This window comes from Prinia subflava, chromosome 4, assembly GCF_021018805.1.
Source record: "Prinia subflava isolate CZ2003 ecotype Zambia chromosome 4, Cam_Psub_1.2, whole genome shotgun sequence".
Taxonomy (NCBI): Eukaryota; Metazoa; Chordata; class Aves; order Passeriformes; family Cisticolidae; genus Prinia; species Prinia subflava.
Genome location: NC_086250.1, coordinates 22637250 through 22781428, shown reverse-complemented (window position 1 = coordinate 22781428; position 144179 = coordinate 22637250). Strand labels below are relative to the sequence as shown.

The 144179-nt window shown below is 44.5% G+C and overlaps 1 protein-coding gene across 9 annotated transcripts; it reads right to left on the bottom strand.

Annotated features, from left to right (window-relative positions):
* Positions 1-31143: 31143 nt before the first annotated feature.
* Positions 31144-140599, bottom strand: CACNA1I (calcium voltage-gated channel subunit alpha1 I). Of its 9 annotated transcripts, none has more exons than XM_063395951.1 (33): positions 140511-140599; positions 127451-127584; positions 83130-83445; positions 82410-82502; positions 76345-76654; positions 74580-74974; positions 67435-67586; positions 66650-66835; positions 65850-65967; positions 65234-65389; positions 64734-64824; positions 62597-62799; positions 61060-61476; positions 60069-60169; positions 58894-59017; positions 57974-58042; positions 56929-57113; positions 56464-56590; positions 55267-55392; positions 54711-54800; positions 54102-54294; positions 52856-53007; positions 50984-51093; positions 50246-50379; positions 49457-49527; positions 44406-44484; positions 43747-43868; positions 42527-42865; positions 41778-41924; positions 37498-37614; positions 36947-37115; positions 35908-36011; positions 31144-34117 (listed from the first exon to the last, which is right to left on the bottom strand). In XM_063395951.1, the coding sequence occupies exons 2-33, from the start codon at positions 127549-127551 to the stop codon at positions 33413-33415; spliced, it is 5802 nt and encodes a 1933-aa protein (XP_063252021.1). In that variant the 5' UTR covers positions 127552-127584; positions 140511-140599; the 3' UTR covers positions 31144-33412. The 9 variants fall into 9 exon arrangements, 7 of the variants coding, with proteins under 7 accessions (XP_063252021.1, XP_063252022.1, XP_063252026.1 ...); XM_063395952.1 differs by having other exon boundaries at positions 36947-37112; XM_063395956.1 differs by lacking the exon at positions 140511-140599 and adding an exon at positions 102066-102163 and having other exon boundaries at positions 127451-127566.
* Between the last annotated feature and the right edge of the window lie 3580 nt (positions 140600-144179).

Below are 144179 nucleotides of genomic sequence, written 5' to 3'. Positions count from 1 at the left end.
CCAAGGTCAGTGTGGCACACTGTAACAAGCGAGACTATTGTGCCTAGACTTTTTCAGGATTTTTTTTTTTTCTGTAGGTGGATGTCTGCTCTGGGAAACAGAAATCAAATCCTCATTAAATCTCCAGGCACTTTTATTGACAGCAGCTCCCATTTAACACTCAACCCTCTTTTCCCTGTTCTGATACCCTCAGGCTTCCCTTAAGAGATGAACATTTCATTGCTCTGCAGTGACAGGCCCTCAATCCCACAGGTGTCACCAGCAGAACAGCTCCACCTCTGTTAAATCACACACTCCACCCTGAAGGTTACAAAACTCCATCTGAAGGAGCCTATGAGACCTCCGTCCTTCTACCGAGAGGAACAGCTCCAAGATTTTTTGCTGAGGCCACTGCTAGTCTGTTGTCTAAATGTTTTTGCATTTTAAGTCATGACCTCTGTGGAAGGTATGTCTGATGAAGATCTGGCCTCCTCTCTCCCTGAACAAAAAGATGCCTGAAATAAATCCAAGTAATGCTCATTTACAGGGCAGGACACAAGGATCTAGTGATACATAAAAGATGAAGAGCAAATCATGATTCTAGCCCCCTCTCTTTGTTCTCTATTACAGCAAAAGCCAGATGTGGTTGTGCAAAAAAGCCCCCACAGCCAGACAGTTCCTCTCCAGCACACACAGTTTTCCTCTTCTCATATAAAACTACTGGCAAATATTTTTGTTCAACAGTAATCTTTCTCCATGACCCAATTTCCACTTCCTCCACAATTTAGGATATTTTGGCAGATGCCTGTAATTTTTATGAATTAAAATAAATGTCAGAAGGAAAGCTGCTCCTCCCATTCCTCTCAAAGAGCTAGAAATAAAACTCCATTTCTAAGGTTATAAAGCAGAACTCTCCATTTTGGAAAATTGCTAGAACAAGTTTGCTTAGCAGGTCCACATTAAAAAATGTTTCCAGAAGAGTTTCTGAATTCCCTCAAACTAAGTAAAAGACCAACACAAGCTATATCCCAATATCATTTTTGCAAATGCTTTTTCCCATAGCAGCATCAGTCTACACATTCATTTTAACATTGGTGCCTGAATATTTTATACCTTTTCAGATAGACTTGTAACCGTAGACTTCTTGAAACAGAATTTTTAAAGCCAGGCTGGTTGCAAGCTGAACTAACTGTATTGTATTGATCCCAAACCTCAAGAAGGTTAAGGAAAGAAAACTATTTGATGGTTGGAGGTGCAAAACTACAGAAATAGATGTAACTTCATACACATTCTTAGGAGTCTTACAAAGTAGAGGTGGACCCTCTCTCATCAGCCCCACTTTCTTCTTTTTCTAGTTTTCCTCCCAGCCAGTTATTGCTCTACAAAATGCAAGGGAAATGGCTTTCCCCAAGTAGACAAGAAGCTTGTATACCTTAACTCTTTGTCCCTTACAGGCAGCAGTTTTGTCACCATGAGTACCTTCTGAGATTCATAAAAGCAGTCCCATTCTGATGCCTGCAAATGATTCCCAGGATCTGACTTCAGCTCCTTTTTTATTATGAGGGATAAAAGTGGGGAAAAGAGAAAATGTTAAAAGACATATATGTTTCCCCAGACAGTGTGATGGCACAGAAGGGCACCGAGCCAACCAAGCATTACAGCTCTCCAAGTTATTTGGGGGTTTTCTTCCTTTCTGTCCTTAACATTATGTGCAGCCCTTGATTTGGAGTTCTGAGAGGAACTGCCCAGTTTGGGGTCCCTCAGGACACTATAGTGGGACAAATTATTAGAGCTATGGCATCTCTTTTTTTTCTACATAACTGTAGAACATACATTACTTCTAAATGCTTTCAAACAACCGAGATCACATTTTGAAACACAACATTTTGAAATTCTCATTTAATAGTGTTGGGCTACAACTTCTGAAAAGAACTCCAGTAAGTCTGCAATACCAAATGAACACTTCTAGTCTCAAGATTAATTATGTTAATGGTCTAAGCAAAACTAATCTCCTCTAACCCAGACAAATTAGTGTTTCCTCATGGCTCATTAATCCCTTCTTCTTCATCTGAAGAGGCCGTGTTGCATGGTACCGATACATGCAAAAGAACAGCATGCTAGGACTATTTCAGATTGGAAGTGCTGAAAACAGAAGAAGCATTATCCAGTTTGATCTGGACATCTATGGTAGCATATTGTGCTTTTTCAACCTTTCATTCATCCATGACTCCCCCCTGCCAGTTTAAAGAAGCCTGGAGTATACCACCAAATGTTGTGATCTTCTGCAGTCCTATTGAGAATAGAAACAGAAATTTAATGAAAAGCTATGTACTGCACATTCCATCAGAGAAAGCTGCTGCCACCATGACAAAGGAGGAAGGAACGAGTATCTGTAAATCTAATGACCTTACCACTTGCATTCATTCATTAATAAGAGTTAAGGATCATATTGCTGATGGACCTTCATGTATGGTTTCAGTAAAAGAAGAAAACTGAAGACACTTTTTCTTAACCCCTTTCAGTCTTTCTCTGGAGGTTGGACTGTCCTGTCCCTGCCAGCTCACACAGGTACAACTCCTTGAGCTAAGAAGCAACCCAGCACTGAGCTTGGGTTTATGTTCAGCCAACTGCTGCCTACATTGTGCCTATGTACACTGAGAATGTGCTTGGCTTATGCTCCTCAGCTGTCAGTACCAAAGTAACAAGCATGGGGCTGCTCAAGGTGCTATTGGGATGGTGCAAAAGTTACAGTATAATTAAGTTACACTTGTGATAATTCTTAACTTAAAGTGACTTTACTCTCAAGGTGTTTGATCCCTGAGACCTGAAATCCTGAATGTGGATACTACTGCTTGCAAATCAATTGTTACTGTCAGATATTCTATTGATTCCTGTGGTGCAGTGCCTGTGAGCAGCAAAAGCAAAAATGCCAATTTCAATTACTAAGCAAAACAGAGGATTTCTTTGTGACTAGATGACAAGAAAAAGATCACCCCTAGCTACATTCTGGGGAAGAAAAAAAATCCAATGTCCTTACTTTGCAGAAAGGACAGAAACCTATAGATTTCTACACTAGATATATCCAGCTACATTGTTCATTTTTCCACATTGTTGAAATAGATTATAAATATACATATACAGACATAAAAAATATACACACAAACACAATTATGCCATAACATACCAATCTGAATTAATTCCGACCAGAGAGAAAACAGGGTGATTTTCCCTTGAACTCTCCTGTGCTACACAAGTTTTGGTGAATCAACCACATTCTTCTGATGCACTCCGTCATCTCTGTGCCATCACTGGCATAATTGAATTTAGCCTGACAAAGCACTTCCATATGGGAAGTTATCTCATGATATACCTTGGAGATGAGTGGAGCTGAAAGAATAGGCCCAAGAACAACACAGCTGAGTGTCCTTCGGCAGAGAGGAGAACCATGTCTAAATCTTCAGGTCTCTGATATCACCCTCTCTCAAAGGGCAACCCACACTAGAAGAATCACATCATCTCCTGGCAAAGAAATGAAGAAAAATTTCTTTTTTTCCCCAGTGTTTTGACCACTTTTCCCACTGACATTTTTGCAGCCCTAGCTGTGCCAGCAATGTTGACCTTCCCTTAAGAGCCCTCTTTCCCAATGTCTAGCCTCAAAGGACTGTGTTGCACCATGCAGCACACTGACTGCTGCAGTGAGCCATTAGCAATCAGCCAGGCCTAACAACGGCAGTGACAGTGCCATCCCCAAAGGAGGGGACAGCAGCAGTACAGACTGGAACAAAGCCTCCCTGCCTTGGGCCCAGTGGACACTGTTTTCACTGATACATGCAGACAGGGCACAGGGCTGTTCAGAGCTCCCTGTTCTTCTGGGCTTGCAAGCCGGCACGTGACTGCCACCCATGCAGGCCTGTCCAAAGAAGGGACAGCTACCGGGACACCTGCACCTCCAGGTTCTCATTGCAGATATTTCCTGTCTGTGGTTTAATGTATGTGGGGTATGCCTGTATGGGGTGCACCCGGGCTTCCTGCCACTACCTATAGAAATCTCAGCTGTGTTACAGTGGGCACGCTGATGCAGTATGAGGTGGTCGTGCTGAAGTCACCAGTGACTGACTGACCACAGCCCACCAGCAGTGGTGCGTGGGCAAGGAGCAGAGCACAAACACTACGGTGGGGATGTTCTCTTATTTCTTTACATCAGGACATCTGCAGTCCCTGGCCTTGGCTCACATGTCATACCACAAAACAGTTCCTGCATCTAAACTGTAGCACTGGTGTGAGTGGGCTAAGCAGCAAGATCCAAGGAAGGCTGGAGGGCATTATGTAGGGAGGAAGACCCACTCAATTTCATGTTTTTTCTTCAGCTGAAGGGGAGGTAGGGAAAGCAAGAGAAAAGCAGGCTGGATATGCTTCAGCTCTTATTAAGAGAAAGAATACTCCAGGCTGCTTTTAGCTTCTGATTCAGCTCAGAGCACAGCTGCAGGGGACACAAAGCAATGCTGTGAAGGGCAACATCTGAGGCACAAGAGATACAGAATATAATCTGTACATTCTCATACTTTCTCTTACTCTACACTCCCCTAGACCTCTTTCTCTAGTTTGGTCAATATATTCCTGGCTAGAAGCTGGTGCATGAGAGGAAAAGGAAATTTTTTTCCCCTGCAGTATGTCTTCCTTTTTAAAAAATAAAATTGCTTTTTTTATCTAGCAACACCACCAAGGTACATTGTTAACAACACACATAGGAAAAACATTATTTGCATGCCATTTCAGACCCTTGCGCTGGTCCTTGTACCATTGTACAGTTGTTGAAGAATTGTTGTACAGAGTTGAAGTTATTTCTCAGATTGTTGAAGCAAAAGGAGTATTTTCCTGAATCCACTTTGCATAAATATTATGTGCAGGAAATTAGTTTAGAGATCTAGAGAAATCTGCAATTAGACATTAATTTTTCTATTGAATGTAAAACTAGGCTAAGGTTGTTTAAAAACTCCACTACGTCTTGGGCAGAACAGAGCAGTCCCCTGTCAAGGTAGAAGAGCTCATCAGGAGCTCCCAAAATTCAAGGGAGTGCTAGAAGAAGACATAATCAGTTTAGACCCAAGTGTTCGGCTACTGACATTTGACATTATCTGTCTGCAAGAGTGCAGCTTGAACAACTGTCAGCTCTGTGAACCAAGAGAAAGGGCTTACATGGCTTGGGAACATCACATCCCATAGCCCAGCACCACCAACCTAAGGAACAATTTTTGGATAGGATCTTGAAGGAGGCTTTGCTGTTGTCCAGAGTTTCCTTTGTGGAAAGCTAAGCAGGTGAGGATGAGAAAAGTTAGATAAGTGCCAGATGCTCTGAAAAATTCTACCTTTAAAGGTCTGCAGTAAGTATTACAAAAATTTGAAAAGGCCTTGGTAAATGCCTAAAAAAACCCATTTCCTAAGTTGATCTGAGGTCACGCTTCATGTCAGCATATCATCAAGGATTCTTGCAAAACTGAACTTCTAGACCAAGTCAGATAGAGCCTGAGAAAGAAGCATTTGCAAAAAGCAAACAGCACAGTTGATATTAGGGTTTCCTTTCATCAAAACAGCTTTCAGTTGCCAGAAATATGGTTTATTGGCCAAATATCACACAAACAAACAATCAAGAGAATGGACTTTGTTACTGAGGAGATTTAGAAGGCTTCAAAATGGATGCAAAGCTAGTTAAAATCATTACCACACAGGCCTTGCCAATTCTCCACACTGCATGCGTGTGTAATGCTTGCAGTTGTACAGTCATAAGGGCCAACTGGCTGAGAGGAAACATAAGACAGTAGTCCACTTTTGCAGAAATGTTTACTTCAGAGGCACAATATGTTCTCCTGACAAGAGAAGAGGAGAGGGATTATACTACACATGATTAGGAGTATCTCATTGCAGCTTTCATAAAAATTGGTGTCTGACAACACCAGAGCTTTTTAACAGCACTTGACATATTAGAAGCACATACAGTATTAGCAAGAGTGTAAGAGTCTTTGCTAAATAATCTGTGTAGCTTTATCAATGAGCAAACACCACAGATGCACCAAAATCTTTATACGACACGCTTCACATATGTGATCAAGAATAATATTTTCAAATCCTCTCCCAGCTGTAACATCTTCTTGTAAGATGGACATGCCTAATATTATTGGAAAACACTTTTGCCAAGGGAAAAGGCTCCTTCTCTTATAAGCTTGAGTTTTAATGGGGTGAACAATCCTCATTCATCACACAGTCTGTGCTTATCCCCATCTATATTAGTTTAACTGTTAGACATCAGGCAGTACTTTTTTAGTAGCTCTCACTTTCAAGGTTTAAGTAAACACCATTAGGGAGACATTTGCATGGCTGAATGAATCTGAAGTCTTGGCTTAAAACCTATAAATTTCCTGTCTGACATGCATGCATTGGTAGGTTCAAGACGTACACGATTATGAAGGTAAAGTAGTTCACTGTTTGCTTTCTCAGTGTCACTGGGAAATGCTCCATTTAGCAAGACTTGAATGTATTTCCTTTAGCTTAAGGACAGCCTGAAGCCTGTGTCTATCCTAGAAGATTAAGATTTATTTTCAGGGACCACAGAGCAAATATGCTCAGTTCATGATCCTTGTGATGACCAAACCTGCTGTAGACTATAGCACTTCATATTGATAAAATTAATATCTGCACTGGAATCCTTGAAGCACTAAGAAGAAAATTTACCCACCTGACCTAAAGTCAGCCAAAAATTAAAATATGGTGAAAGGATATGAATAGGATACCATTCAGGGAAAGATGCAGCTTGTCAAAGGCTCACTCAGTAATAACATTTCTTGGGTGAATATCATAAGCTGGAGTTCAGACTGAATGAAGATAATATAAAATTTAAAAAAGACATTTGAAATTTTGTAAACTTACTACAGAGATTACTCAGAGCATTCTGGCACGGGTTAAGAGATGCCCCAGTCTGAACTTTGCAACCTGGCAATTGACTAAACTGCATCAAAAACTGAATAATAAAATTTTCAAACTCTAGCTTTCTGTTGTTGTGTAACACCAACCATCTAGTGGTGAGCTGCCCTTGGATCATCACAGGACATATGTTAGCTCATCAGCTTGGAGAGGGGCACTGTAAGGTTTATCAGAGGTTTATATCTGATCTACCTGGGCAGGTCAGCTGATGATACAGAAGGAAATATTACCTTGCACACTGGAAGACTCACTGATATTCTTATGTGCAGTCGGATGAACTCAGTTTGGGCTGGATTAACGAAGGAGAACTCCACCATGATTAGTCAGTGTGTGCCTGAGCCCACTCCTACCAAGCCACATTGAGAGCCTCAGCACTGCACTCCCTGGTGCTACCAGTGAAGGGAAGTTCAGATCCTAAAACTGTAAGACAGTGCCTCTAAGTCAAGAGAGTTAAAGGCTTCTGTACTTGTGGGGATCATTATCCTCAGGGAGAACAAGCTGCCCACCATGTGACAGAGTGCTGCCTGTGCCGTGTCACAGGTGCAAGGACAACAGTACATACTCCAAGTACACTGGCTGAGCAGCACTATGGCCCTTGCTTTCAGATTCTCCAGTCCCAGGGGTGCATTGAATGCCATTATGCCAGTAAGAGTCCTCTAAGTGAAAAGAAAAAATTCAGTTTCTCCTTTGCCTTGCCCTGCTGGCCTCCTCTCCCCCCTGCTCAGTAATGCAGTAGGACACTCTTTGGAGGCCAGTTCCTTGGCAGCCAGTGACATGATTTACATTTCTAGGGCACATTTCACACTTATGGATACCAAAGGATTTCAAAAGGTCTTTCACAGAGAAAGTCTTATAGCTGAGTTATGATAAAACACTGTAGCAGGTAAGTATTGCACAGTAACCTTATGACAAACAGCAGAGATGAGTATTAAATAGCTACATGGGGAAATCTGGAGGGATGAGTGCAGCTTCTTAAAATGGTTCTGGCCAGTACATCAGAACCAATATCATCCCAGTTCTTACAAAGGGTGGCACAGAGGTCTCAGCAGCGACAAGATTTTCTGTCTCAGAAGATAATGTGTCCTAAGACAAAAATCATACAGAGAAACTGGAATGCGTAATAAATCCAAAATAAATGCGTTCCACTTACTGGGTCAGTCCTCACCACAACCTACCACAACCCTATGTCTTCCCTTCAGCACACTCTCCTCAGGCTTATAATGACTTGTGGTGAGATCCCAACGCAGCTCAAGGGAACGTGTCTGGAAGCAGAAGGCTAATCCTCTGCCTACGTACACTGACGAGAGTGTACACTGGAGTGATGAAGGGGGAGCGATTTACAGCAGCTGAGAGTGTGTCACATAAGGCAATCAGACTTAAAAGAAACCTGATGGCAAGGGTCCAAAACATTTTGAAAACCCTGCTGTCAGAACAACTCTCAGTGTACAAACTCCTTCTTTGAGAAGCTGTCAGAGACCCAGATGGGTTACTGGCTTATTCTGTCCTTCCTGGAACATTGTGCATTGTTGTCCTTCTCAGTTATTGTTATTCCTGTACCCTAAACCCCCACTGTGAGGAGTCTCTGCTATGACATCATCCCCAACACTGAGCTCAAGATTGGCTAAATATTTTGCTGAGCTTTCTTTCCCTCCCTGCCTTGGTAGCTAAAATTTTAGCTTAAAATTTTTGATTTTCATTATGTCTGTGAAACAACGAGTTTAAAAACAGATAGGGAAACAACCTGTAAAAGGCAATTAATAAAACACTCCAGCAATCCCAAAACTGTTCAGAACACTTCATTCAGCAATGCATGGAGATGGAACTTCTGCAAAGCTACTAAATAACATGTGACAAAGCAAAACCCAGGAAAAGGCAAAATAATAACTTATGGTTTTTAGCATTTTTTATACAAAGTGCTTTGTGGCTGTGTATGTGTATATATATATATATATATATATATATATACACACACACACACACATTATATAAGGATCATTTGTCTAGCTGAAATACAGCTAGCTTCCCTTCAGAACTAAGTTTTATAACCACAGGCAATAAAACTATATGAGAAAGCCAGAGAGAAGAAAATGAAAAGCAGCTTTTCTAGTTGGATTACAGAACAAATGCCAAGTCAGCAGAATGTCACTCTTGCTAGGTGAAATTTAGAGGAACATTGAGGATTGCATTCAAACTTGTGGGGAAGATGTTGTGGCATCACTAATGACCCAGCCTTTGAGTTTACCTCTAAATGAAAATATAGTACCTCTGGCAGCAAAATGTCTCTACTAGCATTAGAGAGGGCCCAGGTGATACCCAGTGAGTGATCAACATTCAGTTCTGAATCATCTGTATTTCCTCAAAAGTCTTCTCAAAGCTTCACATCAATCACTGCAGCCTGGTGAAGATTAATATTTCTCAAGAGCCAGTGTGAGCATAGCCTGACCACAAAACTGCTTCTAACACTTCTGTTGGGCCAGGAGCACTGAGTAGAGTTTCAGAGAGAGGCCAGTCAGGCTCCAGGATGTGCTTAATAGCATGATGGGAATGAAGTCCCTCATATGCCAGTGTGATTGTGTGGAGAAGGTGGGACTATATTCCCAGCTGTGGATCACATTGGCTAGTTAAAGGTGCATGACCCCCCTCTAGCTTCTGGAGCCTGGAGATCTGCACAAAGGTTGCTGACAGGCTGCCATGCTCAACCAAAACTACAATGGTAATTGGTGTTCATATAGAAATTTTCTGTTGTATTCTCCATCACAAAATGCATGTTACAGGCAGAAGCCTTGCTCTTAGATAGCTCTTCATTGTCCTCACCACCTTCAAGTGCCCAGCTGTGACGGTGTGTGAAATTTAGTTTATTGAGTTTGTTATATGTTCCTTTGTTCCCTCCTCATCCATGTGTACCCCTGAGGCAAGTGATGTAACTGTCAGTTTTCTGTCCGTCAGAAAGCCCGCGAGTTTTGTATTTCTCCCTGTCCCCTGGTTGGCAAAAGTTGAATATTGCACCTGTCTAACGGTCCCCAGAACTCCCTCTATTGGTTGTATTGCCTTTACCCCTCCCTGACACCATCTGTATAAAAGTGTACGCAGAACTGCCCTCGGGGCAGTTGCGAGAGTAAACGCAGGCGCGAGAGATCATGCTTGCTGCACAATAAACATCACTACCTCGCTGCCTTCCATCCTGCCTCTGCTTCATCACTTTAAGACCGCTGCCAAAGATCTCTCTTAACAAGAACCCACAGGAATCAGGATCGTCGCTCGGCGTACGAACTGATCCTCGTCCCATGTCGCGGTGTCCGGGTTAGCCGTGCGTGGAGATGCTGAGGTCTCGAAACAGCACTGTGACACCCAGCTCTCAAATTTTGCATCATACAAATTTCACATATTCAAGTGACCAGCATTTTATTCAGAAACCTTTGATGATGGATGTCTGGGGGAGTCAGCTGTGCTGAAAAGTTCTCATGATTTGCCATTTCAAGCCTCAAAGTGCATTGAGTTATAAGTGGTTCCCATGTCGAGTTTTTCATGTGCAAGTAAGGACTTAAAACATTACTGTAAGACCACCTGTGATACAGTAGAACCTAAATCTAATTAACAGAGCAAGGGTAATAGCCCTGCATTGGGAATTTCCTTTATCTTACAATACACTGCTCTTCTAACTGCCTATCACAGCACTGGAGCCAGAACTCCTCTTACAGGTAGCCCCTTGCCTCTTTACACTTTCAGCAGGCTCAGAAGATTGCAGAAACATAAGACAGTAGAAACACAAAGTATTATTCATCCTTCCTCCCAACCAGAGGTTCCCCAGGCAAGCCACTTTGCATGTCCTATTCTCTGAGAATGTTGCATAGCTAGTAGCAAGAAGTAAATGGGCTGGTGTCATCATGACACTCCTTTCTGTTGAGGAGCTGGCACACAGAGAGGTGCAGGCCCTGCTGAAGCAATATCACTTTCTGCCACCTTCATCTCTGTCCTTGCCTCCTCCAGCCTCATAGCACAATTACAGGACAGCTGCAGGTATATTTGCCCTCTTTCCTTTACACGGTCTGTTTTTATTCCTCATTTGCAGATATATCAATATGGTGACTATTTTCTGTGGTTAAAATTATATCCCCAGACATTTTAAACCTGTAGTCAAAGTAGATTTGACTAGTCTGAATTCACCTTTGAAGAATAAATAGGAACATGGAAAGGTGCTGGAATAAAAGGTATCGCAACCAAAGACCAGAGATCTCCTGCTACGTCTTGAGAGACTTTATCTGGAAAGAAGAGAGCTCTTCCAATTCAAGGAAGAACAACTGCTGTGTGACTCTTTCACCTCCAAGTCCTCTTATAATTTCTCACCTCCATGTTGGTGTTCTTGTTCCTAAAAGCCATCCGTTTCCAAGCTGTTTACTATGGCACACCATCCTGGACACAGAAAATACCTCCTCAACCATGGAACTTACTGGGACAGACACAAGTCAGTCAACCCCAACTGATAAGAAATAACTCAATACAGTCTATTCTGCACTCTCTGGCCCCGGGACATTAATCTAGAGGCTAGTAAAGCAGTAATCCCTTTCTGATCCACAGGCTCTGTTTCCCACATAATTACTCCAGGTTATATCTGCTCTCACCACCCAAATCTCCATTCCCTCCCTTCTTCCCCACCTGACACTGTCCTCACCCATGTGACATCATTACAGCCACCTTTCAGGACCCACGAATGGAGCCACTGATACTCAGTTATTTCAGCCTTCCCTCCTGAATTGCTGCTATCCCAAAGCACAGACTATCTGGTTTGCTCTTTGAGCTGGTGGAGTTTATAGCTTGTCTCTGAAATGCCCTTGGTACCCCAGTATGGAAGCTGCTTCTGGTTCCCAGGGAGCTGCTGAGAGACAGTGAAAAAAAAAAAAAAAGTTGTACCTCCAAAAAGGGTACCCCCCGCCTTTCCAGGCATCCCAACCTGCCCCTGAAGGGGAGATGTACAAATTATCCAACCCAAGGTTGCAACCTTGTAATCTCCATTTACTCTGTCAGCTGCTAGTTCATCTGTAACAGGAAGGTCAGAGCTTTGCCATGAATCAGCCAACCTCCAGTTCAGTTCACCTTCCTGTAAACATCTCTGGCAAGCACCAAGAAGGCAGGAGGATGGGATGAAGACACTCAGCTCCCTAGCAAAGCATGGGTCTACTATCCCAGGTCAAGTCCTTCACACAGTTTGGTCTTCCTGTGACCAGTACCTGATGCTACAGAGAAGGTAAATGATGCAAAAGCATTGATCTTCTGTGCAAATCTTATCAGGCTTCTCATAAGAAGAAAATAGAAATTTTCTATTAGAAATTTTCTATTCAATTAAATAGAAATTGCCCAAGGACCTGAAGCATAGAGTTTAGTATATCAGTAAATATTACATATTCTGAAATATCTAGATTTTCTCAGTCAGGTCTCACACATCCAGCACAAATGGATCTTGCAGAGGTCTGGCTTTCAGTGGTGTGCTGGAACAGGGAGTTCATTTTAGAGCATGCTTTTACTTAGCAATGATCTGGAGCTTGGTTCCAAGCTTGCCATCTTTTAATTTAATCAGATGCACTTTGAATAAGGTGCTGTATGTTAAGGCATGCCAAAGAGGCTGATATAGGGAGAGCTGAAGTGCTGCTTCTCTCTCACTTTTGGAAAAACTCACCACTAGAATTTATCCTGAGACATAAGAGCCAAAGGACACACTAGGAGCTTTAAAAGGATACAGGAAAAGAGATATCAAATGCTCCGAACATCCATCAGTGTTGCAAGCACAAATTATTTGCTTTCAGCAGGAGTCTCATTGTGCTGAATACTTTTACTAGCAGTGAGTACAAGGGTTACAGGGTACATTACTACATTGCAAGGGAAGCTGTTCTGAACTCTCTTCCTTGATTTTAGGGTTAAGAAAGGCTTTCCATCTTTCATATGGATTTAACTTTACTCCAATTTTTAAAAACAAAGCAGCACTCAAAGTGATCTGTGTGCTTCAAATCACAAATGAATTAATGAGACACAGTGGAGCCACAGGAGTTGCCCTCGTTAGTAAACTATTTAAAGAGGACCAAAACTGACGGCAGTCCTCATTTTCTGTCTGTACCTCCTGTATCCCTTTCTTCTTCCCATCTCTCCACATGATAAGGAAAAAGGATGCACTATAAAAATCAACAGGTTAAGATGTTTCAGCTACTTCTTTCCTGCTAAGAAGGAATAGAAATGCAAAAGCAAGTACACAAGTCATCAGCCTGTCCTTCCTGACAACTCACTGCAGCTCTTTAACAACACATATCCCCCCAGCATCCTGTGAGGGTAAGGAGACACCATATCCATGCTGGCCCAGAACTGAGCCTAGGCAGAAACTTGATGACCTGCACAAGCTGGGGGTACAGGCATCTTATGCAAAGGGACATCACAACTCCTCATGGCTCTTGAAATAAACAGAACAAAATGCCAAAACATCCCCAGGCCCCAAGTTGTCACCTCTTTGATATGTTCTGTAGCTGCTAACCTGCCTGCAAACACTGCAGTTACAAAGCAGGCAGGCAAATCATCAGCTAGCTGCATCCTCCCATTTGCCACTATTTCCTTTTGCCCTGCAAGAACACTTTGCTAGCTCTTTCTTCTTTCTGACAAGCACATAGAACCCTCACAGCTCCATCCACAGCTCCTGGCTACCTGTTGGCCCTCAACGTGACCTGCCTGCATTTGATGGCACTCGTGTGAACTGAACACAAGGACTGTGACTGTGACAAAGCCATGCTGCTGCATTGATGTCTGACATAAAAGACAAAAGTCAGGCAACCTCTTCTGACCCCATTGCCCACTTCCTCCAAGAGACCAAACTTGTGATGGCAATGCAGTCCATCTCCATGAACACTTTGCATCAGTCCAACTGCTCCTACTGGTAACACCTTCTGTCCTTAAGCACCTGACTAGTTCATTTGGGATTACAGGCACAATATATGTTTGCTGCATCCCTGTAAGCTCTTTATGGAACCCTGGCAGCATGAGGATGCAGCACACAGAGGTGGCAGGGGCTGGAGAGAGGGGAAGGATATTGGAGTGCTGGCTAGGCTGTCCTCCTGAAAGGACAATGACAACTCAGGATTCGTCCACTGTAGCTGCTCCCTTTTAAATGCTCATTTTAAATATTTATAGAAGAGGAGGCGAAATCATGAAATTACCTGTTGGATTTTTTTCCAGCAGCTTTTCTTCCAGAGAAGAGGTCAGCCTGACAGCACCCAGCCTGCCTCCAGCCTTCTGTTTACACCCAGCTGGCTAAGGCACTGCAAGTTTGTGTGTATACACACATCTCACCCACCTAAATACTGCCCTGCAGAAGAGTAAGGGAGGAGATACAAAAGTCAGAGGCTGATTAAGACAGTGCTTAATACTGTGTCGATTTCTCTGACCTGGCACTGACAGATCTAAACCGAAACCCAAATCTGTTAGACCAGTACCAAATGTCAGCCTGGTGTTGACAACTTGTTATACTGCTGACCTGGGCTGGACCCACAGCACAAGTAAGCCTGAGAAACCTCCTCTTGGGGGAGTTATATCTGACATTTCCCTATGAGAAGGCAACCTAATGCATTAACCAGATACCCAGGGGTCATGCAATAAATCTGCCTTTCCTGGGCGTTCACCTTCACCTCAGACATTGGCTGCAAGAGAATCATGGCTTGGCAAGCTTCATCCCATGGCTGAGATCACAGAAGCAATTAGGTTGTAAAAGACCTCTAAGATCATCAAGTTCAACTGTTAATGTATCACTGGCAAGTGCACCACTAAAATGTGTCCCCAAGAGGCACATCTTCATGTCTCTTAAATACCTCCAGGGATGGTGACTCAACCACTTCCCTGGGCAGCCTGTTCCAGGGCTTCTTTTGGGGAAGAATTTTTTCCTAATTTCATATCTACCCCTTCCCTGGCACACTTGAGGCCATTTCCTCTTGTCACTCGAGAGATCAACCCCCATGTGGCTATGACTTCCTTTCAGGTAGTTGTAGAAAGCAAGAAGATCTCTCCTGAGCCTTCTTTTCTGCAGCCTGCCCAGATCCCACTCTAGTGCTTTTTTCCTTCAAACAGATCAACGCTTCTGCCCAGATTGGTGTTGTCCGCAATGTGACTGAGGGAGCACCCATTCCCCTTGTCCAGATCACTGGTGAAGATTTTAAACAGACTAGCCCCAGTATTGAGCCCTGTGGAACACCACTGGTGAGTGGCCACCAGCTGGATGCAAGTCCATTCACCAGCATGCTTTGGGGTTGGTCATCCAGCAAGTTTTTTACCCAGCAAAGTGAACACCAGCCCAGCAACAGTTACTTGGTTTCTTGACCTTTGTCTTGATTCTGACCCATAAACACCCAACCCTATTGTCACCATCATTAAGGTAGTTTAAATCTCTTTCCACAAATCTGATTAACTCCTGTGCAAAGATCCTTTCCCTGTTTGGAATCAGGTGTATTGTACCTATTACCAGCACGCCTAGCGTTATGTAAATTGATCCATGATCAAAATCTGAAAATTCTGCCAGTGACAGCAGGCTTGTATTGACCTACTGGCTTTTCCCATTTCTTCCCTCATCATTCCTTGCCACTGGAAGGATAGATCAGAATGCTATTTGTGCTCCTGATCCCTTAACCAGTCATCCCAAGGCCCCAAAGTCTCTCTTGACTGCCCTTGGGTTTGTAACTTGATCACTGCCTAACTGAAAAATCAATAATGGAAGAAAATCCAAGCGCCATGTCAGGGTAGGAAGCTTTCTCTTCACATCATTAACCCAGGCCCCAGGAAGGCAGTAGAGTTCCCCAAGAAGTGTGTCCAGTCTGCATATGGGATCTTCTACAAGTTTGTTCCCTCAGAAGGGAGTGTCCTACGAGAATGACCAAGCCTTTCATGGAGGAGCAGTTTTGATGCAAACAAGATGAACCATCATCCCTCATTGCTTGACTCCACTTGCTGAGCCTTGTATCTATTGAGCAAGAGCATCTTCAGATAAAGTACAGTTGAAGCAGGACTTAGCTGTGATGGATTCCCAAGAGAATCCTGTTTTCCTTGTCTCAGGAAGGGGAGTCAAAAATGTGAGAGAGCTTTGTTTTGCTCCTTCTTGTTTGTCTGAGCTCCACACCCCCTTGTACAGCTCTCTATTCTTCCTTGCTTTTCCAGGCTGTGCACACAGAATCACATCCCTGAACTCTGGCTACATTCAACATTACTTTACAGCAGTCCTCAAGGGGAAAGCTGAGCACCTGCTCTGCTGAGCCCTGTGGTTTGGAGCAGATGCAAGCGAGTTTACTTTGATAAGCAGTCCCACAAGTTTATTCTGCCCTCAGCCCCATGATGTTTGGGGTTTGGAAGGAAGACAGACTCTGCTGGAGGAGCAGGGGTATCAGCTCCTCCCCAGATTTTGAGCTAGAAAAGCACTAGCCCCATGAGAGGGAGGCAACAACTCTCCAACAGGCTAAAATATAAACCCTTCAAGCTCCCACCCTTACCTTAAGGCTGACAAGAACTCTCCCTGTTCTCTTATCACCAATGAGTGTTGCCTGTGGGATTTTTCCACTTTCTCCCCCAGCTGTGGAGTCCTCTGCAAGCACAGGCATTTTGTGCAGGCACTGATGGATGCTGATTGTTGTGGACGAGAGAGTGACTACACATGAAGAGAACCCCAGCAAAGTTCAGTAGCTTGGAAGAGTTTTCCTCAAGGAGACAGGCTAGTACAAGCACAGGATTGTCCCTGTCAGACAGCTCATTTTCCTTACCCTTGTCCAAGAGAGTGAGAGAGCACTGTCTGCCTGCATTAAGGTGGTTGCACTGTTGATAATTTGCAAACAGGCAGAGTTCACTTGGGGAAAAATGCAAAGCATGGCTGGAGAGGAGAGACTCTTTTAAAACACTTTTCTTTTGTTAAACAAAGTTATGACACCTCTGGGGAAAAAAATCTATGCCTAATTAAAAGTCTAGCAAGTCCAAGGAGACAGTCAAGGCTACAGAAACCAATTGGTGGGAGCCTGAAACTTACTCACTAGCCCTTAATATGCTAATGCACAATATTTCTGAGAGAAGAACATGAACCAGAGCTGCACAGAGTGTCTAAGGTATTGCTTCTGGGAGGATCAGGTGAAAAGTTCTCAAGTTGCTGGTGACAGCAGCCATTGTTCTTTCAGGAAAGGAAAAAAAAAGACAAAAAGAAACTGTCTATTTTGAAATAGACAATTGCAAGGCAAAAAAAAAATCTGCCTAAATCAGTCTTGCAATCACCAAGGCTGGTCAGCCTGAGTTTCCACAGTAAGCATTCCATTCCAGGAGCTAAAGCAAATAGCGATGGCAGTTTTGATGGAGGGGTGCAGAGAAAGAGAGAGCAGGATGGGAAAGGCAGGCAGGAAGCCAGGAAAGCACTTCCCACATATACAGGACAAGCTAAGGCTGAAAGAGACACAGAGGTTTGGGCAGCTGTGCTCAGGTTACTCTGTTCCTTATCAACAAAGAAAGCTGCACTAAGAACAGACTCTCCTCCACTTAAGTGAATTACTTATTAAAAAAATCCCTTGGACTCCTGAGCCTGTTGTTCTGGTCTGGAGGTGGCATTGGCTCTGGAAGGATTTGGGGAATACTGTGTCTCCTGCAGCAAGCACCACAACCCCAACAGAAGGGCTGGTAATATTGGGGTTGTGGTGCTTGCTGAAGCTGAAGGGAGACAAAGCTGCCACTCATAGAACCAAAGAGACACTTAGGTTGGAAAACACCTTTAAGATCATCGAGGTCAGCTGTTAACCCAGCACTGCCAAATTCACCACAGCTACACATCTCTAAAATCTGCTCAGTACCTCAAGCCCCAAGCCCAGGACACACAATTTCACAAATGCAGCTCAACAAATACAGAAGGGTAGTTGGAGGGTTTAACTCTGGCCCCCAGTAGCCCCAGATTCCACCTCTAAACCCCTCCAAGGCCAGCAGCAAAGATGCACACAAAGGATCAGCTCCCCCACCACACTAAAACAGTACCAGCACAGCAGTTGCATGGTCTGGTTATGCACATACACTGCTGGAAAGGAAGAAACAACCCAATTTGCTCTGCTGCTTGAGCACTCATCCCTGAGTTATTGAGAAATGGCCACCACTTGTGCAATAGAGCTTTTCAATGCCAGCAATAGCAGGAGGCAGACACACCGCAAGGGACAGAGACTGCCCCCCCCTGCAACACAGGCAGACACACAAACTTACCTTTCACTCTTTACTTTACTGTCTTATCACCATAGCAACTGTAATCCTAGGTCATGCAGCTAGGAAGAAAGAATAAATATAGCACAAATGAAGATATAGACTACCACCAAACACAGCCTCAGTAGTATAATCTAATTTTCATTAGAGGCATAACAGTGGTTTTGCATAATTATACATGTATTAGTGCCCAACATGCCCATTTCAGTGGGAATTCATTAATTCAGTTCTAAATAAAAAGGATTGCTCATTGCAGGTTAATTTTTTTTTCTTTTATTTTAAAGCAGAAAATATTTCTAAAAGCTTAAATTATACTTTCACAGCTTTCCCTTAATCCTGAGATTAACAGAAAAAGGAAAACACAAAGATTAAGTCAGCTCTGAAGTAAAAACATGGCAAAACGCAGAACAGCAAATTTTGCTACTTTTGAAATGTGAGGATTGAGAACAAGCAATAAAAATATTTGGCCAGATGCTGCACTGTACCTGGAATTGAGTCTCAAAGGAAAGCTTCTCACAGCCTTTGGTGCTTGTGGTAAAAGCAGTACAATAGCATCATACTGAGAAGAACACACTGCTGCAAGCAACCAAACACAGGTTTGGCTGGCACCAGAATTTACTACACAGCTTGAGGTCAGCATTTACAAGAGGAGGCTTATTTACTCTGATGGCACAGATACAAGATAGCAGCACCAGGAGACAGCCCCAGCCAAGCACACTGTAAAGCAGATAAACCCTTCCTCTGCATCTTTCCTTCTTTAATTTGCTCTCAAGGTCCTTCATTATCTACTAACATTCTGAGGCTGGTACCTTATACACCTCTTTGTTACTGTTTCCAGGTGGGTCTCATGTGAGTGATGGGGAGCCCTTGGTGATGGTCAGACCCCTCTTTGCCTGTGTGTGGGGCAGTGCCTCGGGGGTGATTATTGTCACTTCAGGTGACAGGTGTCTGGATATGTGGGTGCTCTGGGACTTCACAGTGAGCTGTTTTATTGCAAGCATGTATGTGGCTCTGAGGATGCTCCCAAAGTCCAGACCTGGTGCACGCTGGACTAAACAATAAAATAAAAGCAGCATCCTAAGGAGATTTCTCTTCTCATCTCATCAATACCCTAGCCAGGGAGGCAAGGGAGAATCTACTATTTGGTTTTGTCTCCACAGAGGCTTATTTTATTCCTCACTTACTAAAAAGGCAAGGAGAACTAGGACAAAAGGAAGAGAAGGGCTGGGCTTGAGGAAAGGGTTTCGAGGAAGGAAAAGGGGGGAGGTGCAGAATAAATGGAAAGACAGAACAAGATACAGAGAGAGGTCTGTCCTAAACAGCAACAAAAATCTCTCAAGGCTGTCAATCTCTAGTTCCTCTCCTCGTTGTTGTCATTAGTACACAGCTAAAAGCTCAGCCAGTGTGAGGGAGAAATCTCCCTTCTCACCCAAGATTCTGCAAGAGGGAGAGGGAGCTCACTGCCTAGCTGTCCAAGCCTGTGTCTGCCCTGGCCAGGGTCTTGCTGGTCCTTTCCTCTGCAGTAGGGAGCCCTCCGTAACATTAACTTTTAGTGTGGCCCCTTCACTCCACACTGCGAGTATCTCCTGCTCCTGTCCTGGAGGTACCTGAGCCCTGGAAGTCTACCTATCCATGATGAAAAGAGAAATAGCAGCTTACTTCAGATGCTGCTGGTCAAAAACAGATTTTTTTTTTTAACAATGAGCATACACCTCTGGCACACTTGGTGTCTACTGTGTCTGTCCTCCTTTCTTGAGTGTCAGCCTAGACAGAAAAGGAGCTTTTTAGATAAGTCAAGTCAGATGAGGTCTGGCAGAGGGTCCTGCTGGGTGTGGGCTGTGAGCTCAGTGGAAAAAAGAACCCATCTTCTCTCTGTGCACCTGTGCTGTAGGTGTGTGGAAGCTGTTTGCCCAGGATTGCCAATGACTGCAAAGGCTACTCAGCCCTCTGCCTGACCAGAGAGCAGTGGCAGTGTTAAAACTTCCAGAAAAACTTCCAGAAAAAAAAGGCTAAATGTTCAAATATCTGTGATAAAGTTTACCTGTGGGAGCAGGACAGGCATTGAGATATGGTGGCTAATTGTCTTGGGTTATGTAACAAAAAAAAAGTGTATTCTATTTCATCTGTTGAAACCAGCTGGGGGGATTTTTTTTTCCTTTCTCTCTTGTAACTCCAGGGGGGAGGGGGGTGGATGCCTTCTGATAATAGACCAGCTATTAAAACCAGGTGGAGCAGTGTTTCTTATCTCTTTCACTACTGTCCACCCTCCCAGAGATATCTTCTGTTAATGGGCCATTAAGGCTCACCAATGACATGACACATTTCATTATCCCATTGTGAGATGCTCCATCCAGTGGAGGGGGAACCAACCATTCCTACCAAGATAAAAACTGAGCTGTAGGAACACCAAGCAGCCTGTTTTCTACTGGATTCTCACAGGATGACCAGACCCATCTCACCAGCACTGGACCCTTTTTTTCTACAGGATCATCTCTACTCCACAGAACAACATCTGTTACTCCAGGAAGACTGATTTGGGCTGCTTCCGACACCCTGACAACAGGGTGTCAGGTCGTATCTCTGACTCTGTCAGGGTTTTCTAGGACTTTTCTTTGTTTCCTTGTTTGGTTTTTTTTGTTTGTTTGTTTGTTTTTTGGTTGTTTTTTTGGGGGGGGTTTTTTTGGGTTTTTTTTTTGTACTACTGCATTTGTATTTTTAATATTCCTAGTAAAGAACTGTTATTCCTATTCCCATATTTTTGCCTGAAAGCTCCTAATTGCAAAATTGTAATAATTTGGAGGGAGGGGATTTTACATTCTCCATTCCAAGGGAAACTCCAGTTTTCCCTGACAGATACCTATCTTTCCAAACCAAGACACTAATCCAAAGAAAAGATTCAAAATCTCCTCTAAGCTGGTGAAGAGAAAAAAACAGCCACTCCTCTGAGTTTTTTGTTGTCCGCAATTACCACCTCTGGCTGCCAAAAATAGTGGGTAGGCCCTGAGATGGGGAAATGAGACAGACAGGAACTTGCTCCATCCCTGGAATTATTCAAGGTCAGATTGGACAGGGCTTTGAGCAACCTGGTCTAAGTGGAAGGTGTCTCTGCCCATGTAGAAGGGAATTGGGGTACATTCAAAGAGGAGCTGAAATATGACCTAGGAAGCTTGTAGAGACAAGCTTGTAGACTCCCAGAAATATTGTTATCCCCTGCTTCCCTCCCAGTGTCTCCTGCAGTTTGATACAAGTTTGGTCTCTCCCTAGATGTTCCTTTCCTGCAGATAACCCTTAACATACAAATCCCTTGACATGGGAAACCAAGCCCCAGTGTCCCTCCCCACTCCACCTCTCAGGGGTTTTTTACCCATGTTACCTGCTGTGACTCCACAGTGCTGTGGCAGCAGCAAGGAGAGGTACAGCTCTGCTGGAAAACCTGGCAGGGTGGTCCCCTCCCTGAAAACATGGTCACTGAGCCACAATGAGGAAAAGAAAAGCAGTTAAGGATTCAAGGCACCCAGTCATTGTTCCCCTTTGGAGGGACATTTAAGCCAGCTGAAGAGGCACAGTGGATGAGTGAGCATATCCAGCAGGATGAGCTTTATGATTAAAGCAAACAGTGTAAAATGCTTAAGTACTTACATCTAATACTGTTCCCAGCACTCCCACAAATGACCTCTCCTGCCCAGCCGTGCAGAGCAGTTTCAGACACCGTCTCACAGCAGGGACCTATGGAATTCCATCCTTCAGCCTACAGGCACACCTGGAAATCTTGCGAATACAGTGTGGCTCTCTCCTTCTGCCCTGCCTCCCCACCGGAGGGGACAGGCAAGTGATGTTCAGCCTGTCTCACAGTGGGTGGGGAGCTCTGTGCCATATGCGTGGCACCCTGGAGGGTGGTATCACGGAGTATAAACATGAGACAGGGAGCAGGTGATTTGTTCCAATGTTTTGCTGAAGTCAGACAGCAATTCCTGACCAGATAGAGAAATGTGGCAAACCTGCACTTCCTGGTCCAGTGCTGAGCTGAAACTGATGCATGCTCATACCAGGGTAGGGGCTGTCCTACCTCTCATGGGCTGTCATGTGTTCCCACAGCAACAGCAAGACAATCACATACCTCCTTTTCTCTCATGCACACTGATTAAAATCATGCTCATCACAAGTGCCTCAGCTTGAACACCCAGACCTTTAATTGCTGCAATGAAAGATATGAATATAGGCTATTCTGAGGGCAGCAAAGCAGAAAATTAGCATTTAGTATGAAAATTATACCACTGCATCATCACCAGTGCAAAGCAAACAACACAACCAGCCAGGCTGCCTCTTTCCTTCCCTACCTGCATGCTTGGACTCATCCAGTGCTGCAACAGGCCCACTGCTTTCCACACACGTGAGGCCTATCCCTCTGAGGCTGTCACCAGGAGACAGGCAGGGGCTGCAAGGTGGCATCTGCTTGCTGACTCTGAGCTTTTGATGAAGCAGGCTTATACACTCCTGCTGAAATAATCCTCCCTTAGATGTCAAAATGCCACATTAGCTGCTGCATTGATTCCTGCAGTATTAACAGAGCAGAAGAATGCAGCAACAAGCAGGGGTGAGGTTGGAGGGAAGAAACCTGCACCCCTGACGTCTGCTGTCCCTCAAGGTCAATAATCCATATGAAGCCAGGAGTCAAATCTTCTCCTCCAGACCCTTAGCTCTCCATCATTACTGCAAATTCCCCTCAGGCCCTCTCACCTCTTTGTTACCTAGGCTGGTTGGACACAAATAGACATTAAAATGCTGTGTCCACAGACGCCTAAAAGTAAAGGTAGTTTTTAACCAGTCAGGCTGGGATGGAGCCATCATTTGGTAGATGATGACTAAACTTCCAAATCTGTGAGCAGCACAAGGGTGAATGTCATGCTTTCCCACCCCAGCAGAGCTCTGCATGTGGCAGTTTCTAGTGCAGAGAGAGCTGCCATTTCCCTGGCCTCCCACATGTAGGTTCCTGAGCATCCTTGCCCAAAAGGGAGAGTATTTCAACATGTTTTGACATTGATCCGTGATCTCTTTGGGTTCCTGAGCAAATCAAGGATGCTGAAGTGCCAGAGCTTCAGATCTGATTAGCAGATGGAGTAGCAATGTACATGGCATGAGGAGAGTCCTGCTGGTCCCCAACAGCACGAGTGTGAGCACAGACACACACACGTACACACACAGCTGGCTCCCACAGCCCCAGGTCCCCTCATGCCCCACCACGTGATCTGCTGCAGCTCCCTGCCAAGCCAATGCCTCTCTTTCCCCTGCCCACAGAGGCAGGTTGGACTAGCACAGGTTGCAGCCCAGCTGTGCCCAGCCCCTCAGGCTGCCACACTTTGAGGCTGCCCCTTGTCCCAGGCCCCAGTACGTTGCTGGACTGGGCTCACTGCACTGGGGCAAGCAAAGGCCTTTGCAACTCTTTTCAGACAGTGTTGCTCAGACATTGCCTGTCTCAGTGCTGTGGGCACTGCTGGTGAGCAGTGTCCTGAGTCAGCAGTTTGGGCTGTTTAGTACTTCAATACATGCTTGAAAAAAGAGACCAGTGGGAGATCTGTTTATAAGCCACAACCACCCTGAATCAGGTATATGCATACGCCCATGCACATAGTCAAAGCAGCAGTGACTGTGGAAGCATATGAATAAATATTGAGCAGACATAGAGGGATTTTCAGAATAGTCTCTCTATTTTTTTTAATTCAATGCCATGTTGTTTGTTGGCAGCTGCTTTTTTTTTACTTTCCTGATTTATTTCCTATGCTTACAATAACAGCAGAAACTAATCAGTGGCCAATGGTGATTAACAGTCTCTCACGTGCTATTACCTCTACATTCAAGATAAGGTAATTTCAAAAATCTGTCCCAAGAAATAATAATGTATGAGGACAGGGAAGTTGTATGTATGTAGAGGGATTATACACACAAAAGCAGATCTTTTATCCATACCAACCCATTTGCATTGCACACAGCTTTTCTTCTTAGAAATACCTAATATTAACTAGAACATGTGTAGTTCTTCTGTGCATAGATCATCTTGAAATGAACCCTTCCTGTGATTCAGATAAGGAGGTGAGAAAAAAAGTGTGCAAGTGAAAAAGTAAATTAACTGTGTTGGTGAAGTAATTGAAAGGAGAAATGGGATCACCCTTTTTCATTGTTATGCCAGCAATTATTAGGTGTAGATAAGGATGACAGTGGTAGTTTTAGAGGAAAGTCCACCTGGTACTTCATCACCAAAGCTGTGATAGCTCAAAAATAAGTCTTATACCAAGGAGTTGTGGGGTAATAAAAATACTTGCCTGTGCAAGGACCACATACCTTGAGTTCTTGCATGATGCTTCTCCTCGTCTGTGGGTGACTGTCCTGGTTTGAGGGGAAATGAGTTTTTCAGGAAGTTGAGGTCAAACCAATTAGTGGTCAGGTTTGAATGTTGGCACCTTCGGTGGCCACTGAGGGGTTGGAAACGCCTCTGAGGACACAAGGAGTTAAAGGCAAGGACTCCCAGAGGGACTTCCTCTTTCTGGTTCCGCTTTCAGGAGAGGAGCATCTTTTTCCTCCTCCCCTGCCCAGCTTACCAGGTTTGGTGGGGGAGGGGGGCCAGGTGACCAAGCTGAGGTAGGCCTGTATGGGGGGGAAGAGAGAGAACGGGACTGGAGCTGGGCCAGCCCCATCCAGGATGGAGGGGTGGAGAACTTTGGAGGTGACTTCCGTCCCCCTGTCCCCGTCCCCCTGCCCCTCGTCCCGTCTCCACCCTCCCAGGGAGAAGGTGCCGAGCTGGGAGCTGCGTGTGGGAGTTGCCGGAGCCTGCGAGTGCCTGAGCCTGTGGCCTTGCCGGGAGCCAGAAGCTTTTAACTCTTTCTGAGGCAGAAGAAAACTATTCCTAGACATTGATTCTCATGGCTGGTGGTTTCAGAAGAGAGAGGGACAGCCTGGGACCGAGATGATAAAGGACGATGGAAAAGACCCCCAGATTGGGCAGAGATGAAGAGGAGTGGTTGTTGAGCAGCACTTTTCTTGCATAATGTTAGCCATAGATGGACGCTGAACTCTCCTGAACATAAATAAGACTGTATTTGGGTAGATGCTTTTTGGCTCAAAACCAAAGACTTTGTGGCCTATTCTTGGAACCCTCGGCCCCAGGGGTAAATGTAGGAGGGACTGCTTGTCCCAATATGAGAAAATGGCTGGTTTTTGGTACTTGGCCAAACATCCTTAAAAGAGCCCTATATGCGGTTTTGGTCCATGGACGGTTGTGAGAGCACTGGACATGGAAAGGAGGGTGTCACCCTGGCAGACTTCTCCGAGCAGTGCCATGAGTGACATGGGAACATGGGAAGGTGGACCTGTGTTTCCTGTGGGGGGTCTGTGGTGCGAGAGAGACTCCTCTCTCCCTGGATGAAGATTGTTTTTTTAAGGGATGATGACTTTGATGGGGAATCCAGGGTTGTGGAAGGTTTAAGCAAGTAAGATGAGGGTAATGTGCAAGTGTTAACTGTTGAGCATGTAAGGGATGGAAACTGGGGGGAGGAGAAGAAATGTTCTGGGAGGTTTTCATTTCTGCTTTTCGGTGTTTGGGTTTTCTTTTTTGGTATGTAGTTTAATAAAGTTTTTTTCTATTTCAAGTTTTAGGCCTGCTCTGCTCTGTTCTTGACTACATCTCACAGTAGCTCATTAGGAAAAACATACATTCATGGGTTCACTGGCATTTGGCCAGCGCCAACCCATGAAATGACTCTCTCCTAAATAGGCACTTTTCAATTTAAGAGCAAATCTTGGACTAAAGATGTTTCACTAAAAAATAGTTTCTCTTCAAATTGCCATCCACAGAGCCCATGATATTTGTTTTGAAGCAGCATCTTAGCCCCTCTGAGTACTTCTGAGTGAAGGAAGAGTGGCTGTCCTGCCTGCTTGTGCTGGGTGGTTGCTTTTTGAAGATACTCTGTCAGACTCTGAGAAGGAAAAGTGCTATTCCCTTAGCAGCATAAGAAATAGAAGAACAGAAAGAAAGTTGTAGCAGCAGAACTATGAAAAACCCCACCTCACTGTGATCAGCACAAGCAGGTAACTTACAGTTCTGTCCTGGTTTGAGGGGAAGTGAATTTTTTCAAGAGGCTGTAGTCAAACCAATCAGTGGTCAGGTTTGAATGTTGGCACTTTTAGTGGCACTGAGGGGTTGGACACACCTCCGAGGACACAAGGGGTTAAAAGCGAGGCCTCCCAGAGGCACTTTCTCTTTTCTGGCTCCGCTTTCAGGAGAGGAGCACCTTTTTGCCTCCTCCCCTGCTCAGCTTTAGGCTGAGTGGTGGAGGGGAACCACGCGGCCGAGCTGAGGGGAACCACGCGGCCAGGCTGAAGTAAGCTGGGCCCCCGGGGGGTGGGGGGAGAGTGGACAGGACTAGAGCTGAGCTGGCCCCATCCAGGATGGAGGGGTGGAGAACTTTGGAAGTGCCTTCCGTCCCATCCCCCCCCCCCCCCCCCCCAAGGAAAGAGACTGCTGCTTTGGCATTTTGAACACTGGCAGCAGGCAGCAGTGAAGAAAGAGAGGGGGGAGGGGAGAGGAGAAGTTCCTGCTGTGTAAAGAGGTGCCGAGTCCGGGACCCTGCTGGGAGCCAGGAACTGTTAACCCTTTCTTGGCAGAAAGAAACTTTTTTCCGAGACATTGATTCTCATGGTTAGTAGTTTCAGAAGAGAAAGAGAAACAGCCTGAGACCAAGATGATAAAGTATGATTGAAAAGAACCCTAGATGGGCAAAGATTGAAGAGGAGTGGCTTTCTGAGCTGGATTTTCTTGCATAATGTTAGCCATAGACTGAACTCAAGTCTCTTTTGAACATAAACTGCATTTGGGTTGATGCAGCTGCCTCTGCTTTTACTACAGTGACTGGCACTTTAAGAGTAGAACGAACAGAGAAGAGAGGGGGAGGGTGTGGTGGCGCCCTCTGCCCTCAGGGGAAATCTGTTCTTGGAACCCTCGGCCCCAGGGGAAAGATGGGGAGAGCTCGGCATGCAAGCATCCTTAAAAGAGCCCTATAGCAGCTTTGGCCCATAGACAGTAGTGAGAGCACTGGACATAGAAAAGAGAGTGTCACCACGGCAGACTTCTCCGGGCAGTGCCACAGGTTTCTATGTCACCTATAAGGGGTAGACCCATGTTTTCTGAGGAGCAGTCTGTGGTGCGAGAGAGGCTCCTCTCTCCCTTGCTGAATTGAAGAGTAGTTTTTTTGAGTAGTGATTGTTTGATTTAAAACCCAAGGTTTTGGTCTATAGAGAGTAACGTGTAGGGAGTAGAAATTGGGGAGGAGAAGAAATGTTCTAAGAAGGTTTCATTTCTGGGTTTTTTTGTGTGTGTTTAGAGTTTTCCTTTCTATTTCTATTCTTATGTAATGTAACAAAGTTTTGTTCTCTGTTTTCAAGTTTTAAGCCTGCTCTGCTCTGTCCTTGACCACATCTCACAGTAGCTCATTAAGAAAAACATACACTCATGAGTGCATTAACATCTGACCAGTGCTAACCCATGACAAGTTCAGAAATTTCATCCAGGATGAGTCAGCTGTAGGAATGAAAGGAAGAGCTGCGTCCTTTGCATGGTGCACTATGTGCAGTGACACTGCCCCAGCAACCACCAGCAGAACAGAACAAAACGACAAAACACAGCTGCAGCATCTTTCAAAGTTCTCCAAAATAATACAGATAGTTAAAACAGCATTAGACAGAAGGTTAAAGTGCTCTTGTCTCTGAAAATGTCCTTGGAAAAACAGTGCCTCTCCCTCTGCTATCATTCTGCTCTGTGGACCATGAGGCAAAGGGAGGGCCGTATTTGTCAACTTTCGTGGCTACAGACAAAACCACTAAGGAAAAAGATTTGTATTCCTCTGTGTCCATAGCACTGCACAGCAAAGGAGGAGCATGAGCTGGAGCCTGCTGTGCTTTTCATGGCAACAGCCCAGCTACTCATGGGAGCAACTGCATGAGGTACGGAGTCCTGCCTGCTCTTACTGATGTCATGAACATAAAAGATGCTCAGCAGCGCTGCTGACACTCAAAGCAAGGCTGAGAATGAATCCCACCGTATGGCTTATCTTTGCAATCCCAGTGCTGGTGTAAGGGGAAGGGCAGATTGTTATTGCTTACTGCAGCAGCTGATGTTGAAGCAAAAGCAGAGGTGTGCTGCAAGCCAGCACCTGGGATGCTGGTTTTGGTGGGGGGAGAACTCCTTCCTTGTAAAGTGAGCACATCTGTTCTCAAAGTGGACAGGAGGCATAAACATTGAATAGGAGATTGCCAGTTCCAGGTCCTGTGTGACAGGATCTTAGTAAATGTAAACAGGGGCTTGGAAATATGCAGAAGAAGGAAAAAGTGCTAGAAAAGAAATATATCTATCACTAAATGAGACAGAAGAAATGAGTGATAACTCAAAGACATGGAGATAGTGAGTTCCTACTGGAAACCAGTCCCTAGCAAGGAACACAAATAACATAGAAAAAAGGAGAAGCAAGGCAGATCCCATAAAATATTTATGAAGAGCAAGGGAGGGGATACTTGGAAAGTCAGGTCACATATAGATAAACTGAACTGGGTAGCAGACATCCAGGTGCTTGGCTTTGCAAGATACCAAGCTCTTCCTACAAGCTGCACTGTGTTTTGTATCACAGCTAGTTAAAAAATCCACAGCATTCAATTTTTCCTTTCTCTGTGGAATTCTTGTGATGTACCCAAGTGAACCAAAGCCACTTACCTCCATATCTTCCATAATAAATGTTGAGGTTTTAGTTACATTGGCTAAAACTAAATCTCTGCTTCTGATCCAGTGTTAGGACAACTTTTGCTCTCATTTTACTGTGGATGTGCAGGGCATATTTCTGGCAGGCACCTCTGCCTGTGGACCCATCTTCAATGCTTTGTCAGGTGGACAACTGGCCTGGGGTCTTGAGGATTCAGTCACCAGAGGCCAACCAGGCCACAATACCTCTGCGATACCTTTTGGGAGCATTTTGAATATTAGAGCCATTTTGGTGCGAAAAGTACAAAATTCCTTGAAACACTTCAAGGTTTTCTGCTTTATGTTTCTTCTATTTGAAAACTTATTTTCTTGCTCAATAATGTTTTCAGTTCCCTCCCACCTGCTCAGCTTATAAGAATTTCACAGAGGGCTGGTGGTGTCCATTCCTTTACACAGGCCTCACAAAAAACCTCCAAAACAAAGCAAAAACTCCCCAAAACCCCAAATGAACAACCTTGCCACCTTTCCTTCAAAGAAAACAGTGGTGACACTGGCAACTGATTCCTATATACCTAATTTCATAGGGAACTTTTGGTAGTAGTAAAGAAGATAGATGAAGATGTAGAAGCCATAACAAGTACACTTAGTGGTATACATCACTCATTTGGCTGTGCTGAGTCAGACTCTCTGGGTTCACAAAAAATACTGAACACAGGTGTGCTTTCCATGGGCAAATTGGAGCAGCTGAGGATTCCACATTCAAGAGAAGGTGGGAAGCACATGGCATGGGCTCTGCTCTGCAGCTGCAATGAACATCAATAGGCCCAGAGTTCATAGTGAGAGAGGAAAATTTACAGGGAGGCCTTAAGAAAGAAAAAAAGACTAGAAAAATGTTTAAAAGAGGTAGAGGAACCACCTGGTGAGCCAAGGTGAAAGGAGTTAAATACATCTTGCTCACTTGTCAGAGCAGTAGCGAGAGCAGGAGATGAGGTGGGAGCTTGGGGAGGGATGCAGCATGGAGCAGGGAGAGGGACTGCTCTCAGTGGCAGATGTGGGGGAAAGCTGGGCACAAGGCTAGTGTGGCAGCAGGATAAAACAGAGCAATACTGGGCTAATGACAGCAGAGAGCACCCTGGCAGGAACTGCCTGCAGTTCAGTCCCTTGTGGGAAGTGGGGAGTGTTAGAGGCTGAATAGATGCCTGGGCAAATCCTAGGCTGCCCTCAGGTGTTGTCTGGAAGGTGGGTGGGTGATGACAGCGGTTTTTCCATATGCCAACAGCCAGGCATAGCTGGGAAAGGCAGTTCTTGTCAGGAGAAACTGCACAGCCTGAAGCGCTGCAGAAATCCTCAGCAAAAGCGAAAAGTTCTTGCTGGGGTTTAGTGTTCTGCCTCCTCTTTGGGGAGGATAGATGTTTCCTGCTTCTTCTTAAAACGGTTAGTAAATAATTAAAAGAGAGACAATATGTTCTTTAAGGACAACCTAGTCTTCTGTTTCCATGGCAAGCTCCTTCCTAAACCAGAAGCCTTTTGCTCCAGTCATACAGCAGAGGGTAAAAGCCCTTTTGCAGGGAGGTGGGTGAGGTGGCATGACCCTGTTGGGAGGTGAAGGGGAGACATCCTGCAGAGCAGAAGGACTGCCATAAACCCCAAATCACAGGAGGAACAAAGATGTCACTTCCAGGGACAACTGGGAATAAGCCTAGAGATATCCATACAAGGGGCTGTAGTCACCCCATGAGGTCACCACCACCATCTTTTCACCCTTCTTCCCTCCCAGTTATCCCAAGTGCAGGCCATGCTTCTCTCATGATTAAATATTGGGGTGATTTCCAGAACTCTACCAATCTCTGATATTTCTCCCATTGTTCAGCTGAAACATTTCACAGCCCATACAACTACCAGGACAGCTTGGAGTCCCACCTCAGTGTTCTCTTATGGCAAACCTCCAAGAAGCGCTCTGTGCATTGAAGTGTGTGGGGTTTGGAAGGATTCCAATTCTTTGGGTTTTTTGGTGAGTCCTGCCTCTAGCTTCAAAGGAGCTCTGGGTTTGGGTCAAAGCCTTGTGCAACTCAAATTCATTGTTCAGCTTTTTAGGGACTGACTTCCTTCCCTGAGGATGTGAAACCATGTGTCATGTCCTTCCTCTCTGCCCATGGGAAAGTAAGCAGGGGCAACTCACCCAAAGAACCACCAGTGCAAAAAAAGCATTTAAAGACCCTTATTATTGCTTTAATAAATATGTATTTGCATCCTTTCTGCAAGGACAAGGACTCAGGCTCTCCTGTCCTCTACTCACAGGTCTGACCTCCCTGCAGTCAGCATGCATGCTTGTAACAGAACAAATTAATTATGTCCACATAGTAATTATCCTTTTCCTGGCTGCTGGTCCCAAGTGGTGCGCTCGCTGTTTATAACCCTGGTTTGTAAGATGCAGCAGCTGCTTTAAAGTCAGACAGGTCACAATCAAATCAGAACATCTTTTGCGCTGCCCTCTTCACAATGCTTCGTATGCCAGCTGGGAGACCTCTGTGAGGGCTGCAGAGGCCCTCTTGGATAAAACGGGACAGGGAGCCCTGCTCCTCCTCCTTAGTGCTCTAAACATTCCTGTCTCCGTTAGGCTGCTATCATCTCTCTGCTGCCCTTCCCAGTCTGTTTTCTCTGACACACCTGAGTGGAACATCCCTGGGATGGTACATGACATCCAAAATTCTTTGTTCCCCTTGGGTGGCTGGTTTTCCTACGTACTTGCAAATCTGGGAAGGTTATAAAACCTTGGAGTTGCTGCAGGAGGAGATCCAGGTTGTCTCTGTCAGGAAGGAGAATTATGCAGTTGTACCACTGGAAAAACAAGGAGGATGCAGCCTCTGGAAGCCTTGTTGCAACCACATTGGGAGAAGATCATGCTGGAGAGAATCCTAGATTCTGAGGCAGGTCATGGTTTGAGGGGTCGTTCTGCCCTCACCCTCCGCAATCCTCCCCACTCCCACCACTCTGCAAGGCAGAGACAAGGAAAGCTGCAGTTCTCCTTGTCCCTCTCACCCATCTCTCCAGCTGATGAGTCAGTTGGCCTGGACACAACACACATCAGCATCCTTACAGTGGCATGCACACACAAGCACACACACTCTCTCCAATCAATATCTGCTGCTCCCCATGTCCATGGTTGGCACTGATTAGGACTTTGGTCCCAGCTACACTGACGCAAACCAGGAAAATGCCAGAGGATGATGCCAGAAAGGAGAAAGAACCACCACTGAGCTAAGGATGTCTTTGCAGGGTCTTCTTTCTGGAACTTGGAACAAGCATAGCCCTCAGCCAAGGGACTGATTGCGTTTTGTGTTGTTGAAGCCACCTTCGCTTTAATGTCTTTTTTAATATTCTAGGTTTTGTAGTCTTTTAATATATATAGCTATAGATACAAAAATAACAGATAAGTTTCTCTAGGGATAATTTTTGCACCTTTGGGTTTCTAAAATAAAATATCACAATTACTGCAAATAAAAGGGGGGAAAGTTCAATTTCCTCTCCCCTTTTCATCTCCCCCTTCCCTTCCACCCTGCCTCTCTCACTCCAGATATCCCCACGAGCCTTGTGATTTTTTTCCCTTTGTAGTTTACTTTCTTTGGAAAATGAAACAACTAAACCCGACAAAACAGCAACAAAAACAAGCCATGTAAGTAGCCTCCATCCCTCCTTCCATGAGTCGTGTTCACACATTTCTTTCAACGCAAGGCTTTTCACCTCAAAACGTTTCCCTGTGGTCCATAGCTATTTGCTTTTCTCTGTTGCTGGGGCCAGATTTTCACCTGCTGTAAATCAGCATGAATTCTCCTCAAGCCAGAACTCTGCTGCTTTACACCAACAGCATGTTTTGCCAATTTATGCATACCCTGAAGATCTGGCCCACAATTTTTAACCTTGGAAATGGAAGCATGGACAATAAAGAAGTTCCCAGAAACACACAAGGTAAGCCCCAGATGCTCTTCCCTTGTTGCTCACCCTGCTTCCCTTCCCTTCACCCCACTCTCATGGTTTGGTGCAGCAGCTCCTTCAGGCCCCGCATTCTCTTGTTCTTCCTTAGCACTTTCTGAAATTCATAATCTCTCAGTAAAAAAAATAAATAAATCGATCTCTCTATATATGTATATGTATATATCCAAACAGCTGCCACATAGCAGTCACCTGGCTGGAGGGTGCTGTCCCTGCCAGCCCCATGGCCTTTTTTTTGTCACTATAGTCTCTGGGGTGATGGTCAAGGTCTTGCCCTCAGGCAGGACTGTTCCCGTATTGCTTGCACTCTCCCACACCTCTGAGGTACGGTACCAGAATATTTATTATATATATATATGTGTATATATATATATTTATAAATTTTTGTTTGCCTGTTTTCTTTTTCTTGCAAATCCTTTGGAATTGCTGCCAGGGAGAAGCTAGTGAAACATGCTCCCCATTCCAGCGGCCGAATGCTCCCTCCCTGCACCTCAGGGACCCTCATCTGTTCCTCTTGCTGACTCCATCGCCCAGCTCCAGCTCGGAGGGCAGCGCGGAGCTGCGGTCCCCTGCCCCCAGTCTGCCAGGGCCATCTGGCTCCTCTCCTTCCCTGGGCGAGGGGGTGTCCTTGCAGAAGTCCGTCACCCAGGAGGGCATCGAGAGGAAGCCCCGAGGGTCAACGGTGTAGAAGGGCTTGGCGTGGTGAGCGGCGGGGCGGCGGGGCAAAGGGCTGGCGTGGAGGCTGCTGGTGCTGCTGCACTTCTTCACCAGGGTCAGCCCCGGTGGGGGCGGCGAGAAGAGCGAGGTCAGCGAGAGGCTGCTGAGCGTCTCCGAGGGCTCGCTGTTGTTGCCACCCCCGCGCAGGCTGCTGCCTGCCCCCTCCTCATCCGAAGGGTCCATGGAGTCGTGGTGGGTGCAACCGGGGCTGGTGCTGCCGCCGCTGCTGTGGCTGCGCTGGTGGCGGCGCAGGGTCCGCAGGTTGAAGAGCCCCCGGCCCCGCAGGCTCCGGCGGCGGGAGGCGGGGGACAGGGCGTCTGCTAGGGGTCTTTGGCTGCCCGCCGCCGGCACGGGGCACAGGGCCACCGGCAGATCCAGAGTACACTGCGGAGAGTCGCTGAGGTTGAGGCTGTTGTCCTCCAGCGTGGTCTGCAAGCTGCCGGCCAAGCTGCTGCTTCGGCTGTCCAGCGACGTGTCGCTCTCGGGGGGCTGGGGAGCCAGAGCACGGAAACACAGTTCTTAGGAAGGAGATGGGCAGTGTGCAAGAGATTTTGCCTTATTGGTTTTAGGGATACTTTGGGGTGTGAAAATAAGCCACGATTACAGAAAGGGGAAAAATTCCATTCCTCCCTCACTCTGCTGGGGAAGGGAGCCATAAACCAACCAATGCTGCAAAGCACCAGCCATGCAGCCTGCCATGGGGATTTCCTTCTGGGTAAGGAGAAGGAAAGTTTTCGTTATTTTGAGCCAATTTCATTCTGCTTCAGGATGAATCTACCCCTCTGACATGAAGTGCTTCACCAAAGGGAAGGAATGCTGGCTCTAAACCCTGCAGCAGCCACCACTATGCTCTCCCTGAGCACTGATGGTCCAGGAGGCAGCAGAGCAAAGGTTCCCTGTGGGTCCTCCCTCATGGCTTCCCTATACAGCCACACAGACTGTGGACACATCTATCAGCTGGACAGGAATCAAGGGATTTATGTAATTCCTTCATTAAATCTCCTTCATTTAAAAAAATCAGCATTATCTGGGGAGAGAAAAGAGGCCCTATGGTTCTTTTGACCAGCACTAGCAGCAAATGCCCTTTCATTTAGGATAGAAAGGTGGGATGCCCTAAGCAGAAAGAGGAAACAGCCTTAATTTCCTTGTATCAGAGCTCATCTAGTTAAGCTGCATTTTAGTTGTTTCTAGGAAATTGGTCTGCACTATGCAATCATCACTGGGACACTTCCCTGGGAATGATGCATGTAGGACAGGAAGCAGTCTCCATAGTTATTCAATACGGTCTGTGTCAAATAATTGGAAATTTACTAATTTCTGCTTTACAACAATTCAGTACTTTTGTCCCAGTGGTGTGCCAGCTACACAGCTCTACCTCTTTGTGCCTTAACCTAAATCAGAAGTTTCAACACTGAAACAACTCAATCTCAGACCAAGGCTAAATTTATCCTTGGTGAATTTATACATATTTGTATTGTGTTAACAGAGTCTGTCATATATAGCTGGATAACATCTGATTTTATTTTTTTAGTTTGTCTGGAATAGAGTGCCCCTATTCATGTTCTTGAAGTATTTTCCAAGAACAATAGTAGGGATCTCTACTGGGCTTTCATCTCTGCATCTTCTGCAATTCAGAGACACCTGATCTCCCCCAATGCTTTTATTCTTCTCTTTTGTTAGTGAGAAATAGCTGGCTTTTCAGAAAGAGATGGCACCTTTCTGGGATGCTAGAGTTAAGTGGGCAGGTTAAAACAGTGAGCTAAGGGACACAGTCTGTGGATGGGGCACTAAGGGATGTGGAAGATGCAGGTGGGAAGAAGCCTGTTCCAACCAAGAAGGCGCATGACTCCGAGTCACAGCGTTAAGAGGGCCCGAGAATGCTGTGCAGCTGTCACCTCCCTGGCCGACACCATGGCTGCTGTGCATGCAGGTGTCTGCAGCACACCCAGTGCCAGGGACCCGGGGGCAGCTACAGAGTGATGTGATTTCATCTTTATGTGGGGCCCACTGCAGCTGTCAAACTGTTGATCCAAAGCAGAAGAACAAATGACTACGGGGTGAGAGCTATGCAACACCACTTTGTTATACTACCCTCTCTCCTCTCTTACCCTCCTGCATTCTGCAGTCCACTGTGCTCCTCCTACAGATCCCGGTTACCAAGCCCACAGGTGACCACAGCTGCCTCTCTCCTTCCTCTGCCCTCCTCCTCATCAGCCCCCTCTGTTTGGGTGGGATGTGAAAATTGAATTTTCCTAGCAGACAGAAGTGGGATTCCTCACCTGATGGAGAAGTGAGCAGTTCACACCTGGAGATCTCAGTGATGCCCATGAGCCTTGAAGAGAGATCTTAGGAAGGTTGTGTGGACACGAGACTTCCTCAGGCCCTGTTTGGGTGGCAGAGATGGCTGAGTGGAAAAATTCTGTTGGTACAGATAACAGAGGGGAAGATGCACCTGGAGAGAAAGGGCTAGGAGGGACTGACAAAGCATCAAAAGAAAGGGGAGGAGAACAGAAATAGAAGAAATAAAAAGTTGAAGAATCCTCTGATTTTATTTTGTGCCTTTGCTGCTTTTACACTGAGCAAAGTCTCAGGTCCAGTGAACAAAGGATGTTCAGGAATATGCACTGCTGGCCAAGAAGCCTCAGTCTGGTGTTCAGATTAAGGGTCTCACTTTTTGCACAAAAAACTTCACCAGACCAGGAAGACCTAACACAGCTCAGAGCCATTAGGTAGCAGGTCAGCTCTGCTGTTACTCTCACAGAGAAATGCTGAGCTATAATGCCTTGATTCAAGTATGTATCACTGCCAGAGGACATTCATCCCAGATCCTGCAAAGCAAGGGATGAAGGGAGATAAATTAAGTGATGGTTTGGGGAAAGCTGGGGACCACAAGAGACTAGGGCATGCTCAAGAGTAGAACTGGAGCACTCCCACCAAGGGCAGACGTGTTACATGAACTTGGTCTCAGGGGGCAGCAGTGTTTTTCTGTGCTGAGTGAGCACAGTTCATCCAGCTGGCATGTCAGGAGAATCTGTGCACACTCTTCTGACCATGCATGGGTGCACTACTGCAAATGGGGATCAGCACATTTACAATATTTTAGAGTCATGTCTGAGGGAAGATATAAAAACTAGCAACAAAAATGAAGGAACTGCTCCTCCCCCCATTCCTGAAGCAAATTAACAAACTGAAAGCTAATTCTTGGTTAGTGTAACCTCAAATCACATTAACTCTCTCCCTGGCAGAGGTAAAGCATGGGAAAAACAGTTGGACCAACCCACAGTTTCAGCAGACCTGGGGCATGAGAGCCCTGCTCACCTTTGGTACTTTCATGCTTTAGCCAAGACTGAATTGAATTGAAAGAAGTATTCTCCATTTCACACAGGTAACTGTCTGGGTTTGCAGAGCCATCCCCACTGGGCGCTGGAAGCAGGCATTCCCCCAGATTGTCTGCTCCAGTGGAGTCAGGGTTGTCCTGGCCATCCTGCTGGAAAAAATAAGTGAGGACAAAGCCTTGGGAAATTTAATTGAAGATGACAGAGCAGACTTTTCAAAGCATCAAAAAGAACTGATTCTGATAATAACTTCAGGCTAGCTAAGAGATGCTCAGTTTTCCAGCCCAAAATGCCTTTTGACTAATTCAGAGAAAGTTACTAACAGTATGAAGAGAACTTTCAAATACATGTATTCTTTTGTTCTCTTCAAATCCTACTCCACAGTATGTCTCTATGGAGAAGCTCTTGAAAAATGACCAGAATTATATTCCTCAGCAGGGACACCTGGATGAATACAGAGCACTTGAAATGAGCAGAGGCTTAAATACAGTTTATGTACATGGTTTAAGGTGCCCATGGCTGTCTGAGGCTAACCTTGATCTCCTTAGGATTCAGCTGAGCAGAGTTTCGATAGTCTGACTCATCTCCTAGAAGGATGGAAGAGGACTTGTCTGAGTTGAGGGATAACGCTTCCATTTCAGCCAGCTGGATCTGCAGGAAGGGAAAGGAGCTATCACAGGTCACGCCTGGCATCTGCATTTCAAGCAGTCACACTGTTGATGGTGGATAAGTGAGAGCCTGTAGACCCAAGATCAATTTTAGGTTATTTTCCTTAGATGTATCAGGAACTGCCTAACCCAGACCTGGGCTGGGCAGGAGAATTCACTTTTTAAGAAAGGTTGAATATACGATTTGCAAGCAGGCTGCTACCAGTCCATGCTCCTCTACTGCCAGAAGTGGAGGAACAAGTCCTGTATCTGTCACACCGATACAGCTGGCCCAAGGTCCTGCAAGTAAAGCCCGGCAGGCAGAGGGGTCCCTCAGGCTGGTGACAGGGCAGCTGGCTGAGGGATGAGGAGGGGACCCCTCTTTCTGAAGGCACCACAGACAGCCCTGCTTAAACATGAAAGTGCTTTCATTCCCGGGAAAGTCATGCCTTTTGCAGTCCATGCCAGTATCATGCTTTTCATATTCTCTTACCTTCATTACTGAAACCCTGTTTCTCCCCGGATTTCCTGCCTCTTGCCTTTCCACTCTCCTCTAACCTATGCAAGACCTTACCTAACACTGTCTTCCATTCTGTTCTCCATCTCTAAACTCAGGCCTCCCACACACCCACACTTGAGCTCTCTTGCTTTCTGAAAGCAAGTCTGACCATTGCATCTCTCATTCTTGTGCTTCAGCTCTGCTCCAGTCCCATGCCTGACCTTACTTCATCTTTCAGCTTGTTTCATACCACATTCCTCTCCCATCCTCTTTCCTCCAAGCTTTTAAATCCCCTCTGCCTGACAACTCTTTCTCACAATGTCTGAAAAGCATCTTTTTCTACCAGCCTAAGCAGTTACTCTATCCTTCCTGTGCTTGGATTTCCATCACTGGTCTCTAGAGTGCCAGAAGTTTGCGCCACCAGCAGCTAACTCTTGAGAGCTGTATTCTGCGTTGTCTCAGTTGGGACAGCTTCTGCCAACGTGTTTGTGTTTGCAAGAGGCAGGTACAGCTCTTGCGCCATGACAGCAGGTGAAACGTTTGGAGATATGACTTTTGAGCTGGAAGTTTAATGGCTTGTACCAATGCCAGAGACAGAAAGAGGTCTCCATCTGAGGGATAATGCACTTTAAACAAACAGAATGGAAAACCAGAGCTGGATTTAAATAAAGTGCACAAATGGCATCCTCATTTGAGCTATTATTCTGACACAGGGACATGGTGCTGTTCAACCATGGAGAAAGCCCAAAACTAACAACTGCTCCTCAGAGCACGAATGCACAGAGCCCACAATGAACCAGGGATGCTACACAACCATCAGTCAACAACAACTTGTGTGGAGAAGCACAGTCTTCATTCAGTCCCACTTAATGTGTGTACTCATCTATTACTCTTCCAAGTGCTTCTGACACCAAAACAGCCTTACAGCTGTGCCTGTAGAGACATGAGCGTGACATGGTAACATCTGTGACTACCTTTGCCATCCATAAAAAAAGATTTCAACAAAATCCAGAACAGTCTGTTACTGAACCACTTGCTTGAAAATTCTGACCGCCCTGGGATCTACACAAAACCCACAGCCAACAAAGTCATGACTAAATAAACTGCAGGTGTGGAAACATGTTTCACTGGTGCTCACTGACAAACTCCTACCATGGCTAAACACACTTCAGTCATCTGTATACAGAAGTCTGTCAACCATCCCAAGAGTGAAAGGATAGAAACGACAAGAGAAGAGTTTAGCACCATGAAAAAAAGAAGGTTTTGTTCTTTGTGCTTCCCTTACAGTACAATATTTTAAAATATGCTGACTAAAGACGAAGAACAAAAACATATTGTAAATTGTAGTGGGGAGATAAGGGGCAATTCACTAGATACCAATCCATGAAACCTTCCAGGAATATCAGCCTGAGATACTGAACCATGCACACATATCCCTTAGAAAACAACTACTTGCAGATATATCTTTAAAAACAGACCCCCAATTACAAAAAACCTTAATTGTACAAATAATTAGTTTGAAAATAAAGTATCAGGAGTGTAATTGGGAAAGGCACTAAGCATTTCTGTTCAATGCCACAAAAAGCTTAGCACACAATAATGAGTTTGAGCATACATTTAAATGTTGTGTCCATCCACTGTGCTCAGCATCTTGATGAATTAAACTGCCAATGAAACTGGAAGGGACATTTTTGCTTAATATGTGATTTTTGTCAGAAGGGCAGTTTAAGGCTGATAGGGTGGACAGCAAGCATACTGTTTTTTTCTAACACACATGCACTTAAGAGGACTAGATAAGTTGCCTATGTCTTGCTGTCAATTATTTCTGGGACTCTACAATTCAGTCCAAGAACAATACTCATTTGGATATGTTTATGTACCAGAGTACACTCTAATTTAATGACTGTATGCATTGCTGATGTTAGCTATTGACTCCATATAGTGATTTACCATTGTAATTCCTCAAATTTTTTTTCTACTGTGAAGTATAAAGAGAAGGTCATGATCAATCCTGGCTTAAAATCCTAAGGTACAGTTTTGACTCATATGATCCAAAACAAAACATCTATATTTTATTACTAAAATCATTCTTGCATAGATAATTTCTTTTCAGTTCCACATTTTAGATGTGTTGAAATACCAATTTTGAAGTAATTTATGGCTCTATAACGGCCATTAGAAAGTATGATCTAAGAATAATTCTTCAGCTGTGATAATTACATCAAATTCTTTGCTCTAGCTGTGGGTCGCATTTGAAGATTTTGCTATCTAGTTTCTTTGCTGGAAAGGTAAGAAAATGGATTGTTGTTTTCATTTGTAGTCAGATACTGAAGATTATCTGAGTTTTCAAATGTAGCAAACTAGCTGCAAATGACTTAACTTGGGGGCAATCATTCTGGAATGCCTTAGGAGATCTCATTTGCTGAGAAAGTACCAATTGCTGAACATAAAGACTTAAGTAAAGCAATGGAAAATGCAGTTAATTTAAAACTAGTTATTTGGTTGCATTAATGCAGAATTCATTTGTGAAGTGTCTCAATAACGATAAACTACAGCAATGTTTGCATTTTGATACCTTCAAAAGGAAGCAATGGGAAAAAGTAGACAGCTGAGAGGATGAAAAAATATCAGAGCATCAGAATAGGCATCTGAGACCGAACAAAATATTGCTTTCTTCAAACATGAATAGAATGATCTGCCAAAAAGAGCTCTTCCCCCAAGTTTCGTTGTTTCTTTATAAGCTGTAACAACTTATCCAGTCAGTTGTGGGGAAGGAGAGGGTGAAGTTTGCCACTGCTGAACCAGTTTACTGTCAGAAGGGTCACACGACTGCTACAAGTCTGAACACACAAAATCAGAGCACCTACATACAATAAAATTATTTCAGAACTAAATTAGTTCTGCTACTTACCTAATCCTTCCCAGGCTATCTTGCTCCCCAAGTTTCACAACCTGAAAAGACCAATTGCTTAGGAAGGAGTTTTCCAAAGCATCTACCAACTTTAGTAGCTCAAGTATAACCCATTTATACTTGAGTCCTGCTCTTAGCAACAACTCATTTGTCAGCTAACAAACTTTCTCAGTGGGCCCACTTTTATTTAGTTTTTGCTCAAACTAATTAACTGGTTTTCACCACAAACCAATCCTTCCTCAAAGACATGACTCTATTCAACAAAGCATTTAAACATGTGCTTAATTGATTGACCTCAATAGGGAATAAGCAAACACATGCTTAAAAGAGGACAAAACACAAGCTTAAATCTCCCACTGAATTGCTCCTGAGTGGTCTCATTGGGGTGAGATCCTTAGAGTCCTCTGTCCAACATGAGCCTGAACCTAGGCTTTTCTTGCAGAATTGAACAAAACAAGAGTTGCCAAGGGATGCCTTCATAGTCATTTCTCTACAGGTCATTCTGTCCCTCCTGACCCATATCCTGTCACATCTCACTTTTCCACCACCTCAAAAATCCATGTGTGGCTGAGGAGGGCAGGCCTATACTAGAGGCAGTACCAGCACTTCACAACAGATAACAAACACAGATCAACAAGGTCTACTGTCTACACAATCTACAGTGAGGAGCACACATGGGATGACCTGCGGGCACGTGGGTGTGGGTGTGCAGGTCTGGGGGGAAGAGTCCCCTCACACATCCTCGTACGCAGGTTACCTCTTGCTTGTCATGGTTACACTTCTCGCACATGGCCGGCGAGGAGTAATGATGGAAGACGGAGCCCGATAGGTTATCGATGATCATTAACTCCCCGTCGAAGGAGTCCTTAATAATTAAAGAGACACTGTCCAGCCATAAGTTCTCCTAGGGGACAAGAAAGGGGGGAGGATGGGAGAGATCATTTTAAGAATGTCGAGTTTTTTGCTTTCAAGTTTCATGTGAATTTGGGGCTGGATTCTCCACTCTGACTCATCTGGAGCAGCATCTTGTTCTGCAGGTACTTGCACAGGGTCACTGGGGGGGACATTTGCCCCACAGGTTGTGAAAAATGCCAGAATTCAACGGAAAAAAAAAATAAGGAGGGACAGTCTTCACTCACTTTCAGTGCTCATGTCTCCCTTCCACCTCTGCTGGAGTCACTCACTCTGGATTTGCCATTTCTTCTGCATTCTTCCCCTGAGCTCTCCTCTCAAATTTGCTCCTGTCATACCTTTAGCTGATATGCTCCATCCCTCCTCTGCTGGCCCTCAGGTTCCTACACCATGATGACAATGAACAGGACACACTGCTGTCATAGCCTTGTCCCTACACGATCCTATCAACTCAAAAGTCTACTGCTGAAAGCAAACCTTTCACCCTGAGGTGGAAGACTCTGCTGCTGCTAAGCCCTCAGTCGTCTGAGCTGCCCAGCTAATGCCCACAGTTCCTTGTCGCAGTCTTGTTAGTAAGTTCAAAGGTGCACTCACCTGGGCTGGAGAGTAACATCTCATGCACAGGCGTCCTTCAGGATCTGTTCTACCACCACTTTCTCCTGTTCCTGTTCCTTTTCCCTGTCCTGAATTTGGAGAGCTCAACTTGTGGGAGCACAGCTGATGAGTAATTTCCATCTCAAGCTCAGCATCCATTTCTGCATCCTCCTGGGCCTCCTTGTTGCTGTCGTCAAGATGTTTCATGAGCACAGCTACCACCACATTGATGAGGACAAACTGGGCTGTGAGCACAAAGCTGACAAAGTACAGCGGGGAGATGAACTGTAGGTTGCTGAGACAGCTCCGGTCATCGTGGCTGCAGTCACGCAAGGTATCCTTGAGGGGAAGTTAGGATTGAGAGGGAACAAAGGAAGGCAGGAAGGCAGGCAGGCAGGAAGGAAGGAAGGAAGGCAGGAAGGCAGGCAGGCAGGCAGGCAGGAAGGAAGGAAGGAAGGAAGGAAGGAAGGAAGGAAGGAAGGAAGGAAGGAAGGAAGGAAGGAAGGAAGGAAGGAAGGAAGGAAAGACTAAAGTAAGAAGAGAAGCTTGGCTCTTCTCTCTGTCAAAAAACACTGATGCCAATGGAAAGAACAAGGCAAACACTTCTATCACCCCATACCTTATGGCATAATGAGGTCCCCAAAGAATCTGGGACACTCTCTGTTCATACACTGTTTGCTTCAGAGCAAAAACATCCAAAGGCATATGAAGCAAACTTATAGATTATGACATGTTGCTGTCATGTAGCCCCACATATGTGAACAAGACCAAAAATGAGCAGGCTGGTACTGCCTTCTCCCATCAATTCTCAAAAGCACCATACGTAATGAAATAACTTTCCTTTCTCTATGTCCTCCAAAGGAAGCATTTATTATGTACTTTCCTGGTAGCTCTGCAGATGAGTGCCATGTCCAACACACGTCCTGTGCTCAGCTTTGATCAGTCCTGACTACAGTGGATAGTCCCTCTTAGCCTAAATGGTTTTCTTGTTCCTCCCAAGGAAAATTGGCACTTTTCTCATTCAATTGTCTCTAGGAGTGGATGAGCCCAATTGAGAGTTACCATGGTTGGGAGAGGACCAAGCAGGGATCTTATCTAGCAATCCAGCTTCTGTTCTGTTCCCCTTCCCTTTGCTAGCCCAAGCTCTGCTGAACAGACCCACATATCAGAATTTCTCTTTCCCCACACATAGGAGATCCTTGCCTACAAGTCCCAGTTACCTTCATGATCCCATTCCAGTTGTCACCTGTGGACACCTGGAAAAGTGTGAGGAAGGCCATCCCAAAGTTTTCAAAGGTGGCGTGGCGGCTCATGCCCTCGCAGGGGTTCTCATCGTTGCACACTGAAAAACAAGGGAAGTGCAACACTCAGGGGAGGACACACTACCAGTCCTGAGACAAACAACATGAACTCACAACCTGAAGACCTCAGGTAACAAATGGCATCAGCAACCTGCCCAATAGCTGGCTGTTTGCCATCAGTATGGAAAAATCCCTAATGGCCCAGCTCCAGGATACTAGGCAGCGTAACTCTGTTTCTCAGGGGGATCCTCCCAGCATGACATTGAGCTGCCTTTCTTCTTGATCAATATTGCATGGCAAGAGATGTAAATAAACTTTCACAATTTTTTTCTTGTAATCTTGAAGGCAATGTCAGTGACAGAGTGCAGGAAAAGCAAACTTTAAGAATGTAAGAGAACGGATGCTGCTTTTATTTTGTTAGGCTGTTAGGACGACAATTTAGCGGGAAATTCCTCTTACATCAATTATCCATAAGGGAGAATAAAGTCCTTCAAATAATTCAGTCTCTTTATTGAACAGTTATGATTTTGCGAAACCCCAACCAGCTCACACTGAAGCATGGTCTGCTTGAGACTTACCCAGTTTTCCAAAGAGCTCCACTCCTAGAGCAGCATAGATGAAAAAGAGGAGCATAAAAAGGAGTCCAAGGTTTCCCACCTGAAAGCAAATGACACTGTCAGCCAATCCCAAAGCCAATTTCATCTCTACAGAAAGTGTTTCTGCATTTCCAAGTCTGAAGAGAACATCAGTGACATCTCAGTGTACAAATGCAACAAAACAATTGCTCAACACTTGAAAAATATTCAGTGATGGCTCCAGTTGCCATCAGGGCTGGGGGAGAAGCAGGCAGGTGGGAAGAGAAGGCATAGAAAAATTAAGGACTTAATGAGTTTTTTTAAACACTAAGCAGTTTCTGGACTGAATGCATGTGGTCACTGGGCCTACGTTAGGATCATCACTTCAGGAATCTAATTTAGTCTTTGCAACTGCTGAGTCATCCAAATTCAGGAGAGAAATAAATTATTCAGCCCACCCACTCCCCTGGACTCTCACATCCTGCTCCCTACATACTCACTGGAAAGAATTACTTCTGATTACTTACTTAGACACTGTGGTTAATTTCTGTGAAAGCACTGTGTTGGGTCTCTGTCTACAGGGCATTAAGAAAAGGAAGTTCATAAAACTTAGCTAAGGACTACATTTCCAAAGGGCTCTTTAAAATTAAAGCTCTATTCATTATTAAGAGTTGCTGCCATGTAACAAAGACAGGAAGGGAATTGAAACAGGACTGAATTGAAACTGGAGATGCCTTGTATGCCATTAGCAAGCCCATATCCCTGATTTGAGTCTGTGCTCTAGGAACAAATACAGAAAGGTCAGGAAGAGGATAAAGTGCAAGGGAAAGGACAGCTTATTTTAAACTATTTCTTTTGGCAAAGCAAGTAAGTTTTGCAGAATAATATTATGGATTATTCAGTTGTCCCCCGAAGACACGGTGTATAAATATGGAGACTAGATTCATTCTTTTAATGCTGAAACTGGTGGATTTTAGACCTCTAAGTTCAGATTTTTACACAATGTCATGGTTGCGGGGGAGGTGAATTTTTTCCAGGGGGATGTAGGCAGTCCAATCAGTGATCAGCTTTTCTGCTGGCACCTGGATTGGTCACTCGGAGGTTTGGACACGCCTCTGAGGACACAAAGAGTTAAAAGCAGGACCCCCAAGGGGGTTCGGCCTCTTTTCAGATCCCGGTTTCAGCAGAGAGATGTGTCAGGCCTCCTTCCCCTGCCCGGCCACGAGGCTGGGTGGGGGAGGGGAAGCACGTGGTCAGCTCAAGTAAGCCGGAGCCCCGGGGGGGTAGAAGAGAGGGGACAAGACTGGAACTGAGCTGCCCCGTCCAGGATGGAGGGGTGGAAAACTGTGAAAGTGCCTTCTGTGTGTGCTCACCCCCCTCCCCCCCCAAACTCCGGGAGAAGGTGCCGAGCCACGTGGGAGTTGTAGAACCTGGGAGTGCCTGAGCCTGCACCCTGCCGAGAAAAAAACTGTTAACCCTTGTGTAGCAGAAAGAAACTTTTCTTAGACATTGATTCTCATGACTAGTGGTTTCAGAGAGAGGGAAGCGGCCTGAGACTGAGATGATAAAGCATAATTGGAAGGAACCCGATGGAAGAATGAGAGGAGTAGCCTTCTGAGCTGGACTTCTCTTGCATAATGTCAGCCATGGACTGAACTTAAGTCTCTTTTGAACATAAACTGCATTTTTAAGTAGATGCAGCTGCCCTTGCTTTTGCTACAGTGACTGGCACTTGAAGAGTAGAGCGAGCAGCGAAAAGAGGGGGAGAGTGAAGTAGCGCCCTCTGCCCTCAGGGGAGACCTGCTCCTGGAACCCCAGCCCCTGGGTAAAAAGGAGAGAGCTCGGCATGCAAGTATCCTTAAAAAGCCCTGTATGTAGTTTTAGCCTATGAGACAGCGGTGAGAGCGCTGGACATAGGAAAAAGAGAGAGTCACCCTGGCAGACTTCTCTAGGCAGTGCCATGGGTGACATGGGAACACATAAGAAGTAGACCTGTGTGTTCTGGAGAACAGTCTGTGGTGCCAGAGAGACTCCTCTCTCCCTTGCTGAATTGAAGATTAGTTTTTTTTGAGTAGTGATTGTTTGATCTAAAACCCAAAGGTTAGTCTGTGAAAAGTGATGGGTGGGGAGGTAGAAACTGGGAGAAGAAATGTTCTAAGGAGTTTTTATTTCTGTCTCTGTGTGTGTTTAAGAGTATTTCTGTCCCTGTTCTTATGTAATTAATAAAGTTTTGGTGGGTTTTTTTTTTTTGTTTTCAAGATTTAAGCCTGCTCTGCTCTGTTCCTGATCACATCCCACAAGAGTTGTTAGAGAAAAAACATATATTCATAGGTGCATTAACATCTAGCCAGTGCCAACCCATGACACACAACTATAAGTATGGAGGGATTTTTTAATCCCTGCTACACAACGTTATTAAACAAAGCCAACCTGTTATAGGAGGTAGCAAAAGCCAGTTAACAGGAAGTCATAGGCTTTAATGGTGGAGGAATTAAGTACTGCTTATTATCATCTTCTAGGGATATACCTAGAGACTAAACTTTCAGACATCTGCTTGCTTTGAGGCAGGTGTTACTGACCTCCAACAGACCTGGCCCACAAACTTGGTTAGCAAAGGAGCTGTAGGCAAATGGAAGACAGAAAAATCAGAAATGAGAAAGTGTGGAAGAATATACTTGTGGTTTGTGGCTAGGACCAGAAACAGAGACTCACAGGTCCCAGCTGTGCTCTTTGCCATCTTGAGCAAAACACTTAACTGTCTGATGACTCAGTTTCTCTGTCTACATGATAGGGTGTCTTGGGTTGCATATGTAACCAAAAATGTGTATTCTATTTTCCATCTGTTGAAACCGTTTGGGGAGGTGTTGGTTTTTTCTTTTGTACTCCTCCTTTTAACTCCAGGGGGGAGGGGGTGGGTGACTTCTGCTATTAAAACCAGGTGGGGCAATGTTCCTAATCTCTTCCATGACCCATCCTCCCTCCCAGGGATATCTTCTGTTAATGGGCAACTAAGGCTCACTACATGGCTGATACAATTATATCATCCCATTGTGAGATACTCCACCCAGTGGGAGGAGCCAACCATTCCCTACCCAGATAAAAACTGAGAATCAGAAATACTAAGGCAGCCTGTTTTCCACTGGATTCCCAGAGGAAAGACCAAACTGATCTCACCACCACTGGACTCTTCTACAGGATCATCTCTACTCAAACAGAACCACATCTGTCACTCCAGGAGGACCTATTTGGACTACTCCCAACACCCTGTCCAGGGTGTCAGGTTGTATTCTGACTCTGTCAGTGTTTCTAGAATTTGTTTATTTGTTTGTTTGCTTTACTACATTTGTATTTTTAATATTCCTAGTAAAGAACTGTTATTCCTATTTCCAAATCTTTCCCTGAAAGCCCTTAATTGCAAAATTGTAATAATTTGGAGAGAGGGTGTTTACATTCTCCATTCCAAGGGAAGCTCCAGCTTTCCCTGGCAAACACCTGTCTTTCCAAACCAAGACATAGGGATATGAATATTTCCTCCTCTCCTATTTATTATCTATGTTTTGGGAGTAGAAGCTGAATCTCATCATTTAAGTGCAAATATATTGCAGAGTCCTCTTACCAACATTTTCTGGATACGACTTCATCCATCTCTTAATATCTGTGTGCATTTTATCGGGGTTTCAAAATAAACATGCCACAGATATGCAGAAGCTGGATCTGAGGACCTGCTCTGTCTCTCATCTTTGCCTGAGAAAAATCATCTATTGTGGCTCCTGGAATGGAAAAGAGCAAGGTGCAGAGAAGCTGCACTGAGCCAGTCTGTGGCAGCAGAGCCAGAACTAATAAAAATTTACATTCCAGATCTGCCTGCACATCCTTCATCTCCCCTTCCTTCTATTGTCCAGTGTATCACAGCCCACAACTATCCTGAAGGATGTTGTGTATACTACACATGTATTATTAATACTGTTATTATTACTATTATAATAAACCTCAAATAATTGTTGTTTAATAAAAAGCAAGGGAGATCAGACAGAGCTCAGGATCCAGAGTTTCCTTTTCACTTTTGTGCCATCATATTCCTCTAATTCAGATTGACATTTATTGTCACCAACACTTGAAGTAAATTCCCTGGGTAATTACTCATGCTGTTTTCAGATTGATTCCCAGCTCATCATCATTCACCAGTACTGGCACATTAGCTGATAAATCAACTGACAAATGCCTGTGCATTTTGACATCACACAGTAGAGCTGCCTTTTCAGGACCTGCCAAGGGACTGGTCTGATGTATGATCTGTAGAATCACTTGGTGCCATTACTCCTTGCTTAACAATTCTCCCTCAACAATCCAAAAGGAAGGGGGCCAGACTCCCTGACTGCTCATCCATCACAGAAGATGCTCACAGTGGGCTTGAAGGCTGTGTAAAGCACTGTGTTAGCATCTCGTTAGGGAGCAGCTGCCACTCACAGCTCATGAGCTCCTTCTGTCTCCATGTCTTGCTGCAGACACTTAACTGCTGGATGTGTGAGCCACAACAGAGCGTGTCACTGCTTCTCATGCATGAGAGACTCAGAAACACAAAGGGATCCAGGAGGAGAAAAGAAGAAAAAGTAGGAAGGGGGAAGCACTGGCTAGGAAAAGGAGTGACGAGAGAGCGAATGAAAGAGAAGGAGGGAAAAGGGGGCACATTCAGGGAAGGGTGAGAAGTGCAGTGACAGAAATATTTCCTTTCCTCCTGAAACAGCTTCCAATCACTCTTCCCTTCTATGGAGAGAGATGAAAGGAGCCATGGACTAGCTGCAAACAGTTAGACACTAGCTAGACATGATGGGAAGAAATCTCCCTTTATCCAAGGGGCCAAGCCTCATTTCTTTCACATGCTGGAGAAGAGAGATGCGAGGCGAGCTGTAACCGCATGAATGACATGAGAGCTTGGACATGACCTTCAGTCAGTTGCCTGCACACCACAGTAGACACCACCTCTGAGACTCCACAAGAATCAACCCTTTGGAAAAAGGAACAGTAGAGGAGAGTCTTTTGGGAAGATGCTTTACCTGTGGCAGGGCTTGAACAACTGTATCCAGCAGCGCTCGCATTCCCGTGGCCATCTTCAGTAGCTTCAAGACTGCCACAACAAGCACAAGAGAAGTGTCAGTCAGACTGACTCAGAGGCATCCTTTGTGTGACTCACTAATGACAGTAGCACAAGACAGATGTCCTGTGTCTCCTTGCCCCTAGAAAAATGGGACTTTCCCCTCATTCCTCTTCTTACTCTTGATGGTACAACCTCAGTTGTTCCTTTCCCTCAAGTTCATATCCCTTTTACTAAATATTTTGTTTCTGCCACCCATGTCTATTGGGTTGCCTCTGCTTCACCCAGACACTCTAGCCATGTGCTTTTTTCCAGGAATGTATATCCTAATTGTCCTTCTGCTTTGATTTTTCCTTCCATCACTTTCTCTTCCTTCAGCCATCACTGTTATGCCATCTTGGCATACCTTGGCCACCACCTTACCTGTGAAAATTTCAACGTGCTTTGTGGCATCCATTCCCCACACCATTACTATAGCTGCCCCAAAAATGAGTAACAGAGAAAGTTCAGTTCTCCCATGATCTGCCCACCTTCCCAGTACTTAGCCTCCTAGGGAACCAGAAAGCCTGAGCTTCTAGGGTGTCCTAGATGCTAGAATCTCTGCTGGGATGTGATGAAGGACACCCCAGAGGCTCCTTAAGGGCTGGGGACAGGGAAGGTCACGACTCTACAGCCACTGCATCATGAGTCATGGCACCAAGTTGCACTCCATGGCCATATACACCCCCACTCTGGCCAGCGTCTCTCTCACCCCGAGCAATACGCAGCACCCTCATGATCCGGATGATAGTGGGGTTTATTGGGAGAGCAGCGTTGATTTCAATCTCTTCCAATGTGATGCCCATGACAGACAGCAGCACAATGGCCAGATCTAGCTGGTTCCACCTGTACAAGAAAAATTGAAGAGAATAAATGAAGATAGAGTTTTTCCATTCTCCCGAGAAAGAAAGGTACTTGTCTCCTCTTCATCCTAAACATTTCCTTATATATGAGTTCAAGGCCCACTCTGAGTCAACCTAGGTGGGCTTTTCCAGAGAAACAGAGATTCACTTTGCACACACCCTGAGCAGCCAGAGGCAAGCCACCCTGATTTGAAAGCATGGAGCTGTGTAACTATGGTGCTATGCTTTGACTAATGGGCTCAGCTTTTTACAGCCTTACTACCTTGAATCAACTTTGCTATATATGTTCTGCTTCAGCATGCTCACAGTTTGCCTCAAGGGCAGGAAAGAACCATCTCTCTCTAACCTCATCTCCTTTGCCTTCTAGCCTAACCAGCAGACTTCAACCAAGAGGCAGTTTTTGGACAACTCTTGCTATTGCTTAGGCATTGCAGCTTGTGGAGGATGAGGTTAGGCCCATGCTGTGCAGAACTGGGAGGCTGTCAGAGCACTCTGCCACCACTTCACAGTCTAGATAGGGCACCATCCCCAAACCTCTACTGCAAACCCAGCTGTCCCACAGCCACAGCTGACAACCCTCTGCTCACCTGTCTTTGAAGAATCGTCGTAGACCAAATGCCACCAGCTTGAGGACTGCCTCAAACACAAAGACAGTGGTGAACAGGTAATTACAGTACTTGAGGGCGGTCTCCAGGGACTGTCACAGAAAGAGAGGGAAATTAATTGAGGCAAAAGCAACACCAAACACCTAACCTCCCTGTGTGGGGACTCTCTTAAGTGCCAGGACTTCATCTTGGGGTGCAGAAGCTGTCCCAGGTATTCATTGTGGGGTGGGGAAGCTGCCCCATGCTTCCTACCTACTTGAATGTGGAGGTCACCTACTAAGGGCAACCACCAGCCAGACCCTCTGCCCCATTCTCTTGTCAGGATCAGTTACTGCTCCTTTCTCCTGCACTGTTCAGCATAATAAGGAGGAGGAGGCAGTTGCAAGAGAATTCATCAGGCTTTTCTTCTGCCAGTAGCCCATGCCACCTGAATGGCACCTTGTTAATGGCACTGGCATAGCTATCAACCAGGAGTGAAGCACAGAGGTTACTCTGGTTGTGGATTCAGTTCACCTCTGACCAGAGGAAATCCTGCTGTGCCTTGGTCTGGCACCAGCACATCACATCTCTGAGCTGTTTAGCTTCTGGCTCTTTTATGTGTGGCCCCTTCATGACCACTGAGAACTATTGTGAGCAGTGGACAGCTTTTGGTGGCATTTTGTACTGGAAGAGTTTGAAGTGCTTTGAGAAGATTGTTTGACAGAACCTGACAGCAGGCTGGCTTGCCTGGAGCTGTGTTCCAGGAAAGAAGCTGAAGAGTAAGAAAGAGGGGTGACTTGTTGAGGAACAAAGATCTGATGTGAAGATGCCAACAGATAAAGGTTAAGAGTTCCTGAAATATAAAGCTGGGCACCATCTAGGGCAAGATGAAAGCTGGGCAGTTGGTCAAGGTGAGCAGGAAACAGAGGAGCCTGGCAATAGATTTGAATGAGAACAGATAGATTCAGCTCCTGATAAAAGCCTGAGCTACCTCAGGCAATCTGCTCAGACACCAGAGCTGTCACCTAAACCAAAGGGTCTTTTGAAGAAAAAACTGAAATGCCACTGGGCAGATGTCATGATGAATGCTTTGTCTACATATGGCGGCAGAAGGCTGCTTTGATACACAAGCATACATTTTTCCCACCAAAGGCGGGAGGCAGCTTTGCCAGGAATACTGAGAGGTACATGGTCTGAAACCAAGCAAAGTGTAAAACTTATTTGGTCTCTTCAAGGTGCTGTATTTGGAATCACACCCTGCAGTTGAGAGAAGCTCTGCTCAGCACTTTGGCCCTGCAGCTTCTCTTATGAAGACAAGGTGGCTTGGTAAAGATGTCCCATCCCATGACATACAACCAGCTACTCTCTCAGTTCTCTCAGCTGAGGCCATATGGCAGGGGAATTGGACTGACATTTGGAAATCTGATGCAAAGCCTGAAGTTCCCAAGACACTGCTGCTTCCACCACTCCTATTAGGATCCGGAGGAGAATAAAAAGCAGAGCAGGCAGCTAAATTTGGGTGACCCACATATCCTCTTACTAATATAAAGCATAGAGATTTAATTGAATCATGCTTTCTAGGGGCTTGATTCTTGCTTAGATAATTTCTCTCTATTTAGTTCTCTCTCAGACACTTGTTATCCACTAATTGATTTTAGTGGATAATAAATGTCTGAGGAGGAACTACCTTTCTGGATACACATGAAAATATTCACAAAAATTTTCCTACTACAAAACTAATTCCTACAGAACTTTAACACTAGTTTTTAGATACACCCAAGTGTCCTACTTATACTGGTGGGCAGTGGTCAACCAGAGAGCTGTACCAAAATGACAATGTCTGGAGGCAGGACTTATCTCCATGATCTCACTCACCACAGGTTGGTTGTAGTGCTCCAAGGACATAGTGACCACGTTGAGGCAGATGATGAAAGTGATGAAGATGTCCAGATAGTGGCTGGTGCAGACCGAATGAATAAGGAGGCGTATGTGGCAGTAGGTAGCATAGTACGGCAAACGCTGCGCCTCTTCGGTGGAAAGAGGGATATGGGCAGAGTTAGGAAGAAATTAGAAGAAAGAGAGAAATGGGTAAGAAACACTGAGGAGGGAGAAGGCATAAGACTGGTAATAGATATTGAAAGAAAATGGAATGTATTTGGGAGAGAGAAAAACCGGAAAAAATAGGTAAAGATAAAGGATCTAGGAGGAGGGGAAAAAATAATAAAAAAAAGAAATGAAAAAAAAGAAAAAGAAGTAATGGGGAAAAATATGTAGGAAAAAAACCAGAATACTAGAAAGAAAATCTGTTAGTCTGTGTTTGTGGGAATGGTGCTAAATCAGCATTTCGTGTCTTGACAAATTAAGATCACTTATGATAAAAGGGAGCAGATGGTTCAAGGAGAGGCCCTGGGGTGTTATAGGAGAGAAGGGGAAAACTGAAGCAGAAGAAGGGAAAGCATGCCCATAGGCTTTGAATGGAAGTCTGGGTAGTAGGGATGATTTCCAGGAGCAAGTATGCTTCAGCAATTTATATCTCAAGGTAACTCAAAACAGGACAGAAACACCAGGAATAGAAGGTTTCTTTCTCCACAGAGGGTTTGGGATCCCAAGGAGTGACACTGCAACACTGGGATCACTGAAACACAAAACACAAGGATCTTCCTCCTTTTTTTTTTTTTCCTCTTCAATAAATTTGGGTCTAAACACAACGAATGGTCTGTCTAGGTTCTTCTTCAACCACCAGCTGAGCTGCAGGAAGCCCAGGTGGGACTCTACCCCAAGCACAGGAAGCGCATTAATGCGTGCACAATGTGTGACAGTGCCTGTCAGCATGTGCACAGGGGTGTTTTTGGTACATTATCTCCTGAGGAGCAAGGTGCTAAAACTCTTCCCCAGTGCTTTCTCTGGAGTTTCAGCAGACCTCCTCAGTCACCCCTCTTCCCCAGACCACCCCAGTGAGGTGTGTGTTGACACAGCAGTGGTGCGGGGAAGAAGGCTGAGAGCACCGCCATGAGTGATGGATTCTGGAGACTAGCCCACTGGGAAAGAAAAAGAAGAGGAAAAGGTTTTTCTCAGAAAACCCTGGCCTACGAACCAACCAAACACTTAGGCTGTGTCTTACTCCTTCTCTTCTTCTCCAAGCGTCGCAGGCGCTTCTCCTCCCGCCGGCGTGCCTCTTCAGCCTCCTGGTGCTGCCGGCACTTGTGGAAGTTCTCCACCACCACCCCCACAAACATGTTGAGCACAAAGAAGCTGACGATGAGGAGAAAGGAGATGAAGTAGAGTAGCATCCAGGGGTTGTTGTTTGTCACTGGCTGGAGTGGGAGAAGAACAGAGGCAGTCATTGTCTTAGCAGTAGAGGAACAGGGATGCAGTGGGCAGCAGCCCAACAGATCCTGCTTCACAATGTATTGAAATAACCATGTGAGAGCCAGGAGGGAGCCAGCATGCCCAGAAAGACCCATGACATTATTGCTTCTTCATTACAAATAGAAAAGGCCCACTGACACTACCACAGACATCCACTGCATAGCCACAGCTACACCTTCCTGCAAGGTGTAGACAAGACCATGGACCTGACCCCTTGCAAATAGGTGAGCAAAGGATTCAGAAGGGGCCTGTAAGGGACTCTTGGTTTGAGGGAGGTATCTGAAGCAGGATGTTAAAGGATGCTTCTGCCTTATGAGCATAAGGAAGTTGAAAAGGCCTTTTCACAAGAAAGTCCATGTACCTGCTGGTCAACAGCCACAGCATCGAGTCCATTATACATAATATTGACCCAGCCATCCTTGGAAGCCAGAACAAAGAGGGACATCAGAGCCTGCAACATATAAAGCAAAGCCAATGTGGAGCAGATGCATCTGGCAGGCAGAAAAAAATATTGTGGGTTTATGCTCTAACACACACAGCACTGACATACTGTTCCTATGTCTCTGTACACATCAAAACCTGCTCCTTCCCCCGTAGAGGACAAGGGAGGGGGTGACAGGAAGCCATGTGCAGCCAGACCCACCAGAGGAGAGAGGTTGTGAAGAACATCTGCTTCATGGCAGGAGAAAAGAGAAAACCAAGCTCTCTGCTGCCACCACTTTTCTTTCCCGCTCATCCTATAAGTGTCATTCTGATACCAACCAACTAGTGACACAGCATCTGAATGGACATCCATGCCAAATAACTGCTTCTTCTGGCCCAGGCATTGGCTTTCCAGGCACTCCATCTCTTTCCTGGGGAGGAGACAAACCCTGTGTTGGATTTCCATCAGAGGGAGGGGTTTTTGGCAAACTCACCTGTCCCAGGTTGTCGAAGTTGTACTTGTGGTGCACCCACTTGTAGTTGGCTGCCACGCAGTCGGAGCGGTTGGTGATGTTCCTGATGTCAACGCCCAGGCAGTGGTAGAACTTGCCCTTGAAAAGCTGCAGGAGGGGAATGACCCCATCAGGGTCACTTTCCTCACAGGGTTCCCCACAGGGTTCCCCATACTCCCTGGGATGTACAGAAGTTGCCAAGATGTTGCATGGCCTGCAAGACTGCAAGCCACATAGAGCATGACAGGGACACCATCAACACAATGTAGAGCACAGGCTCAACCATTGCAAACGAGCCAGGACCACCCTAGTAAGCTTACACTTGGCTTTTCAGTCTCCTCCATTGCCCCAGGCCAGCAGTGACTGCAAGCCCACCATCTGACAGCCCTCAAGACAGCCCTTCTGGGTACAAAGGAAGAAAGTATCTTTTAATCAATCCCCTAAAGTAGTCTTCCCTCCCTACTTCCCATTTGCTGAGAGTGCTGATGGAAAAAGAAGATCTCATCTGAGGGTAAAAAAACAGAAAAAAAATCCTCTTCTTCTCATATATATTTTTCACAAAGCTGCACTGCACTGCTGTGACTCTTCTGCCCAGGGCTCCTTTCCCCATATGGAAGGTACTGGATTGTGCACTTGTACAGATACATCAGAGCAAACTAAGTATAGTGCATTCCCTGAGATGGAAGTAACGCCCACATCCTTGCTCCTCTGCAATGCAAAAGCCAAAAATAAAGAGGATTAAATTAAAAAATGAAAGAAATTTGTAGTGGGTTTAGGGCTCAGAGTGAGGGGGAGAAAGAGAGCTGACTGGAGACAGGGTTCATGTGAGCAGGCAATGAGCTGCTTGCCCTTGTGGGGTGATATGGACAGGTCCAGTGAGCCCTGTGCTGTGCCTGGGCTCTCCCTATGACACTGCTGCCAGGTGTGAGCGTTAACTCCTGTCTTTCACATCCAGCAATGCCTGCACTTGCTGAGCACCTGTCTGCTTGCCAAAGGCCGTGTCATTATGGAGATGACTTGTGGAAGAGGGCAAATACAGAAAATTCGCTGGCTTCCCTGTCTCTCCTGCTCTGCTTGGCTCCCTCTGCCTGTTATAGGATCTACAGAGGGTACAGGTGCCCATGGCAATAAGCGCGGGGACTCAGGGGGGCTACTGTTTGATGGACAGTACCAGCCTACCTGCACACCCAGGATGCCAAAGATAATGAAGAAAGCACAGCAGATGAGGACAATGTTTCCTATGGGCTTGAGGGAAGAAATTAATGTCTCCACCACCAGCTTCAGACCAGGGGCTCGACTGATGACTCTGGAAAGGAAGGAGGGGAAAGGGTGACAGAGGGACAGGGCAGGGACATTCAGCCTAAGCTAAGCATTTCCAGCAGCAGCAGACCTCTGTCTCCCTGTGCAGTGACCCCTCAATGGAGATGCCTCCCCTGTGATCAAAAAGCCTTTTCTTTCCCATGGATTTGTTGTTTGATGAGGTACCTCCAGCATCAGACCCATATGGCTAAGGGGGACCTCCTTGTGACTTATTGCTTGTTAAAGACCACCCTTTGCCTGGCACAGCTGGATCTGACCCTGGGACTCCCCCTGGGGATAACCAGTGGGAAGAGGGGGCCAAAAAGAGCTCAGTGGGGTTCTGACCGGAGGGGACGTAGGGTGCGCAGCAACCGGAGCACTCGCAGCACTCCCAGGATTTTGGCACCACCAGCAGAGGCCAATGAGACCACAATGTCAATGAGCGACACGAAGACCAAGAAGCCATCCAAGATGTTCCAGCTGCTGCGGAGATAAGCCTGGTCCCCAAAATACAGGCCAAGAGAGACCACCTGGAAGAGAAGAGGGGGTGAAATGGCTCCTATGTTACCTGACAGAGGGCAACTATAGAGAGACTGGGAGGGGGAATAGTTATCTCCTCATGACACTGAAGTGTCATCTCATAATTTTTCTTTTCACCTGGATGTCTGTGAAGGAAAACACCTTTTTTCTGCCTCCCTGAGTAATATGACACTGTAGGGGACACACAGAAAACATTTCCCTGCCACACCAGAGACTTGGGGAAAGTCTCCCAGTTCAGAGATCACCTTGGAGGTAAAGTAAGGCACCAAATCCATACTTTGGCTCTTAAAGGGGTAATTTGTTTGCTAGCACTTCTCAAAAACAGTGAGTGCAACAGAAATTGGTGGCCACGGGAAGATATTAACATCCTACAAATCACAGACAAAATTCAGACATGAATTTTAGGGGTTTAACTTCCAGTAACCAGTTTTAGGACTTTTCCCCAAACATGAGAAGGCAATAACAAGGTTTTCTGATTGTTGCAAAATATTTTGACATCTATTGAATAATTATTTCAACTTTGAGCATTTCATTTATATTGTGGTAATCTCCCCCATTGTTGCTCGAGGAGAAAGGGAATGGACATTTGACATTTGACCTTACAAAATCCATACTTGAATGCCAGATATCCTTTGTGAATACTAAGATCTAACTAGATCTAATGCCTACAATAAACATATTTATGCCTAACAAGACAGGACTGAACCCCAGGCAGTATCTGCCTTTATAAAGGTAGAAGGAAGGACTGGCACATTGAAAAGATTAACAGATTTTAAAAGGGTGCTGAGCAAACATGAACAGTGTTCGACACTGGAAAAAGGCTCTGAGCTATTCATCTCCAGTAACTTACCTTCAGTGTCATCTCAGCTACAAAGATTGCTGTGAAAATGTAGTTGGACACAGTGAGAAAGATTCTTTCCTAGGAAAAAAACAAACAAACAAACAAAAAACACAACAACAACAACAACAAAATCAAAACAGAGAAAGCCCTTATATGTATTTTTAATACTTCTTGTTACTCTAGCAGGCCCCTCTGATAATCTTGGTATTTTTCCATTCCTGTGGAGGGTCTGAAAGTTGATGAAATAAGGGAAATGCCCTTGGCAGAGGTCAGTGCTAGGCAGCTTTCAGCTCATATACCTTGGCTGGGACAGGATCCTACGCAGCTTTGCCAGAGCATAATGGATGGGATTTTTTTGCATCCTGTAAATCTGGTTTCAAGGCACCCTCTGCCCTTTGCTGTCAGTGCTGCTCAGGCCTAACTTGCTGCACTGACCTGGGACTCCTTCCCAAAGAGCTGCTGAACACAGACCACAGACTGTGTCCAAGTGCAGCAGTCTGGGAGTCAGCTAAGGCAGACAAGCAGAAAAGTAATTTCACTTGCCAGCTTGAGCCACCTCCAAGACAGCTGAAGAGCAGCATACACTAATGATGATGTGCTGTTCCTACAGCATGGAAGTTACTTCTGTCTTTCAGTTCCCAGTACTTGTCCCTTTTGCCACTTATCTCATATATGCAGGTTCCTGGAGGAGACTCTTACTTTCCAAGACAGAAGGAACTAGGCTTTCTGTATTACAAAGTGGGTTGCCCCATTACAAGAGCCTGCAGGGGAAGCACACATTCATGTCAATTACTAGTATTTAGGTATTTGAATAGATGAGTTGGTGTTTAATGCTCAAGTTGTTCCAGAGATCATACCAGTACCAGGAACACTCACGAACCACTGTTAGAGGTTGTGCTAAAAAGTGGGTGACAGGTAATGGTTCTCACCGTGCTTCTGTGTTCAATCTGGGGTCTTTCCAGGGCAATCGTGATGCAGTTCAGGAAAATGAAGGCCAGCACTACGTGGTCAAAGAGCTTGTGAGCAATGATGGTTTGGCAGAGGAGGCGAAACCTGCAAGAGAGTTCCAGTAGGCACCTGTGCCTTGGGCAGAATGAATTCAGCAGCAAAGAGGACACAGAATTAAGCATTCTGGCCAAAACTGGGCTCTGATATAGCAGCTTTCCTGTCTCTGATACTGATGTCCCTTGAAATAGCAATCGACTAGTATGGTACATGGTCACACAGGGAGCCTGGAGCAGAGCAAGGGGAGAGCAATGAGCTGAACCTGCATTGATTTCCCCAGTGCCAGAGTGGTTTCCTAAGAGGTATGACCCTCTGCTCCTCTCTTGCCTTGTAAAGAGGCTGAATTCTAGTTTTCCTCACAAACTCACACTTTGTGCCACTCCACAGCAAAGAGGCCACATGCTGAAACTCAGGAGAGGCCGGTAGGTTAGCAGTCATGGGGACCACACTTCTGAAAGACACTATGTACATTAACATAGGTGCCACCCAGAGCAAAAAGCTCTTCCTTGTTACCTATAATGAACGCCCTTTCTTTCCGAGGGGCAACGTGCATGGGTGAGAATACTGCTGGCTGGGATACATGGACATTTTCTCCTGGTGAGATCTCTTAAACAGGAAGAATTTAACCCAAATTTCCTTTTTTTTTCTGCAAGAAGAATTCTAACTTTACCCTAAAAGGTGTGATATAACCAGTAAGTTAGTACTGGGACTGTAAATTAAACGAAGATGCTATTCTGGTACCAGGGTAGGAAATATCAGTATTATGGAGTCATCAATAATGCATTCTTTGTCCTATTTGTGTTAACATTAGTATTCCTTGCCTTGCTTTGCTATAAATGTTTATGATTACAGAAAATAAAAATGGGATGCTCCAAAGCGAGGGAATATCACAATAGCTATTTAGGATGCTCAACTCTCCTTTCATTGCTAGAATCTAGCAAAAAGAAATGTTGTTTGACAGTAGCAGGGACATCAGAGGAAAAAATACACATTTTCAGCTGGTAAGTTTGAAGTTGCCACCTAACATCAGGGGATGTGGTCAGCAGAGCAACAGAATCTGCCCCATCTTCTCAACCCTTATGGCAAAAACGGCACAAACCTGTTCTGTGGAGAGAAGAGATATATGGACCAGTCTTCCCGTAACTCACACCAGTCTGGCTTATAGACTTCCATCATCTTCCGGATGCGAAAGCACAGGCTCTGTAGGGAAGCAGTAGAAGCAATTGTCACTGGTCACCTTCCCACTTGCCTGAGAGAGACATTCTTCCTTTTGCATCTGACTCAAACACACCACTATCTGCTTTTCTTTAATCCTTCAATTGAGAAAATCAACTCAAAGGCAACAAGTCATGGAAAAAAAGATAGGAGCTTTTTGCCAGGGCTTGTTTACCTCTTGGCGTCTGGTTTCCTCTCCAAATCATGAAAAATAAAACTGCTGGTGTCCTTTCTAGAGTAGGATGCTGTCCATGATGCCTTCTTAGTGGTGTTGGAGGGACTGTGTTACATGAGGGCAATGTTTCCTCCCTACCCCAGCTAAATGATAAGCCAGGACAAGAAGACTCTCTGTTGGCACTTGGAGTGAGAATTTCATAGACATTTATGTCTGTTCAAATTTCAACTGACCCTCATTCCAGTTTTTTCCACCCTCTGATGTGCTCACAGATTGCTGCCCCCCAGGTTGATACCAAAAAACCCACTTGCCTTGGCTGTGGTGCCTATGCTTCCTGCTCTGGTCTGCTGATGCAAAACTCTCACTGTTGCACAGCCTGACCTCTCCTATCTTGTGGAAATAACTAGCTGCACTGCTCTGAAATAACAACCCCTGAATGACCACATGTACATCTCACATCTGCCTTCCTCCCACCATCCACCTGCCTTGCAGGCAGCCTGACAATGTGGTGTGAGCTTGTCTGTACCTGGAAGGTCCTCTCTGCATTCTTTGCTGTCCTCCAGCTTTCCTAAAGCACCTTTGCAAGCTTTCCCATCCACATGCAAGAAGACTGAAATTTGAGGATGGATTTGGGGTTTCCCACAGCACAGTGATATAACCCCAGGCTCCTCTACCAAAATCTACCTCTACCACTACTCACATAATCTATTTCTTCATCATCCTCTCCCTGTTCTTTGTGGTTGTTCATCTTTGGGAAGATCTCCTTGACAATACTGGGCATTTTGCCATTGCAGTCCTGATGCTCACTGGCCTCTGCTGGTGCTCCCAGCTTATGGGTCACTCTGTGGCCGGAAGGGACTGAGGGTAACTCCAGCAGGTCACAGGAGCTTTTGTTGTCCAGAGAGAGTGTCCGGCGGTGATGAAACACCCTTCCTGTCCCATCTGGCTCCCCATCTGCCGCCTTGTGTGTTTCCCCAGACAGGAGGGACTCATGCTCAGCTGAGGGAGGTTTGTGTTTCAGGCTGTGTCCTCGGGCCAGGCTGTTCCAGCTGGAGCGACGGCTTCCCCAGGCTCCACTGCGGCTCCAGGCACTGTAGTGGGAACTGCGGGAGCTGGACTGTAAGAGAGTGGGATGAGGACTCAGTGACTCTGGGCACAAGGAGACAGCATGTGACCCTCTCTCAGATCACAGACTTCTCCCTGAGCCCCTAAGGCAGAAGGCTGCCATTTATCAGATGTTGAACAAGTTGCATGGTGGGAATTCAGCAGCAATCTTGGTAAATCTTACAATAAATTGATAATGAGTTAGCAATGGTGTTGACTGTGATTACTTTATAGCACCATCTGTGTGCAAAGCACTTTCAGGGAAGGTAAGTAATAAAGCCAAGGGCCTGATACTGTTACTTAAACCAGCACAGAGCAAGAGTAAAGCTCTCAAAAAAATCTGATTGGCAGCTTTTTACACTGTGCTGGGGTTAAGGATAACACAAGGCAATGGATCATCTGATACACCATCTTTGAGTCCAGTCTTAGTAAAAGGGAGAAAAGAGAGAAACAGGCTTATTGGTTACAGGCTAGTACAACCACATCAGCAAGGTACCACACAGCACATGGCTGCCAGCACTCTGGAAATAACAGGAGCATGAACCCTTCAAGCACCGACGTCCCAGAGCTGTGTATGCCAATGGGTAGAAAGCCCAGAAACGGATGTTACAAGGTGGACAGGTCTGAGATGCAACTGGTTAGACAACCACTGCAACTGGTAGCAGTGCTTGGGGAAGTGCTATGGGGCAATAGAATCTGCTATGGGGAGCTCAAAGATAAGATTTCTACAGTTACAAAAGCTCTGATACAATCCTGTAACGGGACTTGGTGATTCTGGCATCACCTCTCAACTCAAGGCATCATTTTGTATCCTTTACTCTAGGAAAAACAAGGAAAAGGCAAGGAGGAAAAACATATTCCACTGTAAGAGTGAAACTGTCTTTGTGGAGTTCTCCCTCTCCCACACTCAAAGGAATATAGATAACTAACCTGGAAATAGACTTCAAAAATCTGGAAATTTAGAAAAATAATGTGAACTGATCTGGATTCTTAAGACAGGCAATGCAGTTGTGTTAGAAGCCTGTAGCAGTAGTACAATCCTTCCCAAAAATCCCCAGATGATGGCAGAAAGCCAACAAAGTGCTTGGCCTTCAAAAGAAGGGAATGACACACGTTTATACTTCCTCACTCACCATGGATCGCTGGTCATAAGTCATTCTCCCCAGGGACATCACACTGCTCTTCCGGGAGCCAACAGCAACACGAATCTGGTCAAGTTGCAGTGAGTTGCGTGAAGAGTTAGTGACCCCTCCAGAAACCACTGGTGGGTTGGAAGAGGGCAAGGATGGGTCCAGGTGCCCATTAGGTGTCACAGGGACTGCACAGAGCTTGGGATCTAAGTGAAAAGATGAAGAAAGAAGAATAAGGAAAGAAGAAAGTGGGCTCCTCACTATCCAGTGACTGCTTTGATGCCTAAGCAGTTTAGCATGTTAACAGCAGCTAACAGATTGTTAGCCCTTTAACATAAATCAACATCTATTTCTTTGATTTAGGCTGCGGTGACAAAGGCAGTGCAAACTGGGAAGGCTTTAAAGTAATTTCCTCAGCCTCCAAAACCAAACACATCTCTCCTTGGGGTCAGACAGATGAGCAGAGTGATGGCCAAGCAGCCTCAGAATGACAGGCAGAGCATGAAGGTGAACAGGGGAACGAGAGCATGCTTCTGCATGCCAAGAGCAGACACCAGCATCCTCAGGCCTGAAAAAATTCCACCAGCTGTCAGATTGGCTACTTAAAGTAGTCAGGCTGAAACACTGGGCAAGAGACTAAGATGCAGGGATAGCCACAGCCACCCATGTACTGAGGCCACCTTAAAAATCCTGCAATTGTACTGCATACAAAAACTGCATCCCAATCTATCTGACTACACTGTCCTTGTTCAAATGACTGATCCTTGACCTTTAAGATTCAGAACACTTTTGAGGGAAATCTTAAGTCCTGTAGATGACCATCAGCATTTTTTGAGATGCATGAAGAGGACAGAGTATTGAATTTTAACACTTGAAAGGACTGGAGCAAGCAATCATTTTTGTTTGACTTATTGCATAATGAAGGTCACCTATCTGCATCTGCATGATAGACAGCCATGAGTCCACTAACACCTCTGTAACCTCTTCCTCCTCTGACACTTCACAGGTTTGACTGCCTGCATTCAGCATAAGCCCTGATATGGTGCAGCCATGTAACTCAAGACAGGACTGCTTTGAAAAGAGCTAAGTTGCAGGAAAAACTGTGAGCCAAAAACTGGAGCCAGTGCTCCCTGTCTTGGGAACTGCATTTATGCTCAGAAATGTGCCTGTGGTGCTTGTCTGAATTGTGCTGTATGCTTGCCTGTCCTAGCACCTTGCTGATCCTGATCTTGTCTTGCTGACTAGACTTCTTGGCTTGACCTCAGACCTTCCTCACCACTGTGGTCTTGCCTGGTAATTACTGAATCATTGGCAGACCCTTACTAGTGTCATTTGACCTGCTCTGTTCACCTTGTCCAAGAGCATGCAGTGTGGCCCCTGCCCTCCTGTCTGGCTCTCTGTCCCTTCAACTCCTGGCTTACCATCCATTGTAGAGCAAGTTACTCTTGCTGCTCCCTGCCACCAAGTCCTGTTTGAAATATAATACCTCTTGTAGAAAGACTTGCGTTCTTTGAGGGATAGAGACCTTACCAGATGGTTTGTACTCAGGTTGTTCCCACTGTTAATTATGTCTCCTTGAAAATATATGGCTTTTTTTCAGCCTGAATTTGTCTAGCTTCAGCTTCCAACCTTTATAATCTCATTATGCTTTTTTCTGCTCAATTAAAGATCTATCTACCACCACAACTCCCTCCTTATGGTCTACAACTACAGAGAGAGTGATCAAGTAGCATTCCTGATTTCTCTAAGCTTCATTAGTCTCTCACTATGAGGCAAGGCTTCCAGATTTGCCTGAGTTCTTTTTACCATCTTGGTATCCACTCTCCAAATGTGGGTTTCATATCTGGATACAGTGTTCCTGAAATGGTGACCCTGAAGATAACCAGAGACGGCCTCACTTCTCACTCCCAGTTGCTGTTCTGGAGGTCATTCAAGAACTGCTCCACTTAGCTACCACATTCCTCAGGATGCAAACATGCCTCTGTTTTTCCACAAATAGCACCACAAATTGGCATAAAGCTCAAAATAAAAACTGGCAAGTTCTCAGAAGTGGGCGTAAATTTTCTGCAGAATCTGCTTTTAGATTTCTCACCAAACAGCAGTAGGACACAAGCAAATAAGACTGTTTGAGCTATTGTACCTGAGCCTTCTTGGGCCTCTTGGAATTGATCAAATTCCTCCACATTTGAAGAACTCTGATCTTCATCTGAGTATGATTGGTTGGCATCACCCTGGAACACACAAATTTAGAAGTTGGAAACTCAAACAGAAAAGACCATTTGTTTTTGTCTTTCATTTCTGGAACAACTGCAAAATTGTCCTTAGCAGCTGGGCATTCAGTATGATCACTGGAAAGAGTTTGTGTGTGATTTGGGATGGCTGATAAACAGCACTGCTGTGTTACACAGAACTGAAATTGTGAATCCCCTTCCTAAGAGCCTCCTCCCTCGCAAGGATTAACACTGGGATTTTTTTCTTTTGTTTAATTGAAGACTACCCTAACAAGGGTCATTTCATGAGTGATATTAAAGAGGGGTGATACTTGGTAAGTCCTCCAGTCCAGTATCCCCAAAGCATCACAAAGAATCCCTTTTGAGCACCTCCATTCCTCCTCCTGATGAAGCCTTGGTGGCAGCTCACCTCAGCCTGGAATCCCTCCACAAGAATGGCCACGAGAAGATTGAAAAGTACATAATTGCCAAATGTCATGAGAGCCACAAAGTAGAGGGAAGCCCATGGCGAGGTGGAGGCCATGCCATTATACAGTACAACATTCCAGTCCTCCTGGGTTAGGATCTGCAAGAGAGGATGAGAAAGTCAGATAAAGATGAATGAAGAACATGAAGGATATTCACAGAAAATGACAGTCAAAGAATATACATCAGGACCAGACCAGGCCTCTGAACCTCCCCATAACCACACACCCGCTGTCCCTGTCCAGCTGTGGCACTACACCAAAAACCTTAGCTGAGCAAGAGGAAATAAGAACAACCATTAGGACAGTCGTGCTGAGGTGAGAGTATTTAACTTGTGAGTTGCCACAACAGCAGTGACCTTTGCACACGGTCTCCTAGGAAGGAAGAAGGTCCCCTGTTTGAGATATACACCAGTCGTTTGGTTCCAATATGCAATTGTTCTTCCTCCACAACCTTTTGAGCTGTCAGAAGTCACTGCAGTGCACCTCAGCGAGGAAAAAGCATCTCCTGACCCTCTTCACTTTGCCCTGGACTACCCATAGAGAGAAAAGTGGGCTCACTTGGAAGACGGTGACGATGGCCCATAGCAGGGAATCAAAATTCTTCCGATCAGGAACTGTATCTCCTGTGTCTGTCCTGAGGCTGAACTTGCAACCAAAGATGTGCATTCCCAGGATGCTTTAGAACAAGAATGATGTCAAATATAAATATCTCTGCCACCACAATGAACTCATCACAATTCTCTTCTCCTGAAAATCTAATGCAACATCACAGCAGCAAGGGGTACAACAATGCAGTCAGACTACTGGGAGCTATCTGTGAAGAAGAAACTACATATTGCAACCCTGTAGGTCACCAAAAGATTTGTTTTCCATCTGTGCTGACTCAGAGGTCATAATATTGCCTCCAACCTGTCAGTCAGATCTGTTCTCTCTATTGTTCTTTTTGTTCTCATATGTCATCTTGCTATTAGGGCCTCCATGGCATGCACAGACAAACTTTCTTGGTTGCTTCCTGCTGCTCTTCTGCCAAAGTCAGCTTCCAGACTGAACTGTTACTGTAGCTAGTGCTGCTACCTCCTGATAGCAGAAGACTTCACTTATCCTGCAATGGGACATATGCTCAATCTCTGCATTTGCTGGCAGTATTTCACTGCCCCATCCAGGCCAAAATCCTCAGCTGCTGAATCCAATTTAAGGCAGGAGCAAGTTCAGCCCTTATGAAAAAAATAAATGTTTGTCAGTGCTGCCTTGGCCTGGACCAATGGGCAAGATGAGTTATGCAATCATGCTCTGAAGCTGCTGTCCCCATGAACCACACAGTGCCACTCCAGAACACTGTGAGCTGACTACCTGCTCACCTAAATATGAAGATGAAGAGCATGAGGAGCATGCAGAAGGTGGCTACGTTATCCATAGTCTTCATCAGCACCACAAGCTGGCGGCGCAGTGCTGGCATGAAACGCACCAGCTTCAGCACCCGGAGGAGTCGGAATGTCCTCAGCACAGAGAGGCCCCCATCTGCCTGGCCAATGATCTCCCAGATGCTGTGGTCCAGAGAGGAACAGGAAGTACAAGGGACAAAACAAAAGACGAGTAAACAAAGAGAAGAAAACAAGGAATAATAATGCTAAGTCTTCACCTTGGCATTGGCAGTAAAAAGGGGTGAGAGAGAAAATCTGTCTGAGCAAGACAGAAGTATGAACTACAGCCTTATATGTTGAAAGCTGCATTTTTGCCCTAAGAACATGAATGTGGCAATACATATTGCAGGAATGAAGAAAGGCTTGCAGCATTAAATTCCAGCTAGAGAAGTTCTTCTATCACACTTTAGACCTTTGTAACATCTTTAATTTATGCATTTTCAAAATATTTCACTGCTAATATTTGTTGCGAACTTAACAAGGCAGTTGCAATTGCCTCCACACTACAGAACAGTGAACCGAGGGACAGAAATGCTGTCTGGCTTGCACAGCACCAAACACAAGCAAGTTTTGGAAAAGACCTCTTGGTCTCCCAATACTTAGCCTTGTGCATCAGCCCAGCTCCTCTCAGAGTAGCTGCTAAATCCTTTTCGAAAAAGTGTGCAAGCTCTGTGGTACTCTTTTCAATGTGTATTTTAGCTGATCTCCAAGGCTCTTGTCACCTGATGATGACGATGATACTGTCAAAGATGTTGTAGGCGTTGCGAAGGTAATCAAAGAGACCGAAAGCAGCAAGTTTCAGGATCATCTCCAGGGCGAACATGCTTGTAAAGACAACATTGCTGATCTCCAAGATGTTGGTCAATTCCTCTGGCTAGAGAGAATGAAAATTCAGTGTCAGAACTGAAAGAGCCCTGAAATTATGGGAAAGAAAGTGTTACTCTTCCCAGTGAACAGGGCTTGTAAGGAGTTGCAAATTTCCATGGGTGAGACTAGAGTGGAGCTGGATAGTGACACTTGCAATCCAATTCCTTTGCAGATTTGTTACCTTCATCATAGATTATATCCCTAACAACTTTTTTTACTAGAGGTGATCAGGAGCCTCACAGCCATTCACACAGCCAAAGCTGACCAAGCATCTCATACACCCCACCCCATATCCTGTTCCCCTGGCTAAGGGCTGCTTTATTTTGTGCAAAGAACTTGAGCATTTCTTGAAGGAGAGCAAAATTGGTTGATCTGCAGTCAGCCTCTTCCTTCAGGAATTTCTTCCTCTGAGTTTTCCACAGGTAGCTGGCACTTTTTTTTTGTTTTTTTGGCTGAAATTTTGAAAACTTTCCTGTCATTTAAATGACAGGAAAACAGTTCCCAATCTTCCCATTAACATGACTGTACTAATCTGCCCCTTTCCCCTTTATTTTTTCACTTGCTCATTTTTCTCCCCTCCTCTCCCTACCAAACCCTTGGTGTGCATTAGTTTCCTGGTCTTGCTCCATCAGTCTTATGGCTCTGTCCTCAGAGTGGTCTCAATAATTACCCATGAAAATATCAAACCAGACAAGAAAACAGCAAGGAGTTACACACTGCTAAAACCTACCTGTAAGGGACAGGGAGAGAAGGACAGGGTAAAGAATACAGAAAAATGGAAAGCACAACGAGAAAGGCAAGTGCACAAGGTGAAAAATCCAAGAATGATACAAGATGACTGTTGAAAAATAAAGAGGGTGCATCTTCCTTTGTATTGGTCTGTGCTATGGTCACCAAGCCACTCTTTCAAGCATCACATAAAATGGATGGGAACAAGAAACCTGCAAATGCCTGTTCTTGAGAGCAAGAGAGGACAGACATTCCTAGCACTGCGGAAAAAAAAAAAAAAGTGAGTCCCTGCAGGTCAGAGCCAATATTTTTAGCATTATATCAGTATCAGTGCCCACAAAGAAGGGAAGTCATGGTCTGCAAAATTACTGTTTTGCTGAAGGGTGGCCTTTTCATTGGCCATCCCTGTTACCTATACAGCTGGTGGAATGGGAAGGGAGGGAGGAATGCAGTTCTGGTTCTGCCTGAAGCTGGGGTTTGTTTTAACGCCTGCTCTGAGGCTCCCAGGGGCCAAGATTCTTCCAGGTGAACAAATGAACTGAAAACTTCTCCTCACATCTCTGGCTTCCCATGCCCTTTGTTAATTTCTTGCACTCCTCACTGCAGCTTTTTATTAAAATAGTCCATGTCTTTAAAATGAAAAAGGGGAGATGGATCAATTTCCATCCATAGTTACATCTGAATAGCAAAACCATCCTGAAAATGATGAAGAAAGGAGTAGAGATAAGAGAAGACAGAAGGAATGAGCAAGTGCATGTGGGAAGGGAGAAATGAAGATCACTTCACTGAGACCCAGCAGTAACAACAATTGCTGAAAACATGAGGTCTCTATGTTAAACTGAGATGCTAATTTCAGTCTGAATCAAATCATTATGTCAATGAAAATAAGCTATGCAAAAATGCAACAGGTTATGATGGTGGATTATCCTTCTCTCTGCTTTCCATATATTCTCTTGTGCTCTTGTAGGGTGCAACTGATGTTTGAAAAACTGTGCTTGCATCTTGCTTGTGGAAAAGGTCACCTGTTCCTCTGTCTCTCCTTCCCTCCTTACTATTTGTTTCGCTAGTCAATTCTCACTTGTTAATCTGTTTCTAATGGACCATCAATCAACCCCAGCAAAGCATCCTTCCTAGAGAGAAGGACAGGAAAGACTGGGAAGAGAAAGACAGAAAGAAGAGATGGGCAAAGATAAAAGCAAAAACAAAGAAATCAAAAAACAAAGCTGAAAAAAATTAAATGCACTAGCACCCACAAGAAATAGAGATTGAAAGAGTTGGTTTAAACAGTACAGTAAAGAAGTAAATGCTGAGAAAAGAGCAACACAAAAGAAATGCACTCAGGAAAAAAGAGGTGATAGAGAGGAGTCAGATGGAGAGGCACTAAAGTAGATGCAGCATCGCAGCCGTTTCTGGAGATACAGCTTATTTGACAGAGTGCAAAGAGCCATCAGCTGGGGGCTAAGGCTTCAGGGTGGGGTTCACCAGGAGTTGTCTCCTCTGTGGTGATGTCCTTGTTCCTTGGGTGGTGTGGCTGTGAGTGACAATGGATGAGGCAGGTGTCTAGGACATGGCTGGTGCAGGGACTCTGGCCAGGGAAGTGTGAACTTGATGTAGAGGACAAGCAAACAGGGAAAAAGGGGAAAACTGGTTCTCTCCTTTTCTTACTACCTACACACAGGCTCTCCAACACAATGGATGTGTCACCTTGCAATTGTGAGGTCTCCCCAGGTTCCCACAGACAGCATTCAGGAATTCATCATGTAAACACTTCCTCCTTCCAGGTTTACCTAGAAACTGTAAATTGAACCATCCCCAAGCAACGAACTGAACTCAAGGCTACTTTAGTCCAAGAAAAAGAAAGGAACACCAGGAATCTTCCCACAAGCAGTCTGTTCACATTGCCAACACAGGACAGACTGATTTACTCATCACACTAGAAGTGAAACTTGAACATAATGATGGGAGCTGAGTACTGGGGTAAGGAGGTTGGCTTGAAGGGGCAGAGATTCCACGGGGCAAGGCATGACCAGAGCTAGTGTTTTAACCAGAATGGCTAATCTATCCTGTGTATGGATCTCTTTCCAAATTCATAAAATTATCTAATTCACATCTTTGTGGAATAAAGTCCTTCATCTCTAACAATGTAGATCAAATACTGAGAGTAAAATATATGATTCAGATTTACTTCTGAACTCCTGTCCTGTGATCAGAAACTAGAACTGGGGCAATAGAGGGCAGCAGCTCAGCTCTTTTCTCCCTTTCAATTTCTTACTAACTTTGGAGCTCTTTTGCCAGATCTGACTGAAAATATAATTAGTCCATTATCTGGCAGCAGACAGAAACTCCTGCATCATAGGAAAGGCTAAAAAGATACAGACCACCATGAAGCCCCTGCAAGAAAACTTTTCTCCTAACTAGGAGAATTTGCAAGTGTCTAGAAACTGAAGAGTAATTGATGTGACCTATGCAGACTAGCCTTACTGAACCTACACATCACTGCCTCTGTGATGAGAACACGAAAATGAAATATTCCATAAAGTGGTCTCTCCATCCTGCCTATTTTTACTCACAGTTTCAAAGTTACTTGGTAATAATTAGAAGAGCCATAGAAATCAGCTATGGAACATACCAATTTTTACGTAAGTCTAATCACCACCCTACAACCAATGCAGGGTTACATGATTATTATACTCTGGTTCTACAAGGCTGAAGTAGCGTGGTTTCATCTACTACTCCAGGGAGACTGTTCACTAAATGTCAGTATGATGAGTTGGCTTGGACATTTGCTGAATGTTTCTGACAAGGAGCAAATAACAAAAAGAGAAGCAATAACTGTAAAATACAAACTTGTGTATGCAATAAATGCTGGTATAAAGTGAAATCACACATGCTAAAGGATATGAAGGTACTTATCCACAGGATAGGCCTAGTTAGGAAACAGGGGATCATCATCTACTCCACACAGAGAGACCTCAGAAAGCTGTGATCTGAAGTATGATGGAAAACTGTAAGTAGATACTGGAGAAGATAAACCCATTCATCCAGTAGTTCTCTAAAATGGCTGCTAATGGCAGAGAGGCTTGAGTCCAACAGGCCATTCAAGAAATACATGAGAAAGGCAATCTGGACATTCAGCTGGGACAAGCTTTTCATCCTCTTGCTGAACAAGGGAGAAAAGTCAGCAGCATCAGACCCACTGTGAATATTAAGAAAAAAGTAAGCCTCTTAAAAGGATTCTTCTGGACAGCCACAAGAATCTAATATTTTCTACACTGGATTTTAAAAATAGACATTTCCAAATAGAGGCAGATCTGAAGAACTGCAAAAACTATTTCAAGCAGGACAAAGCTTGAAATGATGGGGTTTGGCTTATGCAATGTCTCAGCAATATCTGAAGGCCTAATACTGAGAATATTACATGTTATACTTTACACTAGTGGATTTGAATAAATTATTTACAAATTATATCATGTTATATCATGTTATAAGATCATGGAATAAAAATGGCTCATAGAAGTGCAGTTTATCCTAAAATGAGTTGATTTCCTTCAGAAGAAATATATATGCAGATGGAAACTACCTTGACCACACAATCAGGATAGGATGAAGGACTGGATGAATAAGCTAAATGAAGCCAAATTCCAAGGTAATTTGAATATGAGTAAAGTTACTTGAGCTGTTGAAATTAAGTCTCCTGGAAGAAAAACACTGTGAATATTAAACCCCTGAATTATAACAAACAGTTTAAATTTATGTCTTTCTGTCTGTTGGTCAAGACTGGGCAACACTCATGTGTGTGCTCTGTCCCTTGGGTTTCCATGTTTATATGCCTGAAACTTGTGCCTCACCCCTTAACTTGATGGTTGTAGGTGCTTTGGTCAGCCTGCTGGTGCATAGCCCATGAAAAAGTGGAATGACACACATGCCATGAGCTGCCCAGCCAGGTATGTCCCCAGAGAGTGGTTGGGCTTGTGATATCCCGCATACCAGAAAATAAAGGCTCAAGAGGTCTGTATAGGCATTAGCTCTGGGTCAGAAGACATCCATATGATGGAGGTGAAGCAACAGAAGCTTCTTCAGTCATAGGATGGCATCACCCCACAAATCACAGATCTTTGTGGGCAGAGGGGCTTTGCTGGATTTCATTCTGTGAAAATTTGTGCTTTTGGGAGAAAAGACAACAGGAAAAAGAGAAAGGAAGGAGAAAAAAGTAGGCAATGAAGCACCAGCCTATGATGTACTCATGGCATGATTTGAGAAAAACTGAAAGAGAGCAAAGGGAGGTACAAATGTCTATGGGCTTCTGAGTTACCTGTTGGCTGAAAAGAACCCAAAATTCATGGTATGGTCTGAATATGCTTTTGTCTTTTTGTGCCAGAAAAACAGAATTCAGTACAGATTTTGAATAAACAGGCTGCAACATATTTTTCAGTTATGAACAGTTTGGCTGACAGCTCTTCTGGTAGAAATAGCATGCAGGGTCATAAGCTTTTCCCAGCTACTTATGGATAAAAAGTGATAGTACAATTTTAAGGACTATCATTAATAACCTGCTACTAGAAACCCCAAGGCTGCAGAGGCAGATCACACTCTGCTGCACGCTGTATAAACACAGCAGAGGCACTCTAGAAGGGCCTAAATCTGCACATACAATAGCCAGAACATGAGAGTGAATTCTCTACCTCCAGCTCAAGTATTCTTCTGTCAAACTATTACTCACACTGTATCCATTAAACCAGGATGAACAATGGCTCTCACTGCTAGGTGATCACATCTTAAAAATATCAGTGGGCAGTTTTTAAACTGTACTGGGCTCCAGCCCTTAGTCATCTCTCTGCTATGTGATAGATACTTTGCTCTTTTTTATCTATTTCCATGAGTCAATCCCTCCAGCATCTTCTTCATTCTCCTCTCTTCTGAGCTCCTGCCAGTATTTTTCTGATACCGAAGCATCCAGTGCAGTTTTGAATTCTGGGATCAAATTTAAGTGTCACAGCCGTGTATCAGAAACTGGCTGGGCCTTGAAAATTGGTTTAAAGTTTGATACGCGAGTGGGATGCAGACATCTGAGGCTTCAAATTCTGCTTCAGACACTGTGTTGCCTCAAACAGGGAATTTAAGGTACTCTGGGTCTCCAGGTATCTTCATCCTGACATAGCACAGGACAAATCTGAATGCCTTGCTTGAACTGGGCTCACTGCCTGTCTCTTTGCTACCTGAGACTGTGCTCAGGACAAGACTTCACTTTTGCTCCAGAGCTGCAATACAGTCAGCATCTCAGTAGTGCACCAATCTCTTGTGATCTGAGTACACACATGGAGTGAATCTTGGTCACATTCAGATTGGCAGTGTAGATCTGAGATGCAGAGGTATAGCATGGATTTTTCAATGCAAAGTGCTACCAACAAGCAATGCAGATACAAGGTCATGGGCGTGCTTAACCCCTCTGATGCTGGTACTGCACATCACAGTGTAGACACAGTCTGTGTCTCCCAGCTATAAAATAAGGGCACACAATTCCTCTCCATCTCATGATCTCAAGTCTGTCATTAGGATAAAGTGTAAGGCTGACTCAGAGCTGCCTGCAAACTACTGGTCTGAAAGACAAGCCTGTGCCCACACCTGCTGTTTGTGTTTGACCTATCACTTCTTACTCTCAGGGCAAAGGAAAGGCTCATGTAGCCTGAGCTTCCCAAATGACTGGAGATAGGAGGTGGTGCCTTTCTTAGCCTCCTTGTATAGATAAAATGTGCTCAGACATCTCTTAATTAAGTTGGGAAGGCTAGCAAGCTGATGGATTTGAATTGAGATGATGGTGAAGTGCCTGTGACATCCTAGAGGGCACATTAAATTAACCAAATAGACTAAGGATTCAGTAAGCTAATGAAGAGAGAAACAAGTGAGAGATATGAGAAAGATGGAAGAGATGAGGATGACAGAGAGAGAAGCAGAGAGAAAGCAGAGATGAGGCAAAAAGGAAACAGTGAGATGAATGACCAGGGAGAGGAAAAGATAGGCATTGAAAAGAGGTGAGAGGAAATTACATGGAGAGAGAGAGAAAGCAATTAGGTACAGGAATAAGGAAGTAAGAGGCCCTGCAAGATCCTGAGGTTTTCTCCAAAGTCATGCTGGGATCATCTGTGCTGCAGTCTGAGGTCCAAATTGCTTAGTCTCTGCCTCCACCAAGCTGCATCAGCTGCTTAGCAAGGCCATAACCCCCAGCAGGACTCAGCAGTACATGTTACCCACCTTGTGCCCTGAGGTGCTTTACCTGTTCATGGTGCTCAATGCCCATGCTAATGGTGTTCACTAAGATTGCAATCATGATCCCACGGTTGAAATACTTGCTGTCCACAATCACTCGAAGCTTGACCCTCACTTCTTGCCACATGTCACGGCAGAGCTTCAGCCATCCTCCTTCTTCCACCTCCTCCTCCAGAGCCGAGGCACCCTGGTCCTCTTGGCTGCCCTCTCCCTCCCCTTCACTGACTCCTCCATCCTCCTGGTCTGGTCCAGTGCTATCCAGGGCTGAGAGCCTTCTGGATGCTTCGTGCTCTTCCCTGTGGCATCGGGGGCAGTTGGTGGGATCAGAGGTTACTGTCACAGCAATGGGCTGGACTAAGCCCTGAGGAGCACAGTCAAGAGAGTTGTGCTGCTGGCAAAGCCCTGGAAAGAGAAATGGTGCTGCTTAAAGAAGGAGGATATGAAAAAGACATTCAAAGTGGACACCTGTTTGGCTTCTGGGTATTTAGACAGGGTAACTGGGCTTTTTAGCTGTGAGGATGATGAAACACTGCCACATCATCTCAAGGGCAGCAATAGAAGTTGTTGCCTTTGAGGGATCTATGCTGACAGGCTGTGTCTCAAAAACACACAGTACTGTTCAGCTTGCCAGTGATTAGACTGAACAGGGTTCATGTCCATCAGAGAAAGAACTGCTTTGTCTCATGCAGAAATCATAGCTTGAGACTCACTAGCTTGTGTTAAGTGGGACCTGAGGGGAAAAATGGTTGCAAGAGCTCCTTTTGGCCTGAACTGCTACAAGAGGGGTCTGAGAACCCTCAGGCTGAACTGAACTCTCGAAATTAGAGAAAATACATTAGCAAAGCAATCCAAGAAGCAAGAAGATATAACACAGGAACACTTCTTCCAGAGAGTGTGTACTATTAATAAGAACAGATCCCCTGACTTCAGTGAGAAACCTAAACATGTGTTCCTTGATCCTCCATTTTGGCCTGGAAGATCAAATGGACACTGGGGGAAATGAAGCAATTATTTCATTAACCCAGCACATGAAGCCTGCAGAAACTTTTCTCCCAGCAGGTGAAGAAAATGAAAGTTTGAGTATGCAAGACACACTGAAGGAAAATCTGCCTTTTTGCTTGTTAATGGAGTATAACTTAGCAGGCAGTTAATACTAACTCTGTAAAGCCATTTTTACAGTGACTTTTCCAGCTGGGAACTCAATTTAAATGATATCTTATGTCTAATTTTACACAATAGCATGTGCTGCCATCAAGAGAAATTGCCTCCGTTGTCCTTGCATGTCAACTAGACTTCTTTGGCATCACTTCTTAGGTTCAGGCGACACCTTATTGCAATTCAACTCACTTTGCCTCTCTCTTGAGGTCTGGAAGCAACTTGCTTTGGGAGGAGAGCTCTAGGGGACCTGCTGTGCCACCAGGTCCAATCCTCTATTCCATTTTGTTATATCCCCTAACTCTTCTCTCTCCCAAACTGCTACCTGTCTATACCAGACACGGAGCCCATTGCAAGCCTCAGTGTCTTTATCTCTTTATGGTCTCTGGATTATCCATGTTCCCTGCTGGCCAGCCCTGTTTCATTCCCATTCTTGCCAGTCACCTCCACCTTGCTGGTCTGGTGTGCTGGCCATGGTGCCACACTCAATGGCCAATGTTAATTCTAATTCTATGCTTTATAGGCACAGGTCCTTTGGAAAGTTGGCACATGGAGACACTCATTTACCCTCACATTTCCACCACTGGCATTTCCAGCTTTGCCCACGCAATCCTTACTGTAGTGCCTTTGGCTTTTCCTGTTCACGCCGGGTTTGGCATCGCCGGGCTCCTGCGCGTGGCCATGGCGCCAGCTCTGCACGCTGTTGTACAGCCCAAGGGTGCGGCGCTTGGCCTTGCGCAGGATGTGGCAGACATATTGGAAGATCTCCTCGTAGCAGTCTCCTGGCTCCATGTAGCTGGCAACGGTGCTGGAGGAGAGGTACCGGGCCCTTTGCTCCTGCATCAGCTGGTGCTCCCGCTGCTTGGTCTCTGAGAACTGCGTGGCGATGACCACCAGGCACAGGTTGATCATGAAGAAGGAGCCCACCTAGCAGCAAAGGAGAAGGGACCAATGTCAGCTTGAAAAAGAACATGTGGGAGTGGGAATGTAAGAGCGAGGAGGGGAAAGTGACTGGAGGCAGACAGAGGAGTGGGAATCAGTCTGCATTATGGAGGTTTCAGAGAAAGCTAGGAGTGCATGAGCTTGCTTTTGATAACTCACTCAACATAATTTCCCTGCAGAATTTAAAGCTATGCATTGAAATTCAGGAAACAGGTACAACTTTTGGCAGGTTTTGGGACCCTTAGCAAATCACAAATACAAAGGGTTTGATGAAAACTGGACTCTTTTTTTCCCTCTTCATTGTGTTAAATAGAAAGTAGGAGACAGAGAACCAGTTTGGTTGATTTTGCCTCTGCTTATTAATTACCACTGGAAAAATCACGCACTGCCATTTATAGTCTTCACCTCTCGAAAGAAATGTCAGTATTTTTTGATCATTTTAATGACATACCAGTATACTTGGGACATATTCTTGATTTCTACCATTTGCATCTTAATTGTCCACATAGGGAGATGGGACTTTCCTGAAACGAGTGAGCTTTTGAAATCAAAAAGGATTTTACAAAGTCAAACAACTTTTAGAAGGATACATAATCATCTGGTAAAGCCATGCTTTCTTGCTTATTTTCTATTCTTCTGATATAAGACATATCATATTAGCTCTTCTTCAACTTGTCCTCTGGCCTACGTAGGCTTCTCATTTCAAACTCAAAAACTGTAAAAAACACACTCCAAATTTCTTAGAAAGGGCAAACAAAATGCCCAAATTCTCCCTCTTCACCATACAGAAGCCTAAATGTCTACTCAGCTTAATTTACAACTTGCATGTTCCCTTTAAATGTCAGTTTTCCTGTTTATAAAATGGAGCAAGGATTTCTTTGTGCTGAGAGTTCTGGAGGCAAAATAAACTCACCCTGTGTTACATATAGTGAAATTAGACATTAATTTCCACTAGGAGATTTATCCATAGATAGATAGAGGATAAACCCTGGCCTTCAATACGATGAGAATTCATACATAGAAGGCCTGGTAACTACATTCAAAATAATTTTCAAAAGCTATGACACTTTGACTGGTGCCTATCCCCTGCAGAGCTGTGTCAATAGGGCATTGATAAAATGCAGAGCCTGGACTCTGAACAAGGACTATGCATCTGCAGTGATCTGAAACAGACTCTGCACGGCAGCCCCTGGGAGGAGACACAGCACCAGATCAAGATTTCTGCTTCCCCTGGACCTGGGAGCATCCCTACTAAGGGGCACCCTGGCACCAGTTTTTCCTATATGAACCCATGCAGGACCCAGTCTCACCTCACTGTCTCTCCTTTGCAAGCAAACAGCTCTGACAGAAAGCAGGATTCAGTTCTGCCCTTGTCTTCACATGTTGTCTCTCCTGTAAAGTCTTTCTAGCACAGGGGACAAAGCAGGCAAAGGTGGTGATTACCTGACCCCAGTGCTTATGAATGGAGAAAGGGTTTATTTCAGCAAGTACCTTGGAGCTCGTTTTATCTATCCAAGCAGCCTTTCCCTCAGTTCATGGCCCTTACTGCTCCCCTGACCAGCTTGCCCTTCTGGGTGACCCTTTCTCTTGGACACAGGTGCCCTTTGTCCAAAGAGGAGGTGTCCCTGCTAGCATCTCAATAACCCTTTGAAATACAAAGCTCTTTCCAACCAGATTCAACATAAGGACAACAAAGTATCTCAAAATAAAGGACTTTCCCCCGCCCTGTCCTCCTCTCAGCACCCTTCAAAGCTGTTCTAATTCTGTTTCCCTTCATCATGGAACCTTTCTCTCTCCTTCCCCCATATTTCAGCCTATTTTCCCTTCAGCTTCTGCATGCAGCCTTGAAAATTAAAATAATGCCTCATTCAGATTCCTTTGCTTTCACCCAACATTTTCCCTAGTCTGTGATGTCTTGCATGTTTTATTTTAACTGATGAGCATATCACTGGGAATCCAAATTCTTCTCTGATACACTCTCCTCAGCAGCATGATATTCACCCCGGCTTTCCCTTTTGGTTATGTCTCTCAGCTGGCACTGAGTGAGGCAGGGCAGGGAGATGGACACCAGCTGCATGAGCATTTCTGGAACACTACTTGTGACACTGCCCTGTACTTTGCAACTCTACACAACTCCCAAAAAACAAGCAATGGGGGCTTGCAACATCTTCTCTCTAGGCCACAACAGGAAGAGTTGAGGGCTGAGATGCCCTCACCAGGACCACACTGTCAGCCTAGGGTTGAATCTGGAGCAGGGTTCAGGTTCACATCACCGAGCCTTGTCCTCACAGGCACCATCTGCTGCCATCTCTGACCAGATGAACAAAATGTGTGGGAATGAGAGGACTGTATAACCACTCCCCAGTCCTTATCCTTTTAGCTAGGAATATCAAACCCAAAGCAAATTAGCTTGGTTAATCCTTAAAACCCCAGGCAAGTCCATAAACTCTCAAGCTCTGCTGAGTTGGCACTGCCTCCCAGCTAGAAGGACAGGAAAGGTCCTAGAAGGCTCTTAATTGAGTGATACATCTCAATTGGCTGAGCAGAGAGACAGAAAGTGTCATACATGGAGTCAAAGCATTTGAGAAAAGCAGATGGAGACCCTTGATTCTGAGTCCCAACACAGGGTCCCATTCAGCCCTGAGACTGAGCTGTGCTTTGAAAAAGCAGATCTGGCCTCATTCAGCCCAAGGTTCAAGCCCTATCTCTGCAATATTGAAAAAAATCTGACTAGTGCTGCAGATCCTGATTTGTCAATTACTTTTACTGCTAATGCCAGGACATCCAGCTTGCCTTCTGAGGCCCATATGTGTAAGCACAGAGTGATTCAAGGAGCCTCTGAGTGCTGCAATGCAGATGCCAGTCTCAGAGTTCTGAAGAGCTTGCTCTAGTCGAGTAGCCATAGCAGTGGCCGAGTAGCTGGAGAGGTGTTAAAGAGACAGCTGGACCTCCAGCAGGAAAACACAAGTGAAACACTGACCCAAGAACAAGAAGCAGTCCTTCCTTCATATCACATCTGTGATCTCTGGTCAAGGGGGAAGCATTTTAAAATCTGCTGAACAGAAAATACTTTTCCCAGGTTGTTCTACAAGGCCACTCAGAGTGCCATGGTCAGTCAGCATTCTTCCCCTCAGAGAAGCACATCTATGCAGGATTTCTAACTGTGCTGGGAGTATATCCAGGGGGTGTAGCCTTCTTACTGTCATATGAGCAATAGCAGATAATGCCCTTATGTAGGTGTTTGCAGATATCATTGTAGGAAAGAAGTCACAGATGAAAGCACAGCTCTAGAAAGAAGCTGCAGAGATCCGACCCCAGAAAAGTAAGTCTAAGCCAAGGCTAGAATGTGTGCGGAAAAGCAAAGAGTCAGGGCTTAAAATACAACTGTCAGAATAATTGTGCTTAGAAAGCCAGGCTGTCCAACCATGGAGAAGGAGGGAAGGATAAAGACTGGAAGGACCATATTTCATGAGACTTAAAGAGGGATCATTATTTCTATATGAAGATTCAGACAGAAAACGCAGCCAAATGATAGCAAGTTTGCACTGTGGCATTGCTATGTGCTGCAAAAGATGCATCGCATGCCAAGAAGGCTCCTTGGCCTAAATCAACCAAAGGTAAAGAAAATATTCCACCTAGCATATAACTCCTTTGTTCTCAGCAGTCCCCAAAGTAACCTGAGATTCACACTCTCCTGTGTTTGACAGAAATAAACCTATATGCCTTCTGCAAATGAGGAGGGAGTGTCTAGAAATGTCAATGGCACTCTGCAGTAACGTCTCAGGTGGAGTGTTTAATTGAGGATTTTCGGTGCCTGCAAATTCAGGGACAAAGTTTGAATCACTGTGAATCCACATGACGTGAACCAGCACTAGAAGGATACTTAGGAGCAAAAATATGCTGACAGAATTTATGTAGTTTGAAATGGGGGGGGGATGTGCAGTTTCTGGAACTGGCCTACAAAAGACTGGATATGTGTGCCCCAGTGGTTAAATACTGACTCTGTAGAGTCCTTTCTGGCTCTGGGAGAGACTGGGGCTGTGGGACGAGGAGTAAAGTCTACGTCTAACTGCATATTCTACAAATTGGGATATCCTGACCGTGCTGCTCAAAGTCAAAATGCAGGTGGGTACTAAATATCCACTGTATTGTAGGGTATGTGAACAAAATTCATGGGAAATTATTATTTTCTGAACTCACAAAAAGCAGTTCAGTTTTCCTTAAGAACAGAGCGTGTGGAAACCCGCCCCCGTAACTCCATCCTGTGCAATCACATCTCTGCACTGTCTCTTTGGGACTCTCCAGCATCAAAGTAAAAGCAACATTCCTTAAAGTATATTCCACCTCTGTTGTCCAGGTTCATGCTTCAGCCCACAGGGAGTACTCCATATTTCTGTTTTTCTCTCCTTGTCTTTTCCTTGTGGGAATAGAAGGCCATAAGGCAGGGTGAAATCAAGGATATAGTAAGATTTTTGTAAGTTGTCTGACCTGAAAGGAACAATAGGTTTGAGGGTTGTTTTTCGAACACTCTCTGTATGTACAGGCAGCAGAATTTCTCAGAGAAATGGATTAAAGTCTGCTTTATCTCAAGTTATGGAAGGTTGCTGAAATCCATAACATAAATTAAATGCATGCCAACATGAATTTAAACTAGATCCTGTACTAGGTCAGTCTGTTAGTGTTACTGGGTTACTGCTTCTAGAGATCGTATTTCTTGAAGGGCATAGTCCCATAGGATAAGTGATGGATGAAGATCAAAGTCCTGGCCACGTCCATTCTTCAGCCCATCCAAATGCATGTAGGTCTTGGAAATACACACTGAGGTCCTTCCTCAGTGACCTGAAACTAAATTGCATCTACCACATACAGATTTTATACTCCCCACAATTCATCCTATGTCTTTCTATTTCATTCTTGACTTTGGTCTCTCAGGTGAGCAATGTGCAAGAGCCTTCATAAAAACAAAATCCTTCCTAGAAACAGGATATTCCCTCCAAAAACATGCACTTATGCAAGGGAAGCCTGAGGAATGGGGAGGCAATGGAACCATGTTTCTCAGCTTTCATCCCAGGTGCTCATAATGAATATCCTTGCAGAAAACCAACCTTCAAACTTCATTTGTATAAATCCACAGGGCTTATAAACTGCTTATTAAGATCTCATTGCTGACACACTTCTCTCTTTCCATCCTACCATCCACAAGGGATCTCACACTGTCAGTTTATTTTGGACTGCTGACACTTCTGGAGCACTAGCTCCTTTTTATTCACAGTGAGGAAGTAATTCAGTGTGACAGACCCTGAATCTAACAAAATGTGAGTCTGAGACTCTGAACCTGATAAATCCAGGTGCTGCCAAAAGCTCCTCGCTCAACATGGCTCAAAAATTACTCAAGAGCTTAAAATGTATAGTGACCAAATAGAGGGGCAGAGAAGTAACTGGCTTTTAAGCCAGCTGGTTTAGGGAATTTACTTTACAAGAATATCTGCCAGTGAGAATATTATTCTACACTGGGCACATATAACTTTAAAAATCAATCTTAAGTATATTTTTGAGTGAAAGCTAATAACTTGGCTGACAAGTATATACGTAATCCTGCCTCAGACTCTTTGTGAAAATCAACTAGCCAGATTTCTGAGATTCCTAGAAGTTTGCTTCCCCAGTATCTATGTTGATCAAAGACTTGGTTTTTGTCGGCTCTTAGTTTACATTGCTGATATTCATCAAACCTTATACTTACGATTATCAACAAGATAAAGTAGATAAAATTGTAGAAGGAATGGGCATCCATAACATAGTACATGATCTCCACCCACCCTTCCAGTGTGATCACCTGCAAAGACAAACAAGAGAAACAGGAGGGCTATTCCAGAATTCACTCCTCAGTGTTTAACAAGCAGATGCTGGCAGGATGGTTGCAACCCAAGAAAGTTGAGAAACAATAATTCATTTCAACGCAGCCATATTTCCATCTTGGGAAATCAGCATGGTATTGCTTGGTGACACTGGCATACTGTCAAAGCCTGTGAGATCATTCTAGTCCACAGCAGGAATATTTCATTAAAATAGTTCATTTTCCTGGATCACAGCGGGGGAAAACCCACAGCACATTGCTGTGCCCCTTGGACTGGACACCACGTACAGCCGGAGGAAAAAAAAAAGGCGTGGATTTCAGCTCCAATCTGCAATGTGTGTTGGGAATTTAAAAAAGTAAAATTGATTCCTTTACTGTAGTTGTCTAGACTGGAGGGGAAACTGATACAAGTCAGCCTGAATAGCGGAGCTTATTTCAGCAAGTGCATTCATGTGTATGCTGTCTCCCTTACTAGGGGAATTACCAGGTTCTTTATTTTGCATCTCTGTCACATCCTGCAGAAACTACCACTGGAGCCCAGAAGGACTGAGTTTGAAAAACAGAAAAATAAGCTTGAGACTTGTAAGGAGGCTAACTCAGACTTACCTGAAATATCACAATCCAGGCGTACCCGATGTTGTCAAAGTTGATGGCACCCTTGTGAGGGTTGGCATTGCCAGTGCGGCACACATTGTAGTACTGGTTCCAGTTCACACACATGCCACTGATATTGAACTCTTGCCGGACTGAATTGTAATAATAATAATCATCCTTGTCCAAACAACACTCATGGCCTCGCTCCTTCAGTGGGGGTATTTCGTGACAGCCCATAATTCCATTGTCTCCTGACAGTGAGCAGATAAAGGGCATCTCATCATCTTCCTCTGGTTGGTAATAAGGGGGCAGGACAATGTCACCTTGTCTGCAAAAGAATCCACAGTCAAATTTCCAGTGACAAAGAGTTTCCTATCTATCAGTGATACTGGTGGAGCTGGGAGCCCCCATAGGGCCTGCATTGGGTAGGGATTTCCAGGTTTGTTGCCTCAGGAGAAGGGGAGGAATGACAGGGCTCCTGAAAACCAGCAAATTTCTAGGGTGAACCCCCAGTTTTCAGAGCTTTTCCTGCCATCAGATCACCCCAAGCCTAATTACACAATCTGCTTACATGGAGATGAAAAAAGCTGGATTGCAGAGATTTAAAATCTGATCACTCTCCCCATTAGTATCAAAGCTAAATCAAATGCAATGACATTAAGGAAGTTCACCAGGCTTTACTGTAATATGTTCATATACATAACTGGTGATGGACATGTTTTATAACATTTGGTAGTGAATCTTCTGTACTTCTAAAAAAAAATCCAGTGCATGCATAATTAACTTTGCATAGATAAGCCTTAAAATTTGGAAATGGAAAGATAAAATTGACTTAACCTTAACTTTGACACCTCCTTGACAGCTGGCATTATGGGTGCAATGTTTTATGACAAGTTCATGTCTTTTTTCCAAATAATGCAAGCACCTTCTAAATCATGAATAATTAAAATCATTTGTGCTTGCCTAGCTGGAGATGAGCTAATATCAGAAAACTGAAAGATGGAGATTAAAAAAAAAAAAAGGATTAAACTTTATCTGATGTATTCCTTGCAGTGCTACAATGCACAACTTTCACGTTGTGCAAATGCAGACCTTTTTACTAGGTGTCATTGGAAGAGGACAGGTGTTGATGAAAAAGAAAAAGACGGTCTCCGTTAACTAAGCGGGACTAAGCTACAAAGGTATGTTGTTCCTCATCATTGGTGCATGGGCACTTTCAGAACTGATTTCCCCAGTAATGGTCAGCCAAATATTTTCTGTCATTGTGAGGGCTGTGGCCCCAACTCACTTTCCAGTGACATCAACACCACATGGATGTAATTACACTCATTAAAGAAGTGCTACTCCTAAATTACCTAAAGGACAATCATCCTAAACATCAGTTTTCCCCCAAGGAATAAATAAACACAGGAAACTCCTGCTTTAAGTAGCTCCTACTCTGTAACTCCACTGTTGTTCTGCACATTGTATTTTCACACTTTTTTTTCCAATTTGAGATGCTCTAAAGCTTCAGAACTGTTTAATCAGTTTAAACTGATCTACAGCTCTAGGTTTTCTTTAAGCAGTCTACACAGATAGCATGTCTGGGATCAGCATACAGTTTTAAGAAAACATTTTAAAGCCTGAGATCTACTAAAGCCAGAAAGTCAACAGGAGGAGTCGTGCTCTGAAACTGGGTAATCAGAGAATTCATGGCATGCAGCAGCTTTCGCACCTCACTGCCTGTGGAAGGAGTAAAGCTGTGCTTGCCCCCAAACCCCCAAATTAATCTCAGATACCTGTAACTGACCCCTGTGTGGCTTCAGGCTCTCCCCACCAGAACTGTTCCCATGTTTCCCCCGAGTTTTTTGTCCCATTCAAACATTCGTTCTTTGCTTTCAGATGCTCTCACTTCTACTAACCCAGCTGTGGGCCACTCTCCCACTAGCTCTCTGTCTCTTCCCCATGGCACTGGCCACATGCAATTCTACTCCTGAAGTTTTCTGGTAATTTCTCGGTGTCCCTCCAAAGGTAATGCACTACTGTTGAAACAGTGACCCCACCTCCATTTTGGAGGTGCCAAAGATATTTCTGGATGAATCAGGCAGCACTATAGCTTTCTGTAAGACTCCAGTGAGCATTTTTTTTCCGAAGAGGGAGCAAGTTCAGGAGAAAAATAGCATGTTTCAGAGTTTCAGCTCTTTCTGGGTGTAGGAACACCATCCTGTATTTGGTATGGCTGGAGGGGCAGCCATGCTAACCTGTGCCTTGATCAAATCCAAATGTGCCTAGACACCTGCTGTGAAGACAGAAAAAAACAGCTGTCTTTGACCAGCCTCCCTTTCCACCGCAAGATGTGACCAACACCCACACACTATCACCCCATGCTTGGATACACAGAGAGCCTGGCAGAAGACATGAGCAGGCAGAGGAAAAGAGAAACATCCATGGAAGAAAGGAAGATGTTTACTCCCAGTCACTCACACTGTGAAGTTCTCCTCCATGAAGCAGCGGTTGCGGAGCAGCCCAGCCCACAGCTGTACCCCAATGATGCCAAAGATGAAGAAGACAAAGAAGCAGAGAAGAAGGACGTTCCCCAGCATGGGCAAGGTGTCCAGGAGCAGGTTCACAAGGATGCGCATGCCTGCAGGAGGAGAACCAGAAGGAGCAAGTGTGGAACATAGGGACAGAGAAAGGGAGAGAGGAAGGGAAGGAGAAGGAAAGGAAAGGAGTTTACAAGATAAGTACAAAAAAAGAAAAAGGCCCCATGAAAATGAAAGCAGAGTGTCTGAAATTAACTACTGTCCAAACCAGGCTAGATTTATGGTTATTGCCCTTTCTTGTCCTAACCTCTACTGACAGGCAGCCAGCAGAACTGCTGTGATGCTGTGATCTCTTTACCTTAGGCTTCCATCTGCAACAGAGGAAAAACGAGAATGAAACTTCTAGTGCCATCAGCTATCTGACTGACATCCCTCCCTCCCCTTTCCCTGCAGAAGGACAATGGAATGACAACTGTCCCAAAGGCCCATGTCAGCTTCACAGCCCCATTATCCAGTGGCTTGGACTGAAAGTCATCCCAGTACAGCAACTGCATCCTGCAGCCAGTGAGACCTGCATGGCAAGGCCAGCCTGCCAGTGGGATGAACCTTTCCAGAACATAAAAACTGGCATAGATAACTGGGTTTTCTTCAGTGACAGTATGATCAAGAGACAGTAATGAAAAGCACAATTTCCTCCCCTGACTAGTCTTCATGCCCCAATGGGGCTGGAGCTCACAAGTAGCAGGCACATGCTAAAATGCTTCCAGCACAGAATCTCTGCTCAATGTAAATGTTTCCAAAAAAAATTTTTTTACTCCCTAATTACCTAATAAATTATTCCTATGGTTTTATTTTCCCCTTGGCTCTTTAGTTCACAGCCATGAGCAGGGGTAAATATAGTCTCGTTTCTCCATGGAGCTAATGGCTTTTCCTCTGCTCTCCAGAGATGGTGAAAGTCTAGAAATTCTTCTGAGCATCACAGTACTGCCTTTATGCCTGTGCACACCTCATGAAGTTGTCTCTCCTTGTCCCCATGGAGGTCCCTCCTGCCATGAATCCAGAGTGTTCCTTCGCTGAAGATGTTCCATGTAGGGCAGCAAATAATTAGCTAATTAGGTATTTATAACCAATTCATTCCTTCAGACGGCAGTCAAAGGGGAAAGAGGAGGGGAAGATAAGATTAAGATTCTCTGTCAGCCCTTTGAGGCACAAGATAATCCCCCCCTGTGTACCCAGCACCAAGTAATTACCACATGATACTCTACATTATGCTCCATGTCTATTCCCCAGACTACTCGCCCCACAGAGAGGGAAGGAAAGTGGCATCTGTGGAGGGGCAGGCAGGCATGGAATTCACAAACACTGAAGGAAGAGGGAGATGTGTGCCTGCAGGGTGGAAGAGACAGAAGTGGTATTTACACATACATGATGTATAGGAAGGAGAAGATACTTATTGGTGTCTACATAGGATCATGAAGGATAAGGGATGACGGCACTAGCTCTAAGACCAGGCTGTGGAGCAGTAGTTAAGCCCTGTTGTCTGACTGTCCAGCTGTGTCACCAGTTACCACATAAGGCAGCTTCTAGAGGAGCACATCAGGAACTCTGCAGTGCAGGGACACAGCTCCAGCCACTTGCTGGGGATCGTAGCCGTGCCCTGAGTCACTGACAGCTTTCTGACCTCCCAGCACACCATGTCCAACAGCACAGCTACTACGATCTGCTGAGCCCTGGAGAAAAAGTCTGGGCAGCACTGGGTCTTCAAGACCATGCACCCTCACTGTAGTACTGTGTGTTCCCAGCAGTAATGTGTCACAGAACGAGCCCAGTAGTTCCCATAAGCTGCCCTGCTCTCCCTGCACATTAGGGAGAGCCAAGTGACACAGGAAGCCGTGCCACTAATGCTGCAAGAGGGAGTGATGTTTTTCAGATCAGCTGATGCTAGCTCCATTTCAGAGCTGGGTAATGGGAGAGATAAGGCTGCCCTTATGTTGAAATGCAGAACAGACTAAACAGACATTCCCACCAGAATTTTACAGACAGCATGCTTGTTGGGTCAGAATTTGCAAAAATTGATTTTGTCTGTGTTCAAAGAGAAAGCAACTGCACAAAACTCATCTGCCTTTTTCTTGGAAACATCCTGCCTGTCCATACATTCTCCATCCTGACTCTCAGATGGATTACTAATGGTACAAGATTATGCTCCAAGATCATAGCTATTGCCCTCATGTTAGGCCCTTTGGGGTACATGGGGCCATGACCTAAGAACTGGCAGGTAGCCCCACTACCTGGCACCTTTTCCACATCACAAAGAATTTCAGCATTAACAGGTTCTAAGGCTAAATCAAACCCTTTTTTTTTTTTTTTAATTTCACAGTTAGACAGATTCATCTTTCTCTTCCCATTGATGTTGACAGTGGATATGAGAATGGCTCTTCAAAAGCAGTAATGCTGAATCTACACCCATCCAAATGTTCAAACATCAGTTGCAACTGGAGGAGAAAGAGGGAGAAAAGCTGAATGGCCTAAGGACAATAGGTGATGACTTCCACAGAGGCTGGTGGCCCAAATAATGAGGTCTCTAAAGCAACTGCCCAACAGTGGACATGGGAAGTGCAGCTTTGGGAGTATTCTGTTTTGGGGAACTGGGATGCGTCCCTTTTCCAAAGGGCCCTTGCTGGACAAGCTGTCACCCACAGCAATACCTGTGCATCTTGAATGACAAATTCTGAAAGGTGCTGAAAAGCCAGTTCTTCATCAAAATCCTGCTGTTGCCTCCTTCCCACTTCCCACTTCTGACTCCACTTGCTGCTCAGCCACTTTTTCTCTGCTGACAACTCCTCTCTGCCTCTGTTCTACTCCTCAGCTTATGTGCACACTTTTCCTGGCCTCCCTCCCCACTGCTGCCTTTCCCCACATCTCCATTTGTCCTTTACCATTGGCAGAGCAGAAGCCACGCTGGCTCACAGTAAGGAGGGGATATGAAAGGGACAGTGACCTTTTCTGAAGCATTCTTTGTAAAAAAGGAAATGCTGCTCAAGAAGAGAAAGGAAGAGAGGCTGGGCAGTCTGGAGGAAAAGCAAGGAGGGAGAGCATTGATGAAACAACATTCAGCAACCAAACAGCTTTCCAGGGCATCAAATATGAAAAGATTTTGCTCTTCAAGGAAAATAAAAGCTAGAAACATTAAATATTCAAGAGTGCCAGGTGTGGGCTCAGAAAAGTCTTTTCTCCACTCACTCTGACCAGGAGACCACGGGAAAGGAGGAAATGAAATAGCCTTGTCTGTGGGCATCCAAGGAAGGAAACAATGCTCACATAATGGTTCCCTGCTACTCACCTATGTCCTTGAGCAAGGGGTAGAGAAGGGTGCTCAATGGTACCTCGAAGGTCGGGCTGTTTCTGATAAGATATCCCCCAGGAGCAAAGCTACAGGTGCATTCACCACTCAAACACAGAAGGAGACGAGGGGAAAGTATATCACAGAGATGAGAAATGGGGGGAAGGGAGACAAGTGCCCGGAAGTGACCATCAGACGGAAGTACGGGGATGAGCAGTCTCTGAGTTCCCTCCGTGCTTCAGAAGAGCACCCAGAGGCGCTTCCTGACAAATTCAGTAGACACTACGATGACCCTAGCTCCCTCCAGACACTTGCCATCAACCCCGATTAGCCTGGCTACCGCAGCTAAGCGGACTCGCCTGCCGCGCCCGCCCCGGGGAGAGCGCGGCGGCGGCGGGGCCGAGCTGGGCAGAGGCGAGCCCCGGGCAGGCGAGCCCGCTGTGCGGGGCAGGTGTGCCCGCCACCGCCGCCCCTGCTCTGCGACGCTGTCGCTTTGCCCTCTCTCCGCCTGTCTCCTCCCCAGCGCCAGGACAGCTGAGCTGATTCACGCCCTGGTGCTAATCACCCTGTGATACGAGCAGGGGGCAGGCTTAGGAGGGGTGAGGAAGCCCTGTTCTTCTGGTTTCTTGTCTCTCACTCACACTTGAGGCTTTCAATCAGCCCCAGCTACAGCGTGAGGGACAAAGCCAATGCATGCCAAGTCAAAAGGAGATAGCAGTTTGAGGCAATCATTCCCTCACTTAGGGTAAAGCAGGTGGGGAGAACATAATTCTCAGCACCCATCTCACCTGTATCGCAGACCAAGCTACCAGTTATCATTTTAACTGGAACAAAACCAAATCTCCCTCCCATCAGCACTTGTGACTGTAGCTGGCAGGACATTTTGCAGAATGCAGAAAATGAAGTGTCATTATGTTCCTCAGCCAGGCTGCTTGTCCAAGCATGCCTTCTTTCCTTCCTCCCCTGCCCAGGACACATGGCAATCCATCCAGCTAGCATGTGGTTGGCAGGATTTTTCTGTGCATGCTCCTTTATGGAAATTTTCAGAACTGAGGAACCATTCCAGCAGATAGACTGTGCAGAAAGTACACATGCCATGCACCCTTTTAAAAATTATTATTTTGCAGCCAACCCCTGTAGTTAAAATAAGCTCAGTTTGTATGCAAAGTGCAAGCCAGTGCTCCAACTTGTGGCCGTCTTCACTGATCCCCTGCTGACCCAAGGCTTAGCTGTCATTCCACATATTGCATTCATAAACATCAGCTCAAACTTGGGCCAAACTACTGCCAAGAGATACCAATCAGCTGTGGGTCCAACAGCAGACACACTGCCAGGCGGACCGATACTATGACCCACAGCTTCCCTCACCGTGCAGATCTTTTCTCTTTGATGCATTCTGCCTAACTGAGTTGTCTTCTACAAACAACATGAGTAAGCTAAAGGAGTTCAGTTGGAAGAGCCAGTGTGCAGCTCCAGATGCTTTGTCCTCAAGCTGCAAAGCCAGCCTCACTTGCATTGCAAACCGTCAGTCAGTTTTGTACCAAGGCAAGAAAGAGAGCATGTCCAGATGGATGGCCAGGCCCAAATTAAATTAACTCTGTGGAAATACAGGTCCAGTTGACAGTATGACATACTGAGAGACCTTAAGCCAGTTCTGCTGCTAAGGAAAAACTGCCCCAGACACACTGGCCTCATTCAGAGAAAAGCAAAGTCTTCCCATCAATCTCTGTCAGATTCTGGGTGCATTTTCAGGATACATTTAGAGCTGGGGTTTTAGTACTTGCAGATGGTCAGCATGATCTAAAGCTCAGGAGCACTGGTCAGTTCCTCCCAAATCCCCACTCTTGCCTTACTGACAAGCAAAGCCTTTTACCAACCCTGACTGGCTCAGACACCTCATCCTACACAGTCTGTTGATGACATAACCTCAAATTATCTTTGTCACTCCCCAGTGTAACTACAGAAGATATCAAAACATGACATTTCCAGCACTTACAAAGCTTCAGCTAGTATGGAGAGCTGTTGTTCAGCTGTGTTTTCTCAGTAGCATGGGCATACCAAGCCTCATCTTCACACAATGACTTCTCTTAGAATAGTCAAGTTTAAACATTAAGTGCCCCTAGTCTTTACTTAAGGTACTGCTCAGCTTAAGCTTGAGGTAGCCAAAAGAGAGACTAAAACTCCAGAAAAGAACATGTTGGCCAGAGCTTCACTCTGCTGGAACAACAGAGCTTTCCAGAGTAGGTTTAGACTACACTCATATAAGAGAAAAGAACTCTCTTTAAGCTTGCTCCAAGGGACTATAAACAATTCCCTTGGGATCCAGGGACTAACATAGACCTCACCTCTTTTCAGTCAGAGAGCAAGACACGGACCAGGTCAGGTCATGAGTATGAAAAAGAAAAGTAAGAAGGGAGGAAAAATACGCCACTTAAAACACTTCCCAACAGACATTCAGCTAAAACAATCACCAAAAAGAGAGTGCAAATGAAACCAGAGATAAGCAGTTTTACTCGAAGAGGAAGAGGAGCAAATAAACACACAGGCACTGCAGAGCCACAGTGTTCAGCAGGCTGCCAAATGGGGCTCAGGTGGTGCTGCCAGGTGATGTGAAGAAGCAAGCTCAGAAGGGAATCCTCTCATTGCAGACCTGACCCCACAGTTGCAGTGGCCTCAAGAAAGAGAGCAAAACCCAGAGTGTTTACCTTGATACCTAAATGCTGACATTTCTGGAAAAAGAGTGGCCACAGTTCAAGTTTTTCTGTCATCCAAAAAGAAGGAGACACCCAAGCTCTGCCTCAGGCTGCACCTCATGATAGATGCTGTAAGCCCTGCTAAGGTTCACAGATAATAACAGAAAACTCCTCCTCCACAAACATTCAGTATATGCCATCATAGCATGACTGGTAGCCACATAATCTGTGACATGAGCAGAAATGGATGCAGGCAAAGGTCCCAGTCAGTAGCATCCTTCTTCACTGTCGTGCCATTATCCCCTGCAAGCTTTGGACTGTTAAGCAACCTTGTCTTGGAGCGTGATGACAGGTGTCAGATTATTTCTTAGAGAGGTGTCTCTCTGGGGGATTTCTGTCATTCTGTTCTTTTTTGTAATACTGAACATCTATCTAATAAGCAACACCTACTACCACATGCTACAGTAGTTCATTCACTAATCATCTCATTTTTCCCCGTTTTATCACTGCAGTGATGACTGCATTCACTTTCAGTGAAGACTCCATTAAAAACATAGAGCACCAGTTTTTCTTTCAGAATTGCAGGAGCACCCAGCACCAGGGACAAAAGTCAACTCCAGTGCTGTGGCTGCGAGCCACTTGACTCCATTCTATAAATATCCTTAAGTTCTTTACATGTCTCTAGTGCTAAGTGGGACAGAATAATGCAAAATATTATGTAAAACACCATTAATGCAACTTCTGGGTAAGATTTAACAGGGCTAATTTCCTCTTGCTGTCACTAGGATGAATCATGTTTCTTTCTACTGCAGGCAATGACATGACGTTATGTGAAATGAGTGTGAACAGGAGAATTGGTCCCAAAATACACAAAGATAGAGAAATTTAAGGTTATGGTTGTAAATTGCCTTACCCACACACACAAAGATTAATTTGCATTAGTGTAATATGACAGTATAATTTACCCCATAATACACTGTCATTATTGCTCACATTTCCACAGTATCCACTGCTTGATAGATCCCATGGGACAGGCTTTGCAAAACAGCTCAGCTCCCATTAAGGCAGCAAAATACATGGCTGGTCTTTTGTGAGCACTGTGGACACTGGAGGCTGAGCTTGTTTGAACAGGCAGCAGAATTGTCACAATGGGAGCTGTGAGGTACATTTTTTAAAATTTTGACTCTGCAGGTTCCCCAACAGGAGGAGGGAGAAATAAAGATTCCATCAAAGATCTTTCTATGACCAGTGTCTGTAATGTTTTGGTGTGGTTTTTTCCAGACTTACTTTACTTTCAGTAACACAAATTCTGAAGTGCTGTTACAGACTCTTGTGATTTTTATCATCAGTTTTGGAATGCATGGCAGAAACCTTCAGGTGTAAAATCTTACTATGACTTGGAAAGCTCAGATTAAAGAAAAAAAAAAAAAAAAAAAAAAAAAAAGGACAGAAGTTTTTATTCCCCACCACTATGGGTGGAAAAAAGGATATGACTCACAAGTCTAAAGGTCTGAAAGCCATGGGAAAAATAAATAAATACAATCTGTGATTGTTTTACATTTTCCTTTTTCAAATCTCATGGCTTTACTTTAAAGCTGTCTGAAAAACCTACAAGCACACAATTTGTGACTTTTGAATATTTGCTAATAATAGTGAAGTTACGTGGACTGCTTCAGAGAAGGAAATATTACTTTCTCCCATGATCTGTGACCACAAAAAATATAAACTAAGCAATGTATCATACAAAACAGAGCATTTCCAGGTCTCTATTTCCTGCATTTCAGTGCTTCCCAGCTCCTTGCCATGATGCTACATTAACAAAGGAATATAATTTTCATTATGTTTTGGGATTTTTCCCCAAAATTTACTTTGATTACCCAGTTAAGCTCCTGGCAATACACTGCACACTTGGAATCCACATGAAAAACAGCACTGAGATCAGACAACAAGTAAATAAAATTGGAACCTGTCTTCAGTGACCGAAGACTTAAATTAAGTACAGGAAAAAAATGTTTACTGTAAGTTGTGAGGCACTGGAACACCCAGAGAAATTGTGGATTCCTCATCCTTGGAAGTGTTCAAGGCCAGGCTGAATGGGGCACTGAGGAGCCTGCTGTAGTGGGAAATTGTGCCTGCCCACAGCTTGGGGGTTGGAGCGAGATGATCTTTGAGGTCCCGTCCAACCCAAACCGTTCTATGAAGGGTTTCACCAGCACTGCAAAATGTAGGTCTGGTTACAGACCAGTTGGTTTGTTAAAAAGCTTCAGAGAAGCATTGATTTGCAAACTCATCCAGCATATTAGTGAGTCAATAGATCTTCTTTATAGTATCCTTGGCTTTGTATCAGTTTTGATTTCCTCCCCACTACTACTCTGCCATATCCTACACACAGAGCTGCATCAGGCCTTCATGTGCTGTGTCTGGCAAACCCTACCACTTGCCTCCTGTGCATTTCTCTTTCCAGCCCTCTTCTCATCTGTATTGATCTTCATTCTGCTCTGCTCTGCTTCACGTTTTCCCTTTATCCTGAGCATGTCCATCTAATTTAGGGCTTGACTGACTTGATAAAGAGCTACACATACAGGATAGTGCAGCTCTGAGTACAATTCCATCTCTGACCTATTCCTCTCTTGGAGGAAAAACATCCTTTAATAGCATACTCCAGGTATAAATCACATTGCTTTGCTCCATTTGGTTGGGAAGGGAGGACATAGACTGAACTTGACCCAATTGGTCAGGTCCATTTCCTATCACCTTTTCTCCATCCTTTCCCTGCCCACCTGTCTGGGACAGAGCCTACAGAAAGCTGGCAGCTTCACCTTGAAATACATTTCAGTCACACAGCCTAATCAGGGAATGAAAAGGGCTTTGTGACCCCTTGACTTTTTTGTATGGGTGCTGCAAGAGAACATCACTACTGTGCTGTTACTAACCTGCTCAGGCTGTGTGTGGATAAACCTGTGTGTATACACATTTGCATATGGTTAAAAGTGTGGTTTGTTTGTCACTGAGGTGTGATAAGTATTTACACACAACCTCATACAAAGAACTATGAGTTGAGTAAGTTTAAATATTTGGAAAAAGAAACAGTATCTGAGTTTCAGCTATTGCTTCACAAATAAAGCTGAGAGGGGGAAAAATATACTTCCAAAAGTGTTATTTGGAAGAGTACATTTTTGAAAGGAAATTAGTGGTGGAAGAGAAGAAGCAAGGCCTCCTGCAAAAACACTGAAGCATCTGAAGCAAAGACCCCATGGGGGGCACTTAGAAGAGGAGTTTCATAATCCATTTGCATTTCCAACTACTAGGGCAGAACTGTGCCTGGCAAATGTGCTTGGTTTTTGTCTGATCTAGCTGTAAACGAGACTGTTTTACAGCCTAATATACCTCAGTCAGAAGCTCATTTCACACACACTCATCACTGAAATTAGTTCTTCAAAAACACATTTAGAGAAGTAAATGTCATGGCACTTTTCCCCCATAGCAAGTGCAGGGTGTGTAGCCATCTTACTCTGTTTTAGGCACTGTTACAAGTGCCAAGTACGTTGGTGTGGAATACAGATTTAAAGCAGACATATACAGGTTAAACATCTGCTTTTCCCATTTCAGCACTCAGATGGTTCAGATTATTTTTATTTTGGTGCCTTGGTCTAGTGAGATGAGTGTAGAGCTAAGAGTTAGGAGATGTCAGTTGTATTCCTGAGTCTGCTTGTGACACTCACTGAGTCCCACTAACCTGGTGTGAAGCATAAGAAAGACTAAAACCAACAAATCATGGTTTGTGTCTTTGGGATCTGCCGAAGAAAAGGAGAAAACTCCAGTCTATTTGGATTCATGGAGCTATTATAATTACAGTCATTAAGAAAAATGAAACTAGACCAAGATTTTTGTACTAGGAAAAAAAAAAAGCTATTTGATTGAAATAAAAACAATGCAATAGTTATTAAAACATTTAGCAAAAAGAAAAGGAGGACAAAAAAAGAGGACAGCATTCTTATACAAGAATGCCATGATTTGGGATTCCTGATTTTTAGATTCTTTTTTTTGTCAGGACCCAGTATAGGAAAAAACATTAAATGAAACAAGCAATCTAAAATTAGGCAGCATAAAGCTGTATTAAAATGGATGGGAAAAGATTATTTTTGTTCTGACTGTAAAAAAACCCCACATTTAGAAAAAGCAGAACTTCCCTCAAATCTGAAATTTTATTTCCTGCACACCAAGTAATAAGCATATAATATCAGTTTTATAATACCTATAACTCCACATAAATATTACTGTACTTACAGATAGAGTATTAGCACATATATACACTTTCTACTCAGTAAAGTTGCTTTGTAACAGATTCCTTCACTTCTATACAGTGTACTCAGCTGAAGAAATCTGATTCCAAATGATGAGTCAGCTACTAAATTGTAAGTGGAAACTGGAAGACATCAGACATAATGCAAGGGCTCTTCTTTGCATAAGGCCAATGCAACAAGAAAGAGTAAGATGAAACATTTCCTTCTTCAGTGTCAAAAAAAACTTAATGAAAGAAGAGCAAGAAATTCAGATTATCAAAAGTGATCACAGATTCACTGCTCAAAAGCAGGCAAAAATAAAACTAGACTCCCCACCCCCAGACCTTGTACCTTGCTTTGAGAAGAAGTAACAAAAACAGAGCCAGCATAAAGAGCAATATTTTACCCAGCAACCTGCCACACAATCACATAAGGATAACAACAAATAGATGTGGAATTTCTCCCCAAGACCAGGACACAGACATGCCCAGAGCAGAAAGCAACTACCTCTGACAGAGACCTGGAGGGTATTTTTTTACTCTTTACATTTATTCAGTGACTTGCAGGGCTTGTCACACCACCTCATTGCCGTGGAATTGAATCACATGGCAATAGGACCAGACAAATCTCAGATTTTTCATTTCCTGCATTTTCAAACATGACCCCAAAAGGCAGAGTTCCTGGGGTTGTAGTCAGGAATGCAAGAGATAAGCGGGAATGTTAATGGAAATGTGATAAACAGAAGACTAGGGTGCTTCATGTTTTCTTTAGCACAATTCACAGATGGTGTGAGACTGGAGGAATGATCAGGCAGGGCAGAACCCCAGACTGCTTCAGACAGTAAACCTGAAATGGTCAGTAGCACATCCTGTTGAGAACTGCAAGAAATGCAATAAGTTGGTGATAACTGGTAGCTAAAGATCAGCTCTAACCCCAAAGGAAGTTTGAAACGTAGAAGTGTCTCCATCTGAGTTTTCATAGAATGGTTTGAAAGGAACATTGAAGACCTTTCAATCCACCTGCCATGGACAAGAACACCTTCCACCAGTCCAGTTCCCCAAAGCCCCATTAAAACCAAACTTGAACACACTTCCAGGGATAGGGCATCCCTTGGAAAATCCCATTTTATTTCCTTTACTTGCACAGTGCCACTTCCTGTGGCAGTGAGTTTTACAGCGTAACTACAAACTGGGTAGAAACTGTCATTCTTACTGGACATTTACCACCTTCTGGTTACACTGGTTGTCCCTTTCTTGTTCTGTCACAATTCAGTGTCTTAGGTTGCAATACAAGATGTAACTAAAAGTATGTATTCTATTACCACCTGTTAAACCCAGGTTGGGCAGTTTTCTCTATTTCTTCCATGACCCATCCTCCCTCCAGGGGGGATATCTTCTGTTAATGGGCCATTGAATCTCACTGCATGACTGATAAGATTACATCATCCTATTGTGAGATGCTCCACCCAGGGAGAGGAGCCCAGCATTCCTACCCAGATAAAATCTGAGACTCAGAACACCAAAGCAGCCTGTTTCCACTGGATTCCCAGAGGAAGACTGGACCCATGTCACCAGCACTGGACCTTCAGAGGAAAATTACACCCTTCTACAGGATCATCTCTGCTTCAACAGAACCCCATCTGTCACTCCAGGAGGACCTGATTGGACTGCTACCAACACCCTGACCAACAGGGTGTCAGGTTGTATCCTGACTGTCAGTGTTTTCTTTTTTGTTTGCTTGCTTTTTTGCACTACTAAATTTTTATTTTTATTATTCCTAGTAAAGTACTGTTATTCCTATTCCCATATTTTTACCTGAAAGCTCCTTAATTTCAAAACTATAATAATTTGGAGGGAGGGGGTTTACATTCTCCATTCCAAGGGAGGCTCCTGCCTTCCTTAGCAGATACCTGTCTTTCCAAATCAAAACATTCAGAGAGACTTTACATCTTTACATGCATTCTTTATACATAGATAATGAGTATAGCACTGGCAAATAGAATTTGCCAACTCCTTGTCGGATATTGTTTCAAAGCCTCAGGAGTGTCACTGTGAGGAAGGGCTTTCAATAGCATGTTATGAATGAGCACATGTAAGCAGAATCTGATTTGGGCATTTGAACTTCAGCTTTGCCCACCTGCCAAGATTATAAAATAAGTTTATTTATTTTTTTCCCCTGACACATTGCTAGTTTCCTTAGAAACTCCTGCTGAATTTCCTCTCTTCTAATTTTCTGTTATCCCCCTTTTTTTCCTTCATGTAGTACAAAATTTCTCTCAAACTTCTCCAGAAATTTCTCATGTAAGTATGTGGACTTTTCAAACACTGGCAGATTAGTACAGTTCTTTGGGTGCTAAGTAATCTGCCTCACAGACCACTTGAGCACTCTTCCACTCATATGTTAATCAGTCAGGTTCCTAATCATTTTGTGCATTCTCCTGATAATAAACTGCCATTATTCAGTCCACACAGCCAGAGTCCCCTGTGAAAATCACTCCCTACCTGGGTGTTCATGTGGAAGCCTTTGAAAGGTCCAAGGTGAACACTGGGCCCCCCTGTCCCATCACAACCGTTTGAACTTGGCCAAATATCTGCCTTTGGGATTAACCACACCCACCACTCCTTGCCTCTCCCCAGACATCTCACACTCACAGCTATGACCTCAATCTCCCTCTACCTCCTGCTGTCCCATTTCCCACTTTTCTTTTGTAGCACTTGCAACACCTCTAGCTTAGTATCATCAGTAAATCTCACTAACAGACTTTCCTCTTGCTTCAGATTAGTAATGAAGAACTTTTAAAAGACATTTAAAAAAGATTTGTGGCCATAAGTCCTATTAATTATGTTTGTTGTAGCCCATTGGGCACCTTCTTCTAATGCAGCTCATTCCCATTTATCACAAGCCTTTGTTTACAGCCTCTTCGCTAGTTTTCAGCCCTCAAGTCAATGCTTCCTCTCCCAGGGAATCACATTTCTTTTTTTTTTGTTTTAATTAATGGAAGGATGTGTTTCTTCCAAAACATTCTCTGCATTTAACCACAGATTTATGTAGCAAGGAAAAATACATAAAGGTTTAACCACAGAATGGAAATTAAAATAGCATCAATTTCATACAGGTATAGGCTATACTGATGAAAAGAGCAAACAGGCAGTGTCAGGACAGGGACAGTCAAGAGAAATTCAATGGCATCTGCTCTGCAAAGGTCAGGAAAGATGATGGAAAGTATCTCTTGTGCCTCTGCATGCATGGAGCAGGTCCCTGGTGGGTCAGTTTTGACATGGCTCACACTATTCCTCCCTGGAGAAGCTCTGGCTGTTCCAGGAGATAAACAGCAATAATAGAAAGCTTTAAGTTTTTGTTAGGCAAGCTTTCCTCCTGACCACCTTTGTCCAGCAATTAAAATGGCAGACACCTGTAAGAGTTAATTGGATATCATTCCAGATGTTTCTATTTGCCTCCAAGGTTAAATCTACCCTGATAACAGGGATCAGTCTCTCAAAGCAGCCTTTGAGCACAAACTCATGGCACACCTGCAGGGAGGAAAAGAGGATGCACAACATGAGGATGGTGCTGCTCTCACATGCTGCCCATATCTTCCTGGAAGGGATGAGCTTGCCATACACAGTCTCCAGGCCGCCCCCTTGCAGAAAGGTCCTACCCTTATGCCTAAAGTTTTAGCTTTCATATTTTCCAGATTCTGTAATGCATTTGTATATAACTCTGAACTTCATATAAAGTGTTATCAAGTTCTCTTCACAGGATAGTCAGACAAAACAGTCCTTTTCCAGCCCAAGAACCAAGGACACCATTGCAGCTTCAAGCCCAAAAAGTACAAACAACGGTGAATTGAGAAGAACAATGTGGGAGGATGGGACTTCATAACCTGAAGCTGTAATTGGCCAATTAACCCCAATATGTAAATGGACCAAAACTTATAAAAGTGTGAAAACTCATGAGCTGTCGTCTATCTTGGGTGTAGCCTCCGCCAGGCTCTTGAACTGCCTGAGGTGTATCCTTTGAAGGCCTTTTTATTAAATACCTACTTTATTCCTTGAACACTGTCTAGCCTCTGTTCTAGGTAACCTCTCAAGGCATCAACCCTGGGATCAGGGCTAGCTCCCAGCCCTCCCCTCTCTGGAGAAGGGCCAGAGGATGGAGACAGACTGGAGGGGTTGTTTTGCTGACAGTGAATAGCAAAAAGCTTCTCTTGAACTTCATCTTTATCATCCCATGATTGCCCTGTTACATTCCTGGGTGTTTGCTCAGTGCCTCAACCAGTGTCTCTTTTGCCTGGTCCCCTCCTGCCATGCTGAGCACCCAGATCCGTGCCTCAGTTTCTCTTTCACGTCTTTCAGCACCTTCTGTTCAGGGGTTTTGCTCACAGATAAAAGTACATCCAAGGAGAGGGACAAGATCCTTTTACAGGAGTGCTTTGCATGAAGCCAGAGTCTCTGAAATCTACCTCCACAGCATGTGCAAGAAGTATATGATGTAATGAAAATTACATTGGCACAGGGGAAAACATATGATGCAGACTAGGAGGTCAACTGTGCAAACTTTCTCAGGTCTTGTCTTGGGTTGCAATATGTAACCAAAAATGTGTATTCTATTTACCATCTGTTGAAACCGGTTGGGATGGTGTTTTTGTCTTTATCTCTTCTAAAACCCATTCCTCATAACTCCAGGGGAGAAGGGGTGGCATCCTTCTGTTAATGGGCCAGCTGTTAAAACCAGCAATGTTCCTTATCTCTTCCAAAACCCGTCCTCCCTCCAGGGGAGTATCTTCTGTTAATGGGCCATTAAGGCTCACCATATGGCTGATACAATTACATCATCCCATTGTGAGATACTCCACCCAGTGGGAGGAGCCCAGTGTTTCTGCCTAGGGAAAGAGACTGAGTCAGAAACACCCGAGGCGTCTGTTTTCCACTGGATTCCAGAGGAAGATTGACCCGTCTCACCACCGCTGGACCCTTTCTACTGGATCATCTCTACTGCAACAGAACCACATCAGTCACTCCAGGAGGACTTATTTTGGACTGGTACCAGCACCCTGACTAACCGGTTGTCAGGTTGTATTCTGACTCTGTCAGTGTTTCTAGGAGTTTGTTGTTTGCTTGCTTGCATGTTTGTTTGCTTCACTACATTTGTATTTTTAATATTCCTAGTAAAGGACTGTTATTCCTATTCCCATATGTTTGACTGGAAGCTACCTTAATTGCAAAATTATAATAATTTGGAGGTAGGGTGTTTACATTTTTCCATTCCAAGGGAAGCTCTAGCTTTCCCTGGAAGACACCTGTCTTTCCAAACCAAGACAGGTCTAGAAAACAAAAAAGACCATCTGAGTTTGAGAGAAGGATTAGGAGAGCTCTGGCAAGGTCTTAACCACTGCAGACAACCTGATCAGGGAGATTATGGAGAGCAGAAAAGAGACTTCCTGCCATTCTGTAAAACTGAAAAACTTGCAGAAGAAATGCCTAAAGTCTCCCAGGGCTGACAAGTCCAGGCTTGGGCACAGCCCTAGCAGCCCCAAGCCTTGCTTATACATACACAGCAGCTAACAGAGGAGATAGCTGGCACAAAAGAGAGAATACAAAGCACAAAGAGAGGAGCGAAAAAAATGAGTCAGTGTTACATACCCCTAACCTGTAACAGCATGAAATTTTTTCAGATGAGAGGATTGTGAAGGTCATGTGAAAACTTGAGCAAACTAATTCTCCCTGCTTCCCAAAGCTCATCCTTCTCCAGACCTCACACACAGGCCTTTTTGAAGTTATAGACATCATTAAACCTGTGATGTCTTTCAGTAAGACAAAGAAAAAACACTTTCATTTACTGCATATTATTCACCTTCAGTTCCCGAAGTTCCATCAACATGGCCATGCACAAGGATGACCAGGGCAGATATGCTGGGAGGCTGTTGTTTTCCTGCCCATCCAACAACACCTCTTGGCCTTGTGATGGGAAAGAGCCTGCACACACCCTACAGAAGCCTCTGTTCGTTTTGTACCTGAACCCTCCTGGGATAACACTACCACAGGCAGCCTTACTGATCATGTCCTCCCCACAAGCCGAGCTGAGAGGTGTGGGAGGGAAGCACGACTTACTGGGCACACGGTTGATAGCTTTCAGGGGTCTCAGGACACGGACAGTACGGATTGCAGACAAGTTAATATTTTGGAGATCCAGGGAATATTCCACCATCCTGCAGAAGGGGAAAGAGAGGGAGAGAGAAAAAAGAGAGAAAAAGAAAGTTTAAAAGAATCCAGAATTTTGGCTTGAGCCACAGGTTTATAATTTCTTCATTGAAGAGTTTCTGGAAGTTAGGGGGATGAAGCCTGAGCTTTATCCTGACACTCCTGGCCAGGGCACACATATGGGGTGGCCACTGCACATGAGGCCAGCAGGACAGGAGCTGTGTGGCCGGTTTTGTTGGGAGTTACCTGCAGCACAGTGGGGGTGCTCCCTGTGTACCCCTCATCTCCCACTGCAGGGTATGGTCTCAGGAGGCAGCTTCAGCTTAACCTGCTTTATCTCACACAGAAATAAACCCTCTCACTTAAAACACCAACTACTTTGACTAGGTGGAAAGGCTTCACCTATGGCTGAGAATCACTCCTTTTTGACACCAACCAAAAGGAGAAAAGCCAATTTTAGGACATATGCTAGACATTAGCTTTCCTAACCCAACAACGTGTGCTGTTAATAACCTTGAAGTGCAAATAGGTGTGACTCTGCATTGGCTTTGCTGCAAGAGCAGCAGATGCAGGTGACAAAAAGTGACCTGGCCCAGCAATCCTTAGCCCAGTGTTCTCTCCTCACCCAATATAGCAAATGCTCTGTCTCTTCAAAAGCATGGTGGGAAACCATAAATTATAACGATAATTTATCCTGGCCAGCAATTTCCACCTGAGGACCTCAAAGCATTTGTGTTTTCATGAACAGAGGTGCATGAGGCCTCCAGGAAGACATGGGCTGTTGTCAATAGCTTCCCTTGGGTAACTCCGATCTGCACATGGGATCAAGAGGGTGACAAAGTTGGCAGCAGAGTCAGGACAGGAACTGGTTCTACTGAATCTCTTCTCTACATGAATAATGAAACTACAAAAAGTTCCCTTTTTCTTGGTCTTTTAACAAGACTCAAGAGACATGAAGGGGTTGAGGGGACAGCCTTTTGTTACTGCACTCTTCTCAGAACAAAACCATTATAATTTATACAGAAAGGCCCACAAGTCAACCTAAAGTTTACCCAAACGCCCCTGACCAGGAATCACTGAGAATTAAATCAGAGAGCTACAGTGAGACCCTGAGAAGGAAACAGGGTACAGCCAGTCTGTAAAAAATAATCAGGGAGAGGCATCGAGTGAAATGGAGCAGTGGACTGATCCTTCTATTGCTTACCCTCCATTCAAGAGGACCTTGAAGAGCTAATGCCTGGTTATCTGTCTACACCTTTCACAAAGGGGACTTGTCAGAATGATAGATTTTCAAACATGATGGGGTAAACCTGTCAAAGTGTTGTGATTATCCTCTCTCATGCTCTCTTTCTTTCTTTCTCTCCCTCATTCCTTTCAGTCTGTTCTCTCATGCACTTTTAGGGTAATTGCATGAAATAATTCTTCCTCTGAAATGCAGTGGCATTCATTTACCTCCCTGGAGCTGTCAGTTCCATCTGTACCAAGTGCAGAAGAAGAGACAAGGGATTTCATGCAGATAATCAAAATATTCCCATCCCCCAAAAGAGCCCTGACCCCAAACCAAGCAGAAATGTTCAACCAGGCTACAGAAAGAATTAGTGATAGAGAGGGGCTTAGGATCCAGTCAGATGAAATTGGGAAGTGGGTACAAAAGGAAGAGGAACACAGAGATTAAAAGGCATGGACATGACTACAGGACATCCCTGTGTGGTACAAAGGCACACAGTGAAAGGGCCTTGAGTAAGCACTGACCAACCTTGCTCCAAATATGGCAAGATTGTCTCAAACAACATCAGCATGTTGTTGCTCCAGAATTAGACAGACCTACTGAAACTTTGGAATTACAGGCAAAGAACACTGCAGACGGAGTTGTATTGCTCCCAGGACATGAGCTAACAACTCTTCACAGAGAGCTGACACACAGAAGCAGCTTCCTGACTGAAGGAGCCCTCATGCTGCAGTTGGTTGTAAGGGTATGTATATGCACGGAAGCATAAAGGCCTCAAGCTTTGTGAAGTCCCACTGAATTTCCTTTCCTCTCCTAAAAACACCCATCTCCTAAGAGAACAGGGTTGCCTTTGAAGGCAAAAAACCCAAACGTATTTTTGAGCAGTAGCCGAACAACCTGAAACAGAGTCAAATGCCAAGTAAGCTGTTGTCCTCAAATACATCTAATTTCAAAAAGTATTTTTTTCTGAACTGTGAGGTGCCAAATGAGAAGTCCTGAATAATACTGTGGCCCTCATAGAAACTGAGCAGAGGGGAAAAGCACAGGGCTAGGGGTGATGTCAAATCAATGGGTGGAGATGACATCTTTTCTTAGCCTTAACCATGCAAGAGTAATTTTAAAATGTTTTCAAACCATTTGGGTTTTGTCCTCTTGTGGCTACATCATGTGAGTAACCTTAACAAGGTGCACATCACTGCCTTCTCCGAGCTGCAATGAATTTGCCACCTATGTAGTACATTCCTTTTGTCACTAGAAAATTATCAATCATCCAAGTAGTGACCATAGGTTCCTTTCAGCACAAGACAAATGCTGCCTTAACTCAACTCTGTGGTTCAGACAGCAGCAAGCCAGCCTCCTGCAGCCCTCAGTGGCCACAGTCACAGATTTACTGCCATTACATTCCAGCGTAGCCAGACAAAAAAGCTGAACAAACTATCACACTGCCAGGAAAAACAGCAGGCTGTTCGCAAGTATGAGTTAGCAAAGGGCAACTGCTAAATCTTTTAGAGAGCAACTTGTAACAAAAATGAACTCAGCCTTAGGAGGCTCCAGGGCTTCAGCTCAATTAACAGACCCCTTCTGCCTGCAGCTCTTCCTGAGGCCTCCTGGTCTTGGCTGTTATAACAGAGAAATCCAGGATGCTTAAATCCCTACAAGTGAGATATGACTATTGTAGTCACACAGATTGTATCTGAACAACTTCAATGCAATTCCAGTGTAATTTTGTATTAGGGCCTCTCATTTTCTCCTTTTCATTTCTAGCCATCACTTCAGCATTGGCTTATGTTCACTCTTCTCTTTGTGCAATGGTAGCATGCCCACACAAAGCAGATGACCAAAGTGCAGTGAAACTCCATTGATTACCAAAACCCCACACATCTTCTGTGTAGGTAAAACTGATAAATCCAAATGTTGCCTCCACTCTCTAAGGAAATAAGATCTCTAAGTGACTCTGATCTCTAAGAGTCTCCAGGCATCCGCAGCATTTTGGAGGTTGCTAGCCCAGCTCTTTTTTGTAATTACAATTCTCCAGCCAGCCCTGCTCCCCACAGCCTGGAAACTATGGACACTTAACCTGTTCTAGGTTTGGGCTGTACCCCATCTCCTAATGCCATACGTGGAGGTGATGTCAGGTTGATACAGAGTCAAAAGGAGTCATTGCAAAAAGTGATCAGTCAGAAGCTGTCAGAAGGTTTATGTCAGGAGGTTCACATTTCCTGTGTCTAGAGATCTTGTGGTGGTGGGTCAGGTGTACTGTGCTTGTTTGGAGTCTCGGGCAGCTGGGGTTTGGATCCTTATCACATCAGCAACCTGCAGAGCCCTGCGTTTCCTGGGTGTTTGTAAACCAAGGTAATGTTACAGCTAGTACAAAATGATCACCACCTATTGATCTCCAGGAGATTCCCAGGGTCCTTGTCTTTGCTTTGTAGCAGCTCAGTGCCATGAGCAAGGGTAGCCCCCAGGATCTGACTACCCTTTGTCTTGTTCTCCTCTCTTTCTTGGCTGCCTAAAGCACGCCCTGTTAGTAAACACCATAAATGCTTTAAGGTCTAGGAGCAGTCAGACAAAGTCTACGATGTGGGAAGGGGAGGAAAAGTAAAAAAAAGACTGTGCTGGGTTTAAGTTCTTTCTGTTTATCATGAGAGAACAGGGTGAAATGCATTTCTTTTGAGGGAAACAGCAGTTCCTCTCTGGCATCACTAAAGTATTTTCGGCCTCTTGTGTGAGTGAGTGAGTGGAGGGACAGGTTCAGAAGCTTAAACTATGCTAAATCAGACAAACTTCTCATCTGTGACAGAATTTGAGCACTGAGCTGTCAAGATAATTGAATATTTACAGTAATTCTTCTTCCCTTGCTAGAGGTTTTCTTTTTCAAAACCTTCCACATGAAACACTTCTGGAAGGAGAGAGAGTGGGCACAGGCACAGGCAGTGTCCTCACACCACACAGCTCAAGACTGATGCATGTTGGGAACACTGTCAGGGTGGGAAATGGGACAGGGGCACTGGCTGCATGCATGGGCCTTCATCTTGCAGACACAAGGGGATGCCTGGCAGGGAACACTTCTCCATTTGAGCTCTGCCTCTCTCCCCACTCTCAAGGCATCCCACCTGCTCCCTGCCTCTTTACATCCCTCTGATGCACGCCTGCCTGCAACATTTCCACCTCTCATTTTAATTTTTCTTCTTAATTTCCACTTTTTCCATTTGCCCCTTGACTTTCCTTCATATTTTTCCATTTAGGTAAATCTGCTCGCTGAACACACAAAAGACCTGGAGCTGGAGACAAGACCAAGCTACTGCAGGGAACAAGTGAGCACTTTGTTAGCACGCTGACCCTGTCTAGAATGTATCTGGTCTCATGTCCCTCTGTCCTGTGTCATGCCACTGGAGCAGACAGCAAGTACACAGGGACAAGGGGGCATGGAAACCTTCAATGCTCATAAGGCCTTGACAACACCAGAATAGCTTCATCAGCTACAGCTTAGCACTTATTTTGTCCTCTGCACTTGTGAGCTTGAGAGTGGGCTTGGATCTGCCTTGGCACCCAAGAGGAGCAACACTCATTGTCCAACAGCAGAAGTGCATGGCCAGTGTGGCTCTGTGCCAGGTACAGGAGAGCAGTGTGAGCAGCAGGATGGAGAAATAAAGCTAAGGCTATCTAAAATAGACATAAGTGACAATACAAAAGCCATGTAACGAGTCCAGAAAATTCAGATTTTATCTGCTGCACGTGTGACCCAAGATAATATATGTATGCAATGCCTGGCTAGCTGCTACCTTGTAGTTACATTCAATGAAATCCATTATTAAAATAGTTCAAACATTACCATTTACCTCTTCATATTTACATCTCCATATACCTTTATTAAATACTTATTAACTTTCCTAATCTTGGCTTCTGAACACTTTTTTGCTGAAAATTAGCAGTCAAGAATTGGTATTTAAAACTTATTCTGAAATCATTCATGAAAAAATACAGAGGCAGTATTTTCCTTATGACACAAAGCCAATATGTTTTTGTCAAATTCAAAAGCTGCCTGATTCCCCTTCTCTGATGGAAGTTTTCAATTGAAATCTAATTAACTTCAATCTAATCATTTCATAATTTTTTGTCAAATTAATTTAGGTTTGGCACTGAAGCCCAAAACTTCATGGCTGGGCCTTTCTAGCTGTAATTTCAGACTTGCTATGAGTCTCTGTGGAAAATGAAGCTTTTCCTGCCTGTGGACTTCCATTTGATCACTACATCTATGAGCACCTGATGTGACCAGGACAGAAGACTTTAGTTGGTCTCTGCTCTGAAGTCCTTCAGCTTCTCAGCTATGTCAGGGCTCAAAGACTGGTATGTACCTATACCATGGCTAGATGGGATTTAATCAATATCTTCTCTATACAGCAATCTGCCTTTCTGTTCTTGGCTCCTTGGTCGGGCAATCACATTTTGCAAACTGGAATTTCTACCACTTTGAACATCTAGGACATGGGAATCCATATGAAGAATTAAGACCATCAGTTTTCCCCAACTGAAATTTTATTTAGATATCTATGCCAAAAGTTGGAGCTGACATCTCTCCATTTACCAAAATGTCTAGCCCCTGATATATGAGTTCAAATCTTCCACCTGAAGTTTGTGGGGTGGTGGGAGACTGATTTACTCCTAAATTCTTCCACTTCAGTCATACACACCAGGACAAGAAGAAGGTCTCATTGCCTCTGCTCTGGCTTCAAAGACTGTGGTACAATACAAAGAAGGAGCAAAGCTAGTATTTGCACTGGACAATGTATTCCAATGGTCCTATATCTCCCCCCGACATTATTGAGCCACCCTGGTGAAAGGGAAGTAAAAAAAGGCATATGCATCACTAGATCCATACAGGCCTGGTCCTCTGTGGCAGAGGTGTAGCAATGGGCAGGGAACATGGAGAACAGGGCTGGGCAGGCTACCCCAAGACTCTCCATCAGCTGAATCTGTGCTGTGGAAAGGGAAGGGAGGCAGTAAAATCCACTTAATGCTGTACAAAACTGCCTGGAAGTGGGGACCACCAGCATTGGAGTAACAGCAATGAGGCAGGAGGAAGAGCACACAGACAGGAAAAAGAGCATACAGATAAAGGTGTAGAGCATGGGGCACATGTGGCATTCAAGACACCTCCTGTCATCCCTTGCTAAGGCCGGACATGCCTGTACACAAAGAGAACTGGAAGATGAACCCAATCTCTTGTAAATCCATCTGGACATATTAGAAGCAGAACCAGGAGATTTTGATGAGGCCCGACCAGACACTAAGCAAGAGCAGAGGGCTGTTGCTTCCACTCAGAGGCTGCAGCCACAGAATGCAGCATACAAACCAGCTGATGCAGACAGGCTACTTGCCAGCCCAGCAGGGCTCCCAGGCAGGACCTATTTTTTTAAGATTTCTGCCCATGCGCACTGTTTTGCTCTACAGCTGGAGCCACATCCTCATTTTCTCCAAAGATTCAGCTGGCTATGGCAAAAGTTAAAGACTCTCATTATTTGAACCTCATCTTTTTCCATATGGACACTGTGGTGCAGGAGGCATAGGGCTGCCAGGCATGTCCCAGCACAGACCCTCCTATCAGCTCTCTTGGGATACATAGACACATCTATATAGATATAAGAACAAAACTGCATTTGTACTCATTTTGCACAGTTTGGTGCCTCTGGGGCCAGGCTTCAACCTGCACCCTAAACAGATGATGCAAAATCCTTTCAACATTTACCACAGAAAAAGTGTAATAACATAGTAGGCTTCCAAATTGCTCTGCAAACCGCAGTGTACTAAGCTAAGTAGTCCTGCTTATCTTTTAAATTTACAGCTCATTATGCTGCAAGAAGACAACTCTCTGCTGACACAAAAGCTGAAAGATAGAAGTAAAAAAAAGAAGCCTTGCTAGTAAAACAAGAAATGTGAAAATTACATCCTTCCCCCCCCATTTATAAAATATAATAATAATGAGTCTATAATTCTGTTAGTAAAAAGACATTTCCACAGGGAACAATAGATCCATTACTAATTGCACAGTCAGCTCCTGAGTTGTGATTTTTAAAGAAATAACCTGCAATTCTCCCCCACCTAGTACAATTTTTTTTTTTTTTTTTTTTTTAATATATATATTGCTGTGCAAGCAAAAGCCACTGAAAGCTTCCAGAGTCTGTGAGACTGGTCCCTTGCTGCCTGGAATGTGATTATTTCACACCCTGGAACACTCAGATTTCTCTCCAAACTGTGTAATAAGAGAAAATGTCAGAGTCTCTTAATAGTTTCAGAGACATGATACAAAAAGACATAAGCAGGTTTTCACATTGTGATAAGAAAGCCAGAAGGACTCTCCAAGCTCAGATGAGTGAATGCGAGTGATGGGGCCTCACTTCTAAAAACCAAGAGTCAGAACACAGGGTCTGAGCTCTGTATTTCACTGCGTAGGGAAAAAAAAAGAGGAAAATAAAAAAGAATGTCTGCATTTTGGTCCTATAAGCCTGCTGGTTTTACCTTTTCTGGGGGTTTGTGTTTTGTTTTTTTTTTAAAGAAACCTAACATTCACATGGTAGAGAATTAGCTTTCAGGAAGCAAAAAAATCAGAGGCAATAATTGAGAACTACATGTTACGCAGGCAGGGTAGCACTGTCTCCTTGTTTTGGTTCTTCTCCGGTGTGATTCATTTCGTTTTCATGACTGCTTTCATTTCAATATGTTGCACATCTAGGGATAGCTTTACTGGGAGAAAGCAAATTAAATAATTTGCTTACTGGGAGAAAGCAAATGAAATAATTAGTATCATTAAGGAGGAAAAAGAGAGTGCATGTTTGAGGGGAGAGCTATGCTGCTGCTATTTCTACCTTTGGTTAAGATGCTATTTAGCCTGCTCCTTGCTGGTTTCCATCTTTTTCTGATCACTACTTGAAACACCTAATTGCTATATTTATTACAGTTTTCCTTAACTTGCCATAATTTTGTAGAGATTTCTATTTGGCATTGAACATTAGCTAACTAGGATTTTCTGAGCATTCTGCTGTTTACCCTGCTGCTAATATGTATTTAATTATCTGAGATTTTAAATAATAACCTTAAATCATAACATAAATTTTAAATTCATAACTATGCAAATTCTGGCCAGGTCCCTGAAGGACTGCAGTTATTTAAAAGCAAAAAAAAAAAAAAAAACCAACAAAAAAAACCACTTCACATCTTGTGAAATTAAGGCCAGTTGGTGTGTTTCAGGCTAAGAGGCATCTTCCCAGTGTGGAAGGGCACCATGCAGTGCTGGATCCGTTTTCTGGAAAAAAGGTGGGCATTTGAGGATGGGGGGTTGGTACTTCACATCTTTCAGAGAGCTGCCAGTTCTCTTTCCTAGGCTGAAATTTAGAGGGATGAACTTGGGGCCATAAGTGCTTTCCATGTAAGGAGGAAGTTGATGTTCACAGTGATGTTGCATACGTTTGAAAAAACCTTGGATGGATGAATTTGGGAAGCATCATCACTCCAAGTTTTTGGAAAGCATGCCATATCTAGGGAATTATGGTGAACAGAACTCAAGGACAGTGGATAACTATCAGAAAGTAAATGTAAAAGTAATATCTCGGTTAATAGAAATACTTTTCAGACTCCCAGTGTGAAAGCTGCCTAAAGCACTCTTGAAGAAGCAACTAGCCAAAAGGCACAGGCAGTGAGAAGAAGTATTCTGCTCAGCTTAAGGGGCTGTCAGGCTTGCCTGAGAAGAGATCTTTAGCTTTCCAAAGGCTGTATAACTACTCAGAAAGAAAAGGATGCTTTGGAAAAGAAATGGAGATACCAGGAGAGCTATGCTGCCATACTGTAGGTGAAACAAAAAAGCAAATTTAGGAAGGCCTTCAGACTTCAAGGACAGTATTTACCCATGATGATGTGTTTCGAAACGATTTGTTTTTCTTATCCTGATAGCTATACCAGGAATTATAGCCTTGGATTTGTGTCCCTTTCTGAAGAAGTTGTGTAGCCCTGATTTCATGTCTGAGATGTTTTGGTTTGTGAAATTTCTTTCCCAGGCAGGGGGAAAACATCTCTTTTTGCTGTACACAAAAAGAGATTTTTTTTTTACTCTATCTTTGTTATTCATTCCTTTTTAGAGGAGGGATGTTGTTGGACCCTGGAAAGACTGGGGACTAGAGTAACGTGAGACCAAACCAGTATGGTTTCCAGCACGAACTCCGCTTTATTCCGCGAGATGGCCGGTTAAGTACAGAGCAGATAGTTTACAGTAGCAGGTGCATTGTGATAGGCAGTGAGCATACAGAAGTATGTAAGCAATCTAGGATTAAGGTGGCTACGGAGATCTAGTGCCATTACCTCCATGCTGCGAGTGGCCATACCTTAACACGTACCTAGTAGGAGATAAGGTTATCTGCCACTACGTACTCGGAACGTTCCGCGGCCTACTAGGCCCAGGCCTGAGGCCTAGTCTGGCCTAGTCTGGAATAGCTCAAATGGTATCTGTGAGCATATCATGCCCACGATACCTGAGAAACTCGGCCACAGTTCCCCCTTTTTCTTTTTGGGCTATCCAAACTGACGTTAAGGCACGGTCAGCTAATTTGCGCATGCATTGTATCAAGCAAGGCACTATTGTCAAAACTACTATGACAGCAATAAAGATCATTATACCAAAACGAATTAAATCCACAATCCACCCAGTGAGATTCCAAGACTTCAGCCAAGTGTCAAACGGAGTGTTCTCAACTACAAGATGTTTCATGTTGTCCCTCAACTGCGCTAACTGTTGATGTATCGACCGTGAGTGGTCTGATAAATTCATGCAGCACATGCCTTCAAACTCTTCGCATCCATGCCCCTGAGCCAAAAGAAGGAAGTCAATCGCGGCTCGGTTCTGGAGCACTGAATGGCGAATGCCACTAACATCTTCAGCAAGCTCACTCAACAACTTCGTCGTTATGTTAATCTGTTTTCCTGTCCAGCAGGCTAAATGTTTCAGTTGTGTGAGGGCTTGTGCTGAAGCAACTCCTGGGGCAAAAATGGATGCTGAGATCACGGCTGGAGGCTGCCATAATGTAACTTGATCTTTGCAGTTGGGACCTAGTTGAGACATACTGCGCTTGACTCGTTGAGCCTTCCTTGGCAAGCCTAGAACCTGGTGAATGCTAGGTGCGAACAGAGTTAGTTTGCCAAAATAACACGGTCCTCCGACACTGTTTTGAGGTACTGTGGACCATGCTCTATCTCCGCAAACTAAAAAGATTCCTGGTGGCAATCTCTTAGCAGCTGTTGTCAATTGCGTGACAGATCTGACCCAACTATTACAATACTCAGAGTAATTGTAATACAAAAGTGAATGAGGGGACAGCCACGTAGCGTGGCCTTTCAATTGCTGCTCATCTATGATTAATAGACTAGAATTCACTGCAAAGCGCCCAAAGACAAGACAATAGTTTCCTGGCACAGAACCTAAGAGATCAAGCTCCTGAGGTTCTGGACCAGCCGCTCGAAGGTTTCGCGCTATGGCAGCAGCTTGTGGCCCTAAATCACCTTTTGGGTCAATCCTGACAGGAGTTAAAGACTTGAACTCTGCCATGGAGGTCAGTGGAACTCCAATCAAGCAGGTTCTAAAAGGATTGGATGGCGTCGCTAGAGATAAACAAAAGGAATCCTGTTTAGTTTGTTTGGCCCAAGTAACCCACATGTTCTCCCTTGTGTCAATGTCAAACATCCCTGCTCTTATTTTTACTACCACACTGATTAAAACCAACACCCTCATGCTTAACATTTCACCCATTGTGACAAGCACACAGTGTAGCACACAGGCTATCAACCTAAAACCCTAACCAATAACTTATCGTGCCTCTAAGTGTCACACAGCAACAGTGCAATGATATAGTATTAAAACAGTCAATTTTCAGCACTCTCCGCGTCTTCTTGAGGTGCTTCAGGTAAGTCGTCGCTGTCTCTGTGAGTGTCACCGCCGGTTGGTATCTTTTCCTGTGGACACGCACGGGTAAAGCGACTCGGCACCCAGACAGGTCCTGCTTCTCCTGCAGAAACACACATATAACCGCGACCATTAAACAAGACTGGACTGGGTCCCTGCCATTCACCCGTTCGCATGTCCTTATGATATACGTAAAGTCCTGGAATTGCTTGTGGTCTCCCTTCTTTCACAGCCTGGTGGTGGATGACAACCGCAGGCTCTTCTCGCCCTTCTGCTAGGCATAAGTAATTTAAAGTGAACAGCACTTTAGATAAACGATTGGTCACATCTAGGTCATTGCCTTGCTTCTGCTTTGCGAGATACTCTTTCAGCGTTCGATGAGCCCGTTCCACAATGGCTTGGCCAGTAGGAGAGTGAGGAATCCCGGTAGTATGTTTGACTCCCCACTTTTGCAGAAACCTAGCAACTCGTTGTCCCGCATAAGCTGGACCATTGTCAGTTTTGATTTCTGCAGGCACTCCCATCACTGAAAAACAAACAGTCAAATGTCTCTCAACGTGCAGAGCTCTTTCCCCAGTTTGTGCTGTGGCCCAAATGAATTTGGAGTAGGTGTCAATAGTGACATGAACATATTTCAACCTTCCAAACTCTGGGATGTGTGTTACATCCATTTGCCACAGTTCCAGGGCTTTCATTCCTCGAGGATTCGTGCCTAGGCCAAGACCTGGCCCGTGATGACTGCATTGAGGGCAGGCACGCACAATCCCCTGTGCATCGTTCATAGATATTTGAAATTGACGACGCAAAGCTCTAGCATTCTGATGGAAATTCTCGTGGCTGTTGCGAGCTCTGACAAATTTGCTTTCAGGAGGGACATGGGCAACGCAACTGACTGCAGCATCTGCCCGTGCATTGCCTTCTCCCAAACCATTGTTGCACTGATGACTACGAATGTGCATCACGCAAAAGGCATGCTGACGCTGTTTGAGTATACTCCTCAGTCGCAGAAATAGTTCTCCGAGGCGCTGATTCTGAGTGGTCTTAATGAGTGCATCTTCGATTCTTTGTACCACTCCAACCACATACAAAGAATCTGACACCACATTAAGAGGTTCCTTGTTCCAGGTTTGCAAAGCCCAACACACTGCTCCCAGCTCCATGGTCTGCAAGCTGTCTCCGGCTTCACTGTGGATTAAATGCTGCTTCCATTCTCCTTGCTGTTTCCACACACACACAGCTCTTTGTGTCTTTCGGCCGGCATCCGTATAAACTGTTCTGCCGTCCACAGGTGTCATGGAACACAAAGGCTTCTCCAGCCACTGATGGCGTGCAATCAGAGTCCACATGGGACCCTTTGGCTGTCGGTTGTGAACCACACCTGTAAAACCCAACAATGCTTCTTGCAGCTCCACAGAATGTCTCAGTTTCCAGTCCAGATCTTCATTTCTGATCGGAACACTGATATCTGCCGGCTCTTCCCCATCGATCTCTAAGATCCTATCTCTCCCTTTTCTGATGAGCATGGCAAGGGCTTCTGTTCTTGTCATAACACGACTCTTCGGCTGCACCGGCAAGAACACCCATTCAATCACCCCAGCCGTCGATTTTAACCCAGACTGGTGTTCCCCCTTTTTCTTTTGCCATTGAAAGATGATGGCAAACGGACAGGCATCTGCGTTGGAGAGGAACAGTGACAGTGGCAGGTGTTCTATGCGGCGAATGCTCCAACCCCGTTGCAGCTTCTCTGATACCTTAACTAAGGCTTGCTGCTGTTCAGGGGTACATTGTCGAAGGCTACTGGCATCATTACCGTGTAGCCATGATAGAAACGGTTGCAAGTCCTCATTGGTGATTCCTACAATGGGACGAACCCATTGCAGGTCTCCAAAAAGTCTCTGAGCATCATATAACGTTGAAATGTTTGTATGTAAAGTAATTTTCTGTGGCCGGACTTGTGCACTCGTGATCAGCCATCCTAAGTACTTCCACGGGGCTGATCGCTGTATCTTTTCCGGGGCCACAGTCAGACCACGATGTTTTAATTGTGTGATCAACCAGTCCAAGTCCTCTGTGGGCAGAGGCTCCTTAGTAGCAACAAGGATGTCATCGACGTAGTGATAAATCATTGCATTGGAAAAACGCTGACGAATCGGCTGCAAAGCCCAATTGACGAATATCTGGCACATGGTAGGCGAGGTACGACTTCCCTGAGGAAGAGTTACCCATTCATACCGTTGTGCTGGCGCTGCTCTGTTAATAGATGGCACAGTGAAGGCAAAGCGCTGAGTATCTTGAGGGTGGAGTGGGATCGTGAAAAAACAATCCTTCAAATCGATGATCACAATGTCCCACCCTTGCGGAATCATGGTCGGTGCTGGCAAGCCTGGTTGCAAAGCACCCATCGCTTGCATCTGCTCATTAACCTTACGAAGGTCATGTAGCAGTCTCCATTTCCCTGATTTTTTAGGGATGACAAAAATCGGTGTGTTCCATGGACTCACTGAGGGTCGAATGTGACCTGCTTCTAATTGTTCCTGCACCAATTGCTTGGTAATTCGCAGCCTCTTCTCTGTCATTGGCCACTGCTCAACCCACACAGGGGCATCCGTCAACCAGGTGATTTTTAAAATGGGTGGCTGCTCTGCAGTGGCCACTAGGGAAAATGCCGGTCAGTGGTCAAAACCATCCCTATTTGGGAAAGCACATCTCTACCTAGGAGTCCTAGAATCTCTTGATGCATTGGCACAACATATAGATGAGCCACAACCACTTGTCCATCTTCAAAGATGATCCGAATAGGATCTGCACTTATTGAGGGAACAGTCAGGCCTCCTACACCCACAACGCGGGTATAGGGGGATGTCAAAGGCCAATGAGAAGGCCAATGTAATTTGTTAATTAAAGATATGTCTGCGCCGGTGTCTGGAAGTGGTTCGATGCCGATAATTTCATCGCCTCGTTGCAGTTTCACTGCAATCCGTGGCCGCTCGTGTAAATCCACTGTAAGGAAAACACTGTGTCCCATAGAGCCAAAGCTCTCAGCTCCGCCTTCGGCTTCCGCAGGCTGCTTTTGGGACTGACGACGTGACAGGATGTTCTCAAAGGGGATGATCTGAGCAATCTTGCTCCCCTTCGGGATTGTCACAGGAGGCTGCAGGGCATAAACCATTACTTTTAACTGTCCAGTGTAATTAGCATTGATGACTCCTGGCACCACCATAATACCCTGTTTGCTCGTGGAGGCTCCTCCTAATATCAAACCTCCAGTTGAGGAAACTGTATTATAGATGGGTTCAGAGACATCAGTCGGGATTAGAGTAACTTCCTTATCTTGCAAGGTGACTTCTTCTGCTGCTGTTATGTCCACACCAACACTTCTCCACGCAGCAGGTCTGGTCTGTCTCAATGAGTCTTTTTTGGGGTCTGGTGGGTTGAGGCATTGATTTGTGTCTTGGCGCGCTGCCTCGGCGCGCTGGCCGTGAAGTTTCCCTGTTTCCTGCAGACCTCTGTGGCATGAGTGTCCACATTGCAGTGTTGACACCAAACAGGCTTTTGGCAGGTCCGCCTGAAATGACCCATTTCACCGCAGCGGATGCACTGGGACTTTGCCACTGATTTTTTGTTAGTAAAACGGTTGAAGGGCTTTCCCGTCAATGCAGCTGCGATAACATGTCCCTGTTGCTGCATTGCATTTTGCATTGCCGCTGTGAAAGCTGCTGTTTGGTTGGACTGTTCTGCTCTTGCTGCTCTCACCAACATTTCGTCCACGCCACAGCCTTGAGGGAGGGAGGCCAGGATGGTTTTCATGCGTGCGTTGGCGTTCTCAAATGCCAGAGAACGAAACAGGTGGTCTCGCACCTCGTCAGGCAAATCTGGGGCATCCCTCAATGCCGTAGAAAGACGATCTATAAATTGAGCAAATGATTCGGTGGCTCCCTGTTTGACGTTGGCATAGGATGGAGGCTTCTTTTTGTCTGGCACCAACAGCAAAGCTCTGTAGGCTAGTGACTGGGAGAGCTGATGGATTTCGATGGGAAAAGTCAGCTGTACATTCGTCGTGGCATAGGCTCCTTGGCCCGTCAGCATGTCCGGCTGAATCCCATAAAATGGATCTCCCACTATTTGATGCCTGTTGGCTTCCTCGGTTGCCAGGCGTCTCCACTCTCTTTCAAAAATGAGAAACTGAGATGGCGTGAGCAGAAGTGCTGCAATGTTAGAACTGTCAGCAGGGCACAAGAGATCAGCAGTGAAGATGTATTGTATAATACTTTTGGAAGCTTCCGCACGAATTCCATACTGACTAACTGTCTGCTTTGCAGATTGCAGTACTTTCCATTCATGCGGTTGCCATCTGGCAACGTTCTGCTCAATCACCACAGGGCACGCTATAACATTGGCTGCGTCAAAGTCCTTATCGAGGATGGCATGTTTTTTAACTTCAGCCCAGCGGTTCAGCAGCGGATCAGTTTGGTTGGCAGGCAGCGCCATCTGCTGGGCATTGGATGGCAACGCCTGCTGGCTCTGTAGTGATGACAGAGGTTGTATGGTACATGGTTTCTGCGGGAAAGTTTTGGATAATTCAAATGTCCTTTGTTCCAGCTGACTTTGCCGGTTAGAGAGCTTAGCAAGCTCTGCTATAATTTGCTGCAGCTCCGTTGACCTCTGCGGCTTTTCCGGCGTTTGCGTCGCACAGCTGTTTTCCGATTCCAAAACTTCCTCCTCCGAGTCAGATTCTGGCAGAGGACAGTGAGACGCCTGTGGGTGGGTGGCGGGTCCCACTGATGCAGGCTGTGGGGGCGCAGGGATCTCAGGTTGAATCGAACTCGCGTTGTCCGATCCGGTCATGGGCGCCGCCATGTTCTCTGTTTTTGTTTTTGTCATGTGGGCAGCTGACGTCAGCTCCTGTTCCGGTGGGGAGGGGTTTGGCTCCGCTCCGCCGGTGGCACCGCCTCTGAGTCCGCCTCCTTGCTGCGTCACTTGTGCCCGCCCTGCGCCGCTGCCGGTCCCGCCTGCCTCCTCTTTCGCCACGCCCCTCGGGTCTGGCGGCTGGCTCGTCTCCTCCCCCACGCCTTTCTCGCCGAACCGCGGCAAGGACACTTCCGGCCTCTCGCTCGGTCTCTCAACCGCATGGCTGGCTACGTCTACCACATCACGGAGGGAGGAACAGAGGGGGGCCGCATTCCCTTTCACCGGATGCGTGGAATTAATTCCGAAAAATCTCGCAACTCTGGATACTTTTTTCCGCTCTTCCGCTTGGGAAGGAACGGTCTCCGGGTCAGGAGAGCAAGGGGCCGTTCTCTCCAATGCGGAAATCGCGGCTTGGGCTGCTCTGCGCTCCGCGGCAAAGGTTTGTAGCGTATTTATAATTTTCTTCCACGTGACGCCTAACTCCGAACAGAGTTTTGCGTCTTTTCCCTGTGAAACTACCGAGTCCCACAGTAAATCTCCGATCTCCTTCCATTCTGTCTCGCTAAACAAAAGCGAGGGCTGCTGTAACTTTCCCTTCTTTTTAGCCCATTGGGCCAGCTGACTTATATCAGAATCTCTGATCTTTTCGCCCCGTTTCGAGACAATGGACGCTAATAGCTGCGTGGCAGCGATATAGTCGCGTTCCGTGAGTGAATCCATCCGCGCCGCTGCTCTTACCTTCTTTCCACTGACAGCAGGTGGCACTGTCGCTTTCTATTCAATCCAATCAGCCGACGCTCCCCAGCCTGCCTCGGAATTCCGGACAGTAGATCGCAAGCGACACACACACGTCCAAAATCAAGCGAGGGCTTCCAGCATTTAAGCTAATTAATTAACAGCATTGAAGCTAAATAATCCACAGCATTGAAGCTAATTAATACACAGCATCGAAGCTCTATATTTCATTAAAATCCAGGGCTCTGTCTCTAAGTTTCGGGCGCCACTGTTGTTGAACCCTGGAAAGACTGGGGACTAGAGTAACGTGAGACCAAACCAGTATGGTTTCCAGCACGAACTCCGCTTTATTCCGCGAGATGGCCGGTTAAGTACAGAGCAGATAGTTTACAGTAGCAGGTGCATTGTGATAGGCAGTGAGCATACAGAAGTATGTAAGCAATCTAGGATTAAGGTGGCTACGGAGATCTAGTGCCATTACCTCCATGCTGCGAGTGGCCATACCTTAACACGTACCTAGTAGGAGATAAGGTTATCTGCCACTACGTACTCGGAACGTTCCGCGGCCTACTAGGCCCAGGCCTGAGGCCTAGTCTGGCCTAGTCTGGAATAGCTCAAATGGTATCTGTGAGCATATCATGCCCACGATACCTGAGAAACTCGGCCACAGAGGGACTTCTTGATGGCCCTCTGGATTGACCAATGTGGTTGAAGAGGTATTAACTTTGCCCATCCAATCATATTGGTCTCTGTAAATAGTATATAAAGAAATCACATTTTGAATAAATGTTCTTTCTAGCCTTCTGAGAAGTCATGGAGTCTGTGTGGTTCATTTTGTGTCCTACAGTGACAAAGTTGGACTAGAAATATTCAGCTGAACTCCTTAGTGGCACATTCTGGCCAACAGGCAGAAAGGTGATGGAGTAATCTGGTAATGAAGTAGTGGCTTGGCCCGCCACATAGAGCATGAGACTGGCAGAGAACTGGGCTAATCTTGTGCAGAAATATTAACCAGCATTTCATTAGAAGAAAAATTAGGTTTTAGAAAACTGAAAGACCAGTCAGAAGATTAAATAAAAGACCAAAGGGGAAAGTGATAAAACTAGGAAAGGAATTAATTCTTACAGAACCTCCATGTCAAGAACAAAACTAATCAAGGCACTAAAAGATGTAAAGAGAAGAAAAATAGTGTCACCTCTACACCTGTGCAAGGGGTCTGAGGATTAAAGATAATAAGAATTGTTCATTTTATGAGCATAATGCCTAAATGACATTAGGAAGCCCTGGTGGGAAAAATCTGCATGAAAGGAACATTAAAATCAAGGATTTTAACTTAGTAGGGAGGTTCTAGTGGACAGAATGAGGGGGAGTAAGACATTCTGTCAAAAATGGCATTTTCTAGTACAGAATCAGTGACTAAATACTTACAGATTATTTTTTTTTAAATTTTTTTTTTGCCATATAGAGAATTCCTCCTTGCTAGAGAAATGGGCTGACAGGAGCCTCATGAAATTCAACAGATGAATACAAGGTCCTGCATTTGGGCTGGACTGATGGACAGTGGTGCTGCTGAAAAGAACCTGCCAGTCCTGGGGGACATGTCCACGCAGGGACGGACAATGACATACCAAGCTGCACCAGTTGGATTGCAGCAGGCAGATGAGGGAGGGATTATGCCCCTTACTTTACACTTGGTAGACCATGTCTAAAACACCACATTCACTTTTGGCCCTCCAATAAAAGAAGGTGTTGATAAATTGAAGGAAATTCAGTGGAGGGTCACTAAGGTGCTCGGAGTTGGAACATTTGTCCTGTGAGGAGAGGCTGAAGAATATGGGCTTGTTTAGCTTGGAGTGGAGTTGATTTTGGTGGGAACTAACAGCAGTTCCTTGGTACCTACAAGGCAGTCAGTGAGATTAGGCCAGAATCTTCATACTGCCACATGGCAGGAGAACACAACACAACAAACACAAAACCAGGGAGAAAAGGGAGGTTCAGACCAGTAACAGAGATACATCAGCGGTGGGGCTGGAATGGTGAGAGATGGTGCCATCTCCATCTGTAGTGGGTCAAGATTTGACTGGAAAACTCTAACTTGAGTTTTCTGTTGACCCGCCTTTGAAAAACAAGATTGGAGTGGAAACCCCACAAGGCCCTTTCCAACCCTGATTATCTATGATCCTATAAATGTGATTAGGTATGTCCAGATCACACCTGAATACAGGCTGACCAGCTCTCTTGATAAAAGCACTCTCCCAATCCACCTCTAAGAATTAAATTTGAGCAATACATTGGGGGTACCTAAATCTCCTTGGAAGTTCCCAGCCTTACAAATTACAGAAAATTGTATTCAAGAAAGGAAGACAGAGAGAATGCCTATCAAGTTCTTAAAAAAAATATAGAACTTGACTACATGTGTTATGTCCAACTGATGTAAGGTCATCAACAGTACCAGATATGTCTGGTGGATTTGAGGGGCCACATTACTGAATTTGAAACCATACAGATACAGCCATAGAATCATAAAATCATTTAGACTGGAAAATGCCTTTAAGATCATTGAATGCAACTCAACCTAGCCAAGCCCACCACTAAACTAGGTCCTTAAGCATCAGTCACATCTACATGTGTTTCAAATAACTCCAAGTGTCAAACTAGTCAGATTTCAATTCATGAGCTGTGGAGTACAATCAAGTGGTGTTTAGGAATATTATCAGGTATCCAAGAGGCTTCAGCAGAGACAAGAAAGGTGAAAGGCTAAAAAGATAGTACCACATGAGTGAAAGCAAAAGCAGCAATGTAATAGCAGGAGAGGGGAAGGTGATACCCATGAATATAAATTAGGAGATGGACTTGTAGAAAATTTGTAAGAGAACTGAAAGAACACATAAAATGGTATAAGTTTTGGAACAAGAAATCAGAATTATCACTAACAGTGTAAAAAAGGCAGAAAACATCAATTTAAAAAATGTCCTCTGGGGAAGGTCAGATGATGTATGTGCACCATTGATCATAATGACCTAATTCCAGACCCAGCTGTGATCAAGTATTTCAGGTTGTGTCTAAATAGGGATTTTCTAAGATAAGCAATCCTGGACAATCTGTATGCTAGAGTTTTAAAAGAGACAGTCAGAAAAGATCTGGACCAGATCTTTTTTTGATATTTTTTGATTAGACTGAGAAAACTGGGAAAGCATCCAGGGGTCAAAGGAATTCTGGTGGACTGCCAGTACACAGTGATCTCAATGACAGGACTGATGCTGGTGACAGTACAGTAATAAAATTGTCAATATGCATCTTGGATAGATTATGGATTAAAAGTGGATAACAAAATTCACCATACCCAATGCAAGTTTAAGGAAAAATAGACACCCTCAAACTAATGTACTATAGTCTCTTATGAGATTGCAAGTCTGGTTCACACAAGTAAATAGGTTGATGTGGCTGGAATGATATGTAATCATCATGACATACATTAACTGGAGAAATACTAAGTAATAAACCTCACAAGCAACACTAAATGGGGATTCATTTGTGAGCAGATGTACTTCTGTAATACACAATTCTTGCCACTCTCTTCTTTATTTATTTATCACAACCTGACAGAAAACTAAAAAAAGTCACTGATGAATTTTGCAGTTGAGGCATATTTTTGGGAGAACAGAAAAGAAATTAAGATGACAAGTAAGGGATAGAACAGCATGAACTGCTTTGGAAATACAAATAATATGTATTCCAGTATTCCAGTGTGAAAAAATGGAACCAACATACATCTGTGAACAAAGTTTACTGTTCCTACTAACAGGAAGAGATTTTCTTTCTTCAGAATAAGAGACAGGAAAAAAAAACCCCAACCAATCAAGCTTGGAAGCAATTAAGAAAGCAGCTGAACGAATTGATAGCTAGGTGTTGCAATTGAATGCACAGCTACTGCAATACTTGGCTATAGGAAAAAGGAAATTTCAAGCAGGAATAGTAAGACAATATTACAACCAACAGCACTGAGGCAGACTGAAGCACTGACAGAATGCTGCCAGTCTTGTTCTGAAATGCACCACTTTTAAAAGCTGTTTAGTAACACTGCAAGAATATCCCAAAATGCCAAAATCCATTCCTGACACCAAAGGCAAGGACAGGATGGAATTTGACCAGTTTGAGATCTACATGGCAAACTCCACTGTGATACTGGAGAGAGGTAAAGACAGCATTCTGTGAAAGACAGACCCTCTCCTCAGTCAGTGGAATTCAAACAAGTAGTTAAAGATTTTGGGCATATTTTTTAGGACACACAAAAAATTGAAATCATACATCCCCGCACACATACACCCCCTGCCACATAGTGAAGTCCTCTGCCCCTTAGCTTACCTAACATGTGCCAGGGATGCCGCAGAAGAGGGCAAAAAAGATAGAATTCCCACCGCAGATGGTTAATTACAGCACTTGGATCACGAGAGGCAGAAAAACCACTCCCTACATGGAATTCATGCCCCCAAGGTCAGGGAGACCCTCAGGTCAGATATATAAAGGGATGATATCTCCTTTCCTGGACGGACAGTGGCATCTTCTCCAACCACATGTGAATGCAACTGTTTCACAGAATAGAGTGAGCAGGGTCAATTGTGCACTCTTGTATTGCTAGAGAACTGTCTGGGTTAAAAAGCTGATGAGTATGAGCCCAGAAACAAGTCACTCTTCCCCTAAATTCACACATATACTCTTGTTGACATTTCCAATCTGATTAGCTTTCTCATTATCTTAACTTTCAAACCATCACAGGTTCTCAGCTTGAGGAAGCTGCCCTCTGAAGGTGACTCAGTTCAAGCTCTCCAAACACACCCATTCCTGTGGGAAACAAATGACAATCACAAATGGAAGGGAAGAGGGACTCCCACCAGGACAGCTGGTGGTGATGAGCACAGTCTGCTTGAAATGTCTGGGAACTTGCAACCTCCTGTCACCAGCAAGTAGTTGGGAACACGAGCATCAACAAGCTGAATCTGCAGCCCTGGTTGTTTATGCATACAAGAGCATTGGCACTATTCAAAACAAATAGCTTTGTATGATTTTTTGAGTTCTGAGGGGAACAATGAGGGAGAGCCTTAACTTATAAATGTTGTTTTGGGTTTTTTTACTAACCTATTCAGAAAAAAACCACACTGAAGGTGGTTAGGGGAGGGAATGTTCAAGAGGGGAGAAAATTCTGGTGATGTCAGCTCCTATCACCATGGAAACTGGGTATTTTTAGTGACAATGGAGTCTTCCTCCTTGAACTGCTGGGTTGCAGGGGCAAGGAGGGCAAGGGCACACGAGGGAATTTAGCTAACTAAAACTACAGCTTCTGCCTTTCCAAGGAAGTGAGGAAATAACTACAAATGATTGCCTGAATACACTGTTTATGTAATCAGAACACTGTCTGGGGCCTTAGCAGCAAATAGTCTATCCTCTTTGACGAAACATGCTGTCATGCAGCAGACCAGATGGAGACATCTCAGCTGCCCAGGAATGCCCACAAAATGGGCCTTGCCTGCACCTTGCTTTTCCATGATTTGCAACCTCTGCTGCCTTGCTGGTGTTTATTTGGAAAGTGAGAAGGGAGGAGAAAGGGCTAGGAAGTACAGTCCATGTTCTTGAAACTGAGAGAAACTGCATGAACTCTAGGCTTGGCATTGCTCCTCAATATCAGGGATGTTTCCTTACCAGCCAGGTTTATGATCTCCCGAACAGAAAACAAGAATCCAGGAAACAAAGAAAGATAAAGAAGACAAGAATGATGAAAAGGAGAAGGCTCTTAGATCCTGATCAGAGGCTAACCACTTTTCTCTAACTCCCTGGCATGGAGAAAATGTGCAAAACCTAATGCTAGGTGTCCTCCCTAAGTCAGAATGTTAAGGCAGCATCTGGACAACATTGCTTCAGTAAGCTGAAGCCATGATCCAGGTGTGGAATCAACAAGGATAAAGGTTAGTGCTTACATTTAAGGTTAAGCAAAAGCTTGCAGTATGTAAGGACAAGTTAAAGCCTTGGATTGGATTTAAACAGTGCAGACAATTCTAATGAATTTCAAAGAATAATGAATTAATAACCACAAGTTTTATAATTCCAAATACTTTATATAGTCATTAGTTCTATATAACTAAATGGAAAAATCTTTCTCTAGCAGGAGTCCTTTGAGAACAGATATTCTAGTGAGATTACTATCATTTCATTCTGGCACCTCATGAGGACAATGGAATAGAAATCATGAAACAAATTTCTTTCCATTTTGGACCTGAAATAAAAAATCCTCCACACAGATTACTTCATATTGAAGGAGTTGATTGAAAGTCTCCTTGGCATTAAAAGTAGTTCAGATATGAGCTTTTTTTTCCTGGTACTGCTATCAGTTGCACAAAAGACTCTGTCTCTCTTCAAATTCCTTCCAGCAATGGTGACAGAAGGAAATATGTAAGGGAGTTTGCTCCGTTCTTGTCTAGGTAGTGTGGATTTCGCTTATTTTCTGCATGAAGTATTTGAGCTCACCCTCTCTCATTTATTGTTGCCCCACTGATTTCACCATCCCTTCAGACAGCACCACTCACATACCATGCTTGCAGGGACCCTAGGCAGAGGAAGACAGCAAGTTCCCAATTCATATGCTCTTTTTCCTGTGCCCACCTGAAGCAGAGTCTCCCAGCATACTGCAGCATGTCACCCGCACAGAGGAGCACCATGGGTTCAGCTCCAAGGTCCCCTTTTGAAACCTACCCAGCTTTTCCTTCCTCAAAGGCTGCTGTGCTAGGGTCTTCTTTCCCTGCATCCAGTCTCCAGCAATCTTGCCACCAGTAGCTCAGGCTAGAACATACAGTGATCTGGCTTTTCTCAACACCATGTCTCAGGGGCTTTAACTGGCATTCCTCATGTCAGGCCATTTTAAATCAGATGTTAATCACAGCAGTCTCAGCTACAAGAAAGGTCTTCCCATCTCACATATATTGTGTTAATTTAGAAAAGCCTACAGCTTTCATCTGCCTGTCCTCCTTTCGTGCACAACCTGGCCGAGAATCAGCCTTTCAAGTTTTTACAGCTGCACTGAGTTTGAAAATCTCTGCTTCTCCCAGAAGCAAACAATTATCTGCTCCTTCAGAGGAATTGACTTTCAAGTCTTGAGGTAGAAGAAGTCTGTCAAAAGCAAATATAAAGACAGTGCTGCTCCACACCATGGGGGAAAACTCTGCGAAATGAGCTCAAACTCACTGCTAGCTCAGTCAGTAATACATGCACTTCCAGTCAACAGTGGAGCTGGTAATTCTTGGCTAAAGAAGAATAAAATTGAGGGCTTCTCTTGTTCACTTCTTTTCTGTGAGAAGACCAGTATAACATATTTATTTCTGATTTTTTAAATTATGCCACAAAGCATTCTAATTGAAAATTAAAATTCCAGGGAAAAAAGCACATCTCACTGGTATCAAAAATGGACATTTTGCTGTGATTTAACAGGCAAATTCTGGTAGACTTTCCACTTGATACATGCAGAGGAGAAAAAATCAAAGCTTCACCATAGCAACTTCATTGTCAAAAACCCTCAAATGTCAACTTGTCCCAATAGTACTGTGGGTAATGCTGGTGTAATACAAAAACAAAAAGCCCTGAATAAAACCCCCTACATTCCTACCCTTGAAACACTGCTGCTGGAAACAGAATGCTAGCTTTAGTTTGGTTCTGGTAAAGGTTACATGATGCCTTAAGTTTTAGCTTTCATATTTTCCAGATTCTGTAATGCATTTGTATATAACTCTGAACTTCATATAAAGTGTTATCAGGTTCTACTCACAGTTTAGTTAGGATCCTAAATCCTTTTCCAGCCCAAGAACCAAGGACACCGTTGCAGCTTCGGGCCCAAAAAGTACAAACATGGGTGAATTGAGACGAATAGTGTGGGAGGATGGGACTTCATAACCTGAAGCTGTAATTGGCCAATTAACCCCAAAATGTAAATGGCCCAAAACTTATAAAAATGTGAAAACTCATGAGCTCTCATCTATCTTGGGTGTAGCCTCCACCAGGCTCTTGAACTGACTGAGGTGTATCCTTTGAAGGCCTTTTTAAAAAATACCTACTTTATTCCTTGAACACTGTCCTGTCTAGCCTCTGTTCTAGGTAACCTCTCAATGCATCATACATCTCTTCTGCCCAGACATTTCAAAAACACAAAAAACCCAGAAATGTTTCTGGGCAAGCTCTTCAGCCGGTACAAATGAACATCCCCTACTCAAGTTGTGCTAGACAGATGGATAGCTAGATAGCTGCACATCAGCTGAGGAATTAAGCTACCTTGTCTGCTCTTTCTTCCAGTGGCTGCTAACTCCAGCATGCCTGATTCCAGCTTGGCAGCTGCACTGGAGTAGCACCAGAGTTGCAACTTTCTCCTCAGTTACATCATTTCTGTTCCATACAAGACTCTAGTAAACCCAGAATAAACAAACCGAGAAATTATCAACCTACCCAGCCATGACAATGAAGAAATCCAGGCGGTTCCAGGTATCTCCAAGGTAACACTTCTTGCCAAAGATCCCCAGGGCCACCATCTTCAAGACCATTTCCATGGCAAAGAAGATGAAGATAAAATCATCAAACACCTGCCAAACAGAAACCCAAGAGCATATTTGACAAGCATTCTCTGCTTTGGACTTTAAAACACAGAATGTGAGAAAAATACTCATTTCAGTACTCCTGAAAATGAGATAGAGGCAGGGCTAGAAAAGTTTCTTTCACGTAGCCCTGGCATCAGAGTTTCTTGCTGCTCAAGTTCAGTAAGGGCTTTTACAGTTTTTTCATCCACAGGTGAAGCAACTGATGCAGACTCAGAAACTCTTTACATAGACTTGAAAAGTGGTGTTGGTTCAGCACCAGTCAGGAAAACACTGTTTTTCCAAGATCTCCCAGGAGGGACTCCTTCCTCATCACATTGCTGCAAATGGCTCAGCTGAGGACATAGTGCAGCTTTCTACACAGCTTGGACAGCATACACTCGTCACAGAGAGAAGCTTCAGATACCTAAAGGCCTTAGCCACAATGACACTGGGGATGACACCCTTTGCTGTCACCTTCTCTTTGAGGAAGCATCAAGCACAGCTGGTGTGTTTACAGTCTGGATGTACTTGTGGCTCTTCTGAGCATTCTTTTTATCCTCTCCCTTTGGGCATCCTGAATGCCACAGTATCTGTGGAATCGGTTAGTCTTGCACATAACCAGACTTCCAAATCCATTGGAGGCTGTTATTCCCTCCTGCCTGGATTGTGTAGCCTTTGTTATTTCTCTCTGGCTTAATCCTGGCCTATGTGTCTTGTAGGTGTCTGTTAGTAAACCCCTGCTCACATGCAGGTTCAGGAATATTAGCAAGTGTTCAGTATTGCATAGTCCCAAATAAAGTTCATTCATTCTCTCTCTTGTCCCATTCCCCTCCTCAAAGCAAACTCTTGCCATTTTACAACAGGATAGCTTGCTGCCAGGGATAGTCTTGCCAGCCTCTCCAGGAAGGTATAGCTCACACTCTGAAGGAAAGCACGTATGAAAATTTGTGACTTGGACTGAAGCACCATCACAACAAGAAGGAAATCTGCTTACCTGCAAGATTTTACACCTGTCAGAAAGGCAGTCCATATCCTCACATGGCTGGTACATTCCCAGGGTAACACAGTTTAGCAAAATCACCATCATGCTGACACACTCGAACCAGGTGGAAAAGAGTCAAGAAAAACTTCGGCAAAAGTATCATGGCTGAGATAAACTCAGTCTAGGCTTGAAGTAACAAAGTAGGATTAAGGGAAAGAAGTATTGGTAGGCTGATTTATTACATTCCCACATTCTCTGCACTCAGTTCATCACTACTCCATTCCCTGATTAAGCCAAAACTCATTTGTAAAAGGGAAAGTAGAGGTAGCACAAAAGGCCTAAACTATTTACACAAGTCAAATCATTGCCAAGGTCAAACACATCTTTGCTCCTCTCCTGCTGTTTTGCTGAGTCCCTTCCCTCACTGACATGAAAGACACTTTCCAAGGTGGCCTGTACCTAAATGTATCAGACATCTCCAAGATTGAGGGATCTAAATCAAAATGGGCAGATTGATCTCTACATGATTTTTGCCCTTTGAGAATGGGGTACAAGATGACACTAGAACTCTCCCTTGTCCCCTCTCAGAGAAACTTGGGGGTAAAGAAGTGCCAATGGTCCATCTGTTACTATGCTTCCTACAGTGACCCATGCTGTAAAAACTCCACAATGTGCCCAATTTACTCAGTAACTAAGAGGAGAAATTGTGTTTCTGACCCCAGCTGGTGATCTGTTTATGCCCTAAAGCATGAGGATTGATAGTCCTTATAACTGTTTTCTCAGCTACACTGGTACCCCTGCAGATGCTTTGTTTATTCATTTGAATTGTTTGTTGATAATCTTGCCAAAATATCTGCTTCAATAATAGTTTGCAGCCCTGAGCTACATTGCCTAATTGTACTTTACATTAAAAACTGTTCCCTCCTATTTATTATTAATTTGTTGTCTTATAATTTCATCAAGTGCCACTTTATTTATGTATTAGAGAAGTGGATTAAAATGGTTTATTTGTGTGACCTTTGTACTCTACACACTCTAGCTACCCCCTCTCACCATCCCTCTCCACCTGAAGGAGTTTTAAAGCCTGATACACGCTTATCCAAGAACTCATTTACAGTATTTTAACTCTAAAAGTGGGTGCATTTGTGCAGTACTTTTCAGCGTGCCCATTGCAAAGCAGTGATGTAGAGTGAATAGAACTCCAGCCTCTGGCAGAAATATTTGTGGGCATTTTACACACCTCACAACAACATATCTGCCTAGTTTCCACTGTCAGACAATATCATCCTATTTAAACAGAAGAGGCACAAAATTATCTACTTTAAACACAACCCACTGAGTGCATCCATTTTCAGTCCTTTCAGTACTGAATCTAAAAGAGTCGCCTATATCTCTGATCACTTCTGAAAGACACTCAGCTTCTGTGGTTTGTTCTAAGCAACTCTTCCATGCTCATTCTCTGACAGTGATTTATGACTAAACTGAACAATCTGATCTGCAAGATGATTATTTCTCTCTTCTCCCCTACCTGGTTTGTGGCGAGCTACCTTTAGCTGCAAAATGAGACAAGAGCACCAGTAGAGACTAGTTCCACTGTTCCAATTATGCTCTAAGGTGATTTCAAGAATGTGTTATCACTATCCCTCACAAAGTTAATCCCATGTGCTCTACAAAGAAATGCATGTGAAACCCACCCTCAATTTAGGCTTCAAAACCACAGCCCTTTTCTGAGAGGAATGCACCAAAAGGGCACAAACAAAGTATATTCACTCAGGGTCTATGCAACACAACTTCAAAGTTCCACCTTCCTCTCTCTTGCACATTTCTTTAATCATCAAATTTGAAGCCCAGGAAAGCAATTTGAGAGTTTTGCATTAGCTCACACAGGGTTTTCAGTTAAGACTGGAGTTCTTTTCTGGACTCTTCAAAATCTGTTTGTCACCATTGCATTACAGAACCACAGAATGGTTGATGTTGTGTAGGGCCTCTGGAGGTCATCTTGTCCACCTTCCCTGCTCAAACTAGCATCAACTACAGCAGATTGCTCAGGGTTGCACCCACTTGGGGTTTGAATATCTTAACATACAGAGACACCAGAACCTCTCTGGGCAACCTGCTCCAGCATTTGACTATTTATACAGAAGAGAAGTGTTTTTTTAAGTTTAAGTAGGACATATCCCACTTTTCAGGCTGTGACCATTACCTCTTGCCCTGTCACTGGGCATCACTGAGCAGTCTGTGTCCTTTACTCCTCCCATCAGGTATTGATACACATGGATAAGAGCTCCCTAAACCATCTCTCCTCCAGGCTGAGCAGCCCCAGCTCTCTCAGCTTTTCCATTTGCAAGAGGTACTTTGACAGTTACTGGAAAGGCAGCACTAGTGAAGTCCTGACAGAGAGATCAGTGGTGAATGACATTGTTCAAGGTGCTGAAACAGTTTCAGAGCAGGCTCAGCCAATGCTTGCAAAAGTCCTTCTCCCTGGGCATAAGGGGGTCAGAAGATATGTAGACAAAACCAGGGCCTCAAACATTCCTGGATTAAGTTAATGTATGACAAAAGAAAAGCAGATTTTTTTTTTAAGCCAGGTTGTTTTTTTGGTGGGTTTTGTTGTGTTTTGGGGTTTTTTTTTGTTTTGGTTTGGTGCTTTTTCCCTCCAGAAAGCATGATACAAGAGAGCTGGAGGCGGAGAGTACTACTCTAACACAGCCAAACTCAGGAAGGTCAGGAGTTTTTATCTAACACAGATCTACACTTCTATGCATGTGCTTTGGCAGCAGCAATGCCAGGGCAGCACACTTACATGTTTCTCTCACTGCCCTTGCAGTGCCCCCCCAAGCCCATGCAGACCATGGCAGGGTGCTGTCAGCATCTGGTGAGACCCTGAAGCACAAGACCTGACAAGCCATGGCAAGCTCTCCAAAAACCTTGAAACGGCCAAATGTGCAATCTCATCTTCCTGCTCAAAATGCTATGGCCAGTTGCAGATGATTTCTTCTCACCTGCTTTTTAGATATTGGCTCTCAAACTTTGCCAGCCTTGTCCAGGCTTCCCAAGAATATCACAGAACCACTGGTCACTCCCCAGCTACCACAGTGACATTAGAAAAAGCCACTGCCTCATGGTTTTCCCTTCAGAGCAGCTGGAAAAACTGAAAAAGCACATCAAACCTGCAGTAGAAAGGAAGAAAATGCAAGGAGAAAACCAGAGCATCTCCTACCCTGAATCAGGAGGGGTTGCTGCCTGCTTGGGTCAGTTGAAGTTAATTAGGACTATCTGCCTTCAGTGTGTCACCGTTGTCAACCAGCTTCTGCCTCCTGTCACCACAGCAACAGCCTGCAGCCAGGTTTATCATCTTCCTTTTGGTGATGCCTCCCCTCTCCCACATCCCTCACCCCCCTACTTTTCCCTGTGTCTGAACCTGTAATTAATTGCAGCTGCTGACAAAGCCAGTCTTCATAATCTGCATCACTCAGTCAGAAGTTTCATTATTAATTAACTTCTTTCAAAGTTTAAATCTTCTAATTACAAGCAAACCCATGCACATGTTCTCCCCACCCCACTCCAGCCCTTCCTCATTGGTTCTCTCCCTTCCCACAGCCTTATTCCCAACATCTTTCCCAGTGACTTTTGGGGCCTGCAAATGGTCTCCTGCAAAAGGAGACCCACACAATTTCTGCCCATGGTTAGCCTCTCCTTGGGCACCATAAGGTGCTTCAGAGGAAGGTACCAGAAAATTCACAGCAATTCACTATGTAATAACTTGCCCTTAAAGGGAGGGGTTTTTCCCCCCTGTGACAGTTCACAGTTGACTCAAACCCTTTCAGATAAAAGGACGATGATCCTCATTTGAAAAAAGAAATACAGCAAAAGAGAAGTATCTCCTGAGTTAATCACAAAACATTCTCTGTTGGGAGGATCCACAAAGATCATGGAGTAACCACGTAAGTCTCTCCTCTTTAAAAAAGTTTTGTTCATTGCACCACTGTCTGGAGACATCAAGATCCATATCTAGATTAACTATATTTTACCTAAAAAACTGTTTCTATAGCTGGTGCCTGCCTGTGGCAGCAAGATTTTTCTTTGCTGCTGGATGCCAATCCTGTCCTTCTGCATCCTGAGCAGGGCCTGGCCAGCTGCTGACCAGAGACAGCCACTGTGAATCTACTGACCCTCCACCCTGTCTTCCTATGGACAGGGAAGCTCTGGGATGAGGATACATTCAGCAGGGACACGCATCACCAGCACACACTAGGAGAGACCCGTCATTCACCCCAAACCATCAAGTATGCACTGAAAACCACAAGCTAAAGGACAGTTAAGGAGATACACAGATGTTTCTGGGACATGTTTTGTGGTAATGCTTGATAGCACAACTGTGCATAATGGAAGATGATGTTAGAAACAGGTGATGGGAGGCAGGCAAAGCTTTTGGGCTCAATTTCTGAATGACAAATAGCAGAAGAAATGTCTGCTGTGCTGGAGCTGTAAATACCTTGCACCTAAAAAGCTGACTACCACTCAAGGTTCTTGGGATTGACCTTAATCTGTGTTTTTTATCACTGACAAAAACACAACAGAGTAAAATAAAACAGTGCTTTTGGGTTCCCTCTCCTCTTCTTCCATCATCAGCTGCAGAGGCACAAGTATCTCCCCAGGGGCTGGCACTCCTAACAGGACAGAAAATAGATAAGCTTTATAAGCATGCCAGTCTTGCAGTGTTTCCTGATGCTATTTCCAAATTACTCCTAGGATATGCCATGTGCCAATTAAAATCCTGAATATCTCAGACCTGTTTAATGTGCAGAGAAATGCAAAGTATTTACAGCAAGGGGGAAAAGCCCGCCAGCCCTGTGGTATGGCTGGTCATGGCAGAGCCTGTTCCTGCCCCAAAATTAAGAGAAGAACAGTTCAGTGACTCAAGTCATGGAGCCCCATGCAATGTATCCAAAACACCAGCCATCCCTCATACAAATCCTTGTGGCCTCCCGTCTCTGAGCTGCTGCCAGGCAGGCTCACTGGAGGACCTTCTGCATCACATCTGCATGAGCACTCCTCTCTGCTTCCCCTTTGGGCTCCTCCCCACCTACGACTCATCCCACTATCCTTCCCACCAGCTAAACAGCTTCACCCTGTCATTCCAGTCTGCAGCAATTACATTTTCTTTCCCTCATTTTGAAACAAGCTAAGGACAGAGCTGTGTTCCATCCCTACTTTCCTCCCCTGCTTTATGACTGTCCTGCAAGAAGCCAGTAGGATGCTGTATTTGAAGCAGGACAGTTTCCATTTATAATGGAAGGATTTGTTGTAAAGGTCAGAGAAAGCAACAGCCCCCAAGGAAAGAAATTATCATTTTCTCTACCTCATTGCTATTGTCTTTTGAAAATGTTTTGACTGGCAAGTTTCACTCTTTTTCCCTTCCCACTTTTTCTTATCACGACTCAGCTTTTGTGGGTTTTTTTTTCAACAGGGTTGTTTCTCTTCAGCCTCAATCTGCTGAGCTAACTCCCTAAAAGAAGTTGAATGTAACATTGTGTTCATGTGAAGGAAAATACCCCTCAAAACATGTTTGTGTTCAAATAGATCAAAACAATCAAAACATTTTTGAAAACAAGAAACTTTGAAAATCCTACTATGTAAAGACTGAAGCATTTCTTCTATGTCTTTTTTACTGCAAAAAAAAAATTTCAACATTACAGAAAAAAAAGTTGGGGGTTTTTTTGACCTAACATAGAATATCCTGGTTTTGAGTTCCTGTTGGAAATCAAATGCCAACACCCAGCATTGCAGTGTTGGGATTTCACGGTGGCCAAGCCACAAGGGAAATTTATAAAGCTTTTTTGCAAGCACTCAAGGTTGACATGCTCTGGGTGTTCTCATGTCATGCAATCTTGTATGTTTGCTTTCATCATGCTACCATTTACACACTTTTCTCATTAAAGAAGAGCACCTGAACTTCAGGTACCTGACTTAAGCATTGATAAGGTCTTCAAGCCTTCAATAATAGTGATGGCAAGGAAAGAACTGTGGTACAGTCAAATACAGTGAAACTATTACATTGATTTGTGAGGCATTGGGCAAGACTTAACTTCTGTTGGTATTACTGGGAGGCAGGACAAGAAACTGCAGAAAAGGGATGCGGTAGAGAAGCTTTAAATGCTTGGCAATGCTTCTATGTTTCCACCCTTTGGAAGGGACCTTCTATCAAGAATAGATTCATTACATGACAGACTCAGTTGTTCCCATGTTAAAATCAAATTAACACCAGAAAAGCATAGCTCAGTTTTTATGAGGTTCTAAGTTAAATTTGAATTTAAGTCAGTTGTTTCTCAAGCACCACATCATATTCCCCTTCAGAGTCTGACAAGGACTGAAGATGGTTTTTGAAAAGTTTTGGTTTGCTTTTTTTCATTACAGGAACAAAATGAAGCAAATCTCTCCTTTATTAAAGCTCTTTCCATAATGATTTAGTCAGATCTTCTAAATACATCTATTAAACTCTCAAGTCCACTAAAACAAAAAATAATACAAAGAAATTTCTGTCAGGAAAAACATACAGTGAAGATTAGGAGGCTAAGAAGGAAACTGAAGAAAAAAGAAGTATTAACACAATGAGACAAGTCTTCAGATACTCCAGAAATAAGGAGACAACAGGAGATCTCTGACCTAGTGTAGAGCCTGTAATCAAACAGGAGGCTGCAGGGAAAAGAAAGGCTTCTTTAAGATACCCTTCACCACCAGGACTCACTAGTACTAAAGCTAGCATGAGTTGCACCAAGAATTCTGGCTGTCACACCATTTACACAGATACACATTGGTCTTGTAAAGCAGACTGGTGTTTTCTCCAGGAGAGGTGTGCAGGTCCCACTGCTAATTATTCAAATGTCTCACAAATACTATGCAGCTTCATCAATGCTGCTGTATAGCCCTGCTATTAATGATGACCTCCTGCCTGTAGCAGCTGAGCCCCAGAGCTTCTCGACTGATAATGATCCACCTTCAAATTGCATCTATCTTTCAGGGTGCAGCAGAGCATCTGTTTAACACTGTGCAGTGTTCCTACAAAGCTGTTTACTGCAGAAAGCATGAAAAAATACTGTACCTAGAAAAAAACCCACCTGAGAATCTTTTTATAGGTCAGATGAAAGTAATTACCCAAGTTTAAACTTAAGCAGGGTATTAGAGATAATGACTGTTCCTGAAGAAAGAGATTTTTAATATTCTCAGATGGCTGATACTGTGGTTGCCTGTCTTTCTTGCCTGGAATGCAATACTCCATCATGCTGTGGAACCACTTCAAGACTGACTTGAGGAATCACACCTCCTGCTGACTCCCAAATGGTGCCTCCTGCAGCATTCTGGCTCTGCCTTGAAGATTGCTGTCCAAAATCTGACCTGGCTTCACATTAGGTGATTCAACAAGGTCACAGCATGAGGCTATAGGACTGCATCTTGGAAAATTATTATGCTGTATGACAGGTGAAAGAATTTTGCTCCAAAATCTCCTAGTCAGAGTGGCAGATTGAGCAGTTGGTTCCTGCTTCAAGTGGAGTCAAAGGAGTAACAGACACCAGGGAAGGACCAGCTGAAAAAAGCCCCTGAACCCTAAAACTGAGGTCCAAATTTTAAAGTTCTTATTGTTTACTGATAATTCACATAGCAGAAGCAATTCACTATTGACACCTGTGGCAAAGTAGGGACCTTGGAAGAGTTAGTCTTTGATTTTGGACTGAGATGGACCTCTGCTCCACAGAAGAGCTAAACTTGGCAGGCCAAAACAGGAAGGTATTTGTAGTCCAGAAGTGATTTTAATTAGTAGTGTGCTCCAGAATGACAAAATCTGAATTTTACCAGTGTAGCTGGATTTCTGATACAGTTCTCCATCATCCATGATGCCAGGAAGTGACATGATCAGAGCAACTGGTGGAGTCACCATTCTATAACCAGAGCCTGATCACCTTTTAATCAGATTTAATCTGGCTGTGGTCAAGCTTACTTGGTGGAAATATAGTGTTTTGGAAGAGGAAGGGAAGAAAGATCTCCCAACCCTCCCTCTGCTTCTGTGTTTCATTGCCCTGTCACCCAGCAGCTTCATCCAAAGTTGTCTATGTGTTCCTCAGCACCTGTCAAACTGATGCAATAGTCCTGCCATGTTTCATAGTGCTGCAGTTCTTTCTTTTACCTTCATATCATGGTAGGTTTTAACAGGGTCTTCATCTTGGGTGGGCCCACTACATATAACCACTAAATAAATACAGCACCCTAACAGCAGTGTTTGTGTGACTCAGTTTCAAGGAAGGAAGAGGAAAGAAAAAGAGATTATAGATTTGGGAGGGCAGGGAAGACAAATTTAGAAGAGGAAAGCCTTACTTTTATGCACCCTTACTGCTCCTAATGTTGCCAGGTTTGTTTATAAATGGGTGTAGGGTTTGTTCTCTTGTTGTGAGTTTTAGGTTCCATAGGCCTTGAGAAGCCATCTGTGGTGCATGAAGAGGGTATTCTAACGAACCTACTGAGGCAGGTGCTGCTATGCCAGTCACTGCCCAGGCTTCAGCTGGGAGTTATTGCCCCCAGACTGGAGGCACAAACACATGAAGGACAGAGAAATTTGGGTCCTGGGTGCTGAACTTTAAAGTAAATACAAAGGAAGAATGGAATGGCTTTTGGAGAAGAAATAGGATAGAAGAAACTTCACCAGCACCAAATGGCTAAAGCCCACCAAACAATAACTGTGCTCCTGTTCCTTTTCCTTGCACTGATTTCTTTGTTCAGCATTGCTGTCCTTCTAGTCCATAGTCGTTTCCAGATGTTAAAGACTACTTTTTCCATTCTTTACAGCTTCCCACCTATCCCTGTCAAAGTTCAAGCTGAGCTTAGAGGGATGCAGAGCAGCATGCTGAGCAGTAAGGGGTCAGCTGGGGGCTGAGGCAGTTGTGGGGAGAGACGTGTGGACAGCATGTGAGCGGGAAGCTGATTGGGTGGTGAGACATGTGGACAACATGTGAGAGGGAAGCTGATTGGGTGCTGAGACATGTGGACAGGTAGTGCAGTTGAGCAGCCAAGGGGTACTCTTCTGTTAAGTTCTGGTTATGGCCGGTGGACACTAAAGGTATTTAAGGGAGGTATTTTCTACAATAAAGCGATTTCCTTTACATGCATAATGGGGTTTGTGTCTTTGTTCCCCATTGCTACAGGTACTCTGCCTCTAGTAGAAGTCCTAGATTAGAGAGCTGAAAGAAAGGCAGAGTGACTTTATCCTTTCTCTCTTCTGCCACCAGTGTGATGTTTTCACTAGCTGGAGCATCACTAAATCCTATGCTTGGTGCTTAGCTTAGCAGGCTTTTCTGACGTGTGCTTCAGTACAGAAAAAAAAAAAAGACGTGGCGACAAAGCTTTGCAGCAAAGTAAATAAAGATTAATTCAGAAGTGTAGGGAGTGCTCAGGTAAGGTCACTTACAAGAAATTGCATACAGTCTAGGCAAGGTGCAGGCAGTAACAGAGAGCTGGATATGTGGATATGTGGATATGTGGATATGTGGATATATGAGCCCCTCTTGTTTGTTTCGTTATTGGCTGTAATTAAAACATAATTTTCAGAGTTTAAATTGTCACTACCCCCTATTTTGAGTGTACCTTTTTCTTCATACATTTTTGAATTCTTTTGAAGGTTTGTAGTTGGCTACTCTACTCTGGTTCCCAGAGAGTATTCTGGAAGATTTGGCACCGATGTCCTGCAGGACACGTGCCTGAAGAAAAGACTGCAAATGACTGAGCCAATCTGTCTCAGCAGATAACTGGAAGCTAGGAGCTTCAGCCAGCATACAGGCTCACAGCAGCTGCTGGAACCTCCTCAAGGACACAAGTGGCCTACAGATGCACTCCTGAAAATGAAGGTCCTGATGAGTCTGTGTGACAAAGGGCAGGAAAGATTCTCAGTATTTAAAGCCACAGGGCTCTATGGTCACCCTGTGGCTGAGCTGATGAGTCAGCACTTTCCTTGTACATCTGGTCTCTTTTCCATCCCTCCTTTTACATACTGCAACAAAGAGTAGTCAGTGAAAATGAGATCATACAGTTGTCTAGTACTTTCCTTCAAGACATTGTGTGAACTTTCACTAAATTCCCCATCCACCTCTTAAGGTACATAAATCCTTCCCCTTTGTTACTGAATAGAAAGCAAGCACAAGAGGAGCAGGGTTTTTTTAGAAGTGTCCCCTAGTTTGGGTTTTGCAATGCATGAGCTTCTTAGAGACTTCTTAGGTGTTCAGGAGTGTGTAATACTTTTAATTTCTAACATGGAAAAGCTCAGTGAGCCTCTGGCTCCTACTGTCTCAAGTGAGATGGCCAAAGACCAGAGTTCCCTTTAAAAAAACCTCAAACAAACAACATTACCCAGCAATGACACAGTAAGTTACTGCCAGGGCTGCATTAAGATCCAGGTGTTCCTAACACCCAGTACATGTTCACTAAAGGCCTCAGCTTTCTGGCTGGTTGATACATTGCACCATGCCAGGGAAAGGAGCCAACTCATGACTCATGCTCAATCACTGTAATGTTGACAGTGCTGAGTGCTGTTTTAGGGGGATGTTAAATGCTGTGAATGTGCTAAGCATTAACAATATTAAAATATTATTAGTATTATTTATGAGGTATCTCCACATGTCCTAGATGATGCTAGCCAAGATCGAACTATGCAAAATGTTACGTAAGCATGCGGTAGAACATGCTGCCTGCTCCAAAGGGTTTTTAATCTAACTGAACAGGACAGGCTAACAATGCATTATGATTTGTGCTTTGCACACAAGAAGCAAGAGCACAGAGAAATGAATGCATTTACCCAAGGGCAGACAGGAGACATGGGGCACAGCTGGGAACTGAGCAAGAGTCTCCCAAATTGTTCCCCAGCATCTTTACCTGAGAGCAATCACTATCTCAACTACTACTGCATTTAATGAGGACAGTGCTCACAGGGAAAGTTATTTCCCCAAAAATCTTTCCTGAGAACAATGGGAGAAGTGTCTAAGTTCCACACGTCAAGGCAAGTAATGTACTGCATATAAATGATCATAAATGTGGGGCTTCCTGCATTCAGAGAGGTTCAGGTGTGCAGGATAAATGGGCAAGAGCCAGAAGACACACTCTCTACCTCCATCTTCCACTGATACCTTCACTGGGACCTCAAGATAAAACTCAGCCCATAGTTGTGATAATGTAACTCTAAAACCAGTCTAAACCCCACACAACTCTCTCTTTCCCAATCTGCCAAAGAATTTGCTACCTTCCAAGGGCCCTCCAGGTTCCTTTAATAGAAGCACGCTATATAAACACAAGTTACCAACACAATTGACTGCAGAGATCATCTCTGAAAAAGGCAGTTCCCACACAGCATGTTGTTAATGGGGCAGGCTAGCTAAAGCCTTCATCAATCAGAACAGCATAGCTGTACTGCCTCTTTGATGTCTTTCTGCCTGTTGTATTTGTTGCCTCTATTCAGATTTAGGACTGGTACCACATTTGTATTACTGTGACCTATTTGTCTTCATATAGATTCAACTTCACACTCTATTTATACTAGAGTTTTTGACAGCCTCTGGATATATGTGTTTCTTCCTCTTATTTACAGTCTAACTTATTTTTCCCCATACTGTTTCTAAACAGAAATTTTGGTTCTGCATTAATCTTACTTCATTTTGGGCACACAGGTGATAGCCTAGTCCATTACCACATCCTTCCTTTCTAGCCATGCCAAATATTTCCTTTTCTCTTTTCAGAGTTTCTTATGAGCCTTTTAGTTTTAACAACTATTCTCCATTCTGTCTGGCTCCATAGGAATTGCTTCCTTATTGGATTACTCTTCAGTACCTCACAGATATCCATCTTCTGTCACATTAATTTCTGAGCACCGAGGGATCGTGTGCATTTCCTTTGTCCTATGCAGATGTTCTCTTACCTTCACTAGGTCAGCTACCCTCACATTCCTGCCTCCTCTCCATAGTGCACGCTGATTCAATACTGCCACGGCAAATGTTCCCCTGCCCACAGCAGAGGGTTTGGAACAGGATTATCTTTAAGGTCCCTTTCAACCCCAACTATTGTATGATTCTATTGAGGGTGGTGAGGCACTGAAAATGGTTGCCCAAAAAGGCACGCCCTTTTCCTGAGAGTGTTCAAGGCCAGATTGAATGAGCTCTGAACAACCTGGTCTTGTGAAAGGTGTCCCTGCCCTTGGCAGAGAAGTTGGAACAAGATCTGTGAAGTCTCCTCCTACTCAAACCATTCTGTGACACTTAACTACACCACTTCCACAGAACACTTCCAAAACTTCCCTTCTGCTTTTCACAATTAATTGACTTTACCACGAGGATGGAATAAAGATGCCTGGCTAGCTGGGACATAGCTAGTACAAAATGCTGGTAAGCAGAGTACAAAACCCAGCCATCTTCCCCTAACCACAGGGCAGAGCTCCAGAGGCCTGCAAAGGTTCACTGCAGGGAAGGCTGCATCATGATGCAGACATTTCAGACCCTGGATCAGCAGATCACCAAGGCAAAGAGTCACCAAATTATTGGTAACTTGCCCAGCTTAGCAAGACGAGACATTGTCAGTGAGGAGCACCAGAGACCAGATATATGTGATAAATTAGTTTTTGGTGGATTAGGATGGCTGCTTCCCATCCTGTACAGCCCTGTCAAAGGACCCATCAGGAACAATAGTTTCATCTGCTGCTCTCTGAGGTAACATACCATCTCTTACTACGCTCAGGATACTTACAGCTGAAAGACCCATCGACTTCTGCAAATTTATTTCTCAAACCCTACATTCTTTTTCAAACACACATAGCAGTGACTCAGTAAAACTCATCTTCTCTACACAATTTTTTTTTTCATCTGAGAATGATTCTTCTTGCCCAGATACAATCAGACATGGAGTGAGAGGTGTAGGAAAAACTACCACAGAAGATTTAGGCTCCTTACTCAATCTACCCTTATATTTCAAGACTTACTTCCTACAGATTCTTATATGCCTGACGATGACCTGTGCCCCAAGCACTCATCCATTTTGCTGCCAGGATGCACACTGCTTCAAGTGCCCATCCCCATGGAATGCTGTGCAGGAAGGATGTATGTTTTGGTATGAGTCAGGTAAGGGTCAAAAATATTTTCCTTCAAGCAGCTGTAGTCACCATTTATCAGCAAGGAACAGAAGGGACAGCCCTGTCATAATACCTCTTTGAAAAAGGAGAACCCCCCTCTGCAGCACTGTTTTTTTTCTGGAAGAGGAGCTACATACCTGTTTCTGTGGCAGGAGGCTGAGGCAGGAGGTATCAGCACCTGCACAGCATGTACAGCACAGCCTCCTCCCAGGCACGCTTTGAGCACCCACTTCATTGCATTTAAAGAGCTTTCACATTGTTTATGACAGTGGGTGGAAGGAAAAAAAACAGAGCATAGGTCAGGATAGTAAAGACAGACTTCACACACCATGAGGAGACAGCCACTGTGGACTCACAGTAAATCTCAAAGAGCGACTGCAAAAGAGCTCCCATCTTTCAAAGGAAGAACAGCCTGTCCCTAAAGCCAGCTCCACTCCCCACCCCTCTGCCATCAGGGAGGACCACAAATCCCCAGCTAACAACAAGATGGCTGAGGTTCTGCAGCCCCATGGGCACCCTTGCCAGGCAGAACAGAGGGCCAGGGCAGTCACAGAAAAGCCATGGCCGTGTTCATTCCGGCAGAAGAACCCCTGCATGCTGCACCAGGCTGATTCTCATTCCTGAATTCCAGGAAAGCAATTCTCCCCTCACCACTCTCCCTCACTCTGTACTCTTCCCACCTACCTGCCACTAAAATTGGGTAGAAGGGTAAAAAGGAAAATCAAATTTGCACTAATATTTTGTGCACAGTGACCCATAGTATAATTTTTTCATTGTTTAAGTTTAGCTTCATTTCTCCAATTAGTTTTAGCAACATTTCAAAAAAACTTTTCAGCCTCACAGAGCCGTAAGTTTCCAAATGACAACTGTCACATCAAGCTGCACTGTCATGTACAAAGCTTTTAGTGGTCCTGTCTATCTCTGTGCTTTAAGACTATTTCCACAAATACTCCACATACACGACTGATCCTTTCCTCCCCTGTTAGTAGTCACACTTCCTTTCAGCTTCCTCATGCTGCCTGACAGGACTTTGTTTGAAGGTGGATAAAAAATAAATGATAGGCTAATGTTGGCCCCATTACTGGCTGCTACATTACAGCTTTTCAAAGCAAGTATGCCTATGCATACGTAACACACAAGGTTATAGGCCACATACATAGGATAACCATCAGCTGATTCAGATCTTTCACTGGGAGGGCATGTACATTCAGGTTATTTGATAGTCTGTCAAGCGATTTGTTTCTTCACATAGAATGCCCAGACTTTTTGATGTACTTGTTTTTAAATTATCAAAAGTCCTCTATTTTAAACCATTCATACCTATTTGAAAAGCTAATCTCTGTCTTGAGAAGACCTTTTCTTCCCATTTTTGAGAACTGCCCAATTTTTTTTCAATTAACCCTAATTTAAAAGAAACAGGGAAATAAGCAATCATTTTTTCTCCTCTTTGCACTGAAGCACTCTGCTCTGCATAAGGAACTGCTGTGATCCTTTAGCACTTTCTCTTGTAACTACCACCATTGGGGTCCGCAAACAAAGCCACTGAAGCCAGGAAATCCCTGCAGTCTCACGGACAGAGTCCTGAGTAATGCAGCCACCTGTCAGTCCACAGCACAGAGGATTCCTCCAAACACAAGTAAGACCCTGACAACTTGAGTTAGGGTAAGACAACCATCTCCCCTTCCCAGACCCTATCAAATACTGGCTACCTCACCTCTTATCTCAGTAGCACTTAATTGGGAATCCATAGCTATTTTCTTACATATTACATCAATAAGAGGGAGCAGAATGGATATGCATGCACAGGTTTGTCTGCTTGTTTGGAGCAAGAGTAGTATAACATTCCCTTTTCTGCCAGGCACTGTGACCACTCCCTGGATGAGGTTTTGCTTCTCATTTCACACCCCAGAGTTCACCAGCAGGCTGATAAGACACAGTTCAAGACTGGGATAAAGCAACCAAGGCAGAGGAGAGCAGGAACCCATGAAACACATGGAATTCCTACAGAAACACAACCAGTTTTTTTACCTGATCCAGGGAGAGTCACCCTTCCATACAAAGGAGCCTCCCACATTCTAGCAATTCTCCTGCTTCACTTCTAGTGGTGAAATTGTTCAAAAATGTGGAAAAACCCCCCAGTTTAGCACTGGGGCAGTTTACCACGGGCTATCTTTTAGAAACAGAGATTGTCCTTTCCAGCCCTAGCAGATGGAAACTAATGGCACATTATGCACCTAACCCTGGCAGGGACAGAAAAACAGCTGCAGGAAAACAGATCTGAATTCCCTAAGCCCTGCACAATGCAGCTGCTTTCTAAAGTGCTTTAGAGCACGTGGTGGTGTAATGGAAAGATTTTAACACAGAACCTGCATAACTCAATTGTAAGTTTTAACCCAGTACAAATCACGTCAGTAAAGCCTCTCTGCCTAATCCCCATTCTACAGTTGGAATAGCAGAGGACAATGG

Excerpts from the sequence above, each read along its gene's own strand:
- CACNA1I (XM_063395951.1), bottom strand. The coding sequence starts at position 127,551 with ATGGAAATGGTCTTGAAGATGGTGGCCCTGGGGATCTTTGGCAAGAAG. Across the intron at positions 58,043-58,893 it reads AGATTGAACACAGAAGCACG|GAAAGAATCTTTCTCACTGT; the intron begins GTGAGAACCATT and ends TTTTTTTCCTAG. Across the intron at positions 43,869-44,405 it reads GGAGCTCTTTGGAAAACTGG|TGTGCAACGATGAGAACCCC; the intron begins GTAAGTCTCAAG and ends CTTGTTTTTCAG.